Source organism: Sapajus apella, unplaced genomic scaffold (assembly GCF_009761245.1).
Source record: "Sapajus apella isolate SASKATOON/1434 unplaced genomic scaffold, GSC_monkey_1.0 scaffold164, whole genome shotgun sequence".
Classification (NCBI taxonomy): Eukaryota; Metazoa; Chordata; class Mammalia; order Primates; family Cebidae; genus Sapajus; species Sapajus apella.
In genome coordinates, this window is record NW_022437104.1 from 1,754,721 (window position 1) to 1,898,899 (window position 144,179).

At 43.1% G+C, this 144,179-nt stretch overlaps 2 protein-coding genes, 1 long non-coding RNA gene and 1 other non-coding gene across 6 annotated transcripts; 3 read left to right on the top strand and 1 right to left on the bottom strand.

Annotated features, from left to right (window-relative positions):
- Positions 1 to 17,248: 17,248 nt before the first annotated feature.
- On the bottom strand, positions 17,249 to 57,137 carry ITIH6 (inter-alpha-trypsin inhibitor heavy chain family member 6). Its single transcript, XM_032266954.1, has 13 exons — positions 56,984 to 57,137; positions 55,844 to 55,998; positions 50,847 to 50,957; positions 49,767 to 50,014; positions 47,462 to 47,631; positions 32,572 to 32,688; positions 26,207 to 26,378; positions 23,424 to 25,457; positions 21,531 to 21,623; positions 20,445 to 20,480; positions 20,168 to 20,281; positions 18,544 to 18,921; positions 17,249 to 17,628 (listed from the first exon to the last, which is right to left on the bottom strand). The coding sequence occupies exons 1-13, from the start codon at positions 57,083 to 57,085 to the stop codon at positions 17,417 to 17,419; spliced, it is 3,942 nt and encodes a 1,313-aa protein (XP_032122845.1). The 5' UTR covers positions 57,086 to 57,137; the 3' UTR covers positions 17,249 to 17,416.
- On the top strand, positions 51,167 to 59,500 carry LOC116542181. Its single transcript, XR_004265116.1, has 3 exons — positions 51,167 to 51,267; positions 56,465 to 56,591; positions 59,367 to 59,500. It is a non-coding gene; the product is annotated as an uncharacterized LOC116542181 (long non-coding RNA).
- Positions 59,501 to 66,456: 6,956 nt separating this feature from the next.
- On the top strand, positions 66,457 to 74,811 carry MAGED2 (MAGE family member D2). 3 transcript variants are annotated; one of them, XM_032266955.1, is made up of 13 exons: positions 66,457 to 66,655; positions 68,157 to 68,234; positions 68,575 to 69,066; positions 69,689 to 69,997; positions 70,118 to 70,181; positions 70,442 to 70,521; positions 71,019 to 71,113; positions 71,810 to 71,889; positions 71,983 to 72,025; positions 72,347 to 72,409; positions 73,528 to 73,642; positions 74,054 to 74,490; positions 74,677 to 74,811. In XM_032266955.1, exons 2-12 carry the CDS (start codon positions 68,190 to 68,192, stop codon positions 74,480 to 74,482), a joined length of 1,815 nt encoding a protein of 604 aa, XP_032122846.1. In that variant the 5' UTR covers positions 66,457 to 66,655; positions 68,157 to 68,189; the 3' UTR covers positions 74,483 to 74,490; positions 74,677 to 74,811. The 3 variants fall into 3 exon arrangements, with proteins under 3 accessions (XP_032122846.1, XP_032122849.1, XP_032122847.1); XM_032266956.1 differs by lacking the exon at positions 66,457 to 66,655 and adding an exon at positions 67,177 to 67,287; XM_032266958.1 differs by lacking the exon at positions 68,575 to 69,066 and having other exon boundaries at positions 66,534 to 66,655.
- On the top strand, positions 73,239 to 73,366 carry LOC116542237. The gene has a single exon (XR_004265131.1). It is a non-coding gene; the product is annotated as a small nucleolar RNA SNORA11 (small nucleolar RNA).
- Positions 74,812 to 144,179: the final 69,368 nt, after the last annotated feature.

Genomic DNA, 144,179 nt, shown 5'->3' on the forward strand with positions numbered 1-144,179 from the left:
GAACACAGAAATAAGACCTCACACCTCACATCTCCAACTATCTGATCTTTGACAAACCTGACAAAAGCAAGCAATGGGGAAAGGATTCCCTATTTAATAAATGGTGCTGGGATAACCGGCTAGCCATATGCAGAAAATTGAAATTGGAACGCTTCTTTATACCCTATACAAAATTTAACTCAAGATGAATTAAAGACTTAAATGTAAAACCCAAAACTATAAAAACCTTAGAAGAAAACCTAGGCAGTACCATTCAGGACATAGGCACGGGCAAAGCTTTTGTGATGAAGATGCCAAAAGCAATTGCAACAAAAGCAAAAATTGACAAATGGGATCTAATTAAACTAAAGAGATTCTGCACAGCAAAAGAAACTATCAGCAGAGTGAACAGACAACCTACAGAACGGGAATAAAATTTTTGCAATCTACCCATTTGACAAATGTCTAATATCCAGAATTTACAAGGAACTTAAACAAATTTTAAAGAAAAAACAAACAACTCCTTTAAATAGTGAGCAAAGGATATGAACAAACACTTTTCAAAAGAAGACATACATGTGGCCAACAATTATATGGAGAAAAACCTCAACATTGGCCGGGTGCGGTGGCACACGCCTGTAATCCCAGCACTTTGGGAGGCCAAGGTGGGTGGATCATGAGGTCAAGAGATCGAGACCATCCTGGCCAAGATGGTGAAACCCCATCTCTACTAAAAATACAAAAATTAGCTGGGCGTGGTGGCAAGCGCCTGTAATCCCAGCTACTCGGGAGGCTGAGCCAGGAGAATTGCTTAAACCCAGGAGGTGGAAGTTGTAGTGAGCCAAGATCATGCCACTACACTCCAGAGTGAAATCCTGTCTCAAAAAAACAAAACAAACAAAAAACTCAACATCACTGATCATTAGAAAAACACAAATCAAAACCACAATGAGATACCATCTCATACCAGCCAGAATGGCTACTATTAAAAAGTCCAAAACAACAGATACTTGCAACTTTGCAGAGAAATGGGAATGCTTATACACTGTTAGTGAGAGTGTAAATTAGTTCAACCACTACCAAAGACAGTGTGGCCATTCCTCGAAGACCTAAAAACAGAAATACCATTTGACCCAGCAATTCCATTACTGGGTATATTCCCAAAGGAATAGAAATTTTTCTATTTTGAAGACATATGCATACGTATGTCCATTGCAGCGCTTTTTATAATAGCAAAAACATGGAATCAACATAAATGCCCATCAATGATAGACTGGATAAAGAAAATGTGGTACATATATACCATGGAATACTATGCAGCCATAAAAAGAATGAGATTATGTTATTTGTAGGGACATGGATAAAGCTGGAGGTCATTATCTTTAGCAAACTAATGCAGGAACAGAAAACCAAATATGCCACATTCTCACTTATAAGTGGGAGCTAAATGATGAGAACTCCTGAACACAAAGAAGGTAACAACAGACACTGGGGTCTACTTGAGGGTGGGAGGAGATAGAGGAGCAGAAAATAACTATTAGGTACTAAGCTTAGTACCTGGGTGATGATAAAATAATCTGTACAACACACCCCCGGGACACACGTGGCACACATTTACCTATGTAACAAATCTGCACGTGTACCCCTCAACTTAAAAATTAAATAAAAAATAGTCAAAAAGACCTGAATACACATTTCTCTAAAGAAAACATACAAATGACCAAGAGATATATGAAAAATGTTCAATATCACTAATCATCAGGGAAATGCAAATCAAAACCACAATGAGATATCACCTTACCCTTATTAGAATGGTTGTTATCAAAAAGAGGAAAAATAAATGCTGGTGAGGGTGCAGACAAAAGGGAACTCTTACACACTGTTGGAAGGAATGTAAATTTGTACAACCATCATGGAAAACAGTATGTAGGTTTCTCGAAAAATTAAAAATAGAACCACCGTTTGACCTAGCAGTCCCATTACTGGGTATATATCCAAAAGAAATGAAATCAGTATGTTAAAGCGATGTCTGTACTCCCATGTTTATTTCAGCACTATTTGCAATAGCCAAGATATGAAATCAGCCTAAATCCCCATCTAGAGATGAATGGATAAAGAAAAGGAAACACACACACACTCACACACACACAATGGAATACTATTAAGCCATAAAGCAGAATGAAATCCTGTCATGTGCAGCAACATGGATGAGCTTGGAGGACACTATGTTAAGTGAAATAAGCCAGGCACAGGAAGACAAACACTGCATGATTTCACTCATATGTGGAACCCAAAACAGTTGATTTCATAGAAGTAGAGAGTAGACTAGTGATTACCAAAGGCTGGGAAGTGTAGAGACAGGGGCTGGGAGAGGTTGGTCAGTGGGTACAAATTTATAGTTGGACAGGAAGAATAAGTTCTCGTGTTCTATAACACAGTAGGGTTACTATAGGAAATAACAATGTGGTATATATTTCAAGATAGCTGGAAGAGATTTTGAATGTTGTCACCACAAAGAAATGATATATGTTCAAAGTCAGAGACATAGTAATTATCCCAATAATTACTCCCATTTGATCATTATACAATGTATACACGCATTGAAACATCACACTGTACCCTAGAAATATGTACAATTATTATGTGTCAATTATACATTTCAAAACTAATTAATTAAATAAAACAAGTTCAGACTGTTTCCAAAGCTGCTCCAGGTTTTAATTTTTCTTTCGAGTCACCTAGGTGCATGCATGCAGCCTCAGACTGTGCAGGAGGCTTATGATCTCTCAGGCTCCACCCAGGAATATACTTGTGACCACAACCTCAGGATAGTAGAGGCTGAACTATTAGGTTCTCACCCACTTGCCCACTGTCAAGCAGCCACTTCCACTGACAATAATGCTGGTCATGGGCATTGTCTACTGCTCCAAGTCAAGTGAGCTCTCGTTGACAGTGGTAGGGAAACTGCAGGTGCTCATTGCCTGCACCACCCGGGCAGAACTTCTTCACTTGTTTAGCTGAGGGATGGGGATGGGAGAAACCCAAGGCCGGAATGCCATAGATTCCCACTGTTTTTCCTCCAAGTTTAGCAGTTTAAAAAATATAAACACTTCTTAGATTGTTGTATGCTTTTGGGCTCTGAAAGAGTTGTGTTTTGTCAATTTCGTCTAGCTTTATGGTTCCTTTTTTTGGTAACGGGATTTGCTGATCTCCTTATTTAACCATAGCAGGAAATCTCTCAGCATTATTTTAGTCATACTACATAAAATTGAGAAACTGACGTTATCTATACTGAAGAACTTCATTAATTATCATTCGATTTATGTGGGATGGATGAGCAGTAGATGGAGCTTATCCTGGGAAAGGCTAATATTCCACAAAGCCACCTCTAAGCCCCGTTATTACCTGGTATACACACAAATCTCTCTTTTTTGTTTACTCTTGTCTGTTTATATCTATCTCCTCTCAGGTTTTGGAATGTCTCAGGGCTAGGGATGAGGTCTGAGTGCTCTTCACTTCCCAAACTTCTCCAGCAATAACGTAGCACAGAGAAGTTTTCTGTAAATGTTAAGATGAATGAATCCACCAATTGGGGAAGAGACATACCGGAGGTATGACCCACTGACTATCCCCACAGTATGGATTATCCCCAACATGACTTAGCTAGACAGGATGAAAAACAGCCTTGGAGAAGGACTTAGCAAGTTTCCCTGCCACTAACTTACTGTGAGATCTGAGGCAAAGACTTTTCCCTCTCTAAGCCTCAGCTACTGCATCTAAGAAAGGAGAGTGTTGTAGTGGAGAGTCTTTAAGGTTCCTCCTACTTCTGCTTGTCTGTAAGGAATAATAATAACATTAAATACCATTTGTGTGTCAGAACTTGAGTTGGATACTCTGAATACTTACATGTGTATATAAATAATATATTTCATTCTTTAAACCCTGCAAAATAGGACTGATTCTCTCCATTTTACAAAGCAGAGACAGACAGTGGGGAGAACTGGCTGACCTGAAGTCGCATAGCAGGGGAGAAGGAAATGATGTGTGCCCACACCTACTCGAGTGGCTGACAGTAGAGGAGACTATTGCTGGACACTCTGTTCTGTACCATTCAGCCTTTTGTACCATATGTCTGTCTGCTCTTAGCCCTAGTGGTCCTTGAGCTCTAGCCCTGGAACCCTGCAGGGAAGGGTTTAACCATCCCCTATGCGAATTTTCTAATGTAAACAGCCAGTTAGTGACCAGGTAGGGAACAGATAAGAAAAAAGAAGATTAAGGATAGAGACAGAATGCAATGCTCTCTTCCTCTTCTCTCGATTTTTGAGAAGTCTGTCCATCTCTGAAGGTCCAGAAGCTTCACTTCCTCTGGAAACCCTCCCAGTCTTAAACCGTGTTCCAGAGGATTTGGTGCTATTTTCCTAAGAGTTCCCATGTAGGAGAAGCACTCACACCAATCAGCCTCGAAGGAAGACAGGGAGGACATCTATCTCATAGTCTCCACATTTTTCTCCTAGTGTTGCTAGTTTACCATACTTGGGAAATGCTTATTGAGCAACTGGTCGCAGAGTATGTGGTTCCACTGTAGAAGCCCTGGGTGGAATGACAGTAAGCCAGATATAGTGGGCATTTTACTTCTATTTTGGTCACAGATTCTTTTCCTGTGCTTGGTAATACACTATCTTATGAGACAGGGCCTACCTGCCACCAGAGAAGCTGAAAAAGCCACTTACTCACTACCCAAACTTCTTTGAAACTAGGACTTTGGGCACGTAACCAGACTCCACCAGTTACATTAATACATCCCTTGGAATCAGGAGTTAATGCTTAAGGAAGCTGGGAATGCATGGAACCTATTCTGGTGATGGGTGAATGCAGCTGCAGATGGGACAATCTGGTTTCCAGAGGCAATGGAAGTGTCCAGTCTATCACTACAAATGGTGGCAGCCAGTTTCTAGTGGTGTTGTGAACAGTGTTTCCTCTTGGAAACTTCTGAGGTGAGATTTTGGGCGTCATCTCTGGCTATGTTGCTTCTGTACCTGGTTCTCCAGCTCTTTCAGACTCTGAGAACTATCTGACACCTGTTGAGCAAATTCCTTTCTACTTAAATCAGCCAGAACTTATTTCTATTGCTTATAACCAAGAACTGACACGTTGGGGATTCTACTCCTGGTTCTGCCATTGACTTGTTTTGTCCTCTAAAGTAAACTGTGCACACTTGATTGTCCTCATTTTTATCCTCTGTTCACAATGGCATTGCCAAACTGCAGATTCTACCTGTCTTACGTAAAGGAGAAGGGGATTGTTTTGACATCTATCATTGGTTGCTGTGAAGAAACAGCTACATGAGGATCTGTAAGAGCTCATCAATGTGTTGTCATTTTGTGCCATGGCTTCTAAGAAGGTCAAGAGTTTTGGCTACATTGCAATAGCTTTATCTTGACTTGATCTTCTGATACAAGTGCTATTCCATTATTACTGAATACTTTTTCCTTTGAACTGGCTCACAGTGTTTACCGTAGCTAAACCATTTATTCTAATGTAGTGCCATGCTTGGTGGTCTGTCTGGCATCAATTTTACCCCTCATCCAATATACAGCAGCTATTCAATTAGGTGGGGCTGACATAATCTTACATTCAAGAATGGGCCCATATTTGGCCTAAGCCAGTTAGCACAAACTCATATCCTAGGACACAATGATTGCTTCTGAAATGGACATGCACCCAAATTAGATCAACTTTTGTTCAGTGGTTGTTGCCAAAGGTAGTCACCCTGTGATCAGTAGCATCAAGCTTAATATGGAGTGGCTTTGTGGAAGGCAGAATGGAGAGATGGAAAGAAGCTGGATCCTTGGTGACATCACTAAGCAGCTGGATTTGTTTAGCATCCATCCGCACCCCACTGTACTTCTGGATTCCTTTTCAGTTACGCAAGCTGATTAATTCTTGTTACTAAAGCGATTTGAGTTGAATTTTCTGTTACTTGCGATCAGAAGCATCCTAACAAAAACATCTATGAAATCTCAAGATGTTTGGAGAAAGAAGTGAAATTAATGAATAAATGTTTTGGGAGGCCCACAGATACCTTAAACTAATATATGCTCCCTACCAAAGCTTGCTTCTTCTCCTGTGTTCCTCCATCTGAGGAAATGGCTCCAACATTCACTCAGTTGCCCAAGCCAGAAATAAACATGGAAGTCATGCTAGACTCCTTTCTCTCCCTTACCGCTAATCAAATCAGTTATCATAGCATCTGCTTTTTACCTCTTTGTTATCTCTGTAATCTGCCGTCATCTCTCCAATTCATTGCCACTGCTCTAGTCCTAATACCATAGTCCACAAGAACCTCCATGATTTGGCTCCTGTTCCCCTCACATCTCATCCTCCTCTCCTGCCCCTGAATTCTCTGTTGTCACTAGGCTGAACTGTTCCCTGCACAAAATTTGGCAATTTCATTTGTTCCCTTGTAGAAGGTCAGCTCTGTGAGTGAAGGGACCATGTCCAGTTGTTCACTTCTGAGTTCTCAGCATGCAACAACGTACTCAGTACATACTAGGAGCTTAATAATGTTAGTGGAATTAATGAATGAATAAAAGAATGAACTTTTCAGCCTTGCTCAAGATAACCCCTATGTCTGAGACGCTCTTTTCTGATGCTGTCTCCTCTTTGACTAATTCTTTGTCCTTCTAGACTAAGCTTGGGTATTACCCTGTCTGGAAAGCCTGCCCTGACCCCCAGGCTGGATTCCTTGAACATCTGGGGCTCCTACAGATCCCTATGCCTGCTTCTGTTCTAGCATTGGTTACATTGTATTGTAACATCTGTATCACCAAGTAGTGTGATTTTGGTGTTCCTGGAAGTCAGAAGCTAGGTCACATTATCTGTTTTATTCATAGGGCGTAGCATAGGGTCAAGTACAGAGAGCCTGTGATGAAAGTTTGTTGAATGAATGAAAGGTGTGCATATGAGCCAAGAATGGAGCATTTGTGTTCGTTCATTCCTACCCACTAACAACTCAGTGAGGCCCAACCTTCTCCCTTCTCTTCTCTTCTTCTTCGAGTCTGGCTCCAAACACCTCTACTCCTTGCCCCAGGCTGTACCCGTTCTACTCCACCTGAAAGAAAGCTCACATTTCTCATGGACACTCCCTCCTTCTACTTCACTTGTTTCTCCCTGTTATCCATCGTCCTCTTCAGCCAGCACTCTCCTCACATGGAGCTCTGTCATGTCCTCCTGTTTCAGGACTCAGGATGAGACCCCTTTCTTCCCTATTCTCTCCTTTTCTCCTCTTTGATAACAGTAGAGCACTCTGATTCTGCAAGGCCTGGCATCAAAAGTATTTCAGACTCTTGTGTTCCACTGTCTGTGCATCCTTCTGTCTGTATGTCCCACTGTTTGTGTATCCCAGTGTCTTTGTGTTCCAGTGTCTGAGTATCACAGTGTTTGAGTATATCCCAGTGACTGTGTCCAAGTGTCAGTATGTTTTTGCTTCTGTGCATCCTAGTGTCTTTATATCCTAGTGTCTTTGTGTTCTAGTGTCTCAGTGTCCCAGTGACTGTATGAGCTAGCTTTTCTCTATGCCAAAGTGTCTATGTGTCTTAGGGTCAGGTCAGTGTCTGTATATTGACCTCTATGTGTATGTGGCAATGTCTCTGTGCCCCAGTGTCTGTGATGTCCCAGTGACTGTACTGGATAGTGTTCGAGTGTCTCAATGTCTGTGTATATATTTCGATGTCTTTGTTTTTCCAGTTTCAATATGTCCCAGTGGCTATGCATCTCAATGTCTATGTTTCCTAGTGTTTGTGTGTTGTAGGGTCTGGGGTATGTTCCAATGACTGTGTGTCCCAGTCTGTGTGTTCCAGTGTTTGCATATCTCAGTGTCTGTGTGTCCCGGTGTTTGTGTGTGCTACAGTGTCTGTGTGTGTCTGTTAACCATGTGTGGTTGGGTTTGTATGTTCCAGTCAATATGTTCCATTGTCTGTGTCTCCTAATGCTTGTTTCCCAGTGTCTGTGCCTCAAATTTTCTGTATGTGACAGTGTTGTTTATTTCCCAGTGACTATATGTCCACTTGTCTGAGTGTTTTGGTGTCTGTGCAAGTCCAAGTGTGTGTGTGTGTGTGAGTTTCTGTGTCCCAGAGCCTGTGTATCTTAGTGTCTGTGTGTCCCATTATTTGTGCATGCCGGCACCCATGTTTCCTAGTGTTTGTGTGTCACGGAGTCTGTAAACATTTCTATGTTGGTGTGTATGTGTGTGGACCATTATCTGTGTGTCACAGTGCCTGTATCTCTCACTGCCCGTGTCCTAGTGTCTGAATGTCTCAATGACTGTAGATCCCCATGTCTCTGTGTATTCCAGGGCCTGTGTGTCTTAAGGGCTATGTATGTGTCTCAGTGTCTGTGTATGCCAATTTCTTTTTATGTAGATGAGTGCACTAGAGTTTGTGTGCCCCCAGCATCTGTGTGGCTACATGTGGGCTGTGTATCTGAGCTTCAGTGTTTCTGTATACCTCAGTGTCTGTATCTTAGTCTGTGTGTCCTAGTGTCTGTATGTCTCAATGTCTGTGTATTCCCATGTTTGTAACTTCCAGTGTCTACGTGTCCTGGAGTCTGTGTATGTCCCAATGACTGTTCCAGTTAGTGCCTGTGTCGATATCTGTATGTCCCAATGTTTGTGTGTCCTACATAGACCGAGACTCGGTCTATGTATACCAGATGTATATCTCCCAATGTTGATTTAACTCCATGTCTTTAAGTGGCAGTGTCTCTGCATCCCAGTGTCTGTGTGTGTCTCAGTATCAATGTTGCTAAGTGTCTGTTTGTCCCCATGCCTCTATATGTCAGTGTCGGTGCACCCCAGTGTCTGTGTTTTAGGTGTCTCTCTCATGTCCCTCTGTGTGTCTCAGGGTCTTTGTATCTCAGTGTCTGTGTGTTCTAGCGTCTTTGTGCTCAAGAGTCTATATCTCTTTTTTTGAGACATTTTAACAATATTGAGCCTTCCAATCCATTAACATGGAATATATTTCCATTTTTAAATAAATTCTTCAATATCTTACATCAATATTTTATAGTTTTTTGTTGCAGAGATCTTTCACTTCTTTAGTTAACTTAATTCCTAGGTATTTTATTTGTAGCTACTGTAGATAGGATTACTATCCTAATTTCTTTTTAAGATTGTCTGCAATTGCCATATAAAAATGCTACTGATTTTTGTATGTTGGTTTTGTATTCTGAAAATTTACTGAATTTGTCATTTCTAATACTTTGCTTGTGGAGTCTTTAGGTTTCTCCAAATATAAAATCCTATTATCTGCGAACAGTGGTAATTTGACTCCTTCCTTTCCCATTTGGATGCTTTTTATTTCTTTCTCTTGTCTAATTGCTCTAGCTGGGACTTCCAGTACTATGTTGTATAACAGTGGTGAAAGTGGTCATGCTTGTTGTGTTCCAGAATTTAGAGGAAAGGCTTTCAGGTTTTCCCCATTTAGAATGATACTAGCTGTGGGTCTGCCATATATGGCTTTTATTATGTTGAGGTATGTTCCTTCTATAACCAGTTTTTGGAGGGTTTTATCATGAAGGAATGTTGAATTTCATCAATGCTTTTTCAACATAAATTGAAATGATTATATGGTTTTATCCTTCATTTGGTTGATAGTGATGTATCACATAGATTGATTTGCATACGTTGAACAATACTTGCATCCCTGGGATAAATCCTACTTGGTGATGATGAATGATCTTTTCCATGTGTTGTTGAATTCAGTTTACTAGTATTTTGTTGAGTATTTGCATCCATACTCATCAGAGTTGTTGGCCTACGGTTTTCTCTTTCTCTCTCTCTCTCTCTTTTTTTTTTTTTTTTGATGCGTCTTTGGTTTTGATATCAGGGCAATACGGGCTTCATAGAATGAGTTTGAAAGTATTCCCTCCTCCTCTATTTTTTGGAATAATTTGAATAGGATTGATATTAGTTCTTTAAATGTTTGGTAGAATTCACCAGTGAATGGAGATTCCTGAACCCCACACTAGACTTACCAAATCAGAATGTCTGGGTGAGGTCCCTGGGCTTTTCTTTACTGGGAGACTTTTTATCCAATCCTGTTAATAGTTATTGGTTTGCTCACGTTTTGGATTTCTTCATGGTTCAATCTTGGTAGGTTGTATGTGTCTAGGAATTTGTCCATTTCTTCTAGATTTTCCAATTTATTGGCATACAGCTGCTCATGATAGCCACTAAAGATCCTTTGAATTTCTGCAGTATCATTTTATAATGTCTCTTTTTTCTTCTCTTATTTTATTTATTTGGATAATTTCTCTTTTTTCTTAGTCTGGCTAAAGGTTTGTCAATGTTGAACTTTTCAAAAAAATAAGTTTTTCTTTTATTGATCTTTTGTATTGTTTTCTTTATTTTAATTTCCCTTATTTCTACTCTGATCTTTATCATTTCTTTTCTTTTACTAATTTTGGGTTCGGTTTGCTCTTGCTTTTCTAGTTCCTTCAGATGCATTATTAGGTTAAGTTTTTTTCTTCTTCTTTAATGTAGGCATTTATAGCTATAAATTTCCCTCTAAGTACTGCTTTTGCTATATCCCACAGGTTTTGAGATGTTGTGTTCCCATTATCTTTTCTTTCAAGAAAAGTTTTAATTTCCTTCTTAATTTCTTCATTGATCCATTGATCATTCAGGAGCATATTGTTTAATTTCCAGAGTTGCCAAAATTTCTCTTGTTATTGATTTAGAAATCAATAGTTTTACATCATTGTGGTCAAAGAAGATCCTTGATGTTTTTTCAGTTTTTTGAATGTTTTAAGACTTGTTTTGTGACCTAACATATGGTCTTTCCTTAAAAATGATCCAGGTGCTAAGAAAAGTAATGTGTATTCTGCAGCCACTGGATGAAACATTCTGTAAATATGTATCAGGTCCATTTACTCTATAGTGCAGATTAAGTCTGAGTTTGTTAATTTTCTGTCTGGATGATTTGTCCAATACTAAAAGTGGGATGTTGCAGTCTCCACCTCTTATTCTATTGGGGTCTATCTCTGTCTTTGGTTGTAATGATATTTACTTTATATATCTGGGTATTCCAGTGTTGGGTGCATATATATTTAAAATCATCATAGATCTTCTTGCTGAACTGATTCCTTTATCGTTATATACTGAAACTCTGTCTCTTATTATGGTTTTTGCCTTGAAATCTATTTTTTTCTTATGCAAGTACAGCTACTCCTACTCTTTTTGGGTTTCCATTGTCATTGAATATCTTTTTCCATCCCTTTATTTGCAGTCTATGTGTGTCTTGATAGGTGAAGCGTGCTTCTTGTAGGCACCAGATCAATGGATCTTGTTTTTTTTTTAATTTTTTAAAATCTATTCAGCCACTCTATGTCTTTTTATTGGAGTGTTTAGCCCATTTGCATTCAATGTTATTATTGATAAGGACTTACTCCTGGCATTTTGTTACTGGTTTTCCTATTTTTTGTGGTCTGCTCTTCCTTCTTTTTTTCCTTTCTGTCTTCCTTTTAGCAAAGATAATTTTCTTTGGTGATATGATTTAGTTTCTTACTTTTTTGTTTTCTGTGTATCCGTTGTGTATTTTTTGCTCTGAGGTTACCATGAGGCTTGTAAATACTATCTTATAACCCTGAGGGTTTTTTTTTTTTTTTTTTTTTTTTTTTTTGGTGTGGTCTTCTCTTCTTTCTCCTTCCTATCTTCCTTTTAGTGAAGATGATTTTCTATAATGATATGATTTAGTTTGTTGCTTTTTATTTTGTGTGTGTCTGTTGCATGTTTTTCGGTTTGAGGTTTCCATAAGGCTTTCAAATACTATCTTATAACCCATTATTTTAAGCTGATAACAACACTGTTTGCACAAACAAACAAGCATAAAGAAAATTATTAAAGACTTTTCACCTTAACTTCATCTCCTCATTTTCTAATTTCTTGTTGTTACTATTTAGGTCTTATTGTACTGTGTCTTGAAAAGTTGCTGTAGTTAGTATTTTTGATTGGTCCATCATTTAGTCTTTCTACTTAGGATAAGAGTGGTTTACACACCACAGTTACAGTGTTATATTCTGTGTTTTTTTGTGTACCTTCAGGTGATTATTGCTCAGTAATATCCTTTTCTTTCTGATTGAAGTGCTCCCTTTAACACTTCTTGTAGGGTGGGTCTGCTCTAAAATCCCTCAGCTTTTGTTTGCCTGAGAAAGTCTTTATTTCTCCATGTTTGATGGATATTTTCATGTGATTTACTTTTCTAGGGTAAAGGTATTTTTCCTTTTGCATTTTAAATATGCCATGCCACTCTCTCTTGGCCTTTATGGTTGGTTTCCACTAAAAAATCTGCAGTCAGGCACATTGGAGATTCATTGTTATTTGTTTCACTGTTTTTAGGATGCTTTCTTTAACCTTGACTTTTGGGAGTTTGATTATTAAATACCTTGAGGTAATCTTCTTTGGGTTAAATCTGCTTGGCATTCTATAACCTTTTTGTACTTGAATGTTGATATCTTTCTCTAAGTTTGGGAATTTCTCTGTTATCCCTTCGAATAAATTTTCTACCCCTGTCTCTTTCTCTACCTCCTCTTTAAGGCTAATACTCTTAGAATTGCCCTATTGAAACTATTTTCTAGATCCTGCAGGCATGCTTCATTGTTTTTAATTCTTTTTTCTTTTGTCTCTGACTGTGAGTTTTCAAATAGCTTGTCTTGAAGCTCACTAATTCTGTCTTCTGCTTGATCATTTCTGCTATTAAAAGACTTTGAGGCATTCTTCAATATATCAATTGCATTTTTCAACCCCAGAGTTTCTGTTTCATTTTTAAGTTATTTCAATCTCTTAGAATTCTGAATTCATTCTCTGTGTTAGCTTGAATTTGAGGTTTCTTAACACAGCTATTTTGAATTCTCCTTGATATCACATTTCTTTAACATATGAAAGGTCACATATCTCTATTTCTCCAGAATTGGTCCTTCGTGCCTTATTTAGTTCATTTGGTGAGGTCATGCTCTTCTCAATAGTCTTGAGACTTGTGGATGTTTGCCTGTGTTTGGGCATTGAAGAGTTAGGTATTTAGTCTAGTCTTCACAATCTGGGCCTGTTTGTGCCCATTCTTCTTGGGAAGGCTTTCCAGATATTAGAAAAGACTTGGGTGTTGTGATCTAAGCTGTATGTGCATTAGGGGCACCCAAAGCCCAGTAATGCTGTGGTTCTTGCAGACTTTTAGAGGTATTGTCTTGATGGTCTTGAACAAGATCTGGAAGAATCCTTTAGATTTCCAGGCAGAGACTCTTTTTTCTCTTCTTTCTCTTTCTCCCAAAAATAAGTCTTTCTGTTTTGAGCCACCTGGAGCTGTGGGTGGAGTGAAACAAGCACCCCTGTGGCCAGCACTATTTAAATGGCACTGTGTCAGACTTGAAGCCAGCACAGCACTGGGCCTCACCCAAGTCTTGGCATAACCACTCTCTGGCTACCACCTATGTTTGCTCAAGACCCTGGAGCTCTATAATCAGCAGGTGGCAAAGTCAGTCAGGCTTATGTCCTTCCCTTCAGTGCAGTGAGTTCTCTCAGGTCTCAAGCAGGTCCAGAGATGTCATCCAGGTACCAGACACTGGAGTCAAAAACCTTAGAAATCTACCTAGTATTCTATTGTACTACAGCTGAGCTGAAACTCAATCCACAAGACACAGTCCTTTCACTCTTCCCTCACTTTTCTAAAGACAGAGCAGCCTCCACCCCATGGCCACTGCCACCGCAGGCTCGCGGGGATTACTGCCAGGCTACCACTGATGTTCCCTTAAGAATTCAGGGCTCTTCAGTCAGCTTGTGTTGGATGTTGCCTGGCTTGGGACTCACCATTTGGGGCAGTGGGCTCCCCTCTGCCCTAGGGCAGGTAGAGAAATGTAATCCAAGATCCAGTACCTGGAATTGGTGACCCCAAGAGTCCTCTTCATGCTCTACCCTGCAAGGTTGAGCTGGTACCTAAGGTACAAGACAAAGTCCCCTTTACTTTTCCTTCCACTTTAGTGGAAGGAGTCTTGCCCCATAGCCATCACAGCTGGGAATGTGTTGAGTCTTATCTGAAGCCAGCAAGTCCCAGAGTCCTAAGGCTTTTGACATAGTATCTGGGTATCACTGCTAGTTATTCAGGCACCAAGGGCTCTTCAGTTAGCAGGTAAGGAATCTTGCCACAGCTGGGTCCTTCCCTTCAATGCAGCAGGTTTCCTTCTTGCCCAGGGTGTGTCTAGAAATGTTGTCTGGGAACTGGGACCTAGAAAGGGGGCCTCAGAACTCTGACCAGTGCCCTGTCCCACTGTAGCTTAGGTGGTTTCCAAGATGCAAGACGAAGTCCTCCCCACTCTTCCCTCTTCTCTCCTCAAGTGGAAGGAAGAAGTCTCTTTCGGAGCTATCAGCTGTGCAGCCCGGGTTAGGGGAGGTGTTGCGCCAGGACTCCCTTTGCCACGCTGGCTACTGTCTCAGTCAGTTGAGTGCCCTCCCCTCCCCAGTCCACTGTCTGAGAGCCCAGTTCAGCACTAGGACTTGCTTAGGAGTTGCAGTCCTTGTGTCCTAGACTGCCTTTCATGTTTATTTGCGGGCCCCAGAGCACTTTGGCCTAAGGCGGTGTGGCTTGTGGGAACTCAAATTTCAATGCTGGGATGAGCAATTCCCCTCTGGCTAGGGCTGGTTTAAATGCTCCCTCTGTATGCAGGCGTCAGCCCAGTTCCTTATTTTGCTTTCTGCTGTGACAGGACAGCACTGAGTTCAGTGCCTCACTTCAATTGCTGTGCTTTCCCTCTCCCAAGTAGTCAGATTCTCTCTCCACACCCCTCAGTCTCTGCCAGGCGATGGGGAGGTGGTGGTGGTGATTCGAGACTGTTTTTCTTACCCCTTCAGTGCCTCTTTCAGTGATGTGAAGTTAAAACCAGGTACTGTGAGTGCTCATCTGACTTTTTGTTCTTATGAAGCTGTTTTTTTTGTGTGTAGGTAGTTGTTTAATTTGTGTCCTTGTGAGGAAGGCAGGGGATGATAGGTGGAGTCTTCTATTACACCATCTTACATTGCCTTCCTCTGCATTCTTCTGTCTGGGTGTCTCTGAGGCTCTGTGTTCCAGGATCTGTGTGTTCACAAATCTGCAAAGGCCTCTTTCCATATGCCCTGTGTTAGTGAGTCCCTGAGTCTGTGCGTTTCTGGAAGTTTGCTTTCCATGTCTGTGTCTCTGTCTGTGTTTCTGTATTTATCCTCTTCTCCATCTATTTTCCCCAGCTCTTGTCAATATCTCTGTATTATTGTTTCTCTATGTTACTGTGGCCATGTCTTAAGTTGTTCTGTGATTCAATCCCTCTCGTTTTCAGTTCCTGTGTCTTTTTCTCTGGGTTCCCATGACTGCTGACATTTCGATGAGTCTGTTTGTCAGGCTGTCTTTCTGCATCTGTTTCTCTTTCTGTGTCACTCTGCCCCTGGTTTTGTTTTGGTCTGGCTCACCTCCTCTGTGTTCCTGCCTCTCTGTTTGCGTCTGGTGTCTGGTTCCATATCTTTTTATCTTTAAGCCACTATCTCTGTGTACTTGGGTCTGATTCCCAGTTCCCATGCCTTCTGTTGTGGCCTTGTCTATTTGTGTGTAGCTTTTTCTGGTGTTGCTAGGTGCATTTTGGTTCTGTGTCTTTGCATCCTTCCTTGCTTCTCTGGATGTACTTCTTTGTCACATGTTTACGCCCATTTGCTTATATTCTGCCTGTCTGTTTCTATGTGTTTAGGTTTCCTTGTTCCTGTTTCTATCTTACCAGACATGTCCCTGTGTTTCCGTCTCTGCATCTAGCCTGTGTCCATATGACTGTGTTTGTGGGTTCACATCCCTATGTCTACTTGTTCTGGGTTCTCTGTCTCTGAATTCCCAATGTCCCTGTCACTATGTCACAATGTCCCCGTTTTACCTGGGTCTGCACCTTGCCTCTCCTTATGTTTCTTGTAACTGTGCAAAGTGTCTGAGTCTCCATGCCTTTATCTGTGGATCTGTGAACATACGAGTCTGTGCTCCTGTCTCACTCTTAGTGTATTCCTCTGCCTATGTCCCTATCTTTGTCACCAAGCCTGGGTCTGTGTAACATCTCTGTTTCTATATCTTTATACGTCTCTGGCCCTGTGTTTCTGTGTTCTCTTCCTATTCCCTGCCTCATGTTTGCAAATCAGCATGTCAGTGTATCTCTGAGTTTCTACCCTTCTGACCTTGGACTGTGGTCCTGGTCAGTATCTCCCTGGTTACCTATGTTCCCATGTCTCTGTGTCTTTTGATACCTCTGCTCCTGTGTCTGGATCTCTGTGTTTATCTATCTTGTAGTTTGTATATAGTTATATAGCAGTGTCTTGACATTACTCATTGTGTGTTTGTACCTAAGTGGCCTTGTTTCTTACTCCTCACTTCTTTGTGACAGGGACAGTAACTGAAAACCACAAAGACACAGAGGCTCAGCAAGAGAGCATCTCTTCATTTTTCTCTGAGTTTATGTCCCTGATGCTGCCACTCTGGCTCCCTGCCCCCATCTTTTTATGTCTCTATACCCCTATGTCCATGTTTGTTTTGTGATTCCTGTGTTTCCATAAGTGTCTGTCCCTCCATTCTCCATCCATATCTGTGTCCTTGCCACTGTTTTTCTGGGTGCGATCCTGTGTCTTTGGTTGTGAGTGTATATATATGTGTGTCTACTGCTATGTTATGGGATCCTTTTTTGTTAATTAATTAATTCATTCTTTTAACAAATATTTACTAAGCACCTATTATGTGATAGGCACTGGGGCTACATAGATGATTTGGAAAAGGTCCTTGCCCTCAAAGAGCTCACAGTCTAAGTCAGATATCCAAGACAAGTAAACAGATGGTTACTACACAGTATAAGTGCTGTGAGCTTGGAGGGCGGGGGGCTATAGGAACCCAGAGGACAGTACCAAGCTCAACCTAGGGCAGGCATCAGAAAAGGCCTCCTAGAGGAGGTAATAACTAGGACTTGAAGGATGAATTACATTCACCTACAGGAACAAAGGAAGCATGTCTCATGTAGAAGGAAAAGCACATGCAATGGTGGTCCAGTGGTAGGAGTGAGCATGGTTTGTTAGGGAAACTCTAAGAGCATGGTTTGTTAGGGAACGTTGTGAGCAGAACTACTGACTGTTTTTTGTTTTACAAAAGTGACTTGTAAAGCTGGTGTGGATCTTGGATTTGGAGGGAGTGAGACTGGAGACATGATGGACCATGAAGATGCAGAGGTTTCTGACTCTAGGCCTCTGCATGTGTGTGTGTTTGTATACTCTTGTGTATGTGTTCCTTAGAACATGCGTGAGTCTTTGTGTCCCTGTGTGTGCTTCCATGTCCTTGGGTCTCTGTGGCTGGCTCACCCCATGTCCTGGTTTCTGGATCTCCCAAATTCAGGTCTCCTGGCTCTGCCATCACAGGACATAGGAGAGGTAGGAGTGACCCAGAAGCTGCTCTACATGAGAGCGCTTCACCAGCCAGCAGGAAGCCCAGTGGGGCAGCAGCCTTGGTGAGTCCTTCAGCAGCCTCTTGCCTAGAATCACAGGCACATCTGGGCCCTGGTGCCTTCGTAAGCGTGGCCCCATAGGTCCTGTCACCAGTCGGATGTCTGCGTGCTGGAACTGCCCTGAGGGAGAGAGATGCAGTGCTAGTCAGGGCAATGGCCTGAGTCCCTGCTCAGAGATCTGTAAGGAACTTAGAGCAGGACATCCAGAGGGATTTAAAGGAGGAGGAAGGAGGTGCAGCAAAGGACCAGAGGAAGGAAGAGGCTGGGCATTGTGGGAACTGTGCAGGAGCCAGATGGGACTGGAGTGTAATATGGAAGTAGGGAGCCAAAGTGGTTGGATGAAATGGCAGAGAAAGGGGGATAGCCAGGCTTGGAGGAGAAGACAGGGAAGATTAGGAAGAAGGAGACAAAAGGAGGGAGGAGGCCGAGAGGAGGTAAAAATATCTGTTCAACCCACTGTCAGTGCTCAAACTCTTTGGTGTGAGCCTCTGCCTCAGGCTCTGCCAGTGTCTCCTGACCTACAGCCTGGCTTCCTGCAACCTACCTTCATAGCAGTCTCCAGAGGGATCTTTGTAACACCCAGATATGACTGTGTCTCTCCTCTGCTTATAACTCTTCATGACTCCTCGTTGCTTTCAGGATAAAGCCAATTCTTCATCCTGGCATTCAACTCTGACCACTCAGCTCCATTTCCTCCAACTTCTGTTCCTTTTTTCCATACCCTTGTGTAGCCTTTCAGACTCAGCATGGGTGTGTCTACCTCCTCCAGGAGGTCTTTCTCGAGCTCTGAGACTGGGCAAGTTCCCCCACTCTGGTTTTCTGTAGCTTTATGGGCAGCTTTCTGTCCAGCAATGATCCCTTCCTATGTTCACTATCCCTATCTGATTCTGTCCTCTCCCAAGAGGAAGGGCTCCTCAAGGGAAGAGCCTGTCTCTGATTCCTCTTCCTGGTTGGGGGCATGGGTGCCTCTCACCCTGGCAGGGTCTTTTTGGGGGCTGGTGCCTTCTGGCCCCTCTCAGCCTCAGCCAGACTTACCCATCAGGCCACGGGCTGAGGGGCTGAGGCCCAAGCCATTGGCCACGTAGAACCCCAGATGGGGTAGTTGCAGGGTACTGGGATGTCTGTAGCGGTGCCGGAGGACCAGGAACTCAAGGTAGGGCCCAAGGCGGATGGTAAGGTGGGCTGCAGCAGCCACGTAGAGCTCCAGCTGGGGCCTCTTCAGCACGGCAGGTCGGTCCCAGGACAGGTGCAAGGTACCCTCGCCTCGCAAGGATATAGAACTGCGGCTGATGGTGATAGTGTAGGCCCGGGGTTTCTCTGTAGTGACTGTGATCGTCTGGAAGTAGGTGCGAGTCTGGTCCTCATGGCCCGGCCTTGGTGGTGCGCCAAGCAGCTTCCCACTCACGTGCAGCCCTGGAGGGAGGGGAGTGTGGGCCTGGAGCAGTGGCTTTTGCATGGTCATTTACATGGTCACCCACAGCACGGGCAGATGAAGTAGTAGATTTGTGGCTAGAAAGCCCGCTCCGGAGAGAACTACATGTATAGATACATGTGCTTGCCTCTGAGTGTGTAAATGTGTGTGTTCGGTTATGCTCCTATGAGTAACTCTTGGCATATCAGTACATCTGCATGTTGGAGAAGGTGGTATGTTAGAATGTGTCGTTTTGGTTGTATGTTTATGTGTGTGCCCTGGATATGTTGGTGTTCTATGTCTTGATGCAATAGTGTATGTTGTGTGCACCTAGTTATCTGTTAGTCTGTACTGATATGTATCTGGAGTGTCAGTGTGTGTGCATTTGGATTTGTATCATTTTTTGGCTTGGCGGATATTTCCATGCATCAGTATGTTGCATATAACAAGAGTAGCAGAGTATGTTTGCCGACTGTATGTGCTGAATTCCTGGAAATTGGGATCAAGCTGGAGGTATTCAGTGCTTGTATGCCCGAGGGTGTTGCGGTGCATGCCATTGTATATATCTGGGCATGTATTGTGTGTCACCATGTGTCTAGGTGCATATTATGAGAATGTTTAGAGAAAGTTAGCCAAAGATTTAGCAGAAAAATGCCTGGGAAATCTTCACCAGAGAATTCCTCTATACCATGACAATGCTTCTACTCATTTCTCTCATCAAACAAGGACAATTTTTCAAGAGTTTTAATTGGAAATCATTAGGCATTTACCTTACAGTCCTGATTTGGCTCCAACTTATTTTTGCTTCCTAATATTAAAAAATCTTTAAAGGACACCAATTTTTCTTCCTTTTTAAAATAATGCATAAAAGACATTCATAACATGGTTAAATTCCCAGGACCCTCAGTTCTTTTGACTGACTGGCTGCTATTGTTGCTTACAAAAGTGCCCTGTACTTGATGGAGCTCATGTTGAGAAATAAAGTTTATGTTTTTAGTTTTTATCTTTTAATTCCATTTTACCACAAACTTTCTGAAGTCCCATCATATTTGTGTGAGTTTTCCAAGCCCTTTTGTGTATCTGTGAGTATCTTGGTGTTTGAGTGTATTCATGTGTGTTCCTTTGTGTCTTGGTGTGTTCTTGTGTGCATGTTAGCGAGGTGCATTGCTGTGTGTCTGGGGTATTACTCCACAAATGTCTAGGGGTATTGACATGGATCTATCCAGCTGTGGTGTACGGGGCTCTTACCTGCCTTTGGGTCCTCTATGAGCTGTAGCAAGTCCCCGGGGTGCCCATTCAGTGTGAAGCAGATCTTCTCTTCTGAGTGTGGGATTTGGATCACAAAGTGGGGGTCCCCATCCACTGCAAGGCAGGAGATACAACTCTAGAGTTAAAGGAATAAATGGAAAGGAGAGGGAGGAGAGAGGAGGGGAAGGGAAGAGGTCATGTCTATTTCCCCAGCCCCAGTCCCAGTGCATAAGCTACCCTGTACTCAAACAGGGGAGCCATGGGGTGACTGGCTTACCTGAGGAGGAGAAGGTGAAGACGCTAGGCAATGTGCCTGCAAAGGAGAGAGAGACTGTGTTGGGAAGGGAGTAATCTATCATATTCCTAGGAATTCTGGGACCTCCTCCCAGATAAGGGCCATACTCCTGTCAGCATTTAAGGCTTCTCTGAAATCCAGTCCCTGCCTAGCTCTCCAGTCTCTATGCTCTAGCCCAATCAAACTGTAGTTATGAGTGTCCTGCCTTCTCTTCCTAGTGACCCTTTATTCCTGTTTCTCCTGTCACCCGGAATGTTTTTCTTTCCCTTAACTATAAAGGATCAATTTCTAATTATCCTTCAAGGCCAGCCCAAATGCTATTTTCTCTTGCTCTCTGCCGGTGGTAGGTAGAATTCTAAGATGGCCCCAGGATCCTTTGGTGTACACACTCTGTAAAATTCCCCAGAGTTGTGAATATGATGAAATATCCTTCCAGAAACAGTTTATCTCATGTGACCCTATTGACCTTATGAACGGGATATTATCCAGGTGGGCCTGACCTAATCATGTAAGCCCTTAAAATTTGCATCTAGAGGTCAGAGACAGAGGAGTCAGAGAAATTTAAAGTGTGAGAAGGGTTTAGCGTTAGGGGAATGCTCTCTAGCTGCCTTTGAAGATGGAGAGGGACCACGTGACAAGGAATGCAGGAGACTTCTAAGTACTGAGAGTGGCCCAAGGTAACCTCTAGCAGCTGAGAGTGATCCCCCAGCCAACAGCCAGCAAGAAAACAGGGACCTCAGTTCCAGCAACACAAAGAACTAAATTCTGTCAACAATGTGAATGAGTGTGGAAGAGGATGAGAGTTCAGTGTGACAGACACCTTCATTTCAGTCTTATGAGACCCTGAGCAGAGAATTTAACTAACCTATTTCTACTTAGACTACTGACTTACAGAACTGTGAGATTATTAATTGGTGTTGTTTTAAGCTACTAAATTTGTGGTAAATGTTGCACAACCACAGAAAACGAATACATTACCTCCTTCTGGGCTCCCACATGTCAATAAGAGTCCTAATGGAATGGAAATGAAGGCCTAGGGGATCTTTGTCAGGGGAGCTCCTTGCTCACCTTTTGCTAACCCCACAGAATGTCCTTGAGATCCCATGCTGCCTCCAGCTCCTCCCAGGATCTCCTCAGAATCAGAATCCCAGTTTGGACTTCCTGCCAAGCACAGAAGAAATAAGAAAACCCTTCGAATTCCCAGGGAAAAGGCTCACAATCCTTCTGACAAGGAGAGCCCTCACTGGCTTTGCAGGCTAACCTGTCCATCTCCAGGACTGGGACCTTATGCTCTCCACAGCCTCTTAGTCTTTCAAGCTCAGATATGTTCAAAGTTCTTCCTTATACCATTTATGCATTCATTTGTCCGTTCATTTATTCATTCATTCGGGCATTGCTTAGGTATCAGGTATATGGTGGTGAAAAAGAGAGACATGTTTTCTGACCCGGTGAAGCTCATAGTTTAGTAGGGGGTGGCAGACATGAATGAAATAATAATATATCACAACTGGTGATAAATGCTATCAGAAAAAATTAACGGAGTGACTGAGGGAGTTAAAGAGAGACCTGAAGTAGCCTGCTTGGGGGAGGGTGGGTAAGGAGATCTGAGCTGAGATCTAAGGCATGAGCTGGAGTTTGAAGGGCGATGGAAGGGATGAGGGCCGCAGGAAGGGGTAGGACAAAGCCAGTCAGGTGATTATCAAGCAGAGAGAGACAGTAGCTTGAAAAAAGTCCCTGAGTGGAGACAGGGTAGGGCATTCATTGGAGGAGCAAAGTAGAGACCAGAGGGGCTGGAGTTAAGAGAACGGGTGGGAGAGGGTGAGGTCATAGAGGAATGAGGGTAGGAAGCAGATCACACAGAGCCCGTTAGCCATGAAGAGGACTTTTAACTTCATTTTAAGTATGATGGGAAACTATTGAGGGATTTTAAATAAGGAAGGGTCATGAAGTGATTTGTGTCTTTAAAGGATCCCTTTGGGAAAGAGTGGCATGTAGCAGGACGGGAGAGGACGCAGGGAAACCAGTGAGGAGGCTGGAACAGTTTTCTAGGTGAGACACAACGGCGGTTTGCTGTCGCATAGTGACAACTGAGGTGGTGGGAAGTGGATGGATTTGGTAAATGTATTAGAGGTAACATTGCTAATAATTGAGGATGAATGGGACATTGGTGGGGTGTCTGATACACGTAGAGGATGTCATGCCCAAATTTGCATCCCTGTGACTTAGGCACCCCCAACTGGTTCTAATCCTGCCCTATAAGGTCACGTAGGAAATGTCTCTACTTCTCTCAGGAAGGCAGGATACTGGAGTGCTGAATCACATTCATTCTGTGACCAGACTGTATGAGTTCAACTCTCTGACTAGCTGTGTGACATGGAGAGAGTTATTTTACCTCTCTGGGCTTCATTCTCCTCATGTGTAAAATGAAGATGTCAACAGTTTCTCGTGAGGTTTAATTGAGACACGGGTACAATATGTAGAGCAGTACCGTGAATAAGAAGAGCTTACAAATGTTAACTTATTATTTTATAGGTTTTTTTGAAATTAAAGATAATTTTAATGATCTTCCCAATCCGTCTACCCCTGTCATTAAGCAGGACTATTCACAGAGCTCAGAAAAACCAGTAAGACCTGACTTGCCAATGATACATCCCACCCCGCTTGGGAAACATCAGCAGTTCTCTTGTCCAACGTAACGAATGTCGAAGCTACCCCCTGGCTAATTTGTTTCTATTCAACCTTCCCAGTCTCAACATCCCTCCTCTCCCAAGGCCTCTAATTCCGTGTATGTATACTGAAGCCCAGAGAAATTAAGTAACTGGTCCAAAGTCCCAAAGCAAGCAAGCAAGGAAGCAGCGATTCCAGCACTGGAGTCTGCATAAGCCTTGTAGATTCCCAGCTCCTGGTACTGTCCATTCATACCTCACCCTCATGGCTCGACCTCTTACCCGTGGAACTCACCATCTGCATCAGGAGTGAGGAAAGTATAGAATGCTGGTGGGTTCAAGGACTCCACAAACTTGGATTCCACTGTTGACTCAGACAGCAGCACTAGCTCCTCAGGGAGAAGGAGCAGACTGATGGCCTCAGGGACGTTGCTGGAAGGCAGCAAGATTGGCAGGTTTGGAGGGCTGCCTTCTGTTGCAGACCTGGAGCTGTTGAGTAGGCTCATTGTTGGAACTCCTGGCCTAGATGTTCCCAGAACTTGCCTGGTCTTCTGGGGACCCAGCAGCAGGTCATGCTGATGCCAGAACCTTCCAGGGGGCAGAGTGGGGGCAAAGGGCATGGGGAGGGGTTCACCAAGGACAGAGGTGATTGTGGTACTGCTGGGACCTGTGGAACTTAAGATTGTATTTGGGAATGTGCTTAGGCTCTCAGGAGGTGGGGGTCTCAGTCTGTCAGGTCTAGGAGGTAGTAGGGTTTGGGGAATATGGGGGCTTGGGGTCTCAGGCTTGGAAACTGGTACACTTGTGGAAATTTGGTGTGGTGGGGCACTCGGTTTAAGAGATAATGAGATTTTAGGGGTCTTGGATAAGAGGATCCCAGGTCTGGGGTGTGGCATGTTGTTTCGGGTCTTGGGAGCAGGAACCCTAGGTCTGGTGTTTGGTGGGTACTTGGGAACCTGAAGTGTAGAGACACCAGGTCTTGACAGTGGCAGGCCTTTAGGTGACTGTGATGTGAGTGCCCCAAGTTGGGGGTGTGATGGAGCACCAGGTTTGGAATGCAGTGGAGTAACATGTTTCACAGTGCTAGCTTTGGGCGAGGCTGGGATGCCAGGTGTCAGAGTTGGGACTTGTGTCCTGGAGTTCATGGGTAATATATCAGGATTCTGGTGTGACGGAGTGCTGGGCTTCGGAGGCAACAGAGCACCAGAATTTGAGGGTACAGGAACAGTAGGTTTTGTCCTGAGAGTTGGCTGGGCCAAAGTGCCAGAATCCTGTTGTGCTGGAGTTTTGGCCTTTGGGTATGTGGGCGTCGACAGGGTACGAGGGCTCTCTCCCAATGGCTCCAATTCTTTGGAACTGAGCATCTTCTTGGTAGAGGCTGTGGTAGTTGAGGATAAGTAGAACTTTGGTTTTACAGGCCTTGATTTGGGGGAGATAACCTTGGGCACCAAGGCTGGCTGAGCTGTGCTTACCCCTAGGCCATGCCTGCTGCTGGATGAGGGCATTATGGTGTTTGGCCCAGCTGTGGTGGAGATCTGTCTCCTGGTCTCCTCATTGGCCTCTTTGGGTTGCACCATGATCAGTGAAGTCAGAGGTGTGACAAAGCTGTATTCAAGGGACAGGTTGAGGACTTTGGCAGACAGCAGGTGGCGAGTGGTGGTGTCACGAGCTTGGAAGCGTGCATCCAGCAGCTCTCCAATGGTGACATAGGCCCAGAGGCGGCGGATGAAGTGGGCCGCATTCGGGGCTGGCTCCCCTGGGCACCCAAATGCCCTCTGGCTATTGTTGGTGGCCCCTTCACTGTGGCGGGCCACAAGAAGCTGATCCTTGGGGCCACGGGCTGCCAGGTGGATGCCCAGCTCCTGTTTGCCTGGCTGCACCTGGCCTGCCACCACCAGCTCTGAGCCACCAAAGTAGTTGGGGAAAACGGCCCAAGGGGAGGCCCCAACCAAGCCGCCCAGGTAGTCCAGACGCACATCTGCCAGCAGAGGCATGGAGATCTCCTCATAGAGGCCCTCCAGCTGTAGGGCCGCATCAGTGCCCTCATATATGCGCCGGGCTATTCCCCGGTTTTCCAGGGAAAGGCGGCGCAGCAGTGTAAAGTCAGCATCATCCCCAAAGGCCAAGCTGAAAAGGGATACCCTGTGGCCTAGCGCCTGACGGACATTGGAGAGGATCACACTGGGGGTCGTCACGCCGGTTGTGGGCTCCCCATCTGTCAGGAAGATGATAAGAGGGATCCTTCCCACACTGGGGACCCTCCCAGGCTCCTGGTTGCTATGGTTCAGCACTGAAGCAGCTGCCAGCAGAGCTGAGTTGATGTCGGTCCCTAATTGGGGAATAGATTGTGAGACCATCTTCTCTGGTCACTTTTACCCCCATTGTAGACACACTGGGCACCTCACCAACCTCCCAAGCTCACAGCTCCTTATCTTTGCTCAGGCTGTATTCACTGTTTCTCCTTCCCAACTTCTTCACTCCCACCCAGACTTACTGGTATCTGACACAGGGGCCCACATGTCCTTGGCTTTTATCACTCTCTGTCTCATATTGTTCTTTGTTTCCTTGGTGGTGCAGGGTCGGGAGGGGAGATGTCTCATTCCCAGGTCAGACTGGCGGGTTCCCAAGGGCAGCACCCCACCGACACACACCTTCTTGTTACAGGGGAAGAAAGGACAGAATTGACAGGAGGCAGTGGGAGACTTCAGTAATTGTCAGAGATGATTGCTCAAAAGCCAGGATCAGGGCAGCAGCTTGCTCAAATGCTTGGAAATAAATATCTAGATTATTGATTTAAAGAAAGTTTAGCAAATTCTTTCAAGGGTTTGCTTTAAAGAGGAGGAAACTGAGACCAAAAAGAAATGTGCCCTAAGATACATGGAGAATCAGCTGCGCTCTTTCTTCAAGGAAAGGGTGATGGGAGAACGCAGAGGACAAAGGACCGTATTTGTGTGAAATCTAGTCTTGATATTTCAGGCACTGTGAGAATTGAGGAGGATGGGGGAATGAAGAGAGGGTTTCAGGAATTTCCCATATCACCACAGCCTGTCCCTTTGGGTGGGTAGATCTAATACTTACAACCATCAGCTTCCATGCGATGCAGGTAGTCCTTGGCACTGTGGACATTCCGGGCGGTGGCCTGGATTGAGCCTCCAGCTTTCCAGACACTAACTGTGTCAGAAAAGGAGATGATGTTGAAGTAGTCATTGGCTTGAAGGTCACTGAGAATCACATTCATGGCCTTTTTAGTCTGTGGGATATGGATGAAATGAAGGGAATGGGACAAGACTTAAGCTCTATCAGATTGAAAGGTTCTTTCTACACAAGGCACTAAAATCTAAGCGTTATATGGTTTTAAGACCCTCTGACTGCAGGACTCTGTGAATCTAGGATTCTCAGGTGAAAGTACTCTATGGGTTCCAAGGCATAGAACTACACTGTTTAATACGGTAGCTAATAGGCACATGTAGCTAATATAAATTAGCTAAAATTAAAGAAAAATTTAAACAGTCTTTACTTGCAGTAGCCACATTTCAAGTGTTCAATAGCCATATGTGGTCAGTGGCTACTATATTAGATAGCACAGAATTTTAGGTCATTTCCATCATCAAGAACTTCATATTGGGCACTAGTGCTCTAAAAGGTTCAAGCTCCATGTTTTTTTGTTTTTTTTTTTTTTTGTTTTTTAAGATGGGGTTTCACCATGATGGCCAGGCTGGTCTTGAACTTCTGACCTCAGGTGATCCACCCACCTCGGCCTCCCAAAGTGCTAGGATTACAGGCATGAGCCACCGCACCCAGCCAAAGCTCCACGTTTTTGGAGCCAGAAAATTCATTTGCTATATGATCCCTGGACTCCATGACCCAGGATTCAATGATTCCAGGACTCTAAAGTTTAGGACCTTTATGATCCTAGGTCTCTCTAGCTGCCTTTCAATGACTTGGCATGCTTTGGTTCTGCTCTAATCCGCTTTTCTGCCTCACCTTCCATTTCTTCCAGGCTAGTCACACCAGCCCCTAGAAAACACAGATTCTAGTTCGACTCCATAAACCTTGCTCTTATTGTACTCTTTAGATAGCATACCCTCCCACTTCCCCTTTATTTATTCACAACTTTACTATTCTTTCAGTTGCTCCTTCTCTGGACAGCTCTTCCTTAAGTTGCCAACCCTGACTCATGCCCTTCTTGCTTACATATTCCCTGTCCCAGTCCGTTCACTGTTTTCCATGAAATATTTTTACTTTTTATCCAAATGTTGAATCCTTTGGGAGAAAGGCTTATAATGCTTCTTGTTATTGTCTCCATGGCAATACTAGCATAGGGCTAGGCCCATAGGAGTTTCAGGGAATAGAGTATATAGGGTCTACCATTCAGTATAATTTACGGGACACTTGCTATGTTCCAGGCACTGTGCTAAATACTTTAGATGCATCAGCTTATTTAATTATCGCATCAACACAATGAAGAAGGTACTAATATTATACACATTTTATAGATGATGACACTGAGGTTCAGAGAGATGATGACTTGCTTAAGGTCACACAGCTAGTCATTGATGGATGAGGGATTCAAATACACATGTGGGAGGTTTTAAATCAGTGATCCTAAGCACAGCATTATGCTTTCAATCCTTTATATAGGTATGGATTTCAGAGACCACAGGAAGGACACGTGAGACCCATTTTTCTCTACACCTCAAACTGATAGGAAATGTCTCGAATGTTTCTAAGTGGATTAGAGTCTTTCCCACCATAGGGAGAGCTCTGGGGCTAGGTTGTACATTATGGGACAGGGAGCTAAGCACCATACTCTTGTTTCCATTAAGAGGGGAGAGACTTAAGAGGATGACCTTTCCTGAGAAGAGCAGAAGAAAAGTGAGAGCCTACGAGGGCCTAGAAGTCAGAACCTCTTGTTGACCAGGAATAGATTGTTTGGAGAAGTGTGCTGTTTAATCTCCAGTTACTTTGAGATTTCGCAGCTATCTTTCTGTAAGTGACTTGTAGTTTAATTCCATTTGGTTTGAGAGCACACTTGGTATAATTTATGTATTATTTTAAATTTGTTAAGGTATATTTTAAGGCCGAGGATATGGTCTATCTTGGTAAATGTTCCATGTGAACTTGAGAAGAATGTGTAATCTGCTGTTGTTGAATAAAGTATTCTAGAAATGTCAATTCGATTCAGTTGATCGATGGTGCTGTTCAGTTCAGCTATGTCCTTTACTGATTTTCTGCCTGCTGGATCTGACAATGACTGATAAAGGGATGGTGAAATCTCTAATTACAATAGTGTTTTCATGGATTTTTACCTTCCAGTTTCATCAGTTTTTACTTCATATATTTTGGTATGTTGTTGGTTGTCACATGCACATTAAGGATTATTTGTCTTCTTGGAGAATTTCCCCTTTATCATTATATTTGTTTTATTGTTATATAATGCAACTGTTTATTGCTGAGAATTTCCTTGCTTTGAAGCCTATTTTGTCTAAAATGAATACAGCTATCCTAGGTTTCTTTAATTTGCGTTAGCATGGTATATCTTTCTCTATCCCTTTGCTTTTGATTAATCTGCATCTTTATATTTAAAGTGGGTTTCTTACAAACAACCTACGATTGGGTCTTATTTTGTTATCCACACTGAGAGTCTTTGTCTTTTAATTGATGTATTTAAACCATTTATGATTACAGTCATTACTGACATAGTTGGATTAATATTTGCCAGAGTTGTAAATGTTTTCTATTCTTTTTAAATTCTTTATTCTTATGTCTTCCACTTAGTTTCTGGCTTCTCCAGTTTTAATTGGGCATTTTACATGATGACGTTTTATCTTATCTTTAGCATATGCATTAGACTTAAAAAAATTTAGCAGTTCCCCTAGAGTTTGCAGTATACATTTACAACCAATCCCAATCCACTTTCAAATAATACTATACAGCTTTATGCATAGTGCAAGTACCTTGTAACAGAGTATTCCAAACTATTCCCTTTCATGCTATATAATATTACTCTCATTAATTTCACTTATTCATAAGCTACATTCACTAAATACATTATTATTACTTTGAAAAAATATTGTCTGTTAGGTCAGTTAATAAGAAAACTAAAGTATTTTACTTTACTTTCATTTATTCCTTCTCTAACACTCTTCCTATCTTCATGTAGATCCAAGTATCTGAGTTATATCATTTTCTTTATGTAGAACTTCTTTTAACATTTCTTGCAAAGCAAGTTTATTGGTGACAATTCCACAATTTTTTGTTTTGTTTTGTTTGAGAAAGTCTTTATTTTTCTTTCACTTTGGAAGAATAATTTGATGTATACAGAATTCTAGGCTGGTGGGGTTTTTTCCTTCAACACTTGTAATATTTCACTCCACTTCCTTCTTGCTCCCATGGTTTCTGAAGAAAACTCTGATACAGTTCATATCCTCACTCCTCTTAGGTAAGGTACTTCTTCCTCTGGCTTTTAAAAAAAATTTTCTGCTGTCTGAATATGATATGCCTAGGTATAGACTGTTTAGTATTTATCCTGCTTTGTGTTCTCCTAAGCTTCTTGGACCTGAGGTTTAGTGTGCATAATTTATTTTGGAAAATTTGTATCTATTATTACTTAAAATATTTCTTCTGTTCCTTTCTCTCTTTCTTCTCCTTCTATTATTTCCATGATGTATATATAACACTTTTAAAATTGTTCCACAGTTCTTGGATATTCTAAGATGTAGCTTAAGATTCTTTTTTATTTTTATATTTTAGCTTTAGGAATTTCTATGAACGTATTTTCAAGCTCACTGATTCTTTACCCAACCATGTCCAGTCTACTGATGAGTGAATCAAAGACATTCTTCATTCCTGTTGCAGTATTTCTGATATCCAGCATTTCCCTTTTATTTTCCTAGGATTTTCATGTTTCTGCTTACATTACCATGTGTTACCCTTATGTGTGGTACACTTTATTCACTAGTGCCCATGGCATATTAATCATGGGTTTTAAAATTCTTGGTTTGACCCACTAAAAAATTGGCAAAGGGCACGAACAGACACTTCTGAAAAGACATAAATGTAGACAACAAGCATACGAAAAAAATGCTTAACATCACTGATCATTAGAGAAATGGAAATCAAAACCACAATGAGATACCACACCAGTCAGAATGGCTATTACTAAAAAGTAAAAAAACAAAAACAAAAACAAAACAAAACAGATGCTGGCAAGGTGTGGAGAAAAGAGAATGGTTATATACTGTTGGTGAGAGTGTACATTAGTTCAGCCACTGCGGAAGACAGTGTGGCCATTCATCAAATATCTAAAAACAGAAATACCATTTGACCCAGCAATCCCATTACTGGGTATATACCCAAAGGAATATATATCATTCTACCATAAAGACACATGCACATGTATGTTCACTGCAGCACTATTTACAATAGCAAAGACCTAAATGCCCATCAATGGTGGACTGGATAAAGAAAATGCGGTACATACATATCACGGAATACTATGCAGCCTTAAAAAAGAATGAAATCCTGTCCTTTGCAGGAACAGGGATGGGGACTGGAGGCAATCATCCTAAGTGAGTTAATACAGGAACAGAAAACCAATGCTGCATGTTCTCACTTATCAGTGGGAGCTAAACATTGAATACACATGTACACAAAGAAGTGAACAACAGACACTGGGGCCTACTTGAGGGTGGAGGGTTGGAAAAGGGTGAAGATTGAAAAATGACCTATTATGTCCTGTGCTCATTACCTGGGTGACAAAATAATCTGTACACTAAACATCTGCAAAACTCAATTTAACCACATAACAAACCTGCACAGGTATCCACTGAACCGAAAATAAAAGTTGGAAAAAATCTTTCAATCAAAAATAAAATTGTTTGATAATTTCAACATCTCTGACATATTGAGGTCTGGCTGTGATGTTTGTTTTCTCTCTTCAGACAGTGTTTTTCTCCTTTTACCATGCCTTCTCATTGTAGGTTGAAAGCCAGACATGATGTATTGGGTAAAAGGAACTAAACTAAATGACATTTAGTGTATCTGGCTACAAGTTAGATAATGTTTCCTGTTTGGAGCAGTTTTAGGTGTCAGAGGCTAAAATTACTACTTTTTTTTGACAGGGTCTTGCTCTGTTGCTCTCTAGGAGTAGTGGTGCGATCTTGGCTCATTGCAAGCTCCACCTGCTGGGCTCAAGCCATCCTCCAAATGCAGCCTCCTGAGTGGCTGGGACTACGGGTGCACACCATCACGCCTAGCTAATTTTTGTATTTTTCATAGAGACAGAGTTTTGCCATGTTGCTCAGGCTGGCCTCAAATTCCTGAGCTCAAGTGATCTGCCTACCTCAGCCTCCCAAAGTGCTAGGATTACAAGTGTGAGCCACCGTGCCTGGCCAAAATTACTTCTAATGTCGTATTTTTGTTGTTTCGGTTGTCTTTGGTTTTCCCTCAGAACACTTTCTTAAATAGGGTTTGGGTTTGTAGTTCAATCAGCTGTAACTTTCCGTTATTGTAGAGAAGCACAGTTGATATGGTGATAGTGTGTGGAGTGAGAGGAAGCATTCTATACTCTTATGAGGAGGTCTCAGTCTTTCAGTGAATTGGTGTCCCTGGGATATAAACTTACAAGGGTTTCTGAGATTTTACCCCTCTTGAGTGAAACAAGAAGACTAGAAAGGGCTGGATTTGGGGAGATCCATCCCTCTACACTGGGGCTTGGGAGCTGGCATGGGGTACTACCCATTTTTCCTCAGGTTGCTTGACTCTGGTAAAACAAACTCAACCTTGGGTCCCAAAGGCTCTGTGACTGAAAGATTAAGGAACAAAAGCTATACATTTGCAAGACACCAGAACAAAGAGCTCCAAAGTATTATGGTATGAAATGCTGATTGCAGAACTTTACGGATTCAGGGGATAAAGTCAAAGCCTCCTTGGTCTATGGCCTCGGATCCATGGGCACAGTGGTAGAACTGCAACAAGACTAAAATCGATATGGCTCCCAACTCTGGTTTCCAATTCTATAATGCCAGTACTCTATACTATTAGGCCTTTAAAGTAAAATTTAAAAAATTAACAAAGACTCAAACCTTGTGGTCTGAAGAATGAGAGTCTCTGTGGCCTAAGGATTTCTTACTTTTGGATTCTAGGATCCCAAGGTGTTCTAGCTTGAGGGTCCTCTATGACCTTGGGCTTTTGTGGTTGAGGGTCTCAATGGTTTCAGTCTTCATAAACCAATGTGTCAATGTTCTTAGGACTCTATGGCTCCAGGTCCACAGGCTCCTGTTAGGTAAGATACTGGGGCCCTAGGGTAGGTTCAAGCCTGTAAGACTTAATGGTCACGGGATGGTGGGCCCTCTGTACCCAGGGTCCCATTGTTACCACGCTCTCTGCTTTCTGGTTCTTCTGATACTAGGACTAAGAAAGATTTCCAGGATCCTTCTTACCTGCTTCATCTTGGTACCAAACATGGAGCCGCTTACATCAATAACAAAAACCACATTCTTCTCCATAGGTGGAAGGCCTCTAGGGGCAAAGTAGTGAACGAAATAGCCATCGTAAATCTGGACAAAAGAATTAAAACCAAAAAGGACTGTGAAAGCCAATCTAAGTCAGGTCCCCTCTTATTCTCCTGCATAACACTCTGAGGTTTGCTTCCCAGGACTTCTCACTTTTTAAACAGGCATGGGTGTGACTGTTTGCTCACTGCCCATCTCCTTCACTAGAACTGTGTCTCTGCTATTCAGACCTTCATCCCGGGGCCTGCCCCACAGCTATGGAGGGAATGAGACTGGCATGTAGCCCAAGATTCCAAGGATTAGGATCTCTGTAATATATGAGTTCCTGTCTGTGAGAGAGTTGGGCTTGCACAGCCTAGAGAGTCCCTAGGGATATTTTGCCTGAGCTGCAGGAACTCCAAGTATTGTTTTAACCTCCCCGTAAAGAGTGAGCCTGGGGCCCAGCTCTTTGCTGCCAGGGGCTGGGAGTTGCAAGGCCTCCCTCTCCTCCTAAAACCTCCTTTCTGCTGTTGCTGGGCAGAACAGGGAGAGGAGGAGGAAGCCTAAGCAGAGTGCGCTGTTTATTCAGAGGGGATTGGTTACTCCAGGTACAGATGCCTTGGGCTGTCCTGGATGTGATTGGCTGCCGACTCCCCTCCCCCACTCCATTCCTCCCTCTGCAGAGACTGGGGGCTGGGACAGCTGAGGGAAGGGGAGGGGGGCTGGGAAGGCCTCTCAGGATCTGTCTCTGTTCAGCTCGGAGATGTCTGTGCTGGCCGAGGGTCTGTGCTCCCTGTGCTCCTGTGAAGCTGAAACCGGCTCTGCGCAGGGTCACAGGCTTGTGCTCCTCTCTGCCCTTCAGGCACTCTCTGACCACAAGGCCGGACATCGCCTCTTTCCTCTCAGGGGGAAAGAAGAGACGGGAGGACATCCTGCTGCTCTTCCCCCTCCACCCTGGCCTTTGAATTAATTCACGTGTGCAATTGCAGCCTCTGTCTCCACTAATCCTGGCACCCTGGTACAGTTCCAAAAGGCCTGCGGCACCCACATTACAGCTGCCCAAGCTAAGAGCAGAACCCAGTGGCCTCTGCACACTTCCCACACCTGGGCCACTGAGAGCTCCTGGGAAAATCATGCCTACCTTTCCCTGATCCCATGCCCACCGGGGTCCCCATTCTCTATCACATAACTCAGGGGCAGGACCCTGCTCACCAGCCTCTCCCAGTCACCTCAGCAGTCATTCCATCCCACCCACCTGACTCAGGAAGAAAATTAAGAGCACGGGACCAGGGACATTTTGACTGCTCACCCCACCCTTGTACAGGGTCCACATTCCCACATACCTCCTCCCTCAGCCTAAGGACAAGGAGGTCCTGCCTTGAACCCCACTCACACCAAGTACCCAGCCCTACCAGTACTCCTCAGGTCCCCTCTCTCCAACCCCCTTTAACATGTACCCCACTAGGTCTTACTTGGAATATAGAATATTCTTGTCTTTTCCATCCGCTAAAACTAGCTCTTGACCCCAATCCACTCCCAAACTTCTCTTTAGCCTCTTTTTTCCCTGAAGCATCACAGGCTGAGAAAGTGGGCACCCTCAATGGGCTCAAATGCAGATCACTCCTGGGGACCACCACAGGCTGGCTACCGTGCCCATCCCACTTAGACACTTCCCTCACTAAAGGCAACTGTGACTAGCTTCCTCCAAGCTCAATGGTTGGGAGAGGGGTGAAGTAAGATGGTGGAATAGAAAGTTCCACTGATTGTTCCCCCAGGGAGGACACCAATTAACAACCATCTACTCACAAAAAAGCACCTTCCAAAGAACCAAAACCTCAGTACCTGGTTTTAATGTGATATCAATGAAAGAGGCACTGAAGTGGTAGAAAGAACAGTCTTGAATTGCTGACACCACCCCTACCCCACCCTCCACCTCTGCCCCCAGCAGAGGAGGCACAGTGTGCAAGGGCATTTCTGTGTGTTAGGGGAGGGAAAATGCAGCTATTGTGAGGCATTGGACCTCAGTGTTGTCCTGTTAGAGCAGTAAAAAAAACTAAACCAAACTTGATTGATGCCTGCATATCGAGGGAGCATTCAAAACAGCCCTAGCTACAGGTGAATTACCCATGTCAGCATATCAGCATGTCAGCAGTTGGCCCTTGAGTTCCTGCAAGTCTTGCCACCATGGGCTAAAGTGTTCTAGTGCTCTAAATAAACTTGAAAGACAGTCAAAGCACAAGGACTGCAACTCCTAGGAGGGGTCTAGTGCTGAACTGGGCCCAGAGACAGTGCACTTAGCGGGCACATAACCTACTGAGACACCAGCTGGGGCAGCTAAGGGAGTGCTGGCACCACCCCTCCTCTGACCCCAGGCTCCACAACTTGTGGCTCCAAAAGAGACCACTTCATTCTGCTTGAGGACAGGAGAGGGAAGAATGGAAAAGACTTCGTCTTATTATCTTGTATACCAGCTCAGTTGCAGCAGGATAGGACACCAGTCAGAGTTGTGAAGCCCCCTTTCCAGGCTCTAATTCCCAAACCACATTTCCAGACACACACTGGGCCAGAATGAAGTCCTTCCCTGCTGCCTTGAAGGGAAGGACCCAGTTCTGGTAGTGTTCTTTGCCTGCTAAATAAAGAGCCCTTGGGCCCTGAATAACCAGCAGTAATGCCCAGGTACTACATTGAGGGCCTTGGGTGAGACTCTTGAGACTTGCTGGATTCAGGTGATGCACATTCCAAGCTGTGGTGGCTATTGTGGTGGGTTTTGCTTTACAAAAGCAGAGGAAAAAGTAAATGATACGTTGCCAGGAAGCTTAAGTATCAGCTTGACCACAAAGGTATAGGGCACCAGGCAGGCTCTTGGGGTCCTAGATTCTAGGCATTGGCTCTTGGATGGTCTAGAATCCAACTTCTTGGCCTGCCCTAGTCCAGAGAAGCGCCTACTGCCCTGAAAGGTGAGGCTAAGAATAGGCAGCATACACTACAAGCTGACTGAAGAGCCTTTGGGCCTTAAGGGAACATTGGTGAGTCTGTCAATACTCCTTGTGAGCCTGTAGTGGCAGTTTCCATGAAGTGAGGTGCTTCTGCCTTTGAAAAAGGAAGGGAAGAGTGGGAAGAACTGTATTTTGTGGTTTGACTGCCAGTTTAGCAGCAGGACAATAGAACACTAGGTAAAATTCTAAGGTGTTTGACTCTAGTCTCTGGCTCCTGAATGGCACCTCTGGATCCATCTAGGGCCGGAGGGAACTCACTATCCCAAAGCAAAGGATGCATGCCTGGTTGGTTTTGATGCTTTCTGATTGTATAGCCCCAAGGTTTTGATTAAACAGAGGCAGAATCCAGGAGGTGGTTACAGCAGGCCTTGGGTGAGACCCAGTACTGCGCTGGCTTCAAGTCTGACCCAGCTCAGTCATAGTGGTGGTGGCCACAGGAGTGCTTGTGTCAATCCACCCCAGCTTCAGGTGGCTCCCAATAGACAGAGAGAGAGAGAGAGAGAGAGAGAGAGAGAGAGAGAGAGAGAGACTGACTCTGTTTGTTTGGAAGAAAGTAAGGGAAGCAAGTAATGGAGAGTATTCCTCTCAATGGTTGGGAGAATTCTCTCCATTCTCTGCCTAGTAATGGAGAGAATTCTCCCAGGTATTGTCCAAGACCATCAAAACAATACTTTTATGAATCTGCAAGAACCACAGCATTACTAGGCTTGGAGTGCCCCGTAAAGCAGATATAGCTTAGATCACAACATGTACGTACATTGGAATATCTGGAAAGTCTTCCTAAGAAGGATGGGTACAAACAAGACATACTCTGAAGACAATAATAAATACCTAACTTTTCAATGCCCAGACACAGAAGAACATCTAAAAGTATCAAGATAATCCAGGAAAACATGACATTACCAAATGAACTAAGTAAGTCACCAGGGACCAATTCTGAAGAAATAGAGATATGTGACCTTTCAGACAGAGAATTCAAAATAGATGTGTTGAGGAAACTCAGAGAAATTTGAGATAACACAGAGAAGGCATTCAGAATTCTATCAGATTAAAGTAACAAAGAGATTGAAATAATTTAAAGAACCAAGTAGAAATTCTGGAAAATGCAATTGACATGCTGAAGAATACACCAGAATCTTTTAATTTTTTTTTTTTTAAACAGAGTCTCCCTCAGTCACCCAGGCTGGAGTGCAGTGGCATGATGTTGGCTCACTGCAACCTCTGCTTCCTGGGTTTAAGTGATTCTCCTGCCTCAGCCTCCTGAGTAGCTGGGATTACAGGCATGCGCCACCATGCCTGACTAACTTTTGTATTTTCAGTAGAGACACGGTTTCATCATGTTGTTCAGGCTGGTCTCAAAGTTCTGGCCTCAAGTGATCAACCTGTCTCCGTGTCCCAAAGTGCTGGGATTACAGGCATAAGCCACTGTGCCTGCCCTGTACCAGTCTTTTAAAAGCAGACTTGTTCAAGCAGATAAAACAATTAGTGAATTACAAGATAGAATATTTGAAAGTAAACAGTCAGAGGAGACAAAAGAAAAAAGAATCAGAAGCAATGAAGCCTGTCTACAGGATCTAGAAAATAGCCACAGATAGGCAAATCTAAGAGTTAGTGGCCCTAATGAGGAAATAGAGAAAGAGATAGGGGTAGGGTAGAAAGTTTATTCAAAGGGATAATAACAGAGAACTTCCCAAACCCAGAGAAAGACATCAATATCCAGATACAAGAAGGCAATAGAACACCAAGTAGATTTTACCCAAAAAATACAACTTTGAGGCATTTAATAATCAAACTCCCAAAGGTCAAGGAGAAAGAAAGAATCCTAAATAACAGACAATACATCTCCAATATTTCTGTCAGCAGGCTTTAGTGTCATGACATTTAAAATGTTGAAGGAAAAACTACTTTTACCCTAGAATCCTATATCTGGAGAAAATATCTCTCAAACATGAAGGAGAAATAAAGAGTTTCCCAGACAAAAAAGAGCTGAGGGATTTCATAAATGCCAGACCTGTCCTACAAGAAATACTAAAGGGAGTACTTGAATCAGAAAGAAAAAACCGTTACTGAGCAATAAATAATCACCTGAAGGTATAAAACTTACTGGTAATAGTAAGTACGCAGAAAAACACAAAATATTATAACACTGTAACAGAGGCATGTAAACCACGCTCATGCTAAGTAGAAAGAATAAATGATGACCTAATCAAAAGTACTAACTAAACAACTTTTCAAGACATAGTCAGCACAAGAAGATATAAATAGAAACAAAGAGATAAAAAGCAGAAGGAGGAAGTTAAGGCATAGAGTTTTTATTAGTTTTTTGTTTGTTAGTGCAAATAGTGGTAAGTTGTTATCAGCTTAAAATAATGGTTTATAAGATAGTATTTACAAGTGTCATGGTAACATCAAAACAAAAAACATACAACGGATACACAGAAAATAAAAAGTAAGAAACTGAATCATATCACCAAAGAAAATCACCTTGCTTAAAGGAAGACAGGAAGGAAAAAAAGAAGGATGAGCAGACCACAAAAAATAGAAAAACCCATAACAAAATGGCAGGAATAAGTCCTTACTTGTCAATAATAACCTTGAATGTAAATGGGCTAAACTCTCCAATCAAAAGACATAGAGTTGTTGAATGGATTAAAAAAAATAAGATCCACTTATCTGTTGCCTATAAGAAAAACATTTCATCTATAAAGACACACATAGACTAAAAATAAAGGGATGGATGATGATATTCCATGCCAATGGAAACAAAAAAAAGAAAGAAAGAAAAGATGAGGAGGAGCTATACAGAGACGTTATCTTAAAGAAGAGACAAAGAAGGGGTCTGATGATGATAAAGGGGTCTATTTGGCAAGAGGATATAACAATTGTGAAAATATGTGTACCCAACACTGGAGAACCAAGATACATAAAGCAAATATTATTAGAGCTAAAGAGAGAGACAGACCCCAACATGATAATTGCTAGAGTCCTCAAGACCCCACATTCAGCACTGGACATCTTCCAGACAGAAATCAACAAGGAAACATCAGACTTAGTCTGCACTATAGATCAGAAACCTAACAGATATTTACAGAACATTTCATCCAATGGTGGCAGAATATACATTCATTTCTTCAGCACATGGTTCATTCTCAAAGATACACCATATATTAGGTCACAAAACAAGTCTGAAAATTCAAAACAATTGAATACCATCAAGCATCTTCTCTGACCACAATGGAATAGCACTAGAAATCAATAACAAGGGGAAGTTTGGAAGCTATAGAAATACATGCTCCTGAATGAACAGTGGGTCAATGAAGAAATTCAGAAAGAAATTGAAAAATTTCTCAAAACAGATGACAATGCAGAAACAATATACCAAAACCTGTGGGATACAGCAAAAGCAGGACTCAGAGGGAAATTTATAGCTACAAGTGCCTACATCATATAAGAAGAAAAATGTAAACAACATAATGATGCATCTTAAGGACCTAAAAAAGCAAGAGAAAACTAAATCCAAAACTAGTAGAGGAAAACAAATAATAAGGATTAGAGCACAAATAAAGAAATTGAAAAGAAGAAAAGAATACAAAAGATCAAGGAAACAAAAAGAGTTGTTTTTTTTTAAGTTCAACAAAATTGACAAATCTCTACCCAGACTAGCCAAAAAAAGAGAAGATCCAAATAAATAAAATCAGAGATGAAAAAGTAGACATTACAAAATGACACTGCAGAAATTTAAAGGATCATTAGTGCCTACTATGAGCAATTATATGCCAATAAGTTAGAAAATCTAGAAGAGAATAGAGAACCCAGAAATAAGGCCACACACGTACAGCTATCTGATCTTTGACAAACCTGACAAAAAGAAGCAGTGAGGAAAGCATTTCCTATTCAGTAAATGGTGCTGGGATAACTGGCAAGCCATTTGTGGAAAAATGAAACTGCACCCCTTCCTCACACCATACACAAAAATGAACTCAAGATGGTCTAAAAACTTAAATGTAAAACCTAAAGCTATAAAAACCCTGGAAGACAACCTAGGCTTCTGGACATAGGAAAGGGTAAAGATTTCATGATGAAGATGCCAAAAGCAGTTGCAACAAAAGCAAAAATGGACAAGTGGGATCCAATTAAACTAAACAGCTTCTAAATAGCAAAGGAAACTATCAACATAGTGAACAGACATAAGAAAATGTTTGCAAACTATGCATCTGACAAAGGTCTAATATGCAGCATCTATAAGGAACTTAAACAAATTTACAAGAAAAAACAGCCACATTAAAAAATAAGGAAAGGGATGAACAGACACTTCTCAGAAGAAGACATACATGCAGCTAAAAATCATATGAAGAAAAAGCTCAACATTGCTGATCATTAGAAAAACACAAATAAAAACCACAATGAGATATCATCTCACAACCAGTCAGAATGGCTACTATTAAAAAGTCCAAAAACAACAGATGTAGGCAAGGTTGCAGGGAAAACAGAATGCTTAAACACTGTTGATGAGAGTGTAAATTAGTTCCACCACTATGGAAGACAGTGTGGCGATTCCTCAAAAACCTAAAATCAGAAATAACATTTGACCCAGCAATCCCATTACTGGGTATATAATCAAAGGGGCATACGTTTTTTTATTATAAAGACACATGTATATGTATGTCCATCACAGCACTATATACAATGGCAAAAACAAGGAATCAACCTAAATTTCCATCAATGATAGACTGGATAAGAAAATATGGTATATATACACCATGAAATAGTATGCAACCATTAAAAACAATGAGATTGTTTTTAACAGGAACAGAGAAGAAGCTGGAGGTCATTATCCTTAGCAAACTAACACAGAAACAGAAAACCAAATACTGCATGTCCTCAATTATGAGTGGGAGCTAAGTGATAAGAACATATGGACACGTAGAGGGGAACAACACCCCCTGGGGCCTGTCAGAGGGTGGAGGGTGGTAGGAGAGTGAGAATCAGGAAAAATAACTAATGGGGCCAGACGTGGTGGCTCACACCTGTAATTCCAGCACTTTGGGAGGTCGAGGCAGGCGGCTCACCTGAGGTTGGGAGTTTGAGACCAGCCTGACCAACATGGAGAAACCTTGTCACTAGAAAAAATACAAAATTAGCTGGGCATAATGGTGTATGCCTGTAATCCCGGCTATTCGGGAGGCTGAGGCAGGAGAATCGCTTGAACCCAGGAGGCTGAGGTTGCCGTGAGCCAAGGTTGCACCATTGCACTCCAGCCTGGGCAACAATAGTGAAACTCTGTCTCAAAACAAACAAACAAAAATAACTAATGTACTGGGCACGGTGGCTCACGCCTGTAATCCCAGCACTTTGAGAGGCCGAGGCGGGTGATTGTCTTAGGTCAGGAGTTCGAGACCAGCCTGGCCAACATAGTGAAACCTTGTCTCTACTAAAAATACAAAAAAAAGAAAAAAAATTATCTGGGCATGGTGGCAGGTGCCTGTAATCTCAGCTACTTGGGAGGCTGAGGCAGGAAAATCACCTGAACCCAAGAGGTGAGGTTGCATTTAGCCAAGATTGCACCATTGCACTCCAGACTGGGCAACAAGAGCTAAACTCCGTCTCAAAATAAATAAATAAATAAATAAAAACTAATAATGACTAATGGGTACTAGGGTTAATACCAGGGTGACAAAATAATCTGTGCAACAAACCCCCATGACCCACATTTACTTATATAACAAACCTGCATGTCTACCTCTGAACATAAAAGTTAAATTAACAAAAAGAAAATCTAGAACAAATGGACAAATTCTTAGACATGTACAACCTACCATGAGTGAAGCATGAAGAAATTCACAGCACAAACAGAACAATAACACACAACAGGATCAAAGCTATGGTAAAAAGTATCCCAGTAAAGAAAGGCCAGGACCTGATGGCTTCATGGCTGAATTCTACAACACACTTATGCTTATTTTTGTTGTTGTTGTTTATTTTTGTCTTTTTGTTGTTTTTCTTTTTGTGGAGAATGAGGTCTCACTATATTGCCCAGGCAGGTCTCGAACTCCTGGGCCCAAGCTATCCTCCCGCCTCTGCCTCCCTAAGAGCTAGGATTATAGGCGTGAGCCACAGCACCCAGCTCTACAAAACAGTTAAAGAAGAACTAATACCAACCCTACTCAAACTATTCCAAAAAATAGAGGAAGATGGAATACTTCTAAACTCATTCTACATGACCAGTATTGCCCTGATACTGAAACCAGACAAAGACACATCAAAAAATGAAAACTATAGGCCAATGACTCTGATGAATATGGATGCACACATCTGCAACAAAATACTAGCAAATTGAACTCAATAACACATTCAAAAGATCATCATAACCAAGTGGGATTTATCACTGGGATGTAAGGATGGGTGAACATATGCAAAGCAATGTGATATATTATATCAACTGAATGAAGGACAAAAACCATATGATCATTTCAATTAATGCTGGAAAAGCATTAAATAAAACTCAACAGTTCTTCATGACAAAAACCTTCAAAACACTGGGAATAGAAGGAACATACCTCAACATATATGACAGACCCACAGCTAGTATCATACCGAGTGGGGAAAAACTGAAAGCCTTTCCCCTAAGGTCTGAAGCATGACACAGATGCCCACTTTCACCACTGTTATTCAACAAAATACTGGAAGGCCTACCTAGAGCAATCAGACAAGAAAAAGAAGTAAAGGACATCTGAATTGGAAAGGAAGAAGTCAAGTTATCCTTGTTTGCAGATGACGTGATCTTATACTTGGAAACCCCTAAAGATCCTACAAAAATATTAGAACTGATAAACAAATGCAGTAGAGTTGCAGGGTACAAAATCAACAAAACAAAATCACTAGCATTTGTATATGTCAACAGTGAACAATCTGAAAAAGAAATTTGAAAAGAAATCCCATTTATAATAGGCACAAATAAAATTAAGTACTAGGAATTAACCAAAGAAGTGAAACATTTCTATAATGAAAAGTATAAAACACTGTTAAAGGAAATTGAAGAGGACACACACAAAAAATGAAAAGATATTCCATATTCATGGATTGGAAGAATCAATACTGTTAAAACGTCCATACTACTCAAAGCAATCTACAGATTCAAAGCAACCTTAATCAAAATCCCAAAGACATTCTTTACAGACATTGAAAAAACAATTCTAAAATTTAAATGAAACCAGAAAAGACCCAGAATAGACAAAGCTATCCTAAGCCAAAAAGGACAAAACTGGAGGAATCACATTGCCTAACTTCAAATTATACTGCAGAGCAATAGCAACAAAAACAGATTGGTACTGGGAGAGAAACAGACACATAGACTTATGGAAAAGAATAGAGAACTCAGAAATACACTAATCTATAGTGAACTGATTTTCATCACATGTGCCAAGAACATACACTGGGGAATGAACAGTCTTTGCAATAAATGGTGCTGGGAAAACTGGCTATCCATATGTAGAAGAATGAAACTAGACCTCTCTCTCACCATATCTAAAAATCAAATCCAAATAGATGAAAGACTGAAATCCCAGACCTCAAACTATGATGCTATTAATACTACAAGAAAACCTTGGGGAAATCTCCAGGGCATTGGTCTGGGCAAAAATTTCTTGAATAATGCCCAGTAAGCACAGGCAACCATACTAAAAGTGGACAAATGGCATTACATCAAGTTAAAAAGCTTCCGCACAGCAAGGGAAATGATCAACAAAGTGAAGAGACAACCCACAGAATGGGACAAAATATTTTCAAACTACCCATCTCACCAGGGATGAATAACCAGAATATATAAGGAGCTCAAACAACTCCATAAGAAAAAACATAAAAACACAATCAAAAAAGGGCAAAAGATGTGAATAGATATTTCTCAAAAGAAGACATACAAATGGCAAACAGTCATATGACAAGGTACCCGTCACTGATCATCAGAGAAGTGAAAATCAAAACTACAATGAGATATCATCTCACCCCAGCTAACATGGCTTCTACCCAAGAGACAGGCAATAAGAAATGCTGGCGAGGATGTGGAGAAAAGGGAAGCCCATACATTGTTGGTGGGCATGGAAATTAGTACAACCGTACGGAGAACAGTGTGGAGGTTCCAATAAACTAAAACTTAGAGCTTCATCATACAATCCAGCCATTCCACTGGTGGGTACACTCCCAAAAGAAAGAAAATCAGTATATCCCAGAGATATGCGCACCCTCCTTTTGATCACATCTGTTCGCAATAGCCAAGACTTGGAAACAACGTAAATGTCCATCAACAGATGAATGGATAAAGAAAACGTGGTACATACACACAATGGAGTACTATTCGGGCGTAAAAAAAGAATAAGATCCTGTCATTTGCAACAACAAGAATGGAACTGGAGATGATTATGTTACATGAAATAAGCCAGGCACACGAACGCAAATCTCACATGATCCCACTCATTAGTGGGATCTAAAAAATGAAAGCAGTTGAGCTCATGGAGGTAGAGAGTAGAAGATTGGTTACCAGGGGCTGGGGGGTACAGGGTAGTGGGGAGATCGGGGGAAGGCAGGGATGGTTAATGGGTACAAAGAAAAGTGAGAAATAACGAATAAGAGTATCTGATGGCATGACAGGGTGACTACAGTCAACAATAATTTAATTGTACATTTACAAATAAGTCAAAGAGTATATCTGGATTGTTTGTAAAACAGGGACAAATGCTTGAGGGGATGGGTACCCCGTGATGCCATTATTACGGATCACATGCCTCTACCAAAACATCTCACTTACCCCATAAATACATACATATACCTACCGTGTCCCCACAAAAGTGAAAAATAACAACTTTACTAAAACACACAAACCCAATGGCTGTATTTTGAGTGTCTTGGGACTGCCTCCCCCACCCATGTACGTCACAGTTGAACATGGATGACAAATGCTGTCTTCAAAAGGTGATTTTCGCTGCCATCTGCGACAGCGAGCTCTCCTCATTCTCCACCGCCTCTGTCTGTCCACTCCCTTCGCAGTGCTTCCCAATATTTGTCAGGTCAAAGCATGAGAAGAAAATGATCATGCTGGTGCAGCTCAGTGGAGTGAACTGCTGGGGACTGGGGCTCTGGGTAGGCTGTGTGCAGTCGATGGGGCGGCCGAGGGGATCCACAGCTGCTGGATCAGGCCGTTCCACCTCAGCTGCGCCTTGAGGGATCTTCCCTTCTGGCTCCACACACACTCCCCGGGTGACCTCCCTCTGTCGCTTGGCTTCCACCACAGGACCCCTACCAGTGACTCCGAATCTCTTCCCCCATCCAGGGCTCCCGCAATTGCCCCTCACCAGTGGGTACACACTCACTGCTGGACCTGTGCCCTGCTTTGTCTCAAGAAGCCTCCCATGCATCCTGCCCAAACAGTGAATTCGTTGTCCTGCCCCTGCGTGGCCCTTGTATGCCTTCCCGGTCACGGGCACCGTCATCCACACGGTCACTCTGGAGACAAATCTCAGTGTTGCCTTCAATCCTCGGGTGGCCCCCATTCCCTGCGGCCAATCAGCCTCCAATTCCTGTTGCTTTTCTCTGCTGGATACTTCTCCGGGCCACCCTCCTCTTCATCCCTCACTGACCAAGCCCACGCTCAGGCCTCATTTTTCTCAGGTTCCCCTCTTCTACGTGGCCTCTCCCATCCATGCTGCTCAGAGGCAGCATCTGGGACCCTGTAAACGCGACCTTGCAACGTCATTTTCTCTCATGGCTCCCTGGTCACCTACAGGACAAATGCCATGTTCGCTGTGTTGCCCTGCAGGACTCTCCAGCCTTCTACGTGACTCTTTGGGTTTCTCATCTCACATCTCTGCTCCAGAATGCCGAGCTATTTGTAATTCCCTACACATGCTCGGTGAGCCTTAGCCTGTTTCTTTTCTCATGCAGCCACCGCTTCGCTGGAATGCCTTTCCCTCCCACAGGTCGCCTTCCATGGCCCACTTTTATTCATTCCTTAGCACACAGGTCAGCCTTGGTCTCCTCCGGGGAACCTTCTCGGACTGCCTTTCCTCTTCATTACGGCTTCCATCCTATCTTGTGTGTCACGGAAGGGACACCTCTACCCTGGTGCCCGTATTGGGTTCCTGTGTCTCACCCAGAGACGGTAAGTAGGCTGTATGTGTGATACCCTTTGAAGCTCCCAACGTTGGCCAACACAATAAGGTGTATGACAGAGACGAGGTGCCCAGTTATCCCCAGCAGGTGGATGTGCTGAGCTTTGAATGAAGGGCACACTCAAGTAGGAAGTGGGAGCTGAACTGAGTGCTCCTGGTGGGGTGTCAGCAGGCGTCAGGGCTCACGGTGCATGCGAGTTCCTGGTTGTACTAGTCAATGCCTAATCCCATGCCTTCCATCTGTATTTTGACTGCAGGCAGCTGTGGTAATGGTAAAGAGTGAACCAGCAGAGGAATGCCTCCATGAACTAAACACACCCACATGGCAGAACACCAGGTTAAAGCCCCTGCTGCCACCTGCTGGCAAGGTACCCTCAGCTCCTATCCTGACAAGAGAATAACTTCTACTCCCCCTACACAACAGACTGAGCCACACCGCTGTGCCTCTGCACATTCTGTTCCTTCTCTCTGCATGCTTTTCCCATCACCTTATCGACCGACTTGCAGATACATCTGTTTCATTTTTCCCATGCTAACTTAAATTCCAACTCCTTTAGGGTGATGGTCCTGAAACCCTCCTCCACTGGCACCCCCACAGAACCCATGACAGACTTATACATAGCACCTAGAACATTCATGGCTGTCAGGGCTCTGCGTATCTGGCTGCTTCAGGACGGGGAGATGGCAGAGGGAGATGAGTGGCTGCATCTGACTCACTTCTGAGTTGTCAGAGTCAATGAGTACAGGATTGGCCTAGTCCACATATTCATTCAACAAATGAATGAATGGATGAATGAATGAATGATGCATGAGAAGAGATTTAACCACAGGACACTTTTGGTCCAGGGCAGACAAAGGAATTGTTGATGGATTGCAGTCATCAAGGAGGAGGTGTTTTGGCAGGCTTTCAGGGACACGAGGATGCTGAGTAGTGGAGCAAGGAGGAAGAAGTCATTCTCAGGGCAGCTGCCACCATGAGCAAATGCTCACACAGACGAGAGGCAGGCTCGGGTGCTTTGGAGAAAGGTGTGGTGTGGTGTGGGGCAGCTGGAGGGTGGTTTATGTGCTGGGGTTGAGAGTCCTGTGGTGGGAGATGCAGGGTGGGAACAGATGTCTCAGGCTGCCCCGCGATCCTCATGCTCAAGCCAGACCCCTGGGATCAGTGCTCTGTGCATTCCCGTCTGAGAGAGCGTGGGACCTCTGCTGTTTTTCATGAGTGCGGAAGCTCAGAATTGAAGGGCTCCATGTTTAGGCAGATGACTCCACTGAAGCAAAAAGGATTGTTAAAAGCCAAGAGAGAGCAAGGAAGCCTCAGAGAACACAGGAGAGCATAGGAGCTGCAGAACGCGTGAGAGCCCATGAGCATGGGCGCCCAATTAGTGGCGAAGGGTTCATTTCTCAGAAGGATTGTCTTCGAGTGGGCTATGACTTGCTTCAGTTAGGGATGGGTCCTTTGAGCACTTGATTCAGTGAAGACAGATCCAGGTCTCCAACCCTTTGGGGGATTCAATGTGTCTCCCAAGGTTGAAGCCATCTGTCTTTTCACGTCAGTGTATCCTTGTTCGCTAGCTCTCGCGTATCCCTAGGGAAACTAGAGTGAACAACTTGGAGAGGCCCGGTCATTGCTCAGGCCTGTCTAACCCCAGAGCCAACCCTTTCTCCCCTTTCCCCAGACCCCGTCACCTGCACATCTCCAATGATGTCCTCCATGACCACATCGTACTGCACCAGGAAGTCGGCCATGATGCCTGAGCCGGAGAAGGCTGACTGGTCTTGCAACGTCGGGCAGTAGGTGATTCGAACACAGGTGTCTCCCTTCTCGATCTTGGTGGATGGGGGTGAATCCACCTCACCTGTATGAGTGGGGAAGATTGGGGCAGGGCTGTATGGAGGGCTTGCCAGACAAAAGAATCAGGGAAAGGGCAGCACAAGGGGTAAGGGGTGCTATCTGGGGAGGGTGAGAAGTGTAACCCCTGGCCAACCGCTGGCGCCTCCTGCCTACGACAGCCTTCCACCTGCCCTGCGATCCTCTCCCAGTCCCACAGTCAGCTCCTCTCTGCCTCCTCCAACAAGCCCAGCTGGACAGACTCAGCCTGGCCCTCAGCTCCCAGGCCCTGGCAGTGTGATCCTCACTGGTAACCTCACCCTGCCTCACTGCCCATGCAACCTGGGGCCCAGTCTTTGGAGACATGGCATGTCCTGAGGTAGACCAGCAGCCAGCGTCTCTTCCCAGAGAGGCAGTGCAGTCAGTGTGTGTCCAGGAGACAGACAGACACACAGACAAGGTCTGGGTCTCCCCGCTTCCCCCCACTGCTGCGGGAGACAGCAGCCTAGCAAGGTTGTCTTCTGGATCCGATTTGCTATTTCTTCTTTTCTTTCTGCCTTCTGACTCTGGGCACCACGTGTGAGAACAAGCCTTTTAGAGTCTCATGAAATCAGATGAATCTCTGGTCCCGGATGTTTGCTGAGCTGGCCACAAAGATCATCTCCTCTGGAATCCAAGACAAATGTCCATTTAGAAATGTCTCTGTGCCTCCTTTTCTTCCAGAAAATAGAAACTGGGAATTCTGCTCCCCCTCCTTCCTGCTACAGCTGTCAGGAAGCTCAGGGGCACACGGAGCCCCACACTCTCTGAGGCGCCTGTTCACATACATTCCCTTGGCTTCCTTCCTCTTGGAGCTCTTTGTTCTGCTTTCTCCCCCACAGGATTGGTTCGACCCTCTGTTTTAACCTTTAAGGAGAATGGGGGAGGGACCTGCCATTTATAGCTTAGGGCTGAAGAGTTCAGGCCTAGGGACTCAGATGGCCTGTGGGCCCAGGTCCCCGCTGCTGCTGTGTGTCCCTGTAAGCCTCTGGCTCCTCATCGACAGCACAGGCAGTGCTTGTGGGAAATAAACGAGGCCATTCATGTAAAGCGTTTGGAGCCATAGCTGCATCTCAGTGAGTGCCACCTAATGCTAATGAGCATGGTGATGGCGCAATCTTCTCTGCACCACATAATCGGGAGGGAGGAATTCTCTCCGAGTCTCACAGTGGTCCTGGGCTGTAGATGCCGTCTCGTCCATTTTACAGATGGGAAAAGTGAAGTCGAGCAATGGAGTGACTGGCTTTGATGGTCCCACGTTAGGGGAGTGTCAGCGCTGGGACTTGGTTCCAGTGTGTGTCTGTCTGTGTGTGCTGCATCCGCTGTCCACCACAGGGCCTCTCTGGGCCAACAGGGTTGAATCAGGTGGGACCTCCAATGCTAAACAGCTTTATATGGTGGACACATGCGCTGGGGATTTCTCTGCGCCTGTCCTCCCATCTCTCAGATGAGGTGAGCAGGCCAGCTCCGTGGTTCTCCAGCCTGGCTGGACGTCAAGGCCACCTGACACTGGTTAAAGACACAGCTTCCCGGTCCCCACCCCCATGCTACTGAACCAGACCCTGAAGGCTGGGCTCCAGGAATCTGCGTTTCTAGGAGCCCATGTTGTGATTCTGATGTAGCCAGCCTGGCCTTCCAAAACCTCTGGGTGAGATGTGAAGCAAGCCTGTTCAGGCAGGACACCTCTTCCCTCCAGGGCATGAGACGGTGTCCTCCAGGGAGCCTGTACTTGCTGTGCGCTCACTGTCCTGCCATTCTCTGGGGATCCAGGGAAAAGCACGATTTGGCCAATGTGGCTTCTACAACCTTCAGCATGGCTAACCCATGATTTAACTTCATGAGCCCATCCAACGAGCCCTCCCTTATCACTGATGTTTTTTCTAGGGAAATCAAGAGTCTGGGAAGTTTGTAATGTGCCAGGTCATACAGCCTGTCAGGATCATGCCAAAGTTAAAATCCAAATATTTTCAACTTCAAACATGCCCTCTTCTCACTGAATCAGTAAGGAACTTGGCAGTGAGTACAGAGCAGAAGTGACACTAGAGGGAAACCCAATGGAATTGGGACGGTTCTCAATCAGGGAAGGCCATGTCTGATGGGTGACCCATAGTGCTGCCCACATACTTGCATGGGTATTGGTGCGCAGGCGGCTGGTCCTCAAGGGTGGTATGTGCACATAGGAAATGCCTGTCCTTTCTGACACTGTAACCTCTATGCTCAGCCTCTTCACCAATTGGCCGGGCCTCAGGCTCATAACCAGCTGGTACTGGCCCTGGTGCCGCTGAAGCAGTTCCTCATAGGCCAGGGAAAAAGTCACCTCTGTGCCTGCTGCCAGGCTGGTGGAGATGCGGAACTTCTCTGATTCCCGGTCCCTGGGCAGGAAAGGGAGGAGGGTGGGAAGACAAAGGTATCTTTTGAGGAGTACAGGGGCTGTTAGATGGCCTAACCCTAACCCTGGTCCCAGCAGACCTGACTAGGCTTCTCGTTCAACTGAGTCACTGGCCCATGGTCTGTCATCCATGCAGGCACTCATCAGTCTGTCTCTCCCTCCTTCCCTCATTCAACCTCCTAAATATTCTGCTTGAGAAATTATCTCACAGGTGGCCCAGTCTTAAGGGAACTTAGTCCATGAAAATCTGAATCTAGAACACACCAACTAGAGTCTAATGATTCATCTTACAAAAGAGTTTTCAATTTACATACAATGCCTCATCCCCTTCTAACAGCCCCTCCCACTCTCCCCTCCCCTGTGATTTTGAAGGAGCTTGCGTATATGGCAGTAACTCAGTTTGCTGGAGGCAAAGCTAAAGTTTTTCGCTCCAGGAAACTCTCTTGGAAGCTGGGAGGAAACACTGAAGGAAGACAATACATTTCTGCCAGCTGAATGGAACTCAGGAAACAAAATTCAATTTAGAAAAATCTCACTTGCATGTAACCTTCCCGGAAGGTGCCAGTTCTTAAATAAGCCACAATCTGCTGACAGTAGAAAAGTGGAAATGGGGAAGCACATTTCCATTTATTGAATACCCACTCTGTTACAGGCTTTGATATTCATTAATTCACATCATCTTCACATGATCCTGTGAAGTAGACGTCATGTCCCCACTTTACAGAGATGGAGACTGAGGACCAGAGAGAAGGTGCATCTCCCCTGGTCACACAGCTAAGCTGATTAAGTCATGTTTGGACTGGATGGGGCCTTACCTGATGCCTACGTGAGCAGCTGTTTTTCCCTGCTGATGGGCTTCTTCATAGATTTTCTTTGCCTGGTGCTTCTCTTTGACTTCTGCAATGTAGACTTTATTGTTGATGGTCCTAAGGGGGCAAGAAAGAGGAGGGACGGCAGAGACAGAAAATAAAGAGTTGACCAGAGACAGAGCAAGAGACACATGAGGTAGAAAGAGGAGGGGGATAGAGATAGGGAAAGAGAAAGAACGGCACAGTGCCAGAAAGCCCCAGTGTGAACGGCAAGAAAAGGAGAGAAAAGAAAAAGGAGATTTTCATTATCTCCATTTGTCAGATGGGGAAATAGAGGCCACACAGCATATGGTGGATCTGGTGTTAGAGTTTCGTGTTTCCCAAAGTGCTGAATGAATTCTGCCTTTGGCACACAACATAATGTTAGGTATGATATAACTGAATGTTTTTATTATAATTGTTATGTATTTACAGTAATGTTTACTAAAAATACAACTAACACATTAAACCCATGATCTCATAGATATTGTTGCTCAGAATAAGACTAACTCAGAAAATATTGAAAAAATATTCATTAATACTGCCATAGTAATATAAAATATATTAAGTAAATAATATGGGTGGTATAAGTGGTAAAAATTGTGAAAGAAGTGTACAAGTTGCTGCAAAGGCTTTTGGGCCTGACTAAGGAGGAGGCCTTGTCTGCAGGGAGCTCAGACTTGCTTACCCCCGTTTTCCCTATTTCTCTAAGGAAGCTAATAAAGTCAAAAGAAGCCCAAAGAAGGGAGAGAACACTTTTGCCCAAGTCTTCAGGAAAGGGTCCTAGAGAAGGCAGCCTTGAAGCTAGGCCTGAAAGACAGGGAGGATATGGTTAGATAATCCTCACTGGCCATGCCTTCTCAGTTTCCTCTGTTGGCTCTTTCTCTTCCTGACCTCTAAACCTTTGGAACACTCCAAGACTCTGTTGTCAACCTTTTATCCTCTCCTCTCTCTCCCTCTCCCCTTCCGTCCTATGTTCTTTCTACGTTGACTCTCCAGGTGATGTCATTTAGCACCATGACCTTAAATACCATTTATACACAGATGACTCCCAAATCTCTATCTCCAGTGTGGACTTGTGCCCTGAACTCCAGACCCATACATCCAGTTGCTTACTTGACATCTCCACTAGAATGTTCCACAGAGACCTCAAGCTGAACATATCCAAAACTGAGCCCCTGATAACTCTCCCCTCCCAAATCTGCTCCTCCTCTGGTATCCTTGTTTCAGGACATGGTTGCTCAGCTAAAAATCTTAGAGCCATGTTGGATACTCCTCTTTGTTTCACAGTCCACATCCGATCCATCAGGGATTTTCAGCTCCATCTTTAGAAGACATCCACAATCTGACTGACTCTTACCGCTTTATTTGCTGCTGTTATCTGTGGTGCCTGGAATATGGCTTGGCACAGAGGAGGTACTCCACAATTATTGTGGAGTGGACATCCTGGGCAGACAGCAGGAGAACACAGAATGTGTTTCAGGGGACAGCAAGTAGTTAAATTTGGCTGGAGTGGAGGGTCAGAGAAGGGAGGCATGGAGAGAAAGCTGGAGTGGAAGAGGGGGCCTAGAGAATAGGGGGCTTTGAACACAAGACTCAATGAGCTCATACAGCCGCTCATAAGACTTTTTGCCATGGTGAATGGAGCGTCTTGGACAAATCTTGCAAAGGGGAGGGATGGGTCAGAGCTAACCTTTGAGGAGTAATAGTTAGGTGTCCTAGAGAAAGTTAGTGCCAGTCTGTAGCATGCAAGTACAACAGCTTCTATTTTACAAATGGAGTAACTGAGGCACAGGTGTCAGGAAAGTTGTTTGACTAAGGCAGGAGCTTCCAGGAACACTGAGGGAGGATAGGCAGGCAGCAGAAGAGACCACTCAGGCAAGAAGTGTTTCTAGGCAGCTGAAACAGAGTACTGCTGTGGCTGGGCTAGTGTGGGGGTGGGCCGAGCTGGCACCTCCTCAAGGTCTCCTGGGGGGTGGGGGGGTAGGGTGGAGCTGGTCTGGCAGCAGGACACTGGGGCCTCTGTGTGTGCACTGCCTCCAGCCAGCATACTTTCCACAGAGTCTGCCCAAGAACATTTCCTCCAGCCTGCTTTGCTTAATTTTTTTTGAAAATTCTTTTGGTGTTTTTTTTTCTATTGAAGCAAAAATCCAAATTCTGCTTGACTACTTGGCCTTCACATCATTTGACTGCCAGCCTCTCTGGTTTGCCCCCATACTCCAGACCCATGCCTGCTCTTTTTGGTCCTTGATTCCCCTGGGTCCCAACACGCAATGATCTTGTTCCCTTCAAATCTTACCCATATGGAAATCCTGCTTCCAGGAAGCCCTCCTTGACTGCCTCAGCACGTCTCCCCTCAGCTCCCTGGCTCTGACTCCATACCGGTCCCCTCTAACACAATCCTTTTCCAGGGGAAGTGCCAGGAGGTTCTTGACGGCACAGCCTAGACCCACCCCAGGGCTGCTGTTTCAGGCTGTACAGATTATTGATGGCACAAGAACCTTCTCCCAACTAACAGGGACAAGTGGGGCTGAACAAGGACAGATACTCTGTTTGTGCTCGGCTCAGTAATCTAGTAAATCTGATAGTCCCTCTACCTTAATTCAGGGGCCTTTTTGTAATTCACACTAAGGTGTGATACTGGCTAATGAGGCCTCACTAAGCTTTCTCTTTATTTATTTATTTATTTATTTATTTATTTATCGCATTTTAGGTTTTTGGGTACATGTGAAGAACATGCAAGATTGTTGCATAGGTACACACGTGGCAGTGGGATTTGCTGCCTTCCTCCCCATCACCTATATCTGGCATTTCTCCCCATGCTAATGGATGAACCTGGAAACTGACACAAGAGCAGAAAATCAAACACCGCATGTTCTCACTCATAGGCGGGTGTTGAACAATGAGAACACATGGACACAGGGAGGGGAGCTTTCTCTTTATCTGCTCCGGCTTCCTTGTTTATCACCTTAACAGGGCGCTGTCATCTACCAGGTCTAACAAGCCGCAAAAAGGTAAACACCATCTATATTGACTTACTCCCCACTAGTCAGGTTGTTTGTCCGTCGATGGCCTCTCAGATCCACCACCGCTGTTCTGCTCCCACCTTCCGCATCTCCCACGTGGGTTCTGCCCCTGTTTGCCTACTCAGCTTCTGGCCACCTAGCTGGTCCCTCCAACCCACTACCACTTCACAATCATCTCTCCTTGCTTAAAACCTTGCCATGTCTCCTCATTACGGCCCATACTTATTTCTAAAGAGGGGTGCACATGCCCCAGGGGATGCTGGAGACAAATCAAGAGGGAGTGGGAAATAATATTCCCACTCTATTTATAGGGCTTTTTTCTCATCCTTTGGTGATTAATATTTATATGCTTCATAATGTACCTAATATAGTTGCTCAGTAGTATATTTATGTAACGCATAAATTAATAAGTACATATGTTTTGGGAATATATGATCAAGTTTTTCCTGATAGGTGTGCAAACACATGAGATGGTTTAGAGACCATTAAGTGAGACCCAGGTAGGTGTTCTAACATTGGAAGCCCTCCACAGCCTCGTCTTTCTCTGCGTCTCACGTCTTATTTTTTACCACTCTTCTACCTCTTGTCTGTCCCTGACAGTACGGCGACATGGAATTACTTGCAGTTCCTCTCATTGAGGGAACATTTGTGCCTTTATTCTTTTTTCCTGGATTCCTCCAGTCCTGCCCTCACCCTGGTTGCCTGGTGAAGATGTCCTATTTCAAGCCGCAGTTTAGGTGTCATCTTTCTGAGGTTTTCTCCACCAGCCTGGGAATAGCAAACTCACCATTGTCTTCTGGTCCACCTCACCATTCCAGACATTTCACATTCAGACTTCCCTTTTTCCCTAGCATACTTTACTAAAGTAATCTACTAGCTGCCCCTCAACCCAAGGCTCTTTTTTAGAGACAGTCTCGCTCTGTCACCCAGGCTAGAGTGCAGATCACAGTGCACTGCGGCCTCAACCTCGCATGCTCAAGCGATCCTCCTGCCTCAGCCTTCTGAGTAGCTGAAATTATAGGCATGTGCCACCATGCCCTGCTAATTTTTTTTTCTTTTGAGATGGAGTTTCGCTCTTGTTACCCATGCTGGAGTGCAGTGGCAGGATCTTGGCTCACCGCAACCTCCGCCTCCTGGGTTCACACAATTCTCCTGCCTCAGCCTCCTGAGTAGCTGAGACTACAGGCGCACGCCACCATGCCCAGCTAATTTTTGTATTTTCAGTAGAGATGGGGTTTCACCATGTTGACCAGGATGGTCTCGATCTCTCGACCTTGTGATCCACCCACCTCGGCTTCCCAAAGTGCTGGGATCACAGGCTTGAGCCACCGCGCCCGGCCCCTGCTAATTTTTAGTGTTTTTCTAGAGATGGGTTCTCCCTATATTGCCCAGGCTAGTCTTGAATTCCTGGCCTCAAACAATCCTCCCACTTCAGCCTCCCAAAGCTCTGGGATTACAGGTGTGAGACACTGTGCTGGGCCAGTTTCTTTTTTTATATCCCCCTGTTAAGCTGTGAACTCTTTGAGACTAGGGACTATATGCAGTTCACCTTCCTCTTTCTGTTGGACTCAACACAGTGTAAGTCACACAGTCAGCATCAGGAGATCTTTGTTTAAAAACTAATAAAGCTAATATTTTCAACTACTTAATATGTGCCTGGCACTAATTTTAGCATATGTGTCCACATATATTAATTCATTTAATTCTTGAAAGTGGGTTCTAATTTTATCTGCACTTTGTGGATGTATAAAATGAGACTCCCAGAAATGAAGTAACTTGCCCTGGGTCCCAAACTGGTAGAGCCAGGATTCAGACTCAAGAAGTCTGATCTCGGCATAAGTTTTCTTAATCACTATGCTCTGCTGACAGAAAAAAAACGCAAGAATGAACAAATGTATGCACAAATGAATAAAGTGGTGACTTTGGAAGCAGACTCACATAGTGAAATTGGAGATAAAGGCAAGATGAGGCAGATCCAGGTCAAAGATGGCTTCATGGACTTCAGCGTGTGGATTGAACAGGACAGAGGTGACCAAGGTGTGGGCATAGCGAGACACCACCGTGGAGCGCATGGAATAGCTTGTCATTAACAGCTGAGAGAGAAGACAGGAAGAGGTGTTTTAGGTGGACTATGTCCTCAGCCTAGATGGGCTACTACTTGGGAACCCAAGATTCCTGCACAGGCCTCAAAGTATACAGGCGGAGAAACTGAGGCCCAGAGTGGGGAAACAGCTTCTGCCATCCATTTTGTTTATCTGCCTGATTACTTCAGCAAGCTTTATCAAGTCTCAGAATGCAAGACTCACAGAAGATTAGAGATCAAGGGGCCTCTCTGGGCAAGCACTTCTCTAACTTTAATGTGCACATGACTCTCCTAGAGATCTTGTTAAAATGAAGATTCTGATCCAGAAAGACTGGAGTGAGGGCTGAGATTTTATCTTTCTAACAAGCTCCCATGGGATGATGCTGCTGCTGCTAGTCCACAGATTTCACTTTGAGTAACAAGGCTTTAGAATATAACAGAGCAGCCGCCATTCATTGATTTTTTTTCTTCTTTAGGATCTCAGGTGTAAAGAATTGCACTTATAAGCATAATCACGCACTGCAAGCATGATAAGTAGCTGGCGTCCATTTTGAGGTCACACAGCAAGTACAAGATCTATCTCCGTCCTCCCCTTTTTTTGAGGTAATGGTCCCTCTCTTCCCACATATGATGCACAGCCAGTTCCTTCCCAGTGTGGGCCAGTGGGACATGAGGACAATTTGAGATCAGATGGACCTAGGTTCAAATTCTGGTTCTGCAACTTCCTGTGTCTTAACTTTGGAACCTCTGTTTTCTCTTCTCTATAATGGGGATAATAATATAGCCCAGCTTACAGAGATACTGTGAGGACTAAATGAAATAATAATTTTGGGACCCCTGGTGTAGCACCTGACATGTGCTCAGCAAATAGTACCTCTTTTCTGTGGCTCTAGCTTCTCAGTCATGAAACAGACTGAACAACCTTCCCAAATTCCCCCCAAGAAGCTAATTTTATCACAAATCCCCAAGCTTTGTTCCCTCATCCCAGAACTGACCTTTGTGCTTGATGAAGGGGGGACAGGAGGTCCCTGGTATGTCAGTTCAAGAAGAATGGTCAGCAAAAAGCTGACACAGAAGAGGTACCTCCACCCAGACATGATACACCCCTGGCCTGGATCTGTTGTTCATGTACAGAAGATCTGAGCCCGATTTCCAAACCCTTGCTCTTTTAAACCTCCAGGTATCCCTTCTCTTGAGAGGGAGGGACCATCCTGAAGGGTGGTGAAGGCTCTGAATGTGGCATTGAGGCTCACACAAGTCAGGATTGTCCAAGAGCTGGGACTGGCATCTTGCCTGGAGAAGGGCCGGTTCCATGCTTCCTTTTTTCCCCTCATCCAGCTGTAAGATGAATGGAAACTAAACATACCAGAGTGCTGGGTCTGTCTGTTTGGTGTGTTGGCTCAGGGTGGGGTTTTTCTTTCCTATAAACATCCACAGGAGCCCAGTAACTGGGGCCAGAGAAAGGTCACTTAGCATTGATCATCTTAAAAAGGTAGCAGAGATGAGAGAGGGACTGGCAAGGCAAGCCCCCAATGCTGGTCTTTCCTGGTATTTAGCCTAGTGCTGGGAGGGACTTACTCAGGATCCCATAACAGTTTAGGGGTTCCACAGACATAATAAGGTTACAATCTCCAGAATAGCCAGAGGCCAAGACAGGCTGGGGCAGGACTGAGAAGGAATATAGCACAGTGGTTTCAAAATACACGCTCTGGACTCAAATCACCTGGGTTTGAATCTCAGTTCTGCCACTTACTGACTGTATAATATTGAGCAAGTTAACTAACCTCTCTGTAGCCTCAGTTTCCTCATCTATAAAATAAGAATAGTAATAGCACCTACTTCATAAAGTTCTTTTGAAGATTAAGTGAGTTTGTACTTTTAGAATGTTTGGCATATGGTAAGTGATCAGTAAATAGCTGCTGGAAGGAGGGCAGGATGAGGCATGGCAGAGGTCAGAAGTGTGGAAAGCTCCCTGTCCTAGGGAGACCTGAGTGGAGGGAGAAGGGAGGAGCTGAGGTGCTCTGGACTCAGGATCTGCAGGTCCTGTGGAGGATGGGGGTGGGGAGAGGGGCTGAGAAAAAGGAAAATACTTGAAGGTCTGCAGGAGGACTAGCAGTTCAGTTAGAACCCTGCCGCCCCCGCCCCTCCCTCCTCCACCCACCCACACAGGGAGCACTGACAGCTCCAGTACTTGCTCTCAGGGGCAAAATCTCTGACATTTTACAAACTGTCATTTCACAAACTGCCCCAGGAACACTCATATTTGTCCTAGGGCATTTGGCATCACAACAAAGTCTTCTCATTCTGGCATCTGTGGGTCCCAAAACCTGTCAGTTGCCACCTCCCACAAGTCCACAGCAAGTTTCCTCTCAGGATTTCCTCATGAGAGAGAATCCTAGCTAGAGAACAGCTCTGCTTATACAGCAATAGAGAAAACTCCCATCAGCTACCCAGTCCTTTCCTCTTAAATATGAATGAGTAGCCAAGGAACCTCAAGCAAATTAAGGAAGCCTGTAGCATGAAAGCAAAATACTAAAAGAAATCATTAGAAGTGACCCTAGAGCAATTTGGGGATCTGGGAAACAAAAGAGAACTTCAGGGGAAGAAAATGATACTATTCTCAATAATATTCAAGAAGATATAACATGCATAAAACAAGAACTAGATGCCAGAAAACAGGAACAATCAGAGAAAACAGAGATTCCTTAGAAATTAAAAATAAGTTACTGAAATAATACATTTTTCAGGACTGGGAAATGACATTGAGGAAATCTCCCAGAATATAGGGCAAAAAACCCAAGGCAACAGAAAATGTGAGATAAAATTTAAGAGAGCTGGATGAATCTAGCAAGTTAAACATTTGAATAATAGGAGTTCTAGATAGAGAAAGCAATACAATGAAAGAAACTTTATCGAACACATATTAGGCCAGATGTGGTGGCTCACATCTGTAATCCCAGCACTTTGGGAGGTTGAGGTATCCACCTGACTAGTTCTCTTACCTTATGCAAGTCTTTGCCCACATGCACCTTTTCAGTGAGTCGTTCTGTGACCAGCCTATTTACTTACTTTTTAATTTTTTGTTATTGATACATAACATTTGTACAAATTTATGGGATACGTTGATATTTTGTTACATGCACAGAATGTGTAATAATCAAGTCAGGGTATTTACGGTATCCATTGCCTTGAGCATTTATCATTTCTATGTGTTGGGAACGTTTCAAGTCATCTTTTCTAGCTATTTTGAAATATACAACACATTGTTGTGATCAATCTATTTCAAACTGAAATTTTTCTCCATAGCACTTATCACACATTTTAATTTGGATACATGTTACTGATTTATCTGATTATTTTTTCTCTCTCCCTTACTAGAATCAGCTCCACTGGGGCCAAGGGTTGCTACCTGTCTTCTTCACTGCCCTAGCCTAATCTAGAATGGTACCTGGCATGTAGTAGACACTCAAAAAATATTTGTTGAATGAGTGAATACAATAAAAGCATATAATTCAAGGAACAAAGAAAGGCTTTTAGAAACTGTGTGTGTGTGTAATTATTCAAGAAAATCTTGGCCAAATACAAGGCAAAATAAAATGTAATGATTATGAACAGCTGATGGAGTATAAGAAAAACTCAATTTGACCTTGATGCTAGAAACATTCTCCTCTGAGAGGCGCAAAGATTGTGACATTGAACTTGAAGAGAAGGAAGTATATTCCAGGCTCACTACTTGGCTAGATTTTGAAAAATATTTACCTAGCCATGATAATGTGAATGCTGTTTATTGGTTTTCAGGTCATAGAGTCAACGTGGGGAGACAAAGCAGAGAAGATCTGATTGTGGCTGCAGAACAGAATGTAAATGTTAACGACCAGGGCAATGTAAAAGGAAAGATAAAACTATCAATATGGGACATTGAATGGACAGGGGGAAGGTTGTGGCCATAATAGCCTTGTCTTAGAAAGTAGGGAGGCCGGGCGCGGTGGCTCACGCCTATAATCCCAGCACTTTGGGAGGCCGAAGCGGGTGGATCACGAGGTCAAGCGATCGAGACCATCCTGGTCAATATGGTGAAACCCCGTCTCTACTAAAAATACAAAAATTAGCTGGGCATGGTGGTGTGTGCCTATAGTCCCAGCTATTCGGGAGGCTGAGGCAGGAGAATTGCTTGAACCGAGGAGGTGGAGGTTTCGGTGAGCGGAGATCACGCCATTGCACTCCAGCCTGGGTAACAAGAGAGAAACTCCGTCTCAAAAAAAAGAAAAAAAAAAAAAGTGGGGAGTCGGGCCGGGTGCGGTGGCTCACACCTGTAATCCCAGCACTTTGGGAGGCTGAGGTGGGCAGATCACGAGGTCAGGAGTTCGAGACCAGTCTGACCAACATGGAGAAACCCTGTCACGCCTGCTAATTTTTTGTATTTTTACAATTATTGTAAAAATATTATTGTATTTTTACAATACAAAAAATTAGTCGGGCATGGTGGGGCATGCCTGTAATCCCAGCTACTCGGGAGGCTGAGGCAGGGAATCGCTTGAACCCGGACGGTGGAGGTTGTGGTGAGCCGAGATCATGACACTGCACTCCAGCCTGGCAACAAGAGTGAAACTCCATCTCAAAAAAAAAAAAAAAAAAAAAAAGTTGGGAGTCAAAATTACCTGTCAAAAATGGATGAAATACAAAATACAGGTCTGAGTATATGTTTTTCAAGTTACAAAATTAACCAAAACCAAAAATCAGTGTTAACCATTGCAGGGAAGTAGAGGGAAAAATGAGGGAGTGTACATAAACAAAATCTTTATTGCCATCTCTGGAGGTCAGTAGGATATTGTCTATTTGTTTTTTAAAAGAAACATAACACGCATATTATCTAGAGTTGTAAAGGGAACCAACAGTAGAGCTAAAACTGAAAACTGTTAAAAGTTGGCTTTGAGGGGGTGGGATGGAGATGGAGAGGGTTGAGGCAGGGGACTATTAGTTTTTATCATATGATCTGTACTATTTCATTTGTTGTCATGTACAAGCATGAAATTCATAAAAATCAAATGTTAAAAACTGCATGTTGATCTCATAACAATGACGTAATTATATTTCCTATGACACTTTATGACAATATCTAAATGGGCATGTGGATATTGGGTTAGACTTGCCTCCATAGATGAAAAACATACCGTAATGTGCCTAGCATATGTCTGTGAAGAGTGTTGGAAAGGATATTCTGGTACTTAAAAAATTGGACAAAGTATAGTGTAGTGGTTAAGGCTTTGGTATTTGATATTCCACTGACCTGGGTTCAAGTCCTCTCTGTGCCACCTATTGGTCGCCTTGCCTTGGGCAAATTACCTCTCTCACTCTTAATATTGCCATGTGTGAAATGAGGCTAGTGTTTGCGCAATATAAAAATAAGCCCCTTAAGAGCAAGGGCCACCTCTGTAGAGGTGTCTAATACATAGTTGGTGCTCATTTTCTGTTGAATGGCCTAATCATGGCTCATAGCTTGTGCTGAGGAAGGACTCGATATACAGACAACAGGGGAGAATCAGAGTTAGTCCAAAAGTAGGTAACAGGTTTCCTCATCTATGGGAAATTTGACTTTTGTTTAACAAAATGTCATTTTTGCTGTGGAAAGATAGCCCTTAGGGCTTGGAATGAAACAAAGTAAATTAAACTACCCTACAGATAAAAGGGGAAAAATGAGATTTTACCAGCAGCTCAAGAAGGAGGACAAAGGCCAGTTTTGGTGGCTTATGCCTGTAATCCCAACAATTTGGGAGGCCAAGGCAGGTGGATCGCTTGAGTCCAAGAATTTGGGACCAGCCTGGGCAACATGGTGAAACCCTGTCTTTAACAAAAATACAAAAAAAAAAAAAAAATTAGTTGGGTGTGGTGGCATGTGCTGTAGTCCCAGCTACTTCTGGAGGCTGGAATGGGAGGATCACTTGAGCCCAGGAGGCGGAGGTTGCAGTGTGCCGGGATCACACCACTGCACTTCAACCAGGGTGACAGAGTGAGACCCTAGGGGTGGGGTGAGGAAGAGAGAGATAGAGAGAGAGAGAGAGAGAGAGAGAGAGAGAGAGAGAGAGAGAAAACACAGGAGCTTGGAAATGGAAAGGAAAGAAGTTGCCAGCATGTTGGGGGACAGAAAGGGTCCAACAGGGATGTGGAATGGGGCCTAGGAGAAGGAACAATTATCAGGCGTTTCCAAATGGTGGGAATGGCTATGGAAATCTGAAGAACAAGAATGTCTGATGTCCAATTTAAAGTTGATTTCTATGCTGAGCTGCATGGTTTAAATGACTAAAGAAGTGATGGGCAGCCTTAAAAGGAAACCTTTGCCACCCACTCCCAGCATCACCTCTGAATTTTCCAAAATTCAGAGATACAGATTCTGTATATTTTGGGAGAAGGGAAATGTGCCAGGATAGGATTGGTGGTGGGGATATTCCGGGCTTTCCATTTGAAATTCAGGGATCTGGAGTCTTGGATGCCTGTGGTATTAGACAGTTGCGTCCCGGCATTCTGGACTAAGCAATACTTAGCTTGCCTTTCCTTATCTTCAGAACAGAGCCGCCTGATGATAACAGCCTTTCATCTTTCCCATTAGTTGATACGTAGGATCTATATGGTCTCAGATATTTGTCTACTAATCTATGGGTGCTAGAAATGGGTCTGAGACCCAGTGACCTAGGTTCTTCAGAGTTTATGGGTGGATGCTGAAGATCAAGATTCCAAGAGTTCACAAGAAGAAGGTGGGAGGAAATATCTCTGGTCAAAGGGTAAAGATTATGAACTAATTTGTCTTTTCTCTCCTGATAAGGTTGCCTCCTGCCCTCTGATCCCCAGGTTATAAGATAAGGGTGTTTATGGTATTATGTTATGAAGGTGGTGGAATTGGAAGGGGTCTGGGGAAGTTTGGGTTTGACAATCTTTGGGAATGCCTCTGATGGATTTGGACTGAGATTTTTCCTGACTTCCTTGAATCCAACAATATCTCCTAAGGTTCTGACTCTGTGTTCCTTTAAGTTACCCCAGGATCTCAAAGACCCAGCTGGGACCTAAAACATTGTGAAACTTAAAATGTTGGAGCTTGTAACAGAGCGTAGATATACCAGAAGGGTAGTTGTAACAGGGGGTGTTCCCCATGGGGACAAAATTGCATGAGCAAAGGCTCCTAGGTAAGAGAAGGCAGGGCATATCTGGTTATAATGAAGCGTTCTGTTTAGGTGGAATATAGGCAACTGTATTTAGTACGCTCAGAAAAACGGAAGGAAAGGGCTATAAAAGCAGTCGGGGCTGTATTTTGGGAGAGCCTTGAAATCAATAAGCTCAGGTGTTTCTTGGGAAAGCATTCCATACCCATTGTCATGAATATCTGCTATTCATATTTCAACTTACTACAATCAGGAAACTGCTGCATGGAATAGACTCTGAAATAACAATGGCTTAAATAAGACATACATTTATTTGCCTCACCTAAAAGAAATCCAGCGGTAGGCAGTTCACGTTGGCTTCATGAAATTGTTATGGATCCAGGTTCTTTCTAGTTTACTAATCCTGTATCCTTAGCGTGTGACCCTAGTCCTCTTGTCCTTTACTCAGTGATGCTATGTATCTCGCTAAAGATCAGATGGCTTATTACTAGGGAAGAAGAGGAGGATGGATATCAGGGTAAGCAACGAGCAATCTATGTCACAAACATGTGCACTGAAACTGTTCCTTCCAAGGTCAACAGAGACCACCACTTTATCGTCAAAATCCCCAGACATTTTTTCAGGTCTTACTTTTCTTGATTCTTGGCAGCATTCGTCACTATTGACCTCGACACTCTTCCCTCTTTTTGAAACAATCTCTTCCCTTGGTTTTGTGACATTCCTTTCTCCTGGGTTTTTATTTTATTTTTTTGAGATGGTGTCTGAGTCTGTTACCCAGGCTGGAATGCAGTGGCGTGATCTCGGCACACTGCAACCTCTACTTCCCGGGTTCAAGTGATTGTCCTGCCTCAGCCACCTGAATAGCTGGGATTACAGGTGTGCTCCACCACACCCAGCTAATTTTTTGCATTTTAAGTAGAGATGGGTTTCACCAAGGCTGGTCTTGAACTCCTGATCTCAGGTGATCTGCCAGCCTCGGCCTCCCAAAGTGCTGGGATTACAGGCATGAGCCACCGCGCCTCGCCTGTTTTTCTCTCTACCTCTTTGGTCACTCCTTATCAGACTCTTTCATGAGCTCATTTTCCTCCACCTATACCAAAGATGCCGTTGGGCTGCAGGGCTCTTCTGTGGGCCCATGTCTCTTCTAGCACTGCATTCATTGGGGTGCTGTTGCCCTTTCTCATGAATTAAAGAACCAGTTATGTGCTGATGACTCCTGGATCTATAACCTCAGCCCAGACCATTTCTCTGAGCTTCAGACATGTATATTCAATTGCCTGTGGTACATTTCCACTGGGACATGCCACAGGTGCCTCAAAATCAATACTCTGTTCTCCTCTAACCTGCTCCTCAAATCCACTCTTCCTTCATTATTCCTGATCACAGTGAAAGGGGTTACCATTCATACAATCTCTCAAATCAGATCCCTCAGAGTTCCCTTTGACACTCCCCTCCTCCTTGCCCTTCTCTTCACAATCCAGTTACTCAAGTTCAATTGCTTTTACTTCTTTATTATCTCCTGAATTCAATCACTTCTCACTACCTGCCACCACTCTAGGCCAAAGCACAATCATTGCTTACCTAGATGACTTCAAAAGTCATAAGTACTCTCCCTGTTTCCAAGACAACACCTAAACCATACTCCATATAGCAGCTAGGTGTTCTTTCTAAAACACAAACCTATGCTGTATCCTTGCCTAGAATCCTTTAATAACTCCTGGGTGCTCTCAGGATCAAGACCAAAGTCCTTATCTTGGCATTTAAAATGTGCCAACTTGCCATGATTTGGAAGAAATAGGGAATTTGAGATACCAGAAGTAGAAAAAAAGGAGGGGCTATGTCTAGTGTGGATAAGGGAGAAAATCTAGGAGGCAAGAACATGGTAAACTGATATCACACACTCGGAGAAAGCAATAATTCAGAGAAAGGAAGAGACAGGAAAACTGCCTTGAATATGCAAGAAATCTTTGTGCGTGTGTGTGTGTGTGTGTGTGTGTGTATCTTGAATTATCCATGGAACATAGGGATTCATGATATGTTATTTGCATAGTAAAAGGTAACCACATAAAGCAGAAGACTTGTGACCATTTGAATTACATTTGGATGTGGAAAGGTATTGAATATTATTTCTGCAACTAGCCATTGTGCTGAATTTTACTATGGTTTCTAATAACTTTTTAGTTGATGCTCTTGGGTTTTCCAGGTCTGCAGTTATATAGTCAGTAATTAAGGATGATTTGTCTACTTCCTATTATTTCACATCTTATTTTGTTCTCTTGAACAGATCCAATTGCTTATGAAAATTTATTATGTGGATCCGGTAAGATCAGGTCCTTATGGCAGGTTTTCTCCAGATCCCAGAGGGTGGGGCCTACCCCTAGTGGGGCTCTCATGGATAGCCATTTCAAAGGCTCTCTCAATGGATACAGGTGCCATTTCAAAGCAGAAAGGGGAAAGATGGATTAGTTTGCACATGATGTAGGGTTAAGGGACTATGATTTTGGACAGTAATCAAGCTGCATCCATATAGAAAATAAATTTTGAAATGATCAAACATCTAAATGTAAATAATAAAGCTGTAAAAGTGCTTGAAAAAAACGGGGATTGTTATAGATGAGTGTGAAAAGCATCTTTAAGCAAGCAGCAGAATCCAGTTGTGATAAAGGAAAAACATATATTTGACTACATAATAATTAGACATTTTTGTTTGGCAAAAGTTATCATAAAATGACATGAAAAATATTTCTAATATGTAACACGTACACAAGAGACATTGTTGGTGGGAATGTTATTCCATGTACTTTTTAGGAATAAATTGAAAAATTTTGTGTCAAAATGGAAGACTTTTTTGTAGCATTTGAGCTAGCAAAAAAATACCATAAATAACAAAAAAAACGTGCCCCAAATGCATACGTGTACTGGACTGGTTCAATAAATTATGGGACATCTATACAAGAAAAGATCATGCAGCTGTTTAGAAAAATGTGAACTAACGGAAAGATCTATAACTGGAAAAAAATATGTATAGTGTACCATTTGTTGGAGAGAGAACCCGAATAGTTAGTATAGGAATAGAAAAAAAAAATCTGCATGGCAAAATGTTAGTAGTGGTTATTTCTGGGAGATAAGAGTGGCCTTTCATTGGTATGTTACATATTTCTGCATTGTTTGAATTTTTACAACAACAACAACAAAACAACATATTACCTTTGTAATAAGAAAAAATGAAGATATAAAAATAAATAAATTCAATGAATGACTTGCTTTCAGGGGGCGGTTTGGGTTGGAAGAGCTTCAGACTGAGCCTGGTACAGTGGCATAAACATGGGCTTTGGCGTCAGACAGCCCTGAGCGGGGCCCCATTGCCCCACCCCCGAGGAAGGCGAGGGGGGGTGGCAGGGGGCTGCGGAAAGGGGCTGGGCTGGGTTGGGCTGTCTGCAGCTCTAGTCCAGGAGGCTGAGACTTCGAGAGGGACTGAGAGAAGGCAGACGCATCCCGATCTCGCTGGAGGACAAGGTGAGGGGCGTTGAGATTGGGGTTTTACGGCGGTCAGTTAATGGTTCCAGACCCCTCCAACCCATAGCCAGGCAGATGAGCAATTCTTACTGCACCACTGCAGCTGAAGCAGAGGTGACCTGGAGTGGGGTGTAGGCAATGAGGACGACTGAGAAAGTAGTAGGCTGCACAGACTGGGAGCAGAGACTAGCGGAGGAGGAGGGGAGAAAAACGGGGAACCGGGAATGTTGGGAGGGGGATGAGGAATACAAACGGGGAGGAGAACACTGAGGGGGAGTGAAGATCCTGAGAAGAGAATCAGGGATGCAGAGAGGGGTTAAGGAATATTGAGGGGCAGGGTGTGCAAACGTAACACGGAGGAGGATGTAAGGAATGGGAAGAGGGAATTCTGTGGAGTAAATAGGAAATGTTAGGTGGGAGTAGGGAGTAGGGAGCGAGGCTAAGGGAATACGGAGGGGGGCAAAAGGAATGAGGAGCAAGGAGCGGGGGAGGGGCAGACTGGCTGGGACGGAGGCCCCCTAGGGAGGCGGAAAGGGGCGGGACCACTTCCGGCCTAGAGCGGGGAGGGCAGGCTCCGAGTTTCGGAGGGGCTTGGAGTGAGTGGACGCACTCGGGAATCGTAGGAGGACTTGGTGAGCAGCCGGGCCGTCTTTTGGATGAGAGCCCCGTTAGGGGTCGGCCCCACCCTCTGGGATCTGGAGAAAACCTGCCATAAGGACCGGATCGTACCGGATCCATCCGGCTGAGAAGGGAGGGGACTGGACCCGGTTTGGCCGGGCCCAAGATGGAATCGCTAGCTCAATATTTATTTGAGGAGGGGGTGTAATAGGGAAGGAGCGGAACCAAGATGCGCCTGTTTGGAGGGGGGCGTGTTAGGAAGAAGGGCGGGGCCAAGAGACACGACTTGGTAGGGCGTGAGTAGGGGAGGGGCCGGGACCACCAAACACTGCGACAATTTTGGAGGAAGGCTCGTTGGGGAGGGGGCGGGACCGAATGTTACTGCGGACCCGGAGAGGGGCGTGTATTGGGGCAGAGTGCCAGGCTGAGACCACGACCATCGCGCATGCGCAGTATGTATCGCTAGAAAGGGGCGTGTTGAGAAGGGCCAGCCCTGAGACGAGCCAGCTCCTGAATGCGCATGTGCACGGTGGACATCAAAGAAAGGGCTCGTGCTGGGAAAGCGGGCGGGGCTGAGATCGGCCCTGCAGCCGACGCGCATGCGCTCTATCGACCTGCGGCTGGGTGGGGGGTGCACTGGGAAAAGGGGCGGGGTCCTCAGAGCTGCCGCGCTGGCACATCTTCCTGGAGAAAGGGGAGGGTGCGGCTGCAGAGAATTGAGACTTAGACGCTTTGGATTCCTGTATCTGAGAAACGGAGTCGTTGGGGGTGGTGGAGGGGGTTGGAATTGGGGACCTACGGAAGGTGAGGATCAGCCTCCAGCCACAACAGGGGAGAGGACGTTCAGTGGGCTTCAACTTGACCCAGGCCTTTCCCCCTTCAGGCTCAGCTCTTTCTTGCCAGGCCAAATTGAGACATGTCTGACACAAGCGAGAGTGGTGCGGGTGTAACTCGCTTCCAGGTAAGGCCTCTTTCTGTCCTTTCCCCAACTGTTTTTCCTCTCCAGCCCTTGTTGCCACCACATATCCCTTGGCTCCTCCCCTCCCATCCTTGTCTTTCTCCACCTACTTTACTGCCTGGGTGTCCCCCTGCTCAGTGGAGGGAGGGAGAGAAGGTGGGCGGGCCCCTTTTCTGCCATCAGTTCTTGCTCAGAGGAAAGGGAGGCCTTGTTGGGTTGAGGTGGTCAGAGCACACCGGTAGGAGTCAGTACAGGTCAGAGAAGTGTGGCCTTGGAATTTTGGGCCATTTGCTTAGTTGGGGGCGGGAAGAAGGTCCGTGAACTTCCCTGCTTCCTCTTGCAGACTGAAGCTTCAGAAAAGGACAGTAGCTTGACGATGCAGACTCAATTGACAGTGACCCAGAATGCGGAGGCCCCAGAGACACCGAAGGCCTCAAAGGCACCAGAGGTCTCAGAGGATGTGAAGGTCTCAAAAGCCTCTGGGGTCTCAAAGGCCACAGAGGTCTCAAAGACCCCAGAGGCTCAGGAGGCACCTGCCACCCAGGCCTCATCTACTACTCAGCTGACTGATACCCCGGTTCTGGCAGCTGAAAACAAGAGTCCAGCAGCTGACACCAAGAAGCAGAATGCTGACCCACAGGCTGTGACAATGCCTGCCACTGAGACCAAAAAGGCCGGCTGTGTGGCTGATACGAAGGTCAATGCAAAGGCCCAGGAGACTGAGGCTGCTGCCTCTCAGGCCCCAGCCGATGAACCTGAGCCTGAGAGTACAGCTGTCCAGGCTCAGGAAAATCAGGATACTCGGCCCAAGGTCAAAGCCAAGAAAGCCCGAAAGGTAAGACCTCTGCAATCACCACCCTTGGGTTTCTACTCCTCTCCTCTCAGTTGGTTCATTTGTTCTACAAACATTCAGAGAGATCCTTGTGCTTATCAGGGATGTGGGGGGCACTGAGAGGAATGTGATGTAATTCCTGTCTTTAGAGAGATCGAAGACTGATGGGGAGATGAGACAGGAATACACCTAGCTGCAATCTGAATGTAATGCAATTTATATTTACATAGCAGCTGCCCTGTGTTAGGCCTTGAGCTAAGCACATTTATGCAGGTTATCTCATTAAATCTTGAAAGTAATTCTCATAGCCCCAATTTTATAGAGAGGAAGCTGAGTCCCAGAGAGGCTTGTCTGGGATGGTTCAAGCAGAGCCAGTAGTGGGCACAGAAAGAGAAAAAGACTCAGGCCCCACCCACCCTTGGTTTGCTCCTAGCCTGCTGGGCAGATGAAACTCCTGCCTGGAAGTCAGTGAGAAACGAACCCGGGATTCAGCATGGCCAACATCTAGTGAGTCAGGCTGTTACTACAGGAGTGGGATTAGCGGGTGCTTCCTGGAAGACATAGGGAAAGGAAAAGGACCACCTGCTTCATCTGGTGATGTCGAGCTTCCTCTCTGTTGATGCAGGTGAAGCATCTCGATGGGGAAGAGGATGGCAGCAGTGATCAGAGTCAGACTTCTGGAACCACAGGTGGCCGAAGGGTCTCAAAGGCCCTAATGGCCTCAATGGCCCGCAGGGCTTCAAGAGGTCCCATAGCCTTTTGGGCCCGCAGGGCATCAAGGACTCGGTTGGCTGCTTGGGCCCGGAGAGCCTTGCTCTCCCTGAGATCACCTAAAGCCCGGAGGGGCAAGGCTCGCCGCAGAGCTGCCAAGCTCCAGTCATCCCAGGAGCCTGAAGCACCACCACCTCGGGATGTGGCCCTTTTGCAAGGGAGGGTAAGAATGCTGTCCTTTTCGCTCTGCCTTTTCTACTGCCTTGGCTGCCCTTTTCTTTGCCATCATCTCAAGTTTTCTGCAAACTTGTTTTGGTCTTTCCATCTTTTTCTACTCTGCCAGGCAAACGATTTGGTGAAGTACCTGTTGGCTAAAGACCAGACGAAGATTCCCATCAAGCGCTCAGGTAAAGTCCTACCAATTCTCCCTCTGCCCCGAGCTCTGCCCTCCATTGCCCTTACACCATTGTGCTAGGGGTATCCCTTGCTCTTCTGCTTATATCTCCGTCCTCCCAAAGTTCTAATTTGGCAGTGCTAGCGTCTCTGTTGATAAGCTCAGAACCTGGTTATGCCAGCATGGTGTGGTTGGCAAAGAGTCTATAGCTTGGGCATGGGGGCCACCTGGCATCTCTTCAGTCCAGGTGCTCGTGACACTCTCCCATTGCAGACATGCTGAAGGACATCATCAAAGAATACACTGATGTGTATCCTGAAATCATTGAACGAGCAGGCTATTCCTTGGAGAAGGTGAAGGGGTAGCCCTGGGGGATGGGTACAGTGGGGAAGCCTTGAACTGAACAAAGATGTACAAGTCCCTTCTCAGGGAAACCAAAGAGGTCTCCTAATCCAGCCCCATCACTATGCTGATGGGCAGACAATGGCCTAGGGTGGGGTGTAGACTAGCGATGGGTCACATAGCAAGTCATTGGTAAAAGCACAGCTAGGACCCAAGCCACCCAACTTAGTCCTAGCTTCTGTCTGCAGCTCCTGCCATGCATTTCAGATCTCACTTCTCCCTTTCATTCCCCATTCTCTGTCTCCCTAGATTCCCACTCATCACAAAGATGCCGATGACAATAGTACATTTGCTGCGTGGTTACTGGGTGCCAGGCACTTAGCTTTGTCTTTTATGTGCGTCAGCTCACTGATTTCTCACACATACACAACTCCTAGGTACATAGCGAGTTGCAGCATGCCCCGGAAGCTGAATTTGTCATCTCACAAGCTGTTCTCCCCATCCACAGGTATTTGGGATTCAATTGAAGGAAATTGATAAGAATGACCACTTGTACATTCTTCTCAGCACCTTAGAGCCCACTGATGCAGGCATACTGGGAACGTAAGCTGGGAAAGGGCTGAGGTGTGGGGGGCTTCTGCTTTTGGCCGTGTACTACTGCTCCTTCTTTATCCTGCTTCCTCCGTCCTCTTAGAAAGTCAGGAAAAAAAAGGGTCTCAAAAGCCCTGTCCCAGCTCCCATGCATAGTTGGAGCCTTGCTCACAGTAGTGATGCCTGATTTATGATCGACTGAAGGGTATAGGAGCCTGGGATGGGACATTCCTGCTGTCAGGTTTGCTGTCTCTGTAGAAGCTTCCCCGGAAGGCAGGCCTGTCATTGTTTGCCTCTTCTGACTGGATGCCTGGCCTGGCCTTGGCAGAGTGGTTCTCAAGGAGGGCTTCCTCTTGTGGGTGGATCAGGATGCATGAAGCGCAGGAGTGTCAGTGGGGCTGAAGGTTTGGGGAGAGAAAGAAAGGACTCATATTGACTTGAGTACTTGTGTTATATCAGGTTGACTGCAATTCTTCTGTCTTCTTGGAAACCCAGGAAAGGGAGAATATGATTTTCCCATTTTACTGAATAATAGACCAAGGCTTGCAAGTCTAAGTGCCTTTCCCAGGGTGGCATAGAGCTGGAAGCAGAGACTGGGCAGAATTCTGCATCTGAGGAATCTGGGAGAGGCTAGCCTAGTGAGCTGGCTGGTGTGTCTGTTGCAGATGGTTACTGGACATAAACCTCTCTGTCTTGTTATTTCTCTAGGACTAAGGACTCACCCAAGCTGGGTCTGCTCATGGTGCTTCTTAGCATCATCTTCATGAATGGAAATCGGTCCAGTGAGGGTGAGTGGCTGGGCATGCAGCTGAATGGGAGGCCATGGCCTGGATTCCATGTGTTCAATTTCTGTCCCTGTCTCCTCTTGCCTCCCCTCGCAGCTGTCATCTGGGAGGTGCTGCGCAAGTTGGGGCTGCGCCCTGGGTATGATTGGGCTCTCTCCGCGCTTGCTGTTCGTGTTGTCCTTTGGCAAGAGATGACGGTCCCAGGATTACATCAGCCTAGTGGTCTGGTGGAGCGGGTGGGGGTGCTGGACTGGGTAGAGGGCCCAAGGTTCTGACCTGGGTGGATGGGGAAATGGTCCTGAACTCTCTGCTCCCTCTCTCAGTGTCTCTTGGGCTTCTCTGGAGCTTCCCTCTTGTGCTGGAAACCTCTTTTCCATCTTGGAAATGCCTCTGCCCACATCTGGGAAGTGCCACAGCCTTGAGTGAATTTATTTGTTTATTTTTCTTTTTATTCTCTCAGGATACATCATTCACTCTTTGGGGATGTGAAGAAACTCATCACTGACGAGTTTGTGAAGCAGAAGTAAGTATCTTTGTCTGGTGTTTGTGTGTTCCATGCAGTTGGCCTATTTCAGAACTGAGTGATAAAGCCATGGTGTATGCATGGATGTGTCTATGTGTATATGTATATGTATGTGCATATTTGCGTGCATGTAGGTGGTAGGTTATTCTTTGGGCGGTGATGGGAAACAGGAGCAGCATGTGTTTCCTGATCTGTTACGTGTACCTTAACATTTGTCTTGAGAACAATTCTACAAGGGAGGGATTGTCATTACCATCATTGTACATATGCAGAAATTGAGGCTTAGAGAGGGGAAGTCATTTGCTCAGTGTTACACAGTGGAAAAGTTGTGTTTAGAACTTGGCTCCAAAGCCTTAGTTCTTTTTACTCTGCTAACTAGAGCTCCATATGAATTAATTTCCGTCAAGAAATGACATAGAATGGTAGCTTCAGACAACCAGGCACCATGCTGGCGACTTGACTTGTACATCTCATTTCATTTTCGTAACTGCCCTGCAGAATAGGTGCTGTCATTCCATCCCTGTTTTACAATTGAAGGACCTGGAGCTCTGAGAGGGGAGATCTGAGTATGGCCCACAGCTGCTAAGGGGCCCGTTTGGGCCTGGAGCCCAGTCCTCTTGACTTTCTGGCCAAGGCTCACCCTATCCTTGGTCCTTGGAGGACATGTGGGTACTCACACAGCCACACGCATGCGCACACAGAAACATACACACACGAAGGGTCAGGAATTCAGCATGCGTGAAACATTTCTTCCTCTGTAGTCTTTCCGGTCATTTTCTGTGGTGGACCTTTCTGGGCTTGGCCAGGCTGAGGCCGAGAGACTTGCAGTGGGGTGTGCTCAGAGCAGGGGGCCCAAAGAATGGCTCCTCTGTTTACAACACACCCAACAGGAATCTGGGGTCATTGTGATAAGGGCCTCAAACTTATGGCCTCCCTATGAACAAATGTCCCTAACACCTCTATGTGGCTTCCGGGCAGGGCCAGTGGGACAGGGCTCAATATTGGAAGAAAGACTGCAGTGTTAGTGGGGAATGTTGCCATCTAGAGCCTGTCCACTCTATGCATGGGTAGGCCATGAGTGATCTTAGAAATAAAGGCTTCAAACTTCTCTTTCCAAGGTACCTGGACTATGCCAGAGTCCCCAATAGTAATCCCCCTGAATATGAGTTCTACTGGGGCCTGCGCTCTTACTATGAGACCAGCAAGATGAAAGTCCTCAAGTTTGCCTGCAAGGTAATTGGAGACCTGCCTGAGCTGGGCAAATCAAGAGCATGGGGTCCCCCTGGCTGGGGCAGGCTGTGTGCAGAGTAGCCTGCAGTTCAAATCGGAATGTTTTGGTGCTTCTGTTAATTGTCAGAACACTGTGACAGGCATTTTACCTGAATCATTTAAGCCTTACAACCTGATATGTCATTGCCCTGTTACAGATGAGAAAACTGAGGCCCAGAGAGGTCGGTAGGTGACATATCCAAAGTCATGTAGCTAGTAAGGGTTAGAGCAGGGATGGAGTATTAGGTGCATAATTACTGGTAATACTATATTACTATTATCTTCTTCCACTAAGCATATAGCATAGTGCCTAGCATAAAGAGTAGATGCTTAATCCTCTGACGTTGCTCCTTCTGATGGTTATTTTTGTTTCAGGTACAAAAGAAGGATCCCAAGGAATGGGCAGCTCAGTACCGAGAGGCGATGGAAGCGGATTTGAAGGCTGCAGCTGAGGCTGCAGCTGAAGCCAAGGCGAGGGCCGAGATTAGAGCTCGAATGGGCATTGGGCTCGGCGCGGAGAACGCTGCCGGGCCCTGCAACTGGGATGATGCTGATATTGGACCCTGGGCCAAAGCCCGGATCCAGGCGGGAGCGGAAGCTAAAGCCAAAGGCCAAGAGAGTGGCAGTGCCAGCACCGGTACCAGTACCAGTACCAATAACAGTGCCAGTGCCAGCACCAGTGGTGGCTTCAGTGCTGGTACCAGCCTGACCGCCACTCTCACATTTGGGCTCTTCGCTGGCCTTGGTGGAGCTGGTGCCAGCACCAGCGGCAGCTCTGGTGCCTGTGGTTTCTCCTACAAGTGAGATTTCAGGTATCTGCCTTGGTTTCAGTGGGGACATCTGGGGCTCATGGGGCTGGGATGAGGAGCTGGATGATTCTAGGAAAGCGCAATTTGGAGAGTGTTGTGGAGAGTGTGCCAAGACACTGCTTTTGGCATTTTATTCCTTCCTGTTCGCTGGATGTCAATTGACTCATTTTCTCTTACTTGTGTTTTCAGATATTGTTAATCCTGCCAGTCTTTCTCTTCAAGCCAGGGTGCATCCTCAGAATCCTACTCAACACAGCACTCTAGGCAGCCACTATCAATCAATTGAAGTTGACAGTCTGCATTAAATCTATTTGCCATTTCTGAGTTTATTGCTTTTTTTGGTGGGCTGTCACATTTTGGTATCACATCTAAAAATGAATGAATTGGGAGTTTCCACCTCAGTCTGTGTTTAGTTCAAGGTGACGTTGGATTCCCAGGGGTGAGATTAACATGCCTTTCTGGGATAGCTTGGGTCTCATGTCTAGCCTTCAGGGTGGTGGGATTTTAGTGGCGTGGAGTTACAAAGACTGTAGGCACAGAGGACACACTTTAAAGGAGAGGCTTGAGGTCGGCAAGTCTGGAGCACAAAGCATAAGTAGAAGAGACTGGACATCAAATATAGAATCCCTTTTTGAGAAATTTGAATGAGGAAAGAGAGGTAGAGAGCTAAATGGAGATACAGGAACAAGGGAGCATTTTCTTGGGGAAGGAGAGAGAGACTTGAAAAACGCAGAAGCCAATGGAGAGGGAGAAGTTGAACGTTGACTTCTGAGCCCAGTCCTGGAGGTGATAAGAAGACGGGTTGTGGGAAGGCCTGGGAGAAGGGACTACTTGGATAGGACTCAGAGAGGCGGGCTGTGAGGATGTTGAGCAGTAGGGAGGCCCCAATAGAGGACGGAGGGAACATAGCAAGGTGCTCAGTAATCTTGGTATGGGAACCATGAAGATGAGTGTTGGTTTTTTCCAAGGATTGGGTTCTGCTGTTTGGATCTAGAAATAAGAACACAGGACTAGGGCAGTGACTGGATGAGTCTGTACCTTCACTGCTGTGTCCATGGTACCTGACATGTAGTAGATGTACGTGGTGGAAGAAATGGACCATGGGACCCAGGCAGGCTTCGGGAGGAGGGATGAGGAGAGTGTGTGAGAGACTGAGGGACAGTGCAGGAGTCTCTGGGTATCTCTGTGAGTGATATGCATCTGACAGTACAGGAGTCTCAGTGAAGTCCCCATTAGGAGTGCCTGCTATATGTCTGGCAGCATTCTAGGTATCTGGAAAGGGGTATTGAGAGAACCAGAAGTGTGATCTGGGGGACTAGTCAGACAGTGGGATGATTGCATTTAGGAAGTCAGAGCAGAGAGAGCTCTGGGTGATGGTGGGGTTCAAGGAATGGGTAGCCGAAGGGGAGAGATGCTTCCTGCAGATGTGGAATCAGTGGTCTTGGAGGCCAGGATATCAGTTGGGTTATCCATGTGGACAGTGAAATCACCCAGATGGTGGCAGGAGGTGGGAGAGAGGGGAACATTATGAGCCAGGTGCCAGCGTGCCCACATGTTGAAAGTGGTGTTCTCTTAGCTACACTGCTCACTAAGGGACAAGGCCCTCAGGCTATCAGAGTTCCATCTCCCTGTTTTTAAGGAGTACTGCCCCAGAGCACCTTTCTACCCACGAAGCTCTTATCTCCAGTCCTCATGTGACTGGGCTCCTAATCTCTGGGACAATCTTGTGGACAATGAGGCCCCTGGAACGGCCACCTCTCCCCTCCTGTGGAATCTACAGGCAGTAAAGGAAGGGTGTTTATTGCTTGGGGAACAGAATTTTAAAAAGAGAAACACAGCTCCATCTGCAGCAAGACAGCTACTTACCTGTGGCTGTGGATTGAGACCTGCTGAAGTGATCTTCACTAGAAGCAGAGGCTCTTCCATTGAAGACTAGGATATGGTCTCCTCAGGGCTTGGGTAGTACCCAGGACAGGTAGACAAAGTCACAGGCTGCCTTGGTCTCTTAGGAAGGACTCTCAGTGGGTACTGTGTCTGGGGCCCCCTCAGATTCTCAGGTGATGTCCATCTGAAAATAGAGGGGATGGGGGATGATGGGGTGGTGAGGAACTCGGAGACTGTGATGCTAATAAAAGTGAGTTCCAACTGTTTGATAGAGTTAAGTGTGAATAATAGTCATGAAGAACTCTGTTCTTTTTGCTTGCCTTTGCTCCGCAGGCCACCGGGCTTGCAGGGCACCCACCTCTTCTTCCCTTCGCACAAAGCCTAGAATTTGACAGAAGGGGCTGGCTCTTCCTTACTCCTCACTCCCCAATCCCCAAGCGTCAGGACTGAAGGCAGGTGGGACAGGGAAGGAGAGAGCAGGTCTCTCTGCTCTAGGGGAGCAGGGAGAGGGAGTGGCAGGGGAAATGAGGACAGACCCTTGTTTATGTTTTTGCCATCTTTATCAGCCTGGAGGCCGTTACTGTGACGAATGAACTGCCACAATTTTCAGTTTTCAGCATATTTTTAATTAAATTCCAAATAATTCTAGATTGTATCATGTATCTTCCCCTTGGCTAGTGGTGGGCAGATCCCCTTCAGCAGCTTCCCCACCTATTTTTTTATTATCACCCTTTAAGAAGCCTTTTTAGACATTTTTATGCAAATTGTCCTTCCCCACGTAGTTTTATTTACACAGATATACTGTAGATATCTATTTAAAAACTATATTTGTGCTTTATATATAAAAATAAACCCTACTCTTTTTATTCAATACAGGGTTAATAATGAATAAAATATTTAAGTTAAAAGTTAAATGTGAAGGTTAATCAATGTTGAACTGGTGCATAACATCCATCCCTTCTTCTACGATAATTTTGTTCACTGGCTCATTGAACAAGCACTGGGTGTCTGGCGAAGAGGCTGACAGATTTCCACAGGCTGGGTAATCATGCTCCTTTTGATGAGCACTCACATGGGACACAAATATTCCCCCACAACCATCCTGAGAGATCTGTCCTCGTGCTCCTCATATATATGCAGGCAAAGCAATTAGAACTGTGCCCTGCACATAATGAGTACTCTAAGGGTTTTATTACATGGTTATTATTGCTATCAATTCTCCAATTTTGTTCCTTCCCAGTCTCTGATTATCTGACAGACACAATCTGTATTGATCAGTGCCCCTAGCGGGTCGCTTTCTGGACAGAGATCAATCACATGCAGGCTGCTGAGTTTTGACTCCAGGAGGATTTCCCTTCCTTTCTTCCCGTCAGGGTCACACCTGAGTGGGGCTGTTGCGCCACAGCTCGGCCTCCAGCGACTTCCTGCTTATCATGCGGGTCATCTGCAAGCCATGCTCCCGGGCTTTTTCCCTTATTTGGGGAGCTGGTTGTTGGGAACTCTGCACAAGGCCCTCAGTGTGAGTTGAGGGAGTGCAGGCAACGAGGCAGGAGAAGGCGTTATGGGAAGGTGAGCCTCCCGGGACTCACTCGTGCCTGCGGGACCCACTCCGGTCTGATCTCCTGTGGCCACTGCCCTTTGGAGATGAAGCATTGTCATTGCCTGCCTGACTTCATGGTTGGATGGATCAGATGGCACAGGCCCAGGGTGGGCAGCTCAGGTTGCATGGTCACTTGGGGTCCCACGGTTAGGTGCTCGGACCCTACGAGGAGTCAGTAGTTTAACTTTGCTGAATTAATTGTCAGGTGCCAGGTGCCGCCTCTCAAAAGGTGAGCGGTTATTTGAAGAGAGCATGGCTGTTGCTCCAAAGTGCTAGAAGCTTGTGCTTTTATTCACAGATGGGGCTTGTCGCAGGCTCCGCACAGCATCCCAGTCTGTCAGATACTCGACTCACTCAGACATTTATTTGTTCATTCAACTGCCATGTGTAGTGACTATCGGGTTAATGTAGTGTGCACCCTGTGCTGGGTGCTGGGGCATTCTTGTTCTCAAGACAGAGCCAGTCCAGTGAGGGAAACACTGGCAGCACCGAGGGGCACCATGAAGGGAGCTAGCGATTCGCTCCTCTGTGTAAACGTGTGTTGCTAATCCCACTGATGGCATGTGTTAGGAACATGTGCACAGGTGCATAGGTACAGGCACACATTTGTATATGCGGAAATAGGCATTTCATAATACGTTTCATTATGGCCATGAGTCAGCAGTCAGCGTGCTCTGGTGGAAGGAGCCCTTGACTGGGAGGTAGGAGCCGCAGGTTAAACTCCCCCAGCTCCCTTACATGGTCCCTTGTGCCCTCAGACACGTCCCTGTCCATCACTGGCCTCATACCCATAGAGCACTGGCTCACCCAGCCTGTTCTCTGGGAGCCGCACTTTAGAAAGTGGCTGGGGAGTGCCTGGTGCGCAGTGGGCGCTGTGCAAGTGAGAGCTACCTCGACAGGGACGTGCTTTGTAAACTGGGCCTGGTGCTCTGTGATGAGTGTGACGGTGGTGCTGGCTGTGTGCATGCGCACACACAGGTTTGTGTCCCGGGAGGCATGCCCTGTGGAGGTGGCCACATGTCCCTCTGGGCTCCAAGCTGGTGGGCAGGGCCAGGCTGGCTCCAACCAAGACACCCCTGGCTGCAGGGCCTGCCATGGGCTGGGGTCACGCCTCCAGCGGCCTCTGACTCTGCTCTGAGTGGGACATGGGGGAGTCACAAGTCAGAGTCTACCTCCAGGGGAGGCTGCCAGTCTGGAGGTAACAGAAAAGGAGCCACTAGGACACGGCCATATGGGTAGCGCCTTGCCTTGGGACCTCCACCTCTCCAGTGGGGGAGCTGAGGACAGGCAGGTAGACCCGGCTTTCAGTTCTGGCTCTGTCTCATCCTGGCCGCCTGCCCTGGGGCCGCTCTCTGCTTCCTCATCCATAAACCGGTGGCAGGAATGCCCACCCCATGGAGCTGTGGTGAAGATGAAGTGAGCCACACATGGGAAGCAGATGGCACCATGACTGTGCATAGGTGTCCGACAATCGACAATAAATGACAACCATGACAACAACTGTCCTTCCTGCACTTCATTTCCCACCTGTCCCACCCCGCAGCGGTCCTGCCAGCAGGAACCATACCTGTGCTAACAAGCCCAGGCGCAGGGCCAGATGCTGTGGAAATGGATCCCTTTATTCAGCCAGCACCCAGAACGTGCAGGTCACTGTCCTGGGCTGGGGAGGAGAGACTCGGGCCAAGAGAGCCACACAAGAGCCAGAACTGGGAGAGCGGGAGCCCAGGGCATGGCAACCTGCCTGGGAGGGAGGAGAGGATGGGGAGGGCTTCCTGGACCACACCATGGAGCCGGTGCTGGGCCTTGGGAGTGGAGAGGGCAGGAGGGACACGGTTGTGGGTGGAGACAGGGGCTGCCAGTGTGACACGTGTGTTGGGCTGAGGAGGGGAGGAGAGTGATTCAAGGGTGGGTCTCTCAGGGCAGCTGTCTGTGTGACCAGTGATGGTCACCTGCTGACAGAGGGGACAGAGGAGGGCAGTCTAGGTGGGGGAGCTGCACCAGCAAAGGCACAGAGTCATGAGAAAGATGAGGGGACCAGTCGGGCAGGGAGTCACTGTCGTGGAGCAGCTGGCTTGGGGAAGGCCTTGGGTGCCAGGGCCAAGCTCTTAGACCTGCAGAACAGGTGGCATTGGGAGCCATTCGGCGGCTGGGTCAAGACTGAGTGGCTGACAGGTGGGATAGCAGGAGTGATGGAATCTGATTCTACCCCCACCAGGTCTCCCCCACCTCAGGGCCCAGACAGTGGCCACCACTACACCCCCAGCCCAACTGGGACAGCCCAGCCAACCCATCTGGGTGTTTGTGGCCCTCCCTACCTGCTGGTTGTGAGCTGAGAGGTGAGAGCTGCCTCCAGTGCAGCCTCTGAGGTTGTTCGCTCTCACCATGCTGGCAGAGGTGGATGGAGCGGGGTGTGGCGGGGTGCTCACGAGGTAGTAGACTGTGCGGCTCTGGATGGGACCCTGCGCTGGTTACCACATAGTGTGTGCCCCCGTTGAAGATCTTGATGGAGGACAGGTGGGTGGGTGAGACCCAAGCAGGAGCAAGGGAAGCTCTGGGGCTAATGGTGGGGGGCTCTCTTCGTTACTCCCCACCTGCCCCTCTAAATCCACTCCCCATCCATGCCTGTCCTGCTCTGTGCTTCAGGAGACTGACCCTTGCTGATTGCATCATCTGGACTCCTTGTCCTGCAAGTGAGAGACACTGGCACTGATGGGCAGAGGTCAGAGCGAGAGCTTTCGGGTATTTATTCCTATGCCTTCCTACGTGCTGAGTTGTGCTTTAGGTGTCTTGAGGCTCCCCTAACTCGGGCCATCAGCTCCCGTGGGCAGATCCTCTTCCGTAGCTGTGACTCTTGCCGCTTTCTTTTAACTGCCATTGCACCTTGGCCCATCAGGGCTTGGGGTGATAATGATTTTTGGCGGAAACAGTTCCTCTATCTCTGCCCATCCCTTGAGGGTCCTCTAATGCCACCCCTCTGTAAATTAGGTCCTCATGAGTTTACCGTCAGTTTCCCATGGAGTTTGCCATGCGTTTTGGGACAGCATTCTGCCTGACACAAAAAAGAGTGAATGTGAGTGTAAAAAGGATGAATAAATGTGAGTGAGGGAAGGAGTGGGTGAAAGTGATGCCAGGGTATGCATGAATGAATGAGAAAATAAGTGTGAATGAGGAATTTATGTGGGAAACTTTCCCTGTTTATTCTGCTGAGTTTGTAGAAGCCACATTGGCCAAATCGTGCTTTTCCCTGGATCCCCAGAGAATGGCAGGACAGTGAGCGCACAGCAAGTACAGGCTCCCTGGAGGACACCGTCTCATGCCCTGGAGGGAAGAGGTGTCCTGCCTGAACAGGCTTGCTTCACATCTCACCCAGAGGTTTTGGAAGGCCAGGCTGGCTACATCAGAATCACAACATGGGCTCCTAGAAACGCAGATTCCTGGAGCCCAGCCTTCAGGGTCTGGTTCAGTAGCATGGGGGTGGGGACCGGGAAGCTGTGTCTTTAACCAGTGTCAGGTGGCCTTGACGTCCAGCCAGGCTGGAGAACCACGGAGCTGGCCTGCTCACCTCATCTGAGAGATGGGAGGACAGGCACAGAGAAATCCCCAGCGCATGTGTCCACCATATAAAGCTGTTTAGCATTGGAGGTCCCACCTGATTCAACCCTGTTGGCCCAGAGAGGCCCTGTGGTGGACAACGGATGCAGCACACACAGACAGACACACACTGGAACCAAGTCCCAGCGCTGACACTCCCCTAACGTGGGACCATCAAAGCCAGTCACTCCATTGCTCGACTTCACTTTTCCCATCTGTAAAATGGACGAGACGGCATCTACAGCCCAGGACCACTGTGAGACTCGGAGAGAATTCCTCCCTCCCGATTATGTGGTGCAGAGAAGATTGCGCCATCACCATGCTCATTAGCATTAGGTGGCACTCACTGAGATGCAGCTATGGCTCCAAACGCTTTACATGAATGGCCTCGTTTATTTCCCACAAGCACTGCCTGTGCTGTCGATGAGGAGCCAGAGGCTTACAGGGACACACAGCAGCAGCGGGGACCTGGGCCCACAGGCCATCTGAGTCCCTAGGCCTGAACTCTTCAGCCCTAAGCTATAAATGGCAGGTCCCTCCCCCATTCTCCTTAAAGGTTAAAACAGAGGGTCGAACCAATCCTGTGGGGGAGAAAGCAGAACAAAGAGCTCCAAGAGGAAGGAAGCCAAGGGAATGTATGTGAACAGGCGCCTCAGAGAGTGTGGGGCTCCGTGTGCCCCTGAGCTTCCTGACAGCTGTAGCAGGAAGGAGGGGGAGCAGAATTCCCAGTTTCTATTTTCTGGAAGAAAAGGAGGCACAGAGACATTTCTAAATGGACATTTGTCTTGGATTCCAGAGGAGATGATCTTTGTGGCCAGCTCAGCAAACATCCGGGACCAGAGATTCATCTGATTTCATGAGACTCTAAAAGGCTTGTTCTCACACGTGGTGCCCAGAGTCAGAAGGCAGAAAGAAAAGAAGAAATAGCAAATCGGATCCAGAAGACAACCTTGCTAGGCTGCTGTCTCCCGCAGCAGTGGGGGGAAGCGGGGAGACCCAGACCTTGTCTGTGTGTCTGTCTGTCTCCTGGACACACACTGACTGCACTGCCTCTCTGGGAAGAGACGCTGGCTGCTGGTCTACCTCAGGACATGCCATGTCTCCAAAGACTGGGCCCCAGGTTGCATGGGCAGTGAGGCAGGGTGAGGTTACCAGTGAGGATCACACTGCCAGGGCCTGGGAGCTGAGGGCCAGGCTGAGTCTGTCCAGCTGGGCTTGTTGGAGGAGGCAGAGAGGAGCTGACTGTGGGACTGGGAGAGGATCGCAGGGCAGGTGGAAGGCTGTCGTAGGCAGGAGGCGCCAGCGGTTGGCCAGGGGTTACACTTCTCACCCTCCCCAGATAGCACCCCTTACCCCTTGTGCTGCCCTTTCCCTGATTCTTTTGTCTGGCAAGCCCTCCATACAGCCCTGCCCCAATCTTCCCCACTCATACAGGTGAGGTGGATTCACCCCCATCCACCAAGATCGAGAAGGGAGACACCTGTGTTCGAATCACCTACTGCCCGACGTTGCAAGACCAGTCAGCCTTCTCCGGCTCAGGCATCATGGCCGACTTCCTGGTGCAGTACGATGTGGTCATGGAGGACATCATTGGAGATGTGCAGGTGACGGGGTCTGGGGAAAGGGGAGAAAGGGTTGGCTCTGGGGTTAGACAGGCCTGAGCAATGACCGGGCCTCTCCAAGTTGTTCACTCTAGTTTCCCTAGGGATACGCGAGAGCTAGCGAACAAGGATACACTGACGTGAAAAGACAGATGGCTTCAACCTTGGGAGACACATTGAATCCCCCAAAGGGTTGGAGACCTGGATCTGTCTTCACTGAATCAAGTGCTCAAAGGACCCATTCCTAACTGAAGCAAGTCATAGCCCACTCGAAGACAATCCTTCTGAGAAATAAACCCTTCGCCACTAATTGGGCGCCCATGCTCATGGGCTCTCACGCGTTCTGCAGCTCCTATGCTCTCCTGTGTTCTCTGAGGCTTCCTTGCTCTCTCTTGGCTTTTAACAATCCTTTTTGCTTCAGTGGAGTCATCTGCCTAAACATGGAGCCCTTCAATTCTGAGCTTCCGCACTCATGAAAAACAGCAGAGGTCCCACGCTCTCTCAGACGGGAATGCACAGAGCACTGATCCCAGGGGTCTGGCTTGAGCATGAGGATCGCGGGGCAGCCTGAGACATCTGTTCCCACCCTGCATCTCCCACCACAGGACTCTCAACCCCAGCACATAAACCACCCTCCAGCTGCCCCACACCACACCACACCACACCTTTCTCCAAAGCACCCGAGCCTGCCTCTCGTCTGTGTGAGCATTTGCTCATGGTGGCAGCTGCCCTGAGAATGACTTCTTCCTCCTTGCTCCACTACTCAGCATCCTCGTGTCCCTGAAAGCCTGCCAAAACACCTCCTCCTTGATGACTGCAATCCATCAACAATTCCTTTGTCTGCCCTGGACCAAAAGTGTCCTGTGGTTAAATCTCTTCTCATGCATCATTCATTCATTCATCCATTCATTCATTTGTTGAATGAATATGTGGACTAGGCCAATCCTGTACTCATTGACTCTGACAACTCAGAAGTGAGTCAGATGCAGCCACTCATCTCCCTCTGCCATCTCCCCGTCCTGAAGCAGCCAGATACGCAGAGCCCTGACAGCCATGAATGTTCTAGGTGCTATGTATAAGTCTGTCATGGGTTCTGTGGGGGTGCCAGTGGAGGAGGGTTTCAGGACCATCACCCTAAAGGAGTTGGAATTTAAGTTAGCATGGGAAAAATGAAACAGATGTATCTGCAAGTCGGTCGATAAGGTGATGGGAGAAGCATGCAGAGAGAAGGAACAGAATGTGCAGAGGCACAGCGGTGTGGCTCAGTCTGTTGTGTAGGGGGAGTAGAAGTTATTCTCTTGTCAGGATAGGAGCTGAGGGTACCTTGCCAGCAGGTGGCAGCAGGGGCTTTAACCTGGTGTTCTGCCATGTGGGTGTGTTTAGTTCATGGAGGCATTCCTCTGCTGGTTCACTCTTTACCATTACCACAGCTGCCTGCAGTCAAAATACAGATGGAAGGCATGGGATTAGGCATTGACTAGTACAACCAGGAACTCCCATGCACCGTGAGCCCCGACGCCTGCTGACACCCTACCAGGAGCACTCAGTTCAGCTCCCACTTCCTACTTGAGTGTGCCCTTCATTCAAAGCTCAGCACATCCACCTGCTGGGGATAACTGGGCACCTCGTCTCTGTCATACACCTTATTGTGTTGGCCAACGTTGGGAGCTTCAAAGGGTATCACACATACAGCCTACTTACCGTCTCTGGGTGAGACACAGGAACCCAATACGGGCACCAGGGTAGAGGTGTCCCTTCCGTGACACACAAGATAGGATGGAAGCCGTAATGAAGAGGAAAGGCAGTCCGAGAAGGTTCCCCGGAGGAGACCAAGGCTGACCTGTGTGCTAAGGAATGAATAAAAGTGGGCCATGGAAGGCGACCTGTGGGAGGGAAAGGCATTCCAGCGAAGCGGTGGCTGCATGAGAAAAGAAACAGGCTAAGGCTCACCGAGCATGTGTAGGGAATTACAAATAGCTCGGCATTCTGGAGCAGAGATGTGAGATGAGAAACCCAAAGAGTCACGTAGAAGGCTGGAGAGTCCTGCAGGGCAACACAGCGAACATGGCATTTGTCCTGTAGGTGACCAGGGAGCCATGAGAGAAAATGACGTTGCAAGGTCGCGTTTACAGGGTCCCAGATGCTGCCTCTGAGCAGCATGGATGGGAGAGGCCACGTAGAAGAGGGGAACCTGAGAAAAATGAGGCCTGAGCGTGGGCTTGGTCAGTGAGGGATGAAGAGGAGGGTGGCCCGGAGAAGTATCCAGCAGAGAAAAGCAACAGGAATTGGAGGCTGATTGGCCGCAGGGAATGGGGGCCACCCGAGGATTGAAGGCAACACTGAGATTTGTCTCCAGAGTGACCGTGTGGATGACGGTGCCCGTGACCGGGAAGGCATACAAGGGCCACGCAGGGGCAGGACAACGAATTCACTGTTTGGGCAGGATGCATGGGAGGCTTCTTGAGACAAAGCAGGGCACAGGTCCAGCAGTGAGTGTGTACCCACTGGTGAGGGGCAATTGCGGGAGCCCTGGATGGGGGAAGAGATTCGGAGTCACTGGTAGGGGTCCTGTGGTGGAAGCCAAGCGACAGAGGGAGGTCACCCGGGGAGTGTGTGTGGAGCCAGAAGGGAAGATCCCTCAAGGCGCAGCTGAGGTGGAACGGCCTGATCCAGCAGCTGTGGATCCCCTCGGCCGCCCCATCGACTGCACACAGCCTACCCAGAGCCCCAGTCCCCAGCAGTTCACTCCACTGAGCTGCACCAGCATGATCATTTTCTTCTCATGCTTTGACCTGACAAATATTGGGAAGCACTGCGAAGGGAGTGGACAGACAGAGGCGGTGGAGAATGAGGAGAGCTCGCTGTCGCAGATGGCAGCGAAAATCACCTTTTGAAGACAGCATTTGTCATCCATGTTCAACTGTGACGTACATGGGTGGGGGAGGCAGTCCCAAGACACTCAAAATACAGCCATTGGGTTTGTGTGTTTTAGTAAAGTTGTTATTTTTCACTTTTGTGGGGACACGGTAGGTATATGTATGTATTTATGGGGTAAGTGAGATGTTTTGGTAGAGGCATGTGATCCGTAATAATGGCATCACGGGGTACCCATCCCCTCAAGCATTTGTCCCTGTTTTACAAACAATCCAGATATACTCTTTGACTTATTTTTAAATGTACAATTAAATTATTGTTGACTGTAGTCACCCTGTCATGCCATCAGATACTCTTATTCGTTATCATGCCATCAGATACTCTTATTCGTTATTTCTCACTTTTCTTTGTACCCATTAACCATCCCTGCCTTCCCCCGATCTCCCCACTACCCTGTACCCCCCAGCCCCTGGTAACCAATCTTCTACTCTCTACCTCCATGAGCTCAACTGCTTTCATTTTTTAGATCCCACTAATGAGTGGGATCATGTGAGATTTGCGTTCGTGTGCCTGGCTTATTTCATGTAACATAATCATCTCCAGTTCCATTCTTGTTGTTGCAAATGACAGGATCTTATTCTTTTTTTACGCCCGAATAGTACTCCATTGTGTGTATGTACCACGTTTTCTTTATCCATTCATCTGTTGATGGACATTTACGTTGTTTCCAAGTCTTGGCTATTGCGAACAGATGTGATCAAAAGGAGGGTGCGCATATCTCTGGGATATACTGATTTTCTTTCTTTTGGGAGTGTACCCACCAGTGGAATGGCTGGATTGTATGATGAAGCTCTAAGTTTTAGTTTATTGGAACCTCCACACTGTTCTCCGTACGGTTGTACTAATTTCCATGCCCACCAACAATGTATGGGCTTCCCTTTTCTCCACATCCTCGCCAGCATTTCTTATTGCCTGTCTCTTGGGTAGAAGCCATGTTAGCTGGGGTGAGATGATTTCTCATTGTAGTTTTGATTTTCACTTCTCTGATGATCAGTGACGGGTACCTTGTCATATGACTGTTTGCCATTTGTATGTCTTCTTTTGAGAAATATCTATTCACATCTTTTGCCCTTTTTTGATTGTGTTTTTATGTTTTTTCTTATGGAGTTGTTTGAGCTCCTTATATATTCTGGTTATTCATCCCTGGTGAGATGGGTAGTTTGAAAATATTTTGTCCCATTCTGTGGGTTGTCTCTTCACTTTGTTGATCATTTCCCTTGCTGTGCGGAAGCTTTTTAACTTGATGTAATGCCATTTGTCCACTTTTAGTATGGTTGCCTGTGCTTACTGGGCATTATTCAAGAAATTTTTGCCCAGACCAATGCCCTGGAGATTTCCCCAAGGTTTTCTTGTAGTATTAATAGCATCATAGTTTGAGGTCTGGGATTTCAGTCTTTCATCTATTTGGATTTGATTTTTAGATATGGTGAGAGAGAGGTCTAGTTTCATTCTTCTACATATGGATAGCCAGTTTTCCCAGCACCATTTATTGCAAAGACTGTTCATTCCCCAGTGTATGTTCTTGGCACATGTGATGAAAATCAGTTCACTATAGATTAGTGTATTTCTGAGTTCTCTATTCTTTTCCATAAGTCTATGTGTCTGTTTCTCTCCCAGTAGCAATCTGTTTTTGTTGCTATTGCTCTGCAGTATAATTTGAAGTTAGGTAATGTGATTCCTCCAGTTTTGTCCTTTTTGGCTTAGGATAGCTTTGTCTATTCTGGGTCTTTTCTGGTTTCATTTAAATTTTAGGATTGTTTTTCAATGTCTGTGAATAATGTCATTGTGATTTTGATAGGGATTGCATTGAATCTGTAGATTGGTTTGGGTAGTATGGATGTTTTATCGATATTGATTCTTCTAATCCATGAACATGGAATATCTTTTCATTTTTTCGTGTCCTCTTCAACTTCGTTTAACAGTGTTTTACACTTTTCATTATAGATGTTTCACTTTGGTTAATTCCTAGTGTTTAATTTTATTCATGGCTAGTGTAAATGGAATTTCTTTTTAAATTTTTTTTTCAGATTGATTACTGTTGACACATACAAAGGCTACTGATTTTGTTTTGTTGATTTTGTATCCTGCAACTTTACTGCATTATAAGTTCCAATATTTTTTATATATATTTTATTGCATTTTAAGTTTTGGGGTACATGTAAAGAACATGTAAGATTGTCACACAGGTACACACATGACAATGTGGTTTGCTGCCTCCATCCCCATCACTTATATCTGGCATTTCTCCCCATGTTATCCCTCCCCAACTCCCCACCCCGCACCGTCCCTCCCCTAGTTCCCCCTCACAGACTCTAGTGTGTGATGCTCACTGCCCTGTGTCCATGTGTTCTCATTGTTCAACACCCACCTATGAGTGAGAACATGCAGTGTTTGATTTTCTGTTCTTGTGTCAGTTTGCTGAGAATGATGGTTTCCAGATTCATCCATGTCCCTACAGAGGACACAAACTCATCGTTTTCTATGGCTGCATGGTATTCCATGGTGTATACGTGCCACATTTTCCCTGTCCAGTCTATCATTGATGGGCATTTGGTTTGGTTCCACATCTTTGCTATTGTAAACAGTGCTGGAGTACAGCAGCATGATCTCGGCTCCCTGGAACCTCTGCCTCCTGGGCTGAAGGAACTCTCCTGCGTCAGCCTACCATGTAGCTGGAATTACAGGTGTCCACCACCATGCCTGGACAATGGAAGGACTTACTCCTGCCATTTTGTTTTTGGTTTTCCTATTTGTTGTGGTCTGCTCTTCCTTCTTCTTTTTCCTTCCTGTCTTCCTTTTAGCAAAGGTTTTCTTTGGTGATATGATTTAGTTTCTTACTTTTTAATTTTCTGTGTATCCATTGTGTGTTTTTTGTTTTGAGGTTACCAGGAGGCTTGTAAATGCTATCTTATAAACCATTATTTTAAGCTGACAACTGAACACTGTTTGCACTAACAAACAATCAAAAAGAAAAATAATAAAAACTCCATGCCTTAACTTCATCCTCCTGCTTTTTATTTCTTTGTTGTTTCTATGTGTATCTTATTGTACTATGTCCTGAAAAGTTGTTGTAGTTAGTATTTTTGATTGGGTCATCATTTAGTCTGTCTACTTAGTGTAAGAGTGGTTTACACCCCACTGTTATGGTGTTATAATATTTCGTGTTTTTCTGTGTACTTACTATTACCAGTAAGTTTTGTACCTTTAGATGATTATTTATTGCTCAGTAATGTTTTCTTCCTTCTGATTCAAGTACTCCCTTTAGCATTTCTTGTAGGACCTATCTGGCACTGATGAAATTCCTCAGCTCTTGTTTGTCTGGGTAACTATTTCTCCTTCATGTTTGAAAGATATTTTCTCTGTATATACTATTCTAGGATAAAAGTACTTTTTTCCTTCGGCATTTTAAATATGCCATGCCACTCTCTCTTGGCCTTTAAGGTTTCCACTGAAACGTCTGCTGCCAGAAGTATTGGAGATGTATTGTCTGTTATTTGTTTCTCTTCTCTTGCTGCTTTAAGGATTTTTAAAAAAATCCTTGACCTTTGGGGGTTTGATTATTAAATGGCTCACGGTCATCTTTTTTAGGTAAAATCTTCTTGGTATCCTATCACCTTTTTGTATCTGGACACTGATGTGTTTCTCTTGGTTTGGGAAGTTCTCTGTTATTATCCCTTTGAATAAACTTTCTACCCCTATCTTTTTCTCTATCTCCTCATTAGGGCCACTAACTCTTAGATTTGCCTGTCTGCGGCTATTTTCTAGATCCTGTAGGCAGGCTTCATTGCTTCTGATTCTTTTTTCTTTTGTCTCCTCTGACTGTTTACTTTCAAATACCCTATCTTGTAATTCACTAATTGTTTTATCTGCTTGAACAAGTCTGCTTTTAAAAGACTGGTGGTGCATTCTTCAGTATGTCATTGTATTTTTCACCTCCGTAATTTCCTCTTAATTCTTTTAAATTATTTCACTCTCTTGGTTACTTTCATCTGATGCAATTCTCAATTCCTTTTCTGTGTTTTCTTGAATTTCTTTAAGCTTCCTCAATTAATCAAAATATTCCAGCTATTTTGAATACTCTGTCTGAAAGGTTACATATCTCTATTTCTCCAGAATTGGTCCCTGGTGCCTTATTCAGTTCATTTGGTGACATCATGTTTTCCTACATTTTCTTGATACTTTTAGATGTTCTGTGTGTGGGCATTGAAGAGTTAGGTATTTATTTATTATTGCAGTTTGGGCTTGCTTATACCCATCCTTCTTGGGGAGGCTTTCCAGATATTCAGATGTACGTACATGTTGTGATCTAAACTGTATCTGCTTTAGGGGGCACCCAAGCCTAGTAATGCTGTGATTCTTGCAGACTCATAGAAGTATTGTCTTGATGGTCTTGGACAGTATCTGAGAGAATTCTCTCCATTACCAGAGACTCTTGTTCTCTTCCCTTACTTTCTCCCAAACAAACAGCCTCTCTCTCTGTTGGGAGCCACCTGAAACTGGGGGTCGATTGACACAAGCACCCCTGTGGCCACCACCACTATGACTGCACTGGGTCAGACTTGAAACCAGTGCAGTACTGGTTCTTGCCCAAGACCTACAGTAATCACATTCTGGCTTTCACCTATGTTTTCTCAAGATCCTGGGGCTGTGCAATCACAAAGTGTCAACACCAGCCAGACCTGTGTCCTTTGCTTTGGGGTAGTGAGTTCTCCTAGGCCCTAGGTGGGTCCAGTGGTGTTGTCCAGGAGCCAGAGACTAGAGTCAAACACCTTAGAATTCTATCTGCTGTTCTATTGTCCTGTGGCTAAGCTGGCAGTCAAACCACAAGATAAAGTCCTTCTCACTCTTCACTTCCCTTTTCAAAGGCAGAAGTGCCTTGCTTCATGGCCACTGCACCACAGGTTCACCGGGAGTACTGACAGACTACGACTGATGTTCTTTTAAGGCCCAAAGCCTCTTCAGTCACCTTGTGGTGAATGCAGCCTATCCTGGGCCTCACCTTTCAGGGCAGTAGCCTCCTCTTTAGCCTAGGGCAGGCCCAGATGTTGGATTGTAGGCCATCCAAAAACCAATGCCCAGAATCTAGGACCTCAAGAGACTGCTTGGTGCTCTGCACCCTTGTGGCCAAGCTGGTACCTAAAGTACAAGTCAATATCTCATTTACTTTTCCCTCTGGTTTTGTAAAGCTTAAAGACTCTCGCAGTAGCCACCACAGCTTGGAATGTGCATCACCTGAAGCCAGCATGTCTCAGAATCTCACCCAAGGCCCTCAATGTAGTACCTGGATATCATTGCTGGTTATTCAGGACCCAAGGGCTCTTCATTTAGCAGGTGAAGAATGCTGTCAGGAATAGGTCCTTCCCTTTAAGGCAGTAGGTTTCCTTCTGGCTCAACGTGTGTCTAGAAATGTGGTTTGAGTGTTAGGCCCTGGAAAGGGGATCTCATGATCCTGATTGGTGGTCTATCCTGCTGTGGCTGAGCTGGTATACAAGATGCAAGACAAAGTCCTTTCCACCCTCATCTCCTCAGGCAGAATGAAGGGGTCTATTCTGGAACCACAAACTATGAATCCTGGGGTTAGAGAAGCGGTAATGCCAGGACTCCTTCAGTCATACTATCTGGTGTCTCAGGTTGTGTGTTCCTCAGTCCACTCTTTCTGGGCCCAGTTCAGCACTAAGACTCTCCTAGGAGTTGCAGTCCTAGTGGCCTAGGCTGTCTTTCAAGTTTATTTACAGCCCTGGAGCACTTTAGCCCATGGTAGCGAGGCTTGTGGGAACTCACGTTTCAACTGCTGACATGGGTAATTCATCTGTAGCTAGGGCTGTTTTAAATGATCCCTCCATGTGCAGGCATCAGCTGAGTTTGGTTTAGTTTTGTTTTACTGCTCTGAGAGGACAGCACTGAGGTCAATGCCTCACAATTGCTGCACTCTCCCTCCCCCAACACACAGAAATGCTCTTCCACGTCATGCCACTGCTGCTGGGGGCAGAGGTGGAGGGTGGGGTAGGGATAGTGTCAGCAATTTAAGACTTTTTTCTACCACTTCAGTGCCTCTTTCATCGATATGAAGTTAAAATCAGCTACTGAATGCTCACCTGATTTTTGGTTCTTTTGAAGGTGGTTTTTTTAAAAAAAAATATGTAGATGGCTGTTAAATTTGTGTCCTTCCTTGGGAGGTGAGTGATCAGTGAGGTCTTCTATTGCACTATCTTGCTTCACCTCTCTCCCAGCCATTGAGTTTGGAGGCAACTAGTCACAGTTGCCTTTAGTGAGGGAAGTGTCTAAGTGGGATGGGCACGGTAGCCAGTCTGTGGTGGTCCCCAGGAATGATCTGCAATTGAGCCCATTGAGGGTGCCCACTTTCTCAGCCTGTGATGCTTCAGGGAAAAAAGAGGCTAAAGAGAAGTTTGGGAGTGGATTGGGGGGGTCAAGAGCTAGTTTTAGCGGATGGAAAAGACAAGAATATTCTATATTCCAAGTAAGACCTAGTGGGGTACATGTTAAAGGGGGTTGGAGAGAGGGGACCTGAGGAGTACTGGTAGGGCTGGGCACTTGGTGTGAGTGGGGTTCAAGGCAGGACCTCCTTGTCCTTAGGCTGAGGGAGGAGGTATGTGGGAATGTGGACCCTGTACAAGGGTGGGGTAAGCAGTCAAAATGTCCCTGGTCCCGGGCTCTTAATTTTCTTCCTGAGTCAGGTGGGTGGGATGGAATGACTGCTGAGGTGACTGGGAGAGGTTGGTGAGCAGGGTCCTGCCCCTGAGTTATGTGAAAGAGAGTGGGGACCCCGGTGGGCATGGGATCAGGGAAAGGTAGGCATGATTTTCCCAGGAGCTCTCAGTGGCCCAGGTGTGGGAAGTGTGCAGAGGCCACTGGGTTCTGCTCTTAGCTTGGGCAGCTGTAATGTGGGTGCCGCAGGCCTTTTGGAACTGTACCAGGGTGCCAGGATTAGTGGAGACAGAGGCTGCAATTGCACACGTGAATTAATTCAAAGGCCAGGGTGGAGGGGGAAGAGCAGGATGTCCTCCCGTCTCTTCTTTCCCCCTGAGAGGGAAGAGGCGATGTCCGGCCTTGTGGTCAGAGAGTGCCTGAAGGGCAGAGAGGAGCACAAGCCTGTGACCCTGCGCAGAGCCGGTTTCAGCTTCACAGGAGCACAGGGAGCACAGACCCTCGGCCAGCACAGACATCTCCGAGCTGAACAGAGACAGATCCTGAGAGGCCTTCCCAGCCCCCCTCCCCTTCCCTCAGCTGTCCCAGCCCCCAGTCTCTGCAGAGGGAGGAATGGAGTGGGGGAGGGGAGTCGGCAGCCAATCACATCCAGGACAGCCCAAGGCATCTGTACCTGGAGTAACCAATCCCCTCTGAATAAACAGCGCACTCTGCTTAGGCTTCCTCCTCCTCTCCCTGTTCTGCCCAGCAACAGCAGAAAGGAGGTTTTAGGAGGAGAGGGAGGCCTTGCAACTCCCAGCCCCTGGCAGCAAAGAGCTGGGCCCCAGGCTCACTCTTTACGGGGAGGTTAAAACAATACTTGGAGTTCCTGCAGCTCAGGCAAAATATCCCTAGGGACTCTCTAGGCTGTGCAAGCCCAACTCTCTCACAGACAGGAACTCATATATTACAGAGATCCTAATCCTTGGAATCCTGGGCTACATGCCAGTCTCATTCCCTCCATAGCTGTGGGGCAGGCCCCGGGATGAAGGTCTGAATAGCAGAGACACAGTTCTAGTGAAGGAGATGGGCAGTGAGCAAACAGTCACACCCATGCCTGTTTAAAAAGTGAGAAGTCCTGGGAAGCAAACCTCAGAGTGTTATGCAGGAGAATAAGAGGGGACCTGACTTAGATTGGCTTTCACAGTCCTTCTTGGTTTTACTTTTTCTGGTCCAGATTTTTTTCCCCCATTTATTTATTTTATTGCAGTTTAGGTTTTGGGGTACATGTGAAGAACATGCAAAATTGTTGCATAGGTACACACGTGGCAGTGTGATTTGCTGCCTTCCTCCCCATCACCAACATCTGGCATTTCTCCCCTTGCTATCTCTCCCCAGCTCCCCACCCCCCACCGTCCCTCCCCTATTTCCCCCCAACTGACCCCAGTGTGTAGTGCTCCCCTCCCTGTGTCGATGTGTTCTCATTGTTCAACACCGGCCTATGAGTGAGAACATGTGGTGTTTGATCTTCTGCTCTTCTGTCAGTTTGCTGAGAATGATGGTTTCCAGGTTCATCCGTGTCCCTACAAAGGACCCAAACTCATCATTTTTGTTCACTACTTTGTCTCCAGAGGCCTTCCACCTATGGAGAAGAATGTGTTTTTTGTTATTGACGTAAGCGGCTCCGTGTTTGGTACCAAGATGAAACAGGTAAGAAGGATCCTGGAACCCTTTCTTAGTGCTAGTATCAGAAGGCCCAGAAATCAGTCAGTGTGGTAACAATGGGATCCTGGGAGCAGAGATCCCATCATCCCATGACTCTTTAGTCTTACAGACTTGAGCCTACCCTAGGGTCCTGGTGTCTTACCTAACAGGAGCCTGTGGACCTGGAGCCATAGAGTTCTAAGAACATTGACACATTGGTCTGTAGGGACTGAAACCGTTGAGACCCTCAACCACAAAAGCCCAGGGTCATATAGAACCGTCAAGCGAGAGCACCCTGGGATCCTAGAATCCAAAAGTAAGAAAACCTCAGGCCACAGAGACTCTCATTCTTCCTGAGGTCACAGGGTTTTGGGTTTGGTAATTTTTAAATTTTACTTCAAAGGCCTAAAGGTATAGAGTACTGGTATTATAGAATTAGCAACCATGGAGTCAGGAGCCATGACGATTTTAATCTTGTTGCAGTTCTACTACTGTGCCCATGGATCAGAGTTTTGAGGCCGTAGACCAAGGAGTCTTTGACTTTATCCCCTGAATCCATAAAGTTCTGCAAGCAGCATTTCATACCATAATATTCTGCAGCTTTTGGTTCAGGTGTCCTGTGATTTTATAGCTTTTGTTCCTTAATCTTCCAACCACAGAGGCCTTGGGGCTTAAGTGTCAGTTTGTTTTACCAGAGTGGGGCAACCTGAGGAAAAAAGGGTAGTTCTCCAAGTCAGCTCCCAAGGCCCAGTGTAGGGGGAGGGATTGCCCCAACTCCAGCCCTTTCTAGCCTCCTTGCCCCACTCAAGAGGGGTAAAATCTCAGAGGCCCTTGTGAAGTTTCTACACCAGGGACACCAATTCATTAAAAGACTGAGACCTCCTCATAAGAGTACAGAATGTTTCCTCTCACTCCACAACTGGGCTCCTCTGCAATAATAGAATGTTACAGCTGATAGAACTACAAGTCCTACACCGTGTTTAAGAAAATGTTCCAAGGGAAAACCAAAGGTAACAGAAATCATGGGAGCAAGAAGAGAGTAGAGTGAAATATTACAAATGTTGTAGGGCTAAAAGTAGAAAGACAGCTGGTGTGCTTGTATTAATGCTAGAACAAATATATTTTGAATGAAGGGATATTACCTTATATAAATAAGAATATTTTTAATGATAAAGGGATCAATTCAGTGGTAAGACGTGTTTATAAATTTGTATTCACCCCCATCAATAGTTGAAATATGTAAAACAAAAATTGACAGAAATAAAAGGATAAATGAGCAAAACTGCAGTCATAAGTAATTATTTTAACATAATTCAGTAACTGAGAAAGCAGTTTAGTCAACAAATTTTTAAGGATATAAGTAATTTGAACAATAATATTTAACAGTTTGACATAAATGATACTCATGGGCCGCTGCATAGTATGATAACAGAGCTCACCTTCTTTTCGTTTTTCATTTTTGACAAATAAAATTGTACATATTTAAGGGATACAACAGGATGTTCTCAAATATGTATATGTGTGAAATGGCTAAATCAAGCTGTTTAACATATGCATTACATCACATCATTTCCTAGTGGTGAGAACACTGAAAATGTACTCTTAGCAATTTTCACATATTCAGTACATTGTCATTAAGTATATATCACTGTATTGTACAATAGATCTTTTGAACTCATTCTTCCTGTCTAAATGAAATTTTGTATACTTTGAACAACATCTTCTAATCCCCCACCTCTCCAGACCTTGGTAACCACCATTTTACTCTCTACTTCTATGACTTTCACTATTTTTTTTTTTAAGTGAAAGAAAGCTTATTAAGAAGGTAGAAGAATACAAGAATGGCTACTCCATAAGCAGAGCAGTCGCTAGGGCTTGCTGGTTGTCCATTTTTATGGTTATTTCTTGATAATATGGTAAACAAGGGGTGGATTATTCATGCCTCCCCTTTTAGACCATATAGGGTAACTTCTTGACATTGCCATGGTGTTTGTCAACTGTCATGGCCCTGGTGAGAATGTAGCAGAGAGGAGACCAGAGGTTACTCTTGTGGCCATCTTGGTTTTGGTGGGTTTTGGTCACCTTCTTTACTGCAACCTATTTTATCAGCAGGTCTTTATGACCTGTGTCTTGGGCCTACCATCCAGTGACTTAGAATGCCTTAACCATCTGGGAATGCAGCCTATTGGTTCTCGGCGTCATTTTACCCAGCTCCTATTCAAGATGGGGTTGCTCTGGTTCACCTGCCTCTGTTTTATAAAAGAACCCTTAATCCTAAGGGTTGCAGAGGGACAAAGATCCATCCTCTGTAAATTCTTCAGGCTGAATAGGGGCAATGACACTCCTGCCTAGCTATTAGGGTCTCTTGTGTTCAGGGTAGAGAGGAGCTCAGCCAGCAAGCATTGGTATGGTGAGGACCATTCATGACTCTTGGTGATATCTGGAAGATTAATAATTGTTCAGTTTAAGAAAACATTCAGTAAGCTTACTCTGCATTCCTACCTAAAGAGTATAACAGCAATATATTCCACAAGAGTAAAGCAAAATAAGTACAGTTATCCCAAGTAAATTAGAAGGCTTTTCATGAACTGGGCAACTGTTGGAACCAAGTTGATATGGGGTTGCTAGATGATTCTGATATGTGCCCAGGATTAGACTATTGATCCAGATTTTTACACTACTCATCCCTCATGTTTCTTCTGAGCAGCAGTCAGAGATCACTGGTTTGTTCACAGGAATAAGTAAGGTTAGCCTAAATTCCAGAAAATAACTTAAAAACAATTGATGAGACTAGAATTTAATAACAAGTGTACCACAGTCCTTGAAACATAATATTTATCTCTCTAGTTTCCCATTTTTACTAGAGACAAATTAAGATAAGACCAATTTGCTTTATTATACTAGGTCTGATTATTTGTATAAAGTGCAGCAAGAAAAATTATTTTTCATATAAGCTTTTTGTAAACTGGCCTTGATGGAACTTTGTTCCATAGACGGAATCTGAGATAAGACTTTTTAAAAGCCAAGCCCAGCCATGGGTTTGCACCCTGAAATACCTATGAGCTGAATAACTTCTTCTCCTCTTGTGGTCCCAAGACAACTTGGGGCTCCTGTACCTGTTAGAAAGTGGCATTCTTTACTTACCACAGGTCAGACACCGTGTACAGGGACTATAGAGGCAAGGTATGAGGCAACCACTGACCCCAAAAGGCTTTTATTGGCTTTACAAGTCAAGTTTGATTTCTTAAAGGAAAGCATCCCATTCCAATCAAAGCTCTGGTAAAATAACTGATTTCTCCAATTGTGTCCTGTTGGAAAAGAAAACAGATTCTTTTTGCACTTATACATATAACTATACTGCCATAAATTAAGAATACTCACAACTAGTTTTCAAATTCTGGAGATATCAGGTAGAAACAAATAAACCCAAAATTTTGTTCACAGAAGTATACTTTACTGTATTGCTAAAAGCTGTAAATAGCTCACAATAAAAGTTTCCTTGACTCTGAAAAACAAAACAAAGGATTAGCAATGTTTTAAGCAAAGTTAAAAATATTACTTCAGACTATTTTAGTTTACTTGATGCAGTTAACTCCTGTTCTGCTTCGTATTTGTGAACATTTCAGCTCTCCATGAGAGCTCTGAAAGTTGTTTCCTCTATTCTAATGTCACAATTTTCAAACTTATCAGAAATCTGCATGTAAGAACACCTGTTAGAATCCTATAGCTGCTTATAAATCACCCTTTGAAGAAGTTTAAAACAAATCGATAATTGTCTGTGGATGAGAAAAAGTCCTAGGACAGCCATAGTCAAAAACATGATTGACAGAGAAATTTGGTTACCTCTGTAGCATACAATGATTTTATGTAACAGTTATTAATAACACACACTAAGTTATATCAGAATTATAGGAGTTTCCCATGGTTTTGGAACACATACCAATAATATATTTATACAAATACAGTCTAAAGAAAACTAAGCACCATTTCATGTTTGACAATGCTTCCTGTATGATTTTTATACCAAATAAGCCAAATGTCACTCTTGCATTAGTGCGTTATTGATGTCAGACCCAATTCTTAATAAAACCTTATAGACAAATGTGTTTAATCTCAATCAGTTTGACCATAAAGTAAGATTTTCATAAATTTTTTATAATCATTTACAAATTGTTGTCAAAGAGCAGATTATAAACAGGTTTTTGTTTTAAGAAAAATCTGTTGTACTTTTATTCCAATGTTCGATTTATGAAAAAACTGAATAATACCCCTTTAACTTTAGCCAATATATTCATACACATAATTTCTTTTATAGTTAATTTTTTACAAGCCTTCCACAACTTGCTTAAACCTCCAGCTTTATTCTATCTAATTTAAAAAAGTCCTTTAACTCTTTAATCTAGGCAAGAAAAATCCACATACTCATGCCTTCTTATAATCTTTTACCAAAAACTAATTTCACTTTTCTTACACACCTTGCATGTAAAACTGTTTCTTCAGTAGTCTCAATGACATGATACAATGTTAACTCTTAGTAACTTTTACTTTTGGTGAAAACCCTGTAAGTAGCAATTTTAATTATGTACCAGGTGTGTAGCCTATCCTAGGGCACACCAGACAGAAGTGCAGATAAGGGCTGACTTTTTCCAGCATAGCTAGGGGGCATGGCTAACTCCACATGTCCCAGGCCTTACCTGTCTGTAAAGCAGGCAAGCTGTACAGTTAGAGCCACAGTGGCATTTTATGATGCATTTTGGAGGCCTAATCACGTTTAAATAGTACATTTTTTTTTGCATAAATTCCCTTTCACAAGTTTTTTCATGACTTACACAGACATGCTTAGACTCTCTGACTTGCCTTAAACATCTGTCTTTTTAGAACATATGGGTACAGGGAGGGGAACATCACACACTGGGGCCTGTTGCGTGATGGGAGGCAAGGGGAGGGATATCATTAGGGGAAATACCTAATATTGATGATGAGTTGATGGGTGCAGCAAACCACCATGACACATGTATACCTATGTAACAAACCTGTACGTTCTGCACATGTATCCCACAACTTAAGTATAATTAAAAAAAAATCCCTCTTTTTAAACAACCAGTCATTTTACTTTAGGACAAGAATTTACTATACAACATCTTTTCTTATATAAAATATCTTTTTTTTTTATAACCTTCTTTGCATACCTGGGGCATGGCTAATTCCACATGTCCTCAGGTCTTATCTAGAATATATTATATCCGTGATAGGTAAATTGAACAATTTTCAAAAGTCAAAGAAGCAGTTTATGCAACACCTGCATAATTTAGAACAAATGTTTACATTTTTGAAAATATTTTTATTTTACCAATAATTTTTAAAACTGTCTTTATTTTCCTAAGATTACTTCGGTCACATGAACTAAAAAGCATTATACTTTTTACTTTTCTGACAAAATGTTTTATTTAAGCTCGTATTATTTTTAAACAAATTAGTTAAAGCTCTTTTATGTTACACACACATAATATATATAAATACATAGACAGACAGAAAATAAAGGATCATCCCATAAGCTGGGAATTGAACCCTGAACCCAGGCCGCCACTGTGATGGTGGAGACCAAGAGAAAGTTCTGCCACGCGGTTACAAGGTCAAGCTCCCAGGGAGATGATTGACCAAAGGGAAACCTCATCCAGTTTACGTGTGCGTGCGTGCGCTCGCACAGACACACACACACACAGAGAAAGAGAGAGAGAGAGAGGCCGGAAGTCTAACTGGTAATAAATTCTTACCCTTTTGCCAGCATGCCAGACTTCTGGGCTTTCTTTCCCTGAATGGCCCTAGTGACCCTGATGTCTGCACCACAGCCCTGGGGGCCAAGCTGCAACACAAAGGAAAATTATATCTTTCCATATATGTGTAACAAAACATAGACATTAGCCACTCTACTTAGCAACCAATATCAAACTGGTAAGGCTCAAACTTGCCCCCATAATTGTTAATCCACCCTCTGATCAGGAGTTTCAACATGTGGTCTCTGGGCAAGATGGTCACCCTGAGTAATAGAAAAGATATAAAAGGGGAAGGAGAGAGAGAAAAGCATTGCCTGTTGCAGGGTGGGGAAGGCAAAATGCTCAGGGAGGCCAGAGAAAGACCACTCATTGTAGCAACACTGAAAAGATCAGGTGGCTGCTAGCGTGAAGGCATTTTTTTTCCAGCAGTCCCATCAGCTCTAAAGTTTCCCCTTTTAGGGAGGAAAAAGCTTCTCATGTCCCACAAACCTGTACATGCCTAACCCTGTCACCCACGGCCATCAGCAAACATTACAAGGCAGATAAATCCAAAGAGAATAGCAGTTAACATCCCATACTGCCAAATCCATTCTTAGCCAAAAGGGACTTTACCCACAGGGATTTTACTGACAGGGGCCTCAAACCCCCAAAATCTTAGAAGGGACTCTAACCTTCCTAAGTTGGGCCTCTAACTCAAGGTCGGTCAAGTGTCATTGCCTTTTATTGAGAGGAGCCTTTAACCCTATTTTAGGAGAGACTCTAACTCCCCTAAGTTGGGTCTCTAACCAAATCCTTCTTTACCCTGGTATATGCACTCCACTTTCCCAAAGTTAGCCAATCGGTGCAAGTGGATGATTTTCCTTTGAGTCAGGGGACTCTTCAGTATCATCCCTTCAGGATTTGCCAGAAAGATGTTACTGGACCCCACCACCTATCCAAAGTTAGCCTTTGGGTCAAGAGTTTCGACACTATAGTTCATTCTGTGGTTGCCAGAAAGATATTACAGGAAAGGGGTCCCGATCTAGACCCCAAGAGAGGGTTCTTGGATCTCACAAAAGAAAGAATTCAGGGTGAGTCCATAGAGTAAAGTGAAAAGAAGTTTATTAAGAAAGTAGAAGAATAAAAGAATGGCCACTCCATAGACAGAGCAGCAGAGTTCCACTATTTATTTATTCCAAATATAATTAAGATCACTTGGTATTTGTCTTTCTGTGCCTGCCAATTTCACTTAACATAATGTCCTCCAGGTTTATCCATGTCAATGCAAATAGAAGACTTTGCTTTTTAAAGACTGAATAGTATTTCATTGTATATATGCTCTATTTTCTTTATTCCTTCATCTATTGAAGGACAGTTTGATTGATTCATATGTTGACTATTATATATAATACCCTGTGAACGTGGGAATACAGATATTTCTTCGATATAGCAGTTGCATTTCCTTTGGCTATGTACCCAGTAGTGAGATTGCTGGATTATATGATAGTTCTATTTTAATTTTTTGAGGATCCTCCATCCTGTTTGCCATAATGGCTGTACTTATTTACATTTTCACCAATAGTGTACAAGGGTTCCTGTTTCTCTACATCTTTGACAGCACTTGTTATCTTCTGTCTCTTTGGTAAAAGTCATTCTAACTGGTGTGAGATAATAGCTCATTGTACTTTTAACTTGCATTTCCATTATGATTAGTGATGTTGAACATTTTGTCATATACTCACTGGATGTTTGTAGCCTTCTTTTGAGGAATATCTATTCAAGTATATTGACTTTTTTTAAAAGATGGAATCTTGCTCTGTTGCCCAGGCTGGAATGCAGTGGTGTGATCTTGGCTCACTGCAATCTCCTCTTCCTGGGTTCAAGCAATTCTCCTGCCTCAGTCTCCTGAGTAACAGGGATTACAGGCACACACCACCATGCCTGACTAATTTTTGTATTTTTAGTAAAGACGGGGTTTCACCATGTTGGTCAGGCTGGTCTCAAACTCCTGATCTTGTGATCCACCTGCCTCTGCCTCCCAAAGTGCTGGGATTACAGGCACAAGCCACCACACTCGGCCCTACTGACCATGGTTTTTTTTTTTTTTTTTTTTTTTTTTTTTTTATTCAGGCTCTTTTTTTTTTTTTTTTTTTTTTTTTTTTTTTTTAAATCAGGTCACTTGTTTGCTTTCTCTTGAGTTTGAGTTCCTTATGCATTTCAGATATTATTCCCTTATCAGATGCATGGTTTTCAAATGTTTTCTCCCATTCTGTAGATTGTCTCTTCATCTTTTGATTGTTTCCTTGGTTGTGGCACTTGGAGTGAGGCACAGGGAGATCTTAGCTCCAGGACCTAGGGTGTGAGCTAGTTTGCTATACTCATGGCTCTGATCTGTGACTTGGGGTTGCATGAAGCATAGTCTTGGAGGCTGAGTCCAATGTGCAGGCTCTTAATAGCAACTGAATTGGTATCTATAGTGCAGTCACATGCAGAGAAACTTTAGATCTGGGGCCTGAGGTGTGAACTAGCTTTTTATGGCAGTGGCTCAAATGTCCACTGTGCAGGTACAGTGCAGCCACAGAGCCGGGGTCTGAAGTGTGGGTACTTGTGGACTGTCTATGGCTCAGGGGTTAGGGTCCTGCATGGAGTTGAGAGAGGTGGCAGCTCCATGCCTCGCATGGCACACTGGCAACTGCTTCTTGAGGAGCAGGAGTGTGCAGCTATTTCTCCCTTTCTGGGTTTCCGAATGGAATGGCTATTGATTACCTAACTGATTACCTAAATGTTGGTGTTCTCTGTGGAGCCAGCTGCTAGGGAACCAGAATGGTTCTGCTGTGTGGCTGATCCCAATAGCCTCCATCTTTTATCTTTGTTCCTAGCCAAATCCTTTTATTTCAGGTATGCTGATCTCACCAGCTATCCTTTGTGTGTGTGTGTGTGTGTGTGTGTGTGTGTGTGTGTGTTCTCTGTTTTATTTTGCTTCACTGTGTTCCCAAAGATACTTGAATGGGCCCTTGAATCCTCTCAGGCCTATTTCAGTTTATAGGTAGCTGTGTATATTTGATTTTTTTGGTATGTGGGAGAATAAAAGCTGGTATCTCTTACTTCACCTTCTTGGTGACAACCTTTTTAAAAAATTGAAAACTGGCTAGCCATATGCAGAAAGCTGAAACTGCACCCCTTCCTTACACCTTATACAAAAATTAACTCCAGATGGATTAAACATTTAAACATAAGACCTAACACCATAAAAACCCTAGAAGAAAACCTAGGCAAAACCATTCAGGACATAGGCATAGGCAAGGACTTCATGACTAAAACACCAAAAGCATTGGCAACAAAAGCCAAAATAGACAAATGGGATCTAATTAAACTCCAGAGCTTCTGCACAGCAAAAGAAACCAGCAACCAACAGAATGGGAAAAATTTTTGCAATCTTCCCATCTGACAAAGGGCTAATATCCAGAATCTACAAAGAACTTAAACAAATTTACAGGAGAAAAACAAACAACCCCATCAAAAAAGTGGGTGAGAGATATGAACAGACATTTTTCAAAAGAAGACATTTATGCAGCTGACAAATATATGAAAAAATGCTCATCATCACTGGTTATTAGAGAAATGCAAATCATAACTATATTGAGATACCATCTCACGCCAGTTAGAATGATGATCATTAAAAAATCTGGAGACAGATGCTGGAGAGGGTGTGGAGAAATAGGAACACTTTTACACTGTTGGTGAGAGCGTAAATTAGTTCAACCATTGTGGAAGACAGTGTGGCACTTCCTCAAGGACCTAGAAATAGAAATGCCATTTGACCCAGCAATCCCATTACTGGGTATATACCCAAAGGATTATAAATTGTTTTATTATAAAGACACATACACATGTATGCTCATTGCAGCATTGTTTACAATAGCAAAGACTTGGAACCAACCCAAGTGCCCATCAATGATACACTGGATAAAGAAAATGTGACACATATACACCATGGAATACTAGGCAGCAATAAAAAAGGATAAGTTCATGTCCTTTGAAGGGACATGGATGAATCTAGAAACCATCATTCTCAGCAAACTGACACAAGAAGAGAAAACCAAATACCGCATGTTCTCACTCATAAGTGGATGTTGAACAATGAGAACACATGGACACAAGGAGGGGAACATCACACACTGGGGCCTGTTGGGGGGTGGGGGAACTAGGGGAGAAATAGCAGGGGGTGGGGGGACTGGGGAGGGATGACATTAGGAGAAATACCTAATGTAGATGACGGGTGGATGGATGCAGCAAACCACCATGGTATTTGTATACCTATGTAACAATCCTGCACAACCTGCACATGTACCCCAGAACTTAAAGTATAATAAAAATAAATAAAAGAAAAATTGGTTGTTTTCTAGCTTCTAAAGCTTGCTTGCCAAATGACTTTTCTTGTCTGCTTGTCTATTGTCTTGAATGTTGTTTTTCTACAAGAAGAACCATTTTTGGGGAGTTAATGGGAAGAGACCTAATAAGTTTATCCTCAAACCAGTCTTGGGGAGTAAGAAGTTCAGATTTCTTTTCAGACTGGTATTTTTTTGGACAAACTTTGCTATAATCAACATTTCAAACCATACAAGGACTTTTCCCTCATTCTTGTTTTTGTCTTTGTGAACTGCTTTTGTTTGAGTTTCATCTGCCTGAAATCAGAAGGTTTGTCTTATCCCTGATGAGTAATGGTCTCTGACCAAGATCTAGTTATACAAGGACACACGACCACCATTCTTACAGGCATGTTGAGGTTCTCATAGGATCTTTTCAATCTAAAACTGTATCTCCCCCAGAACGAACAGTTACCTTTATTTTTTCTTGCTACAACACAAACTCCTGTGTATACCTTTCTAACTGGCACAATTTCAGTTTGAAATTACAGCGGAATTACTTGGGAATCTTTTGATGTAGACAAACTTGTTCATTTGAGAGGTGCCTTTGAATGAAAGAGAATTGAAATGCTGACTGTCCGGTGGTTTGCTTTCTTTCATTCGTATGAAGAGGCATTTAAATGAAATTTGCACTAAAAAATTGCCTTTATAAAAGATTATCTAGCTAAAACTAATGCAAAATATAAGCAACCTAAGCCCATTTCCCTTGTGGATCAACTAAAATCCCATTCCAATTCTTCCCATCTGTGTCCCATTCTCCCGCTACCTCATTTACCTTCACCAACAGAACCTTGCTTAACTTTCATGGAGTACTTCCTTTTACCTCCTTCTGCTTCTAAATAAGTTGTACTACCTCTTCCTCAATGTCCCTTAAGATTGTGTCCTCAACAGAAGAAAGACCCTGGCAGTGACTGGGATGCAGGTTTTAAGTCTTGGTCACATTCAGTTCTCACTACAGTTGTTACATATCTCTCTAATTCCTAAGGGGAAATTCAATAAAGAATTCAAACTTACTGTGGGCACATACAACATAGGACTTGTTGACCTGTACCAACAAATTCACCTTTTGGTGGGGCCAGGAAATACAAAACCTTAGAAAAGACCAATGGGAAAGACCCAGAAAGTGACTTCCAAAACAGGGAAATGCATTTTACTCAATCAGGACACCTTAAACACAGCAAGTAGGCCATAACCTTTTTGAAACTATACCATAACTCTTTCCCGTTAAAATAAACTAGACCTTGACAGAATAGATCCATAAGATACACAAAAACAGACTAATAAGCATTCTTTAAAAAATTTTCAGGGTTTGCCCCCAATGTTGACATTTCTAATGCCCCTTCCGCTTTTTGTTGATATAAGATTAAAGCTGGAAATTGCAGATATGGTACGTAAAAAAAATTGCCTGGGAAACCATATGTCACTACATGAAATTCATCATTTGGCTAAACATTTTAAAGTGGCTCTAGATATCAAAAGAGAAAATAAAACCCAAAACTAACCTTATACATTTATAGGTAAAGCATTTAAATAGATGTTTCTCTTCCACAAGGGGAAATAAACATTTTCCCTTTAACAAAGACACTTGCTGATACTATAAATAAATGGGACACTGGAAAAGCAAAGGTCCCATCTTAACTAAAAAGAAAAATGAACTACCAACTCTTTTTTTTCTAAAGAATTATTATATGAAGCTGCTCTGAGGGGGATTCCCTTAAATCATAAGGAGAACTATCTTTAATAATAGAAAAACAAAAACAAACTTTTCTGATAGATATGGTTTCGGCTCTGTCGATTATAAATCCCACTATAGGCCGGGCGCGGTGGCTCACGCCTGTAATCCCAGCACTTTGGGAGGCCGAGGCGGGCGGATCACGAGGTCAAGAGAGCGAGACCATCCTGGCCAACATGGTGAAACCTCGTCTCTACTAAAAATACAAAAATTAGCTGGGCGTGGTGGCGCGAGCCTGTACTCCCAGCTACTTGGGAAGCTGAGGCAAGAGAATCCGCTTGAACATGGGAGGCGGAGGTTGCGGTGAGCCGAGATCGCTCCACTGCACTCCAGCCTGGCACCTGGCGACGGAGCGAGACTCTGTCTAAAAAAAAAAAAAAAAAAAAATCCCACTACAATTACTACTCATTTTCCTTGGAGTCATAAAACTGTTCTGGTGATAGGAATTTCAAACAATCCTCAAACTATTCCCGGTACCCCAACCTGTGACTGTAACTCTCAGCCTCCTCACTAGTGAACATGTATTTCTTCTCCCTGACACCAATCAGTAAATTTATTGAAAGAGATCTTTTATGTAAATGTATTGTCAAATCACATGCTCCTCAGGTGAACTATTTCTCAAAATACCTGAGTACTCTCCCATGCGTGATTCTTTAATGGTGTGGTTAGATATCAAGTTGACTATCCTTATAAATTTGACCATATCCAGATTTGAGGATTTATGTGAGGTTCCTTATTCTTTTTGGGCCAGCAGTTCTATGGATGTGGGAAGAATTCTAGGGATTAAACCACTAACCCAGAAAAAGACTTCTTGAAACTCTTACCTAAAGTTGTTTGATACCTTCTAAATCTAAAACTAAAGAAGGATTGAGGCCCATTGTGGAAGATTTTATGAAATGATGACTTGTTATTTCTCACACTAGCCCAGGTAATATTCCAGTGTTGCCTGTTAAAAAGACTCATGGGAGTAGATATTGATGTGTGTAAGACCTTAAGTCTAAAATCAAGACTGTGTAATTTTTTGTTTCTCAGTGGTCAGTCCCAAATCTAAATATTATTTTGTCCTAAATACTACCTGAAGCCACCTACTTCATTGTAGCAAACTTGTGTTCTGCCTTTTTAGCATCCTGGCATCAGAGAGTCTATATTTATTTGACTTCTTATGAGAAAACCAATGATATAGCTGGATTGTTATGCTCCAGGGATTTACTGACACCTTCTCTTATTTATCTGAAATTCCTGATTGGGACTTTAAGGATTTGAGATTTACTTATGATTCTCTCCTTATACAATGATCTTTTACTGTATTGAAATGATGATATTTTACTAAGCTCAAAAATTGGAGAAGCTTTAAGATTGATTCTGTGTGTTTATTAAATCTCTATAATACCTCCCAATGCTGGGGTTGCCTAGCTAGTATAAACTTTTTTTCTTTTTCTTCATGTATGGTCTGGACAAATACTAGAGTATTGATTATATGGAAATCATGTATAAAAATATATTTCAATGATAGTATGCTTTTCAGGCTGAAAGAAGAATGTACAAGTTTATGTGCAAAGATTGGCAGAATATTAAAGATTGCTTTTTAAGATTCTAGTTTCACAAATCCTTTTCCCATTTTGTTCATTGAAAGTCTAAAAAAAGCACTAAAGGTACTGATTCAGCTACATAAGAATCATAAAAGGCTTACTGCTTATTTCAGTCTTTCATTAGATCTGATAGCCAAGGTTATTCAGCAGAATCCTCAATTCAGTAACAGAGTATACATCTGAGACCTCTTATCTAAGAGCAATAGCCGCAGCAGCAAAGCTTATGGAAGCCTCAGCTGTCTTAATTCAAAGTCTCTACTAAATTTAATGGCTCTCTATACTGTAACACTCCTTTATTAATGGAAAATATGTGACAATTCTTATCTAGTTGCCTGATATTCTATGAAATATTATTGCTTTCCTTTCAAAAATCACTATTTACCACTGCAATATGCAAAATCTAGTTATGTGCTTTCCATTATCTGAAGAAGTAAAACCTCATGCTTATTTATTCCCTGTTAGAGTTATCTGTGCTTTGTGATTTGTTAGAGAGTCTAGTGATTAACCCTGATCTAAAGTTATTTGTGAATGGTTCCTGTTTAATAACAGAAATTGGAAATTATCAAGCAGATTATGCTGTCACAAACCTGAATTAATCTTTTGAATATATGCCACTCCCAGAAATCAAATCAACTCAGGTGGCTGAATTAACTGCCCTTAACAAAGCCTGTCAACTGGCAAAGAATAAAATAGAAAACTATTTATATTGATAGTAGATAGGTATTTGTGGTATTATACAACTTTGGAATGCTTTGGGAACAAAGAGTCTTTCTTACTTCAACAATAACCCCTGTACAGGTGGACAACATTTAGATGGTTTTATAACTTTTTGATGCTTTGGAGTTACCTAAGAAAATAGCTATAATAAAAGTGGAAGGTCACTCAAAGCACAAAGACCCAGAATCTCAAGGCAGTGCTTTATCTGGCCACTATGGTAAGAAAGGCAGAATTAACCAAGATAATTTCTCCTAAAACAATTTTTAATTAGAGGAATTAAAAAGGCTGTCATTAACTATAAAAGGCAAGCCCCTAATTTGAAAAAAGGAAATGAGAAAAATTATGCTCCTCATTGCATAAAGACAATATTTAGTACTGTCAACATAGCTGACTGTTAATGCTCAAAATTTAGAAATAGAGTTTAGCGTGTTTTATTATATTAGCCATAACAGCAAAGATAAATTAAACCAACACAGGTGAAGTAATTTTACAGATATTGTCTAGGATGTTTCCAAAACAAGTCCTACCCACCAACGACACAATTCTGGCAAAACTCTAAAGATGACACATGGACAGGAATCAAAGCCTTGGGGGACCTTTGAACACTTCCAAATGGACTTTATACAAATACCTATGAGTGGATTATGAATATTTTCCAGTTATTGCCTGTTTATTCTTAAGATGTGTGGAAACTTTTCCTTATCTGAGGATTATGGCCCTAAAATGGGACAAAAACATTGCTTGATTTTGTTTTTCCAGTTTGGGAAATTCCCAAGTATTTCCCAAGTATTTCTCTTTACTGTTGTTAAGTAACTATAGTTATTAAATAACTTTGTTAATTTTGCCTTTATTCAGAAACTTCAATGTCCTTATCATCCACAATCTTCAGGAAGAGTGGAGAACTAACAGAATTCTAAAACTAAAATTAGCAAAGCTGTCAAAACTTTTAAATAACCATGGCCTAAATCATTACCAGTTAGCTTAGCTTTAATCTCTATAAGATTGCCACCTCTAGAACCCAGATATTTTTTCCTATGAGTGAATAACAGTCTGCCCTTATGCACCTGGTAATTTCCTCATCCAAGCTTAAGATTTTATTCTTACAAGCAGATATAATTAATTACTGCAAAGATTTATACAATACATCCAGCTTTATCATCAACAGGTACAAATTGCATTTTCAAAATATTTACCAAAATGGGATCTGCATGATCTGAAACCTGAAAACTTTTCTGGAGAAGAACCAGAGAAAAACTGTCCTTAAGCTTCGATGTAAAGAATCTTATCAGGTACTGTTAACAACTGACTTAGCAGTAAAGCTCCAAGGTATTGATCCTTGGATTCATACTAGACATCCATTCCATCTGGAGACATTAAATTGAGGATTCTAAGAAATCTTCCAGAAGCTGCTGACTTCTGAAGTAGACAGCTTCTGCCCAAGATGATGGAACAAGTAGTGATCTGGGAAGATTTAGCCCAAGATGATGGGACAAAACTAATTTTCTAATTCTTTAACAATCTTTCTGTCTCTTTGCTCTACCACTGAACTTACCTATTATTGCACATTAATGCCCTTAATCTGTGCAAACGCAAATTAATCTCCTTTATCTCCATTCTTTAATTTCTGGTCATCTATGGTGTCCTTCTACCACTTAACGAAAAACAAAATTTTTTATACATTTTTTCCCAGACCAGAGCTACTGATTTGGAATCTAATGGATTGCTGACTCTATCACTCCTTACCTGGCCCTGCCAACAAAAATTTAATTGCTGTTCCTAGAAATACTTCAGAAGGCAAATGTTTTAACAGGTCCCTTCTGACAATTGAGTTTTCTTTATGTAATTAATCCCAACCTTCAGTTTTGCAAAAATTAGACCTTGGCTTCATGTCAACAAAACGCTTATGTTTAGATCATTACAATGTTATCAGCAAGGCCAAGTCAATCAGGAATAGGCACTGATATGGGGGATATTCTTGCTGCGATAGCATTCTTTTCAGAGACACTTCAGCCTTACTTATAGGAAATATTTAATTTTACTCAAGGAATTTGTAGCTCTAGATGGCTCGCTCCTACTGTAATAAATGATACTTATGCTCTGTATGCAATCTGTGCCACAGTAGAGCTATTTTTCATGTGGACATTACACATATACTTGTCTATGAACACTAACTTACCCTGTGTATTCAGAGTAATTATTAGAGATGTCCAAATATCTAAAACTACCATTTCTTCTGTGGATCACATTTCCTTCAGAAGGATACCCAAAAACATCCAGTGTGAGGCAAGCACATGTTATTTGGGAGAACTTCCAGGAAGCATAAGTGATTCCCTTTTCTTGTGTATTCTATGAACTGCAATTCCTATAGTAGGAATAATACAACTAGAAGAGATGGTTCAATTTTTATCTCTGATGTTAGTAGAAGTTGCAAATCCCACTACTTATGCTCTAAAAGTCTGAAAAGCTAATCTAAATACATTATCTATTATTTTCAAACACAATCATATAGCCCTTGGTTTCCTCTTAGCCAGCCAAGGAGGAATTTGGACTACGGAAAACACTTCTTATTGTACCTGTATACATACTACAGGGAAGTTAGAACAGTCTGGAACTAGGCTAAAAGAAAAGCCACTTGACTCTCTAAAGTAGTCTGAGATGGATATCATGACACTTTTTATTGCCTGTGTTTTATAATTCAGGCCCTTGGTTTAGAGAACTATTAAAATAATGAATAATCCTGTTTCTGATAATTGTCTGTGCTACATGTGTCTGATGTATCCTGTCCAGAAACTTAAATACTACTCTATATCTATTGTCATGTCAGATGATTCAACAAATTGTCCAACTTTAGAAGGAGAAGGAGAGGTTAACCCTGGATCAGCTACAGACTATATTCAGTGGACACCTTTGTGGTCTTACCCAGCTAAAGCTTGGCAATGGTAAAAAGTCTGGATACCATGTGTTAATGTCCTGTGACCTGACTTCATCTGCCCTTGGCCAAAGGGACACTGAGAAAGAAAGAAAAGAGCAACTTCTGATATTCAGAAACTATCCTGGCACTAACAGGTAGACCATAATGTTTTCTTGTTAGACATAAACAATCTCACAGAATACCAAAGTTACTTTAAGGTCATGATAAAATAGGACAAAGCCTTATAAACAACATACATTTATTTCTCACAGTTCTGGAGGCTAGGAAGTCCAAGATCAAAGCACTGGCGGATTTGGTGTCTGGTGAGGGCTTACTTTTTGGTTCCTGGATGGCCATCTTCTCGTTGTGTCTTCATATGGTGGAAAGAGCGAGGGATCTCTCTGGTGTCTCTTTTATAAGGGTACTAATTCTATTCATGAGGGTTCTGCACTCGTGACTTAATTACCTCTCAAAAGTCCCACTTCCTAATACCATCATATTGAGGGTTAGGATTTCAACATATACATTTTGGGAGGACGGACACAAACATTGAGGTCATAACAGAAATACTGTTATAAATATATGGTTTTCCAGATAGATAGATAGATGGATACATGAATATGCATACATATGTACATACATACATATGAAGGGGTATGAGGTGAGAGAGGGAAGAAAAGGGTATGTGGGTGTGACTATGTATTTCCTAGCTTGATCTGTTGTAATGGCCTAGGAGCATTTACACTCCCAATGTCAACGAACACACCTAATGGTCATTTCTAAGTACTAATCTTTTCTAAAAGGAACTATGACTGACTGCTTGAAGAAATGGCTGATTCCACAGCTGGGAGTAGGAAATACAAAATGAACGTAGACTATCTTCCTGTATGAGAAAAGGAGATGCTTAAATAATGATGAGAACATGACAAAAGGATCCAGATGTCAGTCAAAAAATCTCCCAAACACCAAAAATCTGGAGTAATTTGAGCATAAAAATAATAATCATAATGGCTTATAACATATTGAATACAGTAGTTTCCTCTTATCAGTAGGGGATATGTTCTAACACCCCCAATGAGTAGTAGCAAATCCCATATCTTTTTTTTATCTCATGACCTAGATAGCTACTAAGTGACTAACGGGCAGGTAATGTGTGGGGTGTGGATACCCTAGACAAAGGGATAATTCATGCCTCAGGGTGGATGGAGTGGGAAAATGTGAGATTTTATCATGCTATTCAGAACAGCACACAATTTAAAACTTATGAGTTGTTTATTGTTTATCTGTGGAATTTTCTTTCCCTTTTTTTTTTCTTTTCTTGTAGACGGAGTCTCACACTGTCACCCGGGCTGGAGTGCAGTGGCACAATTTTGGCCCACTGCAACCTTTGCCTCTTGGGGTCAAGTGATTCTCCTGCCTCAGCCTCCCGAGTAGCTGGGATTACAGGCACCCACAACCATGCCCGGCTAACTTTTTGTATTTTTAGTAAAGAGGAGGTTTCACTATGTTGGCCAGGCTGATCTGGAACTCCCAACCTCGTGATCCGCCCACCTGGGCCTCCCAAAGTGCTGGGATTACAGACGTGAGCCACCGCTCCTGGCCTATTTGTGGAATTTTCTATTTAATATTTTTGGACCATGGTTGACTTTGGGTAATTAAAACCACAGAAAGCAAAACTGAAGATAATGGGAGACTATTATAAAATAAATATTCATGAACCCATGCTGATAAAATGAATGAATAAATACATAAGTAAATATGGGATAAGGGAAAGTTCTTTTTACATTAACATGTGGACTACTAAACTTAGAAATAATTAGAGAATCACTGTTTGACAACCACCATAGTAATATAGTTATGCACTGCATCATAATGTTTCAGTCAATGACAGGCCAGATATATGACAGTGGTCCCATAAGATTACAATGGAGCTGAAAATTTTTCATCATCTATTGACATCATTCCCATTGTTATATCACAGCACACTGCATTACCTTTTCTATGTTTAGATACACAAATACTCACCATTGTGTTGTAATTGCCCACAGTATTCAATACAGTAACATGCTGTGCAGGTGTGTAGCCTAAAGGAACTAAGCTATACCATACAGCTTAGGTGTGTAGTAGGTTATACTATTTAGGTTTGTGTAAGTATACTTTATGATGTTTGCATAAGGGCAAAATAGCCTAATGACACATTCCTCAGAAAATATCTCTGTTGTTAAGTGACACATGACTGGAATCGTATCAGGCATGTATCATCAATGGATGCTAAAATTTGTAGGTGAAAATTGAATGAGAAACAGGATATTTATATAATCTCAAAATAACTCTACATAGATACTTATTAATTACAAAGGTAAGAATTGTACCTTTAGAGTGGAAAAACCTGGCAGACCCCACCTTAACAAAGTAGAAATTTAGTGTTTGATAAAGACAAAATCATAAATCACTGGGGCAAAATGGCTTTTTTAGTAAATGGTGCTCAGATTGAACAGTCATTAAAAAAAAAAGAGGCCGGGCGCGGTGGCTCACGCCTGTAATCCCAGTACTTTGGGAGGCCGAGGCGGGTGGATCACGAGGTCAAGAGATCGAGACCATCCTGGTCAACACGGTGAAACCCCGTCTCTACTAAAAATACAAAAAATCAGCTGGGCATGGTGGCACATGCCTGTAATCCCAGCTACTCAGGAGGCTGAGGCAGGAGAATTGCCTGAACCCAGGAGGCGGAGGTTGCGGTGAGCTGAGATTGCGCCATTGCACTCCAGCCTGGGTAACAAGAGTGAAACTCTGTCTCAAAAAAAAAAAAAAAAAGAAAATTAGATTCATACCTCACACCACAGAGAAGAAGAATAAACTCCAAATGAATCAGGGATCTAAATGTAAAAATTGAAACCATATGTCTTAGTCGGCTAGGGCTGCCATAACAAAATACCACAGACTAGGTGGGGAGAGACAGAGAGACAGAGAGAGCTCTTGTATCTCTTCTGATAAAGACAGTAATCCTATTGACTCAGGGACTCACCCTTATGACTTCAATTAATCTTAATTACTTCCTTAGAGACCCCATCTCCAAATACAACCACACAGGAGATTAGGGCTTCAGCATATGAATTTGGGGAAGACAAACAATTTGCATTTGACTTAAGTTTCCTTGCAATTAGATTCAGGTTATACATTTCAGTCAGGAATACCACAAAATAATTCTTGTCTCCTTCTCATTGCTTCATATCGGGAGATACATGATGTCTATTTGTCCCATTATTGGTGATGAACAAGAAATGCAGGTTTTTGGATTCTATCTTGGGAAGTCAGGATTCATAATTAATGTGAGCAAGGCATTAAAAATGTTTAGACTGCTTCAGTTAATATAGGTATACTGCATTTGGAAATCCTTATTTTTAAGGAAGTCCACAAGTAAAATTTATGCCAGCCTAATTTTAGAACAGCTGAGCTAGCTTATCTAACTCTTTAAAAGATAATATGAGAGTCTCATAGAAGTTATGTTGCCAGAATTAGAAAGCTGTTTGGCGTTCAAGGCCATCTACACATTGGCCCTAGAAAGACAATGTGGTGTAGTGGAAAGAGATCATACTGAGTTGGGTTCAAATCACAGCTTTGTTATTCATTTGTTTTCAATTTGTTTTTTGTCTACAAAGTGGGAGAGATGCCAAAAGGTTATTGTGTGAATTAGCAACAATATCTGCAAAGCATTTGTCTACAACAAAAGAAAACACCGGTAATTGATTATAATAGCAGATATTTATTGGACAGTTGCTGTTAACCAAGTGCTGCACGAAGTGCTTTATACAATGATCTCATGTAATCTCCACAATCATCATCTTTAAGAAGGAAGCTGTTATCCTCACCATACTATATACGAGGAGACTGAGCCTTAGAAAGTGGGAAAAATTTGTCCAAAGTCACACATACTTTCAGGTGCCTGCCTCCCCCTGCCCCAGGCCATGTGAATCAAAATTGCCTGAACTCTTTATTTGTAACAGCTTCATAGAGACAGAATTGACATACAATAAAGTTTACATATTAACATGTACAATTTGTCATGTTTAGCCCCATTAAACCATCTTCATAATCAATATCATGAACATCGTCCACAGTTCCAGAACTTTCCTCTATTCCTTTTGTAATTCTTTTTTTCAGCCCTTCCCTGGTACACCCCCTTTATGTCCCAGGCTGTCATTGCTATGCTCTTTGTCTTATAGATTTGTTTTCATTTTCTAGAACTTTATATAAATGGAATATATTATTTCAATGCAGTACATCCTCTTGATTTGCCTAGCTTTTAAAATTCAGCATAATTACTTTGAGAGTCTTCTGTGTTGTTGCATGTATCAATAATTCATTCTTTAATATTGCTGGGTAGTGTTTCATTTTTTGGATATACAGATTATTCAGGTATGTCTTGATAAACATTTGGGTTAGGTTTAGTTTTTTTTTTAATTTTTATTTTTGTGGGTACATAGTAGGTGTATATATTTATGGGATACATGAGATATTTTGATACAGGCATGCAATATGTAATAATCACATCAGGGTAAATGGAGTATCCATCACCTCGAGCATTTATCCTTTCTGTTATAAACAATCCAATTATAATCATTTAACTATTTGAAAATATACAATTAAATTGTTTTGGTACATAGTCACCCCGTTGTGCTATTAAACACTAGATCTTATTTATTTTTTATTTTTGTTTTTTAAATTATTTTTACTATTTTTTGTACCCATAAACCATCCCCACTTCCCCATCACCCCACAACTACCCTTCCTGGCATCAGGTAATCATCATTCTGATCTCTATCTCCTTGAGCTCAATTGTTTTGACTTTTAGCTCCCACAAATAAGTGAGAACATGCAAAGTTTGTCTTTTTCTGGCTGGCTTATTTCACTTAACATAATGACCTCCAGTTCCATCCATGTTGTTGCCAATGATAGGATCTCATTTTTATGGCTGAAAAGTACTCCATTGTGTACATGTATCATATTTTCTTTATCCATTCATCTGTTGATGGACACTTAGGTTGCTTCCAAGTATTGGCTATTGTGAGTAGTGCTGCAATAAACATGGGAGTTCAGATATCTCTTTGATATACTGATTTGATTTCTTTTAAAATTTGCCTGTCTCTTGGATATAAGCCATTTCAACTGGGGCAAGATGATATTTCATTGTAGTTTTAACTTGCATTTCTCTGATAATCAGTGATGTTGAGCACCTTGTCATATATCTGTTTGTCATTTGTATGCATTCTTTTGAGAAATATCTATTCAGTTTTTGCCAATTTTCAATCTAATTATTAATTTTTTTCCTATATATTTGAGCTCCTTATATACTGTGATTATTAATCACTTGTCAGATGGGTAGTTTGAAAATATTTTCTCACATTCTGTAGGTTGTCTCTTCAAGTTTTTTATTGTGTCCTTTGCTGTGAAGAGCTTTTTTAACTTGATATGATCCCATTTGTCGTTTTTCTTTGGTCGCCTGTGCTTGTGGGGTATTACTCAAAACACCTTTGCTGTATTCAATGTTCTGGAGAGTTACCCAGTGTTTTCTTATAGTAGTTTCACAATTTGAGGTCTTAGATTTAAGGCTTTAATCCACTTTGAATTGATTTTTTTATATGGCAAGAGATAAGGGTCTAGTTTCATTCTTCTGCATATGGGTATCCTGTTTTTCCCAGCACTATTTATTGAAGAGACTGTCTTTCCTCCAATGTGGGGTCTTGGCACCTGTGTTGAAAGTAAGTTTACTGTAGAGGTATAGATTTATCTCAGAGTTCTCTATTCTGTCATACTGATCTGTGCGTCTGTTTTTTATGCCAGTTCCATGCTGCTTTGGTTACTATGGCTCTGTAGTGTAATTTAAAATTAGGCAATATGATTCCTCTGGTTTTGTTCTTTTTGCTAAGGATAGCCTTGGCTATTCTGGGCCTTTTGTGGTTTCATATACATTTTAGGATTTTTTTTTTTCTATTTCTATGAAGAATGTCATAGGAATTTTGATAGGGATTACATCGAATGTGTAGGTTGCTTTGAGCAGTATGGACATATGCACTATATTAAATCTTCCCATTGATGAACATGGAATATCTTTCAATTGTTTGCATTTTCTTCAATTTCTTGCATCAATGTTTTATAGTTTTTATTGTAAAGAAATTTCACTTCTTTGGTTAAGTTAATTCCTAGGTATTTTATTTTGCTTTTAGCTATGGTAGTTAGGTTAACTTTCTTGATTTCTTTTCAAACTGTTTGTTGGTGGTCTATAGAAAAGCTACTGATCTTTACTGAATTTATCAGTTCTAATAGTTTTTTTTTTTTTTTGTGTGTGTGTGTGTGTAGTGTTTAGGTTTTTCCAAATATAAGATCATATCATCTGCAAACAAAGATAATTTGATTTTTTTTTTTTTTTGTATTTTTTAGTAGAGATGGGGTTTCACCATGTTAGCCAGGCTAAACTCAAATTCCTGACCTCCAGTGATTCACCTGCCCTGGCCTCCCAAAGTGCTGGAATTACAGGTGTGAGCCACCATTCCTGGTCAGATAATTTGATTTCTTCCTTTCCAATTTGGATGCCCTTTAAAAACCAGCACAAGACAAGATTGCCCTCTCTCACCACTCCTATTCAACATAGTATTGGAAGTTCTGGCCAGGGCAATCAGGCGAGAGAAAGATATAAAGAGTATTGAAATAGGAAGAGAGGAAGTCAGATTGTCTCTGTCGGCCGATGACATGATTGTTTATTTAGAAAACCCCATCGTCTCAGCCCCAAATCTCCTTAAGCTGATAAGCAACTTCAGCAAAGTCTCAGGATACAAAATCAATGTGCAAAAGTCACAAGCATTCCTATACACCAATAATAGACAGACAGCCAAATCATGAATGAACTCCACCAGAGTAGGTGCTGGTATCCATGGCTGCAACACCTGAAGATGGATCACATTATAGTACTCTTTGTAGACACTCCCCAGAGCCCAGTAGCTCCTCTGGGTGGCTAGACCTAGAATAGCAAAAAGAAACATTAAAGTTTGGTTCTCAGGAGGCCCCATTCCTAGGGGAAGAGGGAGAACACCACATCAAGGGAGCACCCTGTGGAACAAAAGAATCTGAACGGCAGCCTTTGAATCCCAGATCTTCTCTCTGACATAGTCTACCCAAATGAGAATGAACCAGAAAAACAATTCTAGTAATATGACAAAACGAGGTTCTTTAACACCCCCAAAAGATCATACCAGCTCACCAGCAATGGACTCAAACCAAGAAAAAAATCCACATGGAGATACATGTCATTATGCTAATTGCTTTTATATATAACACTTTAAGTTTTTTAATTTAATTTTTTATTGTGGTGAAATTCACATAACCATAAAACTAACCATTTTATTTATTATTTTTTATTTTTCCATAAGTTATTGGGGTACCGGTGACATTTGGTTACATGAGTAAGTTCCTTAGTGATTTGTGAGATTTTGGTGCACCCATCACCTAAGCAGTATACATTGCACCATATTTGTAGTCTTTTATCCCTCACTCTGCTCCCACTCTTCTCCGCAAATCCCCAAAGTCAATTGTCTCATTCTTATGTCTTTGCCTCCTCATAGCTTAGCTAACTTCCACATATCAGCGAGAACATACGATATTTGGTTTTCCATTCCTGAGTTACTTCACTTAGGATAATAGTCTCCAATCTCATCCAGATCACTACAAATGCTGTTAATTTTTGGGAAGCTGAGGCCAGAGGATCACTTGAGGCCAGGAATTTGAGACCAGCCTAGGCAAGATGGTGAAACCCTATCTCTATAAAAAATACAAAAATTAGCCAGGCATGGTGGCATGCATCTGTAGTCCCAGCTACTTGGGAGGCTGAGGTGGGAGGATCGCTTGAGCCCAGGAGGCAGAGGTTGCAGTGAGCTGAGATCACATCACTGCATTCCATCCTGGGCAATAGAGTGAGACCTTGCTTCAAAAAAAAAAAGAAAAAGGCCCGGCATAGTGGTACACACGTATAGTCCCAGTTACTCAGGAGGCTGAAGTGGGAGGGTTGCTAGAGTCCACAAGTTTGTGGTTACAGTGAGCTATGATCAAACCACTGCATCCCAGGCTGCAGGGTGAGACCCTGTCTCTAAAAAAAGAGAGAGAGAGAACATTTCTCTCAGAAGTTTCCCTCATGCCCCTTCCCAGTCCTATTCCCTAAGTGTAGACACTATTTTGACTTCTAATACCAAAGGTTAGTTTTGCCTGTTCTTGAAGTTCATTTAAGTGGAAACATACAGTATATGCTTATCTGTGCCTGCTTCCTTTCACGTAGTATTAGGTTTCTGAGATTCATCCATGTTGTAGCATGTTTCCATCATTTGTCCTCTTTTAATTCCCAGTAGCATCTCATTGTATGCATACACTCTACCTTGTTGTAATGATTTATATACTTCTTAATCAAATGGTAGTTCAATAGAGAATTTTAAACTATCTAATTTTCTTTATATTCTATTAAAAAATTTAGTTGTTCAAATCAGGAAGGTCATTCAGGTTATCATCCTACCCAAAATGGAAGCCCAACCTGAAATTATTTGATTTAGAAAATTTGTCTCAGCTGGGCGTGGTGGCTCACACCTGCAATCCCAGCACTTTGGGAGGCTGAGATGGGTGGAGCACCTGAGGTCAGGAGTTTGAGACCAGCCTGGCCAAGGTGGTGAAACCCCATCTCTACTAAAAGTACAAAAATTAGCCAGGGGTGCCTGTAATCCTAGGTACTTGGGAGGCTGAGGAAGGAGAATAACTTGAACCTGGGAGGCAGAGTTTGCGGTGAGCCAAGATTGCAGCATTACACTCCAGCCTGGGAAACAAGAGCGAAACTCAGTCTAAAAAAAAAAAAAAGGAAAAGAAAAGAAAGAAAGAAAAGAAAATTTGTTTTCTCAATTTCTGTTAAAGTGCTGTGCAAATATAGTTTCAAGACCCAATTCACCTAGAATGCCAATGATCAGCCTCTCCTATATAGAAATTTTCCACTGAAAATCAGGATGTAAAACTAAGTGCGAGTGCAAGTCCAGAAGGCATGGGTATAGAATTCACTGGCCCAGAAGCAAGTCCTAAGGGAAGTATAGTATCACTATATATAGTATCAAGAGCTGATCATTAAAGGATTTGGGGAGGTGATGAGGAGCAGAGGAGGCATTGCAGTTGAAGAGAAGAACACAAGCAAAGGCAAAAAGGAATAGCACACTGAGGGTTAATAATAAGTAAGTGAAAGAACAGGCCTGAATAAATTATGGGAGTAGCATCTCTCATCACCCAAGCTAATTTCATTCACCCCAACACTATGATTCCCCTACAAAACGTTAGGAATGAAAGGCAGGAATCTGAGCGCCTCATAAGAAATGTTTCTAAGATCAGCACACTTATCTAGTATAGCACCAAGACTGAGACTGGAGCTGTGATGGGGCCTGAGTCAAGGCCAATAACAGATTAAGTGAAGGTGGGGGCTGAAGATGGGGCCAAGTTTGGGCCTCTGGGAGTGAAAGGCAGAGCTAGGCCAGATTTGGAGCCAGCAACAGACCTCGGATTGGAGAAGTGGTCAGGATTTGGTTGGTGGACAATGGGTCAGGACTTCATTTGTATATGGGACAGAGATTAGGAGTGGCTTTTATCTAGAAGAGTTCAAACATGAGTTGAATTTGGGTCTATAGGTTAAGTATAAAAAATAGAATTAGGAATCAATTAGGGACTTTGACTGTATATTCATTTATGTAAATGTGAATTCATGGTTTCCTGTTTTATTCAATAGGTCATACCTGCTAGAATCCCTTTCACAGGACGTGATTTTGGTAGGATGTAGGAATGAGCAGGAAGTAGCCCTCATCCCTCACTGTGCAGGGTCACATTTCTTAGGCCTGGGCTCCTCTGTCCCCTCAGCCAGACACATACAGTCAGACAAGCTATACGTCCTGGGATCCTGCCACACACACACCAACCAGGCAGTGAATCAGCCCAGGCCAAATCAACTAAGATAATTTCTAACATATATTGGGATGGCATGCTGGACACTGTCCTGAGCATTTTACATGCACCCATCTGTTTAACTCTCAAAGTAACTTATTTAGGTTGGAGCTATTAATAGTTCTCATTTACAAATGAGGGAACTGAGGCACAGGAAGGTTAAGGCATTTTCTTAGAGTCACATGGCTGGTAGAAGAAACTGGATTTGAACCCAGAAGTCAAATTTCAGAGTTCTGCTGTTCATACTATATAGCTTTGAATTCTCATCTGTTTTTATTAAAAAATGTTGGAGTCAATGTTAAACTACCTTCATAATCCCAACACACACACACACACACACACACACACACACACACACACACACACACACACACAGCTCCACCTCCACACACAGGCACAGCTCCACCTCCCGCCATGCCTAATCTATTATCCTACCATTTCACTGGCTTTTGGGGGGACTCCTAAAACTTCCAAGCTCATTCCCACGTGCAGGTCCATTGAATTTCTTGATTTCTATGCCTGGAGTGCTCTTTCCCCAGAACTTTGCATAACTGAATGTTTATATTTTAGATTTCCCCTCAAACATTACCTCTCAAAGAGACCTTTGCTGACTAGCCTTATTTGAATAGAGGCCCTACAAACCCATATAGCTAGGTCCTGGAGTCACTCTCTTATGCTCTTCCTCTGGTTTATTATTAACCATTGCATTTATTCCCAACTGACTTGATATAATGATTTTTAAAAATATTTTTTCTTACCTACACTACAGTATAATGATTTATTTAGTCTTCATTTTCTCCTACTAAATTGTAAAGCCCATGAGAACAGGAATTTCTTTCTGTTTTTGTTGCTGTTTTGTCTTTTTTTGTTGCTGGGACAGTGCCTGGTACATATTTCCTTTCTAAATTTCTTTTTTTGTTTATTTTCTTTTCAGAGGTGGTCTCACTCTGTTACACAGGCTGGGGTGCAGTGGTGCAATCACAGCTTGCTTGCAGCCTCGATCTCTCCAGGCTCAGAAGATCTTCCCACCTCAGCCTCCCAAGTAGCTGGGACTACAGGCATGCGACGACACATCTGGCTAATTTTTGTATTTTTAGTAGAGGTGGGGTTTTGCCATGTTACCTCGAACTCCTTGGCTGGACATATCCGCTTCCCTTGGCCTCCCAAAGTGCTAGGATGTGAGACACCACTCCTGGCCCCTTTAAAAATTTTTTTATTTGGAAACAATTTTAAACTTACAGAAGGAAAACTGCAAGATAAATACAAAGACTCCCATGTATTATTTGCCCAGAGAGTACATTCAAGTTGTACCAACTATTGCAATAATGACAAAAGGGCAAAAGGTTAAGATTTGTCTGGTGCTTCCTCATGATTAGATGCAGATTAAGCATGTTTGGCAGGAATACTATGAAAGTGATGTTGTTCGCTTCACGGTGCATCATATCAGGAAGTACATATGTCAATATGTCCAATTGCTGATAATGTTAAGCTTGATTTCTTGGTGGTGTCTGCCAGGTTTTCCACTGTAAATTTATTCTTTTACCTTTGTAATCAATTAGTTTGTGGAGAAGCTATACAAATATTCATTTATCATCAATCAAAATATCATTTATCATATTCATTTATCACTTTCACCCCTAGTTTTAACAATTATTGATGTTTCCACCTGAATTAACTATTACTATAAGGGTTGCAAAACAAATATTTTCTAATTATATTATTTCTTCTACACTGGTTAGTTGTCCTTACAGTAGCAAGGAAGAGCTTTCTCTTCTTTCCATTGATTTATTGGTTATTATTTATCTAAATGTTAACTCATTATTTCCCATTTTATTCAGTGGATTATACTAATACTATTATTTATTTTCAATATCATATATCCCAGATATGTCTAGTGAGAGCACCTTCAAATTTACTTCAGGATCCTTTTGTCATAGCTTACAGTTATTTGAGTCCCTTCTTACTTTCTGGCAGAGCAAGATGTTCTAGGCTTATACTGTTTTATTGTATCTGCATAGCAAATTAATTACCACAAAATTAGCAGCTTAAAATATTACACACTTATTACTCACAATTTCTGTAGGTCGGGATTCCAGGAACAGTTTATCTGAGTCCTCTGCTTAGGCTTTAGCAAGGTTGAAATCAAGATGTCAGCCAAGCTGCCTTATCACCTGGAGGCATGAGTGGAAAGGATCCACTTCCAAGCTTGCTAAGATTGTAGGCAGCCTTTGTTTTCTTGTCTCAATAGGACTGAGGACCCTGGCTTCTTGCTGGCTCTTCCTGCAGTTCCCAAAAACCACCTGCAGAGGCTACCTGAAGTACTTTGTCACATAGGCTTTTCCGACATGGACACTTATTTAATCAAGCCAAGAAAAGCCTCTATAGTCTCCATCCTAGCAAGAAAGAGTTTTACATAATATAACCTAATGGTGGGAGTGACATCCCGTCACTGTCGGCATATTCTATTAGTTAGAAACAAGTTACAGGTCCTGTTTGCACTAAAAGGTGGGGGTGGATTATTCAAAGGTATAATTGTGGTAGATAGACTCACCAACTCCAAAGCATCTCCTCCAGGATACCAGCAGGTAGGCTCATCTTGTATTTTTTCCCAGTGCTAGCCTTAGAATGAGCCATTTCTCCAATGATCCTTGGCTCCTTTTAATGGAGAATGGTATTGAGAAGTCAAGATCCGGGCACTAGATATGTTCATTGCTACTAGGGTGTTACTGTTCCCAGACTCCTTCCAGATAGAGCTAGAAAATAGATGATGAGTAGGTAGATAGCTAGATAATATTCATATTTATGCTTAGTTTATATCTATATTTCCATATATAGAAAACCATGAGTTCACACTGTTTCCAATTCCTGTAATATATACCAGGGTTAATTCTAGTTTTGACCCCTTGCATATTTTTAACTCCCTTCTCTGACACTGAGAAAGCTGGATTTTATTATCCTCAAAGTATTTATTTTCCTATTTATTCAACACCCTTGTATGTAACCAATATCCTGAGCCAAGTGGTGCCACCCTGCTTTGCTCCCTCCCTCAATCAGGCCCCAATCCTCCAGGGCCACCACTCACTGTTATTTTCTTTGCTTGGATCACAAAACCTGCCAGGCTGCCAGCCCACTCTACAGGTTTCACTCAAGCCCAATTCCCAATGCACCACTGTCAATCTCTTAATATTTCTTGAATAGGTAAATACATAAGTGAATGAATGAATAAAGCAAATGCCCTTTGCTACCTCAGCTGTACAACTGCCAACTCCATTCAATTCTAGCTCTGCCAATAAAAACTCCTTGTCTCCATCTTTGCACCTAGTTTAGGTCCCATCCTTCTCAACTGAGGTTACGGTCCACCTGCCACTTTTCCCCTTCTTATCCATCCTACCTACCAAATCAAGTCTGAATTTCAGCTCTAAGCATATCCTACTTCTCTACTCCAGAATATTTAGTAACTCACCAAGGCTCACTGGAGAAAGATGGAGCCCTCAGTCATTGTGTTAAACCTTCCTGGGCCTGGCACTCTTGGCATCTTTTTCTTTCCTCTTTCTTTTTTTTAATTGTACTTTAAGTTCTGGGGTACATGTGAGGATCATGCAGGATTGTTACATAGGTATACATGTGCCATGGTGGTTGGCTGCATCTATCATCCTGTCATTTACATTAGGTATTTCTCCTAATGCTATCCCTCCCCAGCCCCCAACCCCCGACAGTGCCCAGTGTGTGATGTTTCCCTCCCTGTGTCCATGTGTTCTCATTGTTCAACTCCCACTTATGAGTGAGAACATGCAGTGTTTGGTTTTCTATTCTTGTGTTAGTTTGCTGAGAATGATGGTTTCCAGCTTCATCCATGTCCCTACAAAGGACATAAACTCATCTTTTTTATGGCTGCCTAGTATTCCATGGTGTATATGTGCCACATTTTCTTTATCCAGCCTATCATTGGTGGGCATTTGGATTGGTTCTAAGTCTTTGCTATTGTGAACAGTGTGGCAATAAACATACGTGTTCATGTGTCTATATGATAGAACGATTTATAATTCTTTAAGTATATACCCAGTAATGGTATTGCTGGGTCAAATGGTATTTCTAGTTCTAGATTCTTGAGGAACTGCCACACTGTCTTCCACAGTGGCTGACCAATTTACACTCCCAACAACAGTGTGAAAGCGTTCCTATTTCCTCCACATTCTTTCTAGCATCTGTTGTCTCCTGATTTTTTTTTTTTTTTTTTTTTTTTGAGACGAAGTTTTCACTCATGTTACCCAGGCTGGAGTGCAATGGCATGATCTCGGCTCACCGCAACCTCCGCCTCCTGGGTTCAGGCAATTCTCTTGCCTCAGCCCCCTGAGTAGCTGGGATTACAGGCACACACCACCATGCCCAGCTAATTTTTTGTATTTTTAGTAGAGACGGGGTTTCACCATGTTGACCAGGATGGTCTCGATCTCTTGACCTCGTGATCCACCTGCCTTGGCCTCCCAAAGTGCTGGGATTACAGGTTTGAGCCACCGCGCCCGGCCATCTCCTGATTTTTTAATGATTGCCATTCTAACTGGCATAAGATGGCATCTCAATGTGATTTTAATTTGTATTTCTCTAATAACCAGTGATGATGAGCTTTTTTTCATATGTTTGTTGGCTGCATAAATGTCTCTTTTTGAGAAATGTCTGTTCATATCCTTTACCCACTTTTTGCTGGGGTTGTTTGTTTTTCTCCTGCAAATTTGTTTAAGTTCTTTGTAGATTCTGGATATTAGCCCTTTGTCAGATTGGTAGGCTGCAAAAATTTTCTCCCATTCTGTAGGTTGCCTGTTCACTCTGATGATAGTTTCTTTTGCTGTGCAGAAGCTCTTTAGTTTAATTAGATCCGATTTGCCTATTTTGGCTTTTGTTGCCATTGCTTTTGGTGATTTAGTCATGAAGTCTTTGACAACATCTCTGTCCTGAATGGTATTGCCTAGGTTTTCTTCTAGGGATTTTTATGGTTTTAGGCCTTACATTTAAATCTTTAATCCATCTTGAGTTAATTTTTATGTAAGGTATAAGGGAAGGGATCCAGTCTCAGCTTTCTGCATATGGCTAGTCTTGACATCCTTTTCTGCCTTTCCTATGCTCAGGTTACACTGGTTAACATATCAAAAATAGAAGCCATCAGAAGAAAACTCCTACAGTCTCTCACCATATCTTCCCACCTACTCACACATATGCCAATTGTATTACTGTGGATTACAGGTTGCTACTCCTAAGGCCAACCTTTCTACTTGGATACCTGATCCCATCCCCTTTACTTCATCAACACATCACTCCAGCAATTCTCCCATCTCTCCTTAATTACATTTGGCAATATATAAAAAGAATGAAACTTCACAAGCAAATGAGGTATGTCTTGAGAATGTAGAACTGGTTCAATAAAAAATGTAACCCACCATACAAAACAGATTGAAAAAAACCCCATATTATCATATCAATTGATGCAGAGAATCAACTGGAAAAGTTCAACACCCATTCATGACTTTAAAAAAAACACACTCAACAAATAGGAATAGAAGGGGATTTATTCAACTTGATAAAGAGTATCTATGATCCAGGTTCACTGGCTCATGCTTGTAATCCCAGCACTTAGGGAGGCCGAGGTGGGCAGATCACTTAAGGTCAACAGTTCAAGACCAGCCTGGCCAATATGGCAAAACTCCCAATTCTATGAAAAATACAAAAATTACTTGGACATGGTGGTGCATGCTTGTAATCCCAGCTACTTGGGAGGCTGAGGCAGGAGAATCGCTTGAATCAGGGAGGCAGAGGTTGCAGTGAGCCAAGATCGTACCACTGCACCCTAGCCTCAGTGAAGAACAAGAAGACATGGAATAAAATCTTTATGGCATGGGCATAAGCAAGAGTTATTAGATACAGAGACACAATATAAATAAGATATAATTGATAAACTGGAATTCATCAAATTTTAAAACATTTGCTTTTAGAAAGTCACTGCTGAAAGAAGGAAAATATGAACCACCAAGTGAGAAATAATATTGCAAATCACATATTCAACAAAAACCTTGTAGCCAGAATCCACAAAAGTCAGTAATTAGAAAACGAATGACCCAATTTAAATATGGGCAAAAGACTCAAGCAGACACTTGACCAAAAAGGATATAGTGTGGCAAATAATCACATGAAAAGATATTCACCATAATTAGCCATTATGGAAATAAAAGTTAAAGTTGTGATAAATACTACCATATACTTATGGCAATAACTAAATTTGAAAATATAACACCATCAAGTGCTGGTGATGTTGCAGGAGAACTAGAACTCTCAAATCTTGCTGGCAGAGATGCAAAATGGTAGAATTGCTCCAGAACAGTTTGGCAGTTGCTTATTAAGTTGAACATATACTTAACATATGACCCAGAAATCCCTTAACAAGTATTTACCCTAGAGAAATTAAAACTATGTACATAAAAAACTTGTACACAAGTGTTTTTTAAAACTCCAGTGATAAACATTAAAAGTGGAAATAACCCAAATATCCTTTAATGATTGAATATATAGACAAGCTGTGGTATGTATATCCATGTAATGGAATACTAATCCAGAAGAAAAAGAAACAAATTACTGCTACACAGACCAACTTCAATGAATCTCAAAGGCACTACACTGAGTAAAAGAAGCTATTCTCAAAAATCTCTTATTCTTTTTATAATTTCATTTATACAGTAACAGAAAACAGACCAGTGGTTATCAGAATTTAGAAATAAGGAAAGGGCATGACTATGAAGGTAAAGAACACGGCAGTTTTGGAGTTAATAGTACTGTTCTGTATCCTGCTATGGTAGTTGTTAACCAATCTACATGTGTGTTAAAGTTTATAGAACAATAAATAAAAAATTTATTATGTTAATTTAAAAAATAAAAGTTAAAAGGTAATTGTGAAAACAAATGACTTCTGCTAACAGGACAAGAAGAATTAAATGCAATTTTCTCTATTTATTCACTAAAAACCCTAGATATTATGCATAAACAAAGATAAGAAGGCTCTGAAAGGTGGAAAGAAAAAGGATACGGGCGAGAGATGTTGGAACCTCAGGAAATACAAGATGTTAAGTTCTCTGAGTTTTCTTATTTGTAAACCCTTATTGAAATATATAACATAATATATTATTGAGATACATAAATCACATGGCATATAATTCACCCATTTAAAGTGTACACATCAGTGGTTTTTAGTATATTTACAGGATTGTGCAACCGCCGTCACAATTAATTTTAAAGCATTTTCATTGGCCCCAAAAGAAACTCCATACCCATTAGCAGTCATTTCTCATATGCCACCAACTTGCATGAGTTGCAGTCCCCGCTGCTGGGGATCCCGAGACCACAGTATATAAAGTTCCTGGGATTCTGTGCGTGCCATAGCAGCTGCTCTGCCAAGACTTCATAAAACTCCGTGTGTTAGAAAAAAAGTTCCTGGTAGAGTATGCTCATGAGAGAATCTCCTGACCTGCGGGTTACAATGATTCATGGGAGAAGTGTGGTTTACCGGAGTCACACTTTCACTCACTGCTTTCCTGGGAGAGGGGAGGTTCCTTTGGCTTGGTGTCACTCTGGATGACCCATCGCCCTGCCCTCCTTTCTCTGTTCTCCGTGGGTCAAGCTGTTTTTCTGATCAGTCCCAGTGAGAGAACCTGGATGTTTCCATTGAAGTTGCTTTATTTAGTTGCCCCTTTCATTCCTGTCCATGAGAACCATGTACTGTAGCTGCTTCCAGTTGGCCATCTTCACTCAATCCCTTGTCTATTATTTTCTTTTGTCACTTGAGTTTTATGTCATATTTAAGGTATTATAACACATCTGTAAAATGTATTCAACATATTACATAACGGTAAAGGGATCAATTCAACAAGAAAAGCTAACTATCCTAAATATATATGCACCCAATACAGGAGCACCCAGATTCATAAAACAAGTTCTTAGAGATCCTCAAAGAGAATTAGACTCCCACACAATAAGAGCGGGAGACTTAACATCCCACTGTCAATATTAGATAGATCAACAAGACAGAAAATCACAAAGATATCTAGGACGTGAACTCAGCTCTGAATCAAGTGGACCTAATAGACATCTACAGAACTCTCCACCTTAAATTAACAGAATATACATTTTTAAACTAAATATATATATATATATATAGTTTATTGCATTTTAGGTTCTGGGGTATATGTAAAGAACATACAGGATTGTTGCATAGGTACATACATGGCAATGCGGTTTGCTGCCTCCATCCTTCCATCACCTATATCTGGCATTTCTCCCCATGTTATCCCTCCCCAACTCCCTGCCTCCCACTGTCCCTCCCATAGCTCTCCCCCTAGACCCCAGTGTGTGATGCTCCCCTCCCTGTGTCCATGTGTTCTCATTGTTCAACACCCGCCTATGAATGAGAACATGTGGTGTTTGATTTTCTGTTCTTGTGTCAGTTTGCTGAGAATGATGGTTTCCAGGTTCATCCATGTCCCTGCAAAGGACATGAACTCATCATTTTTTATGGCTGCATAGTATTCCATGGTGTATATATGCCACCTGTCCGGTCTATCATCAATGGGCATTTGGGTTGGTTCCAGGTCTCTGCTATTGTAAACAGTGCTGCAATGAACATACATGTGCCTGTGTCCATATAATAGAATGATTTATAATCCTTTGGAATTCCAAATGGAATTTCTATTTCTAGGTCCTTGAGGAATTGCCACACTCTCTTCCACAATGGTTGAACTAATTTACACTCCCACCAACAGTGTAAAAGTGTTCCTGTTTCTCCACATCCTCTCCAGCATCTGTTGTCTCCAGAGTTTTTAATGATTGCCATTCTAATTCTAACTGGCATGAGATGGTATCTCAATGTAGTTATGATTTGCATTTCTCTAATGACAAGTGATGATGAACATTTTTTCATATGTCTGTTGGCCTCATAGATGTCTTCTTTTGAAAAGTGTCCGTTCATATCCTTTGCCCACTTTTGAATGGGTTTGTTTGTTCTTTTCTTGTAAATCTGTTTTAGTTCTTTGTAGACTGTGGATAGAAGTCCTTTGACAGATGGGTAGATTGCAAAAATTTTTCCCATTCTGTTGGCTGTTGGTTCACTCTAATAATTGTTTCTTTTGCTGTGCAGAAGCTCTGGAGTTTAATTAGATCCCATTTGTCTGTTTTGGCTTTTGTTGCCAATGCTTTTGGTGTTTTGATCATGAAGTCCTTGCCTACGCCTATGTCCTGAATGGTTTTGCCTAGATTTTCTTCTAGGGTTTTTATGGCGTTAGGTCTTATGTTTAAGTCTTTAATCCATCTGGAGTTAATTTTAGTGTAAGGTGTCATGAAGGGGTCCAGTTTCTGCTTTCTGCACATGACTAGCCAGTTTTCCCAACACCATTTATTAAACAGGGAATCCTTTCCCCATTGCTTGTTTTTGTCAGGTTTGTCAAAGATCAGATGGTTGTGATGTGTGACTTTGCCTCCTACACCTCTGTTCTGTTCCATTGGTCTATATCTCTGTTTTGGTACCAGTACCATGCTGTTTTGATTACTGTAGCCTTATAGTAGAGTTTGAAGTCAGGTAGCTTGATGCCTACAGCTTTGTTCTTTTTGCTTAGAATTGACTTGGCTATGAGGGCTCTCTTTTGGCTCCATGTGAAGTTTAAGGTGGTTTTTTCCAGTTCTGTGAAGAAGGTCATTGGTAGCTTGATGGGAATAGCATTGAATCTATAAATTACTTTGGCCAGTATGGCCATTTTCATGATACTGATTCTTCCTAACCATGAGCATGGAATGTTTCTCCATCTGTTTGTGTTCTCTCTTATTTCGTTGAGCAGTGCTTTGTAGTTCTCTTTGAAGAGGTCCTTTACATCCTTTGTTAGTTGTATTCCTAGGTATTTTATTCTCTTTGTAACAATTGTGAATGGCAGTTAGTTCTCGATTTGGCTCTCTTTAAGTCTGTTATTGGTGTATATGAATGCTTGTGATTTTTGCACATTGATTTTGTATCCTGAGACTTTGCTGAAGTTGCTTATCAGGTTAATGAGATTTTGGGCTGAGACAATGGGGTCTTCTAGATATACAATCATGTCGTCTGCAAATAGAGACAATTTGACTTCCTCCTTTCCTAATTGAATACACTTTCTTTTTCTTGCCTGATTGCTCTGGCTAGAACTTCCAGTACTATATTGAATAGCAGTGGTGAGAGCGGGCATCCTTGTCTGGTGCCACATTTCAAGGGGAATGCTTCCAGTTTTTGCCCATTCAGTATGATATTGGCTGTTGGTTTGTCATAAATAGCTTTTATTATTTTGAGATACGTTCCATTGATACCTCGTGTATTGAGAGTTTTTAACCTAAAGGGCTGTTGAATTTTGTTGAAGGCCTTCTCTGCATCTACTGAGATAATCATGTGGTTTTTGTCTTTGGTTCTGTTTATGTGGTGAATTACGTTTATAGACTTGTGTATGTAGAACCAGTCTTGCATCCCTGGGATGAAGCCTACTTGATTGTGATGGATAAGGTTTTTGATGTGCTGTTGCAATTGGTTTGCCAGTATTTTATTGAAGATTTTTGCATCTATGTTCATCATGGATATTGGCCTGAAGTTTTGTTTTTGAGTCTCTGCCGTGTTTTGGTACCAGGATGATGTTGGTCTCATAAAATGATTTGGGGAGGATTCCCTCTTTTTGGATTGTTTGGAATAGTTTCAGAAGGAATGGCACCAGTTCCGCTTTGTACATCTGGTAGAATTCGGCTGTGAATCCTTCTGGACCTGGTCCTTTTTTGGTTGGTAGACCTATTAATTGCTGCCTCAACTTCAGCCCTTGTTATTGGTCTATTCAGGGTTTTGACTACTTCCTGGTTTAGGCTTGGGAGGATGTAAGTGTCCAGGAATTTATCCATTTCTTCCAGGTTTACTAGTTTATGTGCATAGAGTTGTTTGTAGTAATCTCTGATGGTGGTCTGTATTTCTGTGGAATCAGTGGTGACATCCCCTTTATCGTTTTTTATTGCATCTATTTGATTATTCTCTCTTTTCTTTATTATTAATCTGGCTAGTGGTCTATTCTGTTGATCCTTTAAAAAAGCCAGCTCCTGGATTTATTGATTTTTTGAAGGGGTTTTTGTGTCTTTATCTCCTTCAGTTCTGCTCTGATCTTAGTTATTTCTTGTCTTCTCCTAGGTTTTGAGTTTTTTTGATCTTGCTCCTGTAGCTCTTTCAATTTTGATGATAGGGTGTCGATTTTAGATCTTTCCTTGCTTCTCACGTGGGCATTTATTGCTATAAATTTTCCTCTAGACACTGCTTTAAATGTGTCCCAGAGATTCTGGTATGTTGTGTCTTCATTCTCAATGGTTTCGAAGAACATCTTTATTTCTGCCTTCATTTCATTGTTTATCCAGTCAATATTCAAGAGCCAGTTTGTTTGGCTTCTGTGAAGTTGTGCGGTTCAGAGTTAGTTTCTGAATTCTGAGTTCTAATTTGGTTGCAGTGTGGCCTGAGAGACTTTTTGTTATGATTTCCATTATTTTACATTTGCTGAGGAGTGATTTACTTCCAATTATGTGGTCAATTTTAGAGTAGGTGTGATGTGGTGCTGAGAAGAATGTATATTCTGTGGATTTGGGGTGGAGAGTTCTGTAAATGTCTATTAGGTTTGTTTGGTCCAGGTCTGAGTTCAAGTCCTGGATATCCTTGTTAATTTTCTGTCTGGTTGATCTAATATTGACAGTGGAGTGTTAAAGTCTCCCACTATTATTGTGTGGGAGTCTAAGTCTCTTTGTAGATTCGTTAAGAACTTGCTTTATGTATCTGGGTGCTCCTGTATTTGGTGCATATATATCTAGGATCGTTAGCTCTTCTTGTTGCATCGATCCTTTTACCATTATGTAATGTCCTTCTTTGTCTCTTTTGACCTTTGTTGGTTTAAAGTCTATTTTATCAGAGACTAGGATTGCAACTCCTGCTTTTTTTTTTTCCTCTCTCTCTCTCCATTTGCTTGGTAAATCGTCCTCCATCCCTTTATTTTGAGCCTGTGTGTATTCTTGCATATGAGATGGGTTTCCTGGATACAGCACACCAATGGGTTTTGGCTTTTTATCCAATTTATCAGTCTGTGTCTTTTGATTGGGGCATTTAGCCCATTTACATTTAAGGTTAATACTGTTATGTGTGAATTTGATCCTGCCATTTTGATTCTAGCTGGTTGTTTTGCCCATTAGTTGATGCAGTTTCTTCATTGTGTTGATGCTGTTTACCATTTGGTACTTTTTGGAGGGGCTGGTACTGGTTATTCCTTTCTTTGTTTAGTGCTTCTTTCAGGAGCTCTTGTAAAGCAAGCCTCATGGTGATGAAATTTCTGAGCAATTGCTTGTTTGTAAAGGATTTTATTTCTCTTTTGCTTATGAAGCTTATTTTGGCTGGATATGAAATTTTAGGTTGAAAGTTCTTTTCTTTAAAGATGTTGAATATTGGCCCCCCACTCTCTTCTGGCTTGTAGGGTTTCTGCTGAGAGATCTGCTGTGAGTCTGATGGGCTTCTCTTTGTGGGTAACCCAACATTTATCTCTGGCTGCCCTAAGCATTTTTTTCTTCATTTCAACCCTGGTAAATCTGATGATTATTTGCCTTGGGGTTGCTCTTCTTGAGGAATATATTTGTGGTATTTTCTGTATTTCCTGGACTTGAACGTTGGCCTGCCCTGCTAGGTTGGGGAAGTTCTCCTGGATAATATCCTGAAGAGTATTTTCCAGCTTGGATTCATTCGCTCCATCACATTCAGGTATGCCTATCAAACGTAGATTAGGTCTTTTCACATAATCCCATATTTCTTGGAGGCTTGGTTCATTTCTTTTTACTTTTTTTCTCTAATCTTGCCTTCTCTTTTTATTTCATTGAGTTGATCTTCTAACTCTGATATCTTTTCTTCTGCTTGGTCAATTCAGCTATTGAAACTTGTGTATGCTTCACAAAGTTCTTGTGTTGTGTTTTTCAGCCCCATCAATTCATTTATGTTCCTTTCTAAGCTGTTTATTCTCATTAGCACTTCATCAAATCTTTTTTCAAGGGTTTTAGTTTCTTTGCATTAGGTTACAACATGATCTTTTAGCTCAGAGAAGTTTATTATTACCACCTTTTGAAATCTGTTTCTGTCAATTCATCAGACTCATTCTCCATCCAGCCTTATTCCCTTGCTGGTGAGGAGTTGTGATCCCTTGGAGGAGGAGAGGCGTTCTGGTTTTAGGTATTTTCATCCGTTTTGTGCTGGTTTCTTCCCATCTTTGTGGATTTATTTACCTGTGCTATTTGTTGTTGGTGACTTTCAGATGGGGTTTCTGAGTGGATGTCCTTTTTTTTTTTTTTTTCCTGATGAAGTTATTTCTTTCTGTTTCTTAGTTTTCTTTCTAACAGTCAGACCCCTCTGCTGTAGGAGTGCTGGAGGTCCACTCCAGATCCTGCTTGCCTTGAGATCACCTGCAGTGGCTGCAGAACAGTAAGGGTTGTTGCCAGTTTCTTCTTCTGTTATCTTTGTCCCAGAAGGATACCTGCCAGATATCAGTCTGAGCTCTCCTTTATGATGTGTCTCTTTGGTTATACAGGAGTTGGGGAGCTGCCTGAGGAGACAGTCTGTCCCTTATGGGAGCTCAAGAGCTGAGCTGTGAGCTCTGTTATTCTGTTCAGAGCTGCTGGGTCGGTATGTTTAAGTCTGCTGCAGTGGAACTCATAACTGCCTTTTTTTCCAAGATGCTCTGTCCCAGGAAGGTGGGGCTTTATTTATAAGTTCCTGTCATTCTGCTGCCTTTTTTCAGAGGTGCCCTGCCCAGTGAGGAGGTAGCCTAGTCACAGTCTGCTAGCAGAGGCATTGCTGAGCTGCTGTGGGTTCTGTTCCACTGCTGTGTGAACTTTCTTGCAGTTTTGTTTATAGGGGTATAGTTAGAACCACCTCAGTAATGGCAGTCTGCCTCGGTAGTAGTGACCTGCCTCTGTAGTGGCAGATGCCCTTCCCCCAACAGAGCTGTACCATCTGGGGTCCAGCTGTGCTTGTTGTGAAACTCTCAATCCAGAGCATTTCAGATTGCTGGTCTTTGTGGGGTAGGACCAGCTGAGCCAGATCACCTGGCTCCATGTTTCAGCCCCCTTTTTTTCAGTTGAATGGACGACTCTGTCTCCCAGGTGTTCCAGTCACCAGTTGAAATGGCACCCGGATTTGTGTGAGTTTTTGTGCCAGCTGAAACAGCTGTGCTGGAGACTCACAGCACTTTTCTGCCTGGGAATCTCCTGGTCTGTGGGCAGTAAAAATTCATTTGTAAATGTGGTGATCACTCACCCTCTGTGTTTTTGCTGGGAACTGCAATCCAGAGCTTTTCCTATTCAGCCATCGTGGACCCAGAATATACATTCTTTTCAGTGCCACATGGCGCTTATTATAAAATCAACCACATAATTGAAAGTATAACACTCCTCAGCAAATGCAAAAGGACTGAAATAATAACAAACAGTTTTTCAGACCACCATGCAATCAAATTAGAACTCAGGATTAAGAAACTCACTCAAAACCACACAACTAAATGAAAATTGAATGACCTGCCTCTGAATGACTCCTGAGTAAATAATGAAAATTAATTCAGAAATAACAAAGTTTTTTGAAGCCATTGAGAACAAAGAGACAGCATACTAGAATCTCTGGGATGCAGCTAAAGCAGTGTTAAGAGGGAAATTCATAGCACTAAATGCCCACATCAAAAAGCTTGAAAGATCTCAAATCAACACCCTAACATCACAACTAAAAGAACTAAAGAAACAAGAGCAAACAAATTCAAAGCTAGCAGAAGACAAGAAATAACTAAGATCAGAGCAGAACTGAAGAAGAGAGAGAAATGAAAACCCTTCAAAAAAATCAATGAATCCAACACTTGGTTTTTTGAAAAAATTAACAAAGTAGATAAACTGTTAGCTAAGCTAATAAAGAAGTAAAGAGAGAAGAATCAAATAGAAACAATAAAAAATAATAAAAGGGATATCACCACTGACTCCACAGAAATACAAACTACCATCAGAGAATACTATAAATAATACCTCTACACAAATAGACTAGAAAATCTGGAAGAAATGGATAAATTCCTGGACACAAACACCCTCCCAAGACTAAACCAGGAAGAAGTTGAATCCCTGAATAGACCAATAACAAGTTCTGAAATTGAGGCAATAATTAATAGCCTACCAATAACAAAACAAAAGCCAAGAACAGATGAATTCATAGCTGAACTCCACCAGAGGTGCAAAAAGGAGCTTGTACCATTCCTTTTGAAACTATTCCAAGCAATTGAAAAAGAGACCCTTCTTGACTAATTTTATGAGGCCAACGTCATCTTGATACCAAAACCTCACAGAGACACAACAGAAAAAGAAAATTTTAGGCCAATATCCCTGATGAACATCTATGTGAAAATCCTCAGTAAAATACTGGGCAAACCAAATCCAGCAGCATATCAAAAAGGTTATCCACCATGATCAAGTCGGCTTCATCCCTGGGATGCAAAGCTCATTCGACATTCACCAATCAGTAGACATAATCCATTACATAAACAGAACTAATGACAGAAACCACATGATTATCTCAACAGATGCAGAAAAGGCCTTTGATAAAATTCAACATCCCTTCTTGTTAAAAACTGTCAACAATCCAGGTGTTGATGGAACTTATCTCAAAATTGTAAGAGCTATTTATGACAAACCCACAGCCAATGTCATACTGAATGTGCAAAAACTGGAAGTATTCCCTTTGAAATCTGGCACAAGACAAGGATGCCCTCTCTCACCACTCCTATTCAATATAATACTGGAAGTTCTGGCCAGTGCAACTAGGCGAGAGAGAGAAATAAAGCGTATTCAAATAAAAAGAGAGGAAGTCAAATTGTCTCTTTTTGCAGACAACACGATTCTCTATTTAGAAAACCCCATGGTCTCAGCCCAAATACTCCTTAAGCTGATAAGCAACTTCAGCAGTCTCAGGATACAAAATCAATGTGCAAAAACCACAGCATTCTTATACTTCAACAACAGACAGTCAGATAGCTAAATCATGAATGAAATCCCATTCACAATTGCTATGAAGAGAATAAAATACCTAGGAATATATCTGACAAGGGATGTGAAGGACCTCTTCAAAGAGAACTACAAACCACTGCTCAAGGGAATAATAGAGGGCATAAACAATGGAAAAACATTCCGTCCTCGTGGATAGGAAGAATCAATATAGTGAAAATGGCTGTATTGCCCAAAGTAATTTATAGATTCAATGCTATTCTCAGCAAACTACCATTGACACTCATCACAGAATTAGAAAAAACTACTTTAAATTTCATATGGAATCAAAAAAGAGCCCATGTAGCCAAGGCAATCCTAAGCAAGAAGAACAAAGCTGGAGGCATCATGCTATTTGACTTCAAACTATACAACAAGGCTACAGTAACCAAACAGCATGGTACTGGTACCAAAACAGACATATAGACCAATGAAACAGAACAGAGACCTCAGAAACAGCACCACACATCAACAGCCATCTGACCTTCCACAAACCTGACAAAAACAAGCAATAGAGAAAGGATATCCTATTTAATAAATGATGCTGGGAAAACTGACAAGCCATATGCATAAAACTGAAACTGGACATGTTCCTTACACCTTATTCAAAAATTAACTCAAGATGTATTAAAGACTTAAATGTAATAAAAACTGTAATAACCCTAGAAGAAAACCTAGGCAATACCATCCGTTCAGGATGGGCATGGGCAAAGATTTCATGATGAAAACATTAAAAGCAATTGCAACAAAAGCGATAAATGGGACCTAATTAAACTAAAAAGCTTCTGTACAGCCAAAAAAAAAAAAAAAAAAAAACCCTATCATCAGAGTGAACAAGAAACTTACAGAATGGAAGAAGACTTTTGCAATCTACCTATCTGACAAAGTTTAGTATCCAGAATTTACAAGGAATGTAAACAAATTTACAAGAAAATGATAAACAATCTCATCAAAAGTGGGTAACAGATATGAACGGACACTTCACAGAGGAAGACTTTTATGCAGCCAACAAATATATGGAAAAAAGCTCCACATTACTGATCAGTAGAGAAATGCAAATCAAAACCACAGTGAGATACCATCTCATGCTAGTCAGAATGGCAATTATTAAAAAGTCAAAAAGCAACAGATGCTGGCGAGGCTGTGGATAAATAGGAACACCTTTACACTGTTGGTGGGAATGTAAATTAGTTCAACCATTGTGGAAAACAGTGTGGCGATTCCTCAAGGATCTAGAACCACAAATACCATTTGACCCAGCAATCTTACTACTGCTTATATACCCAAAGGACTAGAAATCATTCTACTCTAAAGACACATGCACATGCATGTTTATTGCAGCACTGTTTACAATAACAAAGACATAAAACCAACCCAAATGCCCATCAATGATAGACTTGATAAAGACAATGTGGTACATGTACATCATAGAATACTATGAAGCCATAAAAAGGAATGAGATTATGTCCTTTGCAGGGACATGGATGAAGCTGGAAGACATCATTCTCAGCAAACTAACACAGGAAGAGAAAACCAAACACCACATGTTCTCACTCATAAATGAGAGTTGAACAATAAGAACAACTGGACACAGGGAAGGGAACAGGATACACCAGGGCTTATTGGTAGGTGGGGGACAGGGGGAGGGAACCTAGATGACAGGTTAATAGGTGCAGCGAGCCACCATGCCACATGTATACCTATGTAACAAACCTCAGGTTCTGTACATGTATCCCGGAACTTAAAGTAAAAACAAAACAAAAAAACATACTATAGAAAGGAATACTAACAATTTTAATTCTTATTTCAAAATGGAGCATGTCTAGTAGAAAAAAATTAATGACATAAAATAATTGACTAAAATGTCTACAAATTGAGTATATATGTGTGTATATGTAAATCTATACACACATATGTAAATATGAACCCACATTTTTTCCACGGATCCATAAAACACGCCATAGAACAATCACTGAGCTTTCATAATCTGTGTCTTCCTTTTGCTTTGTAGTTTGGAGAACCTAAGATTAGTCACACCTAGATTCATATGTTTGATCAGCTAAGTTTTTGAGGAGGGAGATATGTGAAAAAAAATCAGTAGTAAATTGATCAAGGTAACATGTAGATATTTGTACCAGCTTATTGAAACACAAAGAAAAAAGAGTATTTCTTCATGTGTTGAGAATGGAGGACCAGAGATGGGGAGAAAGGCTTCATAGAGAAATGGTTACTTGGGTTGAGATAACACACAAATTAGACCTAATATCCATCACATCGACAAGGTTCAGGGAAGGGTGGTTCTGGTCAGAAGAGATGGCATGTATAGAAGTATACAACATACATAGGGACATGATACAGCATGGCATAGAGGAAAAAGGCATTTCATCACTCCAAACTGAGAGCCTTTCCTTTAGAGTATACTGCCACAAGGTGGCAGTAGGAGTCTTATTCTTGTGTTCTGAGGCATAGGTGTGGTTAACTAGCCAACAGCTAAATCAGGAATGCAGTCCCATTCACAATTACCATACACAAAAAATAAAATTCTTAGAGATACAGCTAACCAGGGATGTGAAAGATCTCTACAATGAGAGTTACAAAACACTGTTCAAGGAAATCAGAGATGACACAAACAAATGGAAAAACATTCTATGATCATGGATAGGAATAACCAATATTAAAATGAACATATTGATCAAAGCAATTTACAAATTCAATGCTATTCCTGTCAAATTACCAATGACATTCTTCACAGAACAAAAAAAAAAAAACTATTTTAAAATTCATGTGGAACCAAAAAAGGGCCCAAATAGCCAAGGCAATCCTAAGCAAGAATAACAAAGCAGTAGGCTTTTAACTATACCACAGGGCTACAGTAACCAAAACAGCACGGTACTGGTACAAAAATAGACACATAGACCAATGGAACAGAAGAGAGCCCAGAAATAATGCCACATACTTACAACCACCTGATCTTTGACAAAGCTGACAAAAACAAGTAATGGAAAAAAAAAACCTCCCTATTTAATAAATGGTGCTGGGATAACCATTCTGGACATAAGAAAGGGCAAAGATTTCATAATGAAGATGCCAAAAGCAATTGTAACAAAAGCAAAAGTTGACAATGGGATCTAATTAAACCAAGGAGCTTCTGCACAGCAAAAGAAATGATCAACAGAGTAAACAGACAACCTACAGAATGGAAAAAAATTTTTGCAAACTATGTGTCTGACAAAGGTCTAATATTCAGCATCTATAAGAAATTTAAACAAATTTAAAAGAAAAAACAAACAGCCCATTAAAAAGTGGACAAAGGACATGAACAGACACTTCTGAAAAGAAGATATGCACGTGGACAAGAAGCATATGAAAAAAAACCTCACATCATTGATCATTAGAGAAATGCAGCTCAAAACCACAAGAGATACCATCTTACACCATTCAGAATGGCTATTATTAAAAAGCCAAAAAAATAACAGGTGCTGGCAAGGTTGTGGGGAAAAAGGAATGTCTATACACTGTTGGTGGAAAATTAGTTTAAACATGGTGGAAAGCAGTGTGATGATTACTCAAAGAGCTAAACAAACAAACAAACAACAACAAACACCATTTGACCCAACAATTCCATTACTGGGTATATGTCCGAAGAAATATAAACCATTCAACCACAAAGACGTATCTATGCTTATCTTCATTGCAGCACTATTCAGAATAGCAAAAAAAGAACAAGATCATGTCCTTTATAGGAACATGGGTGGTTCTGGAGGCCATTGTCCTTAGCAAACTAACACAGAAACAGAAAACCAAATACCGTATGTTCTTACTTATAAGTGGGAGCTGAATAATGAGGGCACATGGATACAAAGAGGGGAATAACAGACACTGGGGCCTAATTGAGGTTGGAGTTTGGGAGGAGGGAGAGGAACAGAAAAAACAGCTATTGGGTACTAGGCTTAGTACCTGGGTGATGAAATAATCCATACAACAAACCCTGCGACATGTTTACCTATCTAACAAACTTGCATATGTACCCATGAACCTAAAATAAAAGTTAAAAATTAAATGTATTGGCTTTTTTTACTTATAACTATTTCTAAGCCTACTTACATAAATATTGGCTCAAAATAAAGCCCACCAATCTAAGAATGTAAGAAATGTTACTTTCCTTTCTTTCTTTACCACTGATCTTTCCTTTTACCATCTCTACTGCACTGGATGGTAGGAACTTATAAAATATTAGCTATTTATAGACCTCTTCCCCTTTGACTCTCTCCTTTTCACCAGGGTTGTATTTAACTTCTGGAGAGTAGAAGTTTCTGGCTTCAAGATGGCTGACTAGAGACATCTGGTACTCAACTCCTTCTAAACTGAAGTTCTTTTTCAGTTCAGAAGAACTAAAACAATGAGTAGATAATCACATCTGGAACAGGTCATCTAAGAGAGAACACTGGAATTCAACAAAGAAGTGGCAGGAAACACCTGAATGAAGGAAGAGAAGCAAGGCAGTCTGCTTGGCCAGGATCAGCTGGGAGCACAGAGAGGCTTCCTAATGTGGGAAAAGGGTAAGTGAGACATCCCCAGTGGTCCACATTCCTGCCGTAGACACCTGCAATCCTAGCCATGGGAGAGCCCCTCGGCCCTCATGGACTCTGAGACTGGCATAGGGAGCTGTCAGGAGACCGTGTGATGGCATTGCTCCAGAGAGGGAGCTCACACTGGGTCCTACACAGCCCCCCGAGTCCTAAGCAGCTAAACTAAGGTGCCATTTTGAGAGCCCAACCCTCACCAGACTGCATTCTGCCCTGGGGCCCAATAGCCTCTGTATCTCCACATCCCTAGGACCCCACTGACATCCCCCATAACTGACCACCACTGCGGCTGGCTGGTGCCACTGGGGTGGATGCATAAGTCATTGGTAACAAGCCTGCCTCACAGCAATGGGGCTTCTATGCATTTACATGCACCCTAACAACAGGCTACCCCACCATAGCAACCACCTGGGGCTGAAACACAGTTCCCAGCCACCTGCCTATAATTGCTGCCACTGAAAGCAACCCCACCCTCCCTAGGAGCAGGGCCAAAGCATAGCCACTGTTTCCCCAACCAGAGTATTCTGCTGGGGGGCTGGGTGTCACCCTGCCCATGCCTAACACAAGCACTGCTTGCATGCACCACTGAGGGGCATGAGGGCAGTACCACCCAGCCTGGTTCTGCCTTTCCAGTGCCTAAGCATGGTATCTGGAAGGCTGAGGACTTCCCTGATTCATCCACCACCATTGGCACCTGAGTACTCCTCCCAGAATCCAGAGGATGGGTCCATCCAACTGCTGTTACCACCACTGTAGGCGTGCACCACCTGCAGTCCTGGTAACTGGCTTGTCTAGCCTGTTGCAGCCACGGCCAACACCAGTGCCTACTACTTGGGAGCCAGAGAGTTGTACTGCCAATGCTACTGCCATTGCCCACGCCACACCTGCTGCTCAGGGACCCAAGAACCTTCCCATCTGCCTGGCTCACCACTGCCACTGCCAGCACCTAAACAAGTGACCTGGAGGCCCAAAATCAGTTTGCCTGGGACTGCTAACACAAGGGCTAATATATGCCATACTGGGCTAACAGACAGGCATACTCAGCCAGTTGCTGCCAACAATGGGACCTGTAGACTGGCCCACCTGCCACACCATATCCAGCAAAACTTCATCATAGCCTTCAGTAACAAGTACACCCTAAGCTACTGAATAAATTACAGACAACACTGATGTTGTTTATAATTGAAGAAATAGTGGAAATAGTGGAGACTACACTACTGAATACATTCAGAATCACAATCAAAATACCCTATTCAATCAACAGCATTAGATACGTCTTCAGGAAAAACTTCTCCTGTATGAAAGCAAATTTAAAAAGTTGGAAGATGTGACTGGTAAACCAAATGCACAGTTATCAATGTAAAGACACAAGACATATGAAAAAGCAAGGAAATATAATACCTCCAGAAGAACAAAATAATTCTCCACAACAGATTTCAATGAAAAAAATTTATGAAATCTCAGGAAAATAATTCAAAATAATGATATTAAAGAATCTCAGTAAGATACAGGAAAACAGAGAAAAATTACAAAGAAATCAAACAAACAATTCAGGATACAAATAAGAAATTTACCAGAGAGATAGACATAAAATGAATCAAACAAATATTAGAACTTAAGAATTCATTGAATAAAATACACAATACATGCAAACCTTCAAAAATAGAATAAATTAGTTAGGAGAAAGAATTTTAGAGGGCCGGGCGTGGTGGCTGAAGCCTGTAATCCCAGCACTTTGGGAGGCCGAGGCGGGTGGATCACGAGGTCAAGAGATCGAGACCATCCTGGTCAATATGGTGAAACCCCGTCTCTGCTAAAAAAAATACAAAAAATTAGCTGGGCATGGTGGCACATGCCTGTAATCCCAGCTACTAAGGAGGCGGAGGCAGGAGAA

Bases quoted from the DNA above. Each gene is read 5' to 3' on its own strand.
- ITIH6 (XM_032266954.1), bottom strand. From the start codon at position 57,085: ATGTCTGGGTGGAGGTACCTCTTCTGTGTCAGCTTTTTGCTGACCATT. The intron at 55,999-56,983 runs GTCAGTTCTGGG...CTTCTCTCTCAG, and splicing joins CCCCTTCATCAAGCACAAAG to CTGTTAATGACAAGCTATTC. The intron at 20,481-21,530 runs GTGAGCAAGGAG...TCTCCTTTGCAG, and splicing joins TTCTGTGGGGTTAGCAAAAG to GCACATTGCCTAGCGTCTTC.
- MAGED2 (XM_032266955.1), top strand. From the start codon at position 68,190: ATGTCTGACACAAGCGAGAGTGGTGCGGGTGTAACTCGCTTCCAG. The intron at 71,114-71,809 runs GTAAGCTGGGAA...TTATTTCTCTAG, and splicing joins GATGCAGGCATACTGGGAAC to GACTAAGGACTCACCCAAGC. The intron at 73,643-74,053 runs GTAATTGGAGAC...TTTTTGTTTCAG, and splicing joins TCCTCAAGTTTGCCTGCAAG to GTACAAAAGAAGGATCCCAA.